Source organism: Bicyclus anynana, chromosome 25, assembly GCF_947172395.1.
Source record: "Bicyclus anynana chromosome 25, ilBicAnyn1.1, whole genome shotgun sequence".
Lineage (NCBI taxonomy): Eukaryota > Metazoa > Arthropoda > Insecta > Lepidoptera > Nymphalidae > Bicyclus > Bicyclus anynana.
In genome coordinates, this window is record NC_069107.1 from 7,937,590 (window position 1) to 8,068,621 (window position 131,032).

The 131,032-nt window shown below is 36.2% G+C and overlaps 4 protein-coding genes across 8 annotated transcripts; all 4 read right to left on the minus strand.

Annotated features, from left to right (window-relative positions):
• Nucleotides 1–9,086: 9,086 nt before the first annotated feature.
• Nucleotides 9,087–19,215, minus strand: LOC112048254 (procathepsin L-like). Its single transcript, XM_052889429.1, has 9 exons — nt 19,201–19,215; nt 18,673–18,933; nt 17,213–17,365; nt 16,786–16,908; nt 15,983–16,116; nt 13,356–13,488; nt 12,748–12,908; nt 11,243–11,377; nt 9,087–10,367 (listed from the first exon to the last, which is right to left on the minus strand). Exons 1-9 carry the CDS (start codon nt 19,213–19,215, stop codon nt 10,307–10,309), a joined length of 1,176 nt encoding a protein of 391 aa, XP_052745389.1. The 3' UTR covers nt 9,087–10,306.
• A 1,706-nt stretch (nt 19,216–20,921) lies between these two features.
• On the minus strand, nt 20,922–90,869 carry LOC112048234 (trehalase). Of its 5 annotated transcripts, none has more exons than XM_024085697.2 (15): nt 90,656–90,869; nt 58,474–58,827; nt 53,666–53,803; nt 51,986–52,098; nt 49,682–49,837; nt 48,264–48,429; nt 47,243–47,395; nt 45,778–45,855; nt 45,295–45,407; nt 44,745–44,911; nt 41,840–42,010; nt 40,465–40,680; nt 39,141–39,249; nt 37,138–37,273; nt 20,922–23,568 (listed from the first exon to the last, which is right to left on the minus strand). In XM_024085697.2, the coding sequence occupies exons 2-15, from the start codon at nt 58,548–58,550 to the stop codon at nt 23,433–23,435; spliced, it is 1,929 nt and encodes a 642-aa protein (XP_023941465.1). In that variant the 5' UTR covers nt 58,551–58,827; nt 90,656–90,869; the 3' UTR covers nt 20,922–23,432. The 5 variants fall into 5 exon arrangements, with proteins under 5 accessions (XP_023941465.1, XP_052745365.1, XP_023941466.1 ...); XM_052889405.1 differs by lacking the exon at nt 90,656–90,869 and adding an exon at nt 74,396–74,414; XM_024085698.2 differs by lacking the exon at nt 90,656–90,869 and adding an exon at nt 72,669–72,817 and having other exon boundaries at nt 37,138–37,258.
• A 1,526-nt stretch (nt 90,870–92,395) lies between these two features.
• On the minus strand, nt 92,396–100,684 carry LOC112048236 (vitellogenin). The gene is made up of 7 exons (XM_024085700.2): nt 100,556–100,684; nt 97,116–99,321; nt 96,371–96,584; nt 95,165–96,155; nt 94,203–95,084; nt 93,730–93,907; nt 92,396–93,533 (listed from the first exon to the last, which is right to left on the minus strand). Exons 1-7 carry the CDS (start codon nt 100,584–100,586, stop codon nt 92,711–92,713), a joined length of 5,325 nt encoding a protein of 1,774 aa, XP_023941468.1. The 5' UTR covers nt 100,587–100,684; the 3' UTR covers nt 92,396–92,710.
• Nucleotides 100,685–102,159: 1,475 nt separating this feature from the next.
• LOC112048258 (zinc finger protein GLI1-like) lies at nt 102,160–112,506 on the minus strand. Its single transcript, XM_024085729.2, has 6 exons — nt 112,333–112,506; nt 109,189–110,328; nt 108,656–108,754; nt 106,316–106,434; nt 105,295–105,456; nt 102,160–105,016 (listed from the first exon to the last, which is right to left on the minus strand). Exons 2-6 carry the CDS (start codon nt 110,156–110,158, stop codon nt 104,783–104,785), a joined length of 1,584 nt encoding a protein of 527 aa, XP_023941497.1. The 5' UTR covers nt 110,159–110,328; nt 112,333–112,506; the 3' UTR covers nt 102,160–104,782.
• Nucleotides 112,507–131,032: the final 18,526 nt, after the last annotated feature.

Here is a 131,032-nt window from a genome sequence, read left to right on the forward strand (position 1 = left end):
TAAACCCTTTCATTTAATATATCCTAAATCCATATCATGGGGGTGGATTTCAAACAGCCAGTCCGCCATCTTGGGGAGGCCGCCATATTGCATTTGTTTCTTAGCTAGTCATGTATTGTCATCAGAACTCAGAGCGTGTGCAAAATTTCATCCTAATCGAAGACCGGGAAGTGGGTCAAATTAGGATTCCAAAATTTTTTTACATACATAGTTAAAGCTAATTTAAGCGTAATTTGTTAAATTACTTTAGGATTTACATAAGTTAATCTGTCTTTACTAAAATATAAAATGAAAACACTTACATATAAAAATTACAAACAGAAACTTCAATTTTATTTATTTGTCTATATCTATGTAGTGACGAGACGTGACGAGACCAAAGCCCATAAGTACATTCACGCTAGCGTATCTCCAGCAGATATATACGTTTTTCTTTATGTATATACTCTATATAGATAAGTATATATATCATACCTACTCAGCATTATCTATACTAATATTATAAAGCTGAAGAGTTTGTTTGTTTGTTTGAACGCGCTAGTCTCAGGAACTACTGGTCCGATTTGACAAATTCTTTCATTGTTAAATAGCCCATTTATCGAGGAAGGCTATATTTTATCCCCGTATTCCTACGGGAACGGGAACCACGCGGCGTCAGCTAGTTAATTATATAGTAGCTCATCAACAGGGTAGTTGACTCAATGACGTTTTATTTGAGTTGACAACATTAATTTTGTGTAGTACATGGAATAAGGGTCAGAAATATGTCGATATCAATGAATAAAAGTTAAGGATTCAAAAGTTTGTTTAAAAATCATGTATTTTTCCAAATGTCAAAAACGCTGTCGTCCATTTTGTGACGTTATAATGTTAGTTGTTGTAATAAACTTCAAACTAATTGTTAAACTAAGGTGAATACTGTCTGATTTACTAGTGGTATCCACGTCGATGTATGTACTGTATGAATTCCTATGTTTTGTAGGTAGGGTTGACACCTCGAAGTTTTAAGCAAATTCTTGAAGTCCTCTTATCTCCCTCAGGATTCTGACTAGGAAGGTCGTATTTCTTTATGGCCATGTATTATACCTCCATAACTCCTGGTTGACGGCATGATAGGGTATTTACCCAACACCTTGTATATAAATGGATGTATGAGAAACCGGAATTTGTATCAAACGGTATAAATTTTCATTTCATTGTGACGGCTTACCTTCATCAAAATTCCATCCTTCGCCACTGGTAGATAGGTTTAAGTTAGCCATTGACTATCCAGTAATCTCAGCCGATAAAACAGATTGTTTGTTGGTCGCGATCATGTGCGCTGCAGGCATCTGAGATTACTTGATCGTCAGTGGCTGACATTATATACGTATTAGTTCCATAGCCAGGGTGAACATTGGGCCTGGTTTATTATGGAAAAATTATCAATTTAAAATTATAGTATGGGGAAAATGAAGTATAAATTTGCCAACAGATGGCGCTATACGTTTTTATATCGCGCTTCAAAGAGTCTTACCGAATACCATATAGGAAAGCGTATTAGATATAAACGACATCAAATAAATTTAACACTAATAACAATATTACTATTTTTGGTACGGATACCACTTCGAGAAATTGATGTTTGGTAACTCCAGAGTCCAGATATAATATTTATATCAGTTAGGTCTCGATCTAAACTAGACCTGTGTAAAAAATGAAATGTCTGAAAATGCTAAAACTTCATGATTTAAAAGGCTTAATATCACGTACAATGTTATTTTTCGCTTTTTAGTTTATTTTTCTGTTTTTGAAGTCGGTTGAATTTTTTTTTAAAGGTTTTATTTTAATGACAAGTTAACCCTTGACTGCGAACACACCTGAAGTAACAATACAGTCTATAGAAATGACTTAGGTACTTGGAAGACGTACGAGTTTATTGAACCCATATATCTATATTAAATACAGTAAAAAAAATTATAAAAAAAATTCAACCGACTTCAAAAACATAAATACCGACTTCAAAGGCATAATACGATGTTATTTTTCGCTTTTTATTTTAGTCGGTACATTTTATGTTTTTCAAGTCGGTTGAATTTTTTTATTTTTCAATTTTTTGTGTAATCGAACTACTAGTATATCGGGTGGTTTCTACGCGACATCATAATGGAACGCTAAGTCAACTCACACTGAGGAGTTATAAAATATTGTTAATTGTGCCATTGCTAGGAGTTTTTCTCTCTATCACACGAAGAAACCGGCACTCGGGAATTTAGAATTTTAGCAGTTATGGATAAGGTATACTGACTCTTTCCTGTAGTTAGTTTAGAGGGCCATGGAATTAACCGGTGACAAAGTCACGGGCATCGCCCAATGGTGAAAATATAACATGAATACAAAGAACCATTCAAAACATTTGCACAATGAAATAATTTGCGGCGCGATAATTTGCCAATACGTATTGATTACGGTTTATCGCTTGATTTAGTACATACACGTTTGACCAAGTTTAAACTTTGTCATTACGTCCAAATCTTACATTAGGGTACCTACCTAACGAGGTGCTAGAATGGCGACCTCGCTCCGGAAAGAACAGTGTTGATCGACCCCTCACCAGGTGGACTGATGACATCAAGTAAGGCGCAGGGATGGATGGATGCAGGCGGCTCAGAATGGCGTTGTTCGAAAATGCCTAAACCCCTACTTTAATCCAAACGTTTCTAATTATTGTACATAAAAGGGTCTTAGAATTAACCGATGACAAAATCACAGGCATAGCCTAATGAAGACAATATAACCTGAAGACAAAGAACCATTCAAAACATTTGCATCAATGAAATATTTTGCGGCGCGATAATTTGCCAATTGCCAATACGTATTGATATCGGTTTATCGGTTGTTTAACTCTAGTACATACACGTATGACCAAGTTCAACTTCGTCATCAAGTTCCAGTATTTCATATTTAACTTAAAGAGGTTCTCGAATCGTGACAACGTAGGATCGGAAAGCGCAGTGACCGTCAACTCCTCACCAGGTGGACCGACAAAATCAAGCGAGTCACAAGGAGTCGCTGGGTGCAGGCTACTCGGAATGGTGGTGTTTGAATCCCTACAAAAGGTCTTTATCCTGCAGTGGACGTCCATCCACTTATATGATGATGATGATGACTATGTATGGAGCGAGTTCAATTGCCTGTGTAAATGCACTTTAGCCTAAACGTTTTTAACTCTCGCACATAAAAGTGTCTTAGAATTAATCGATGATAAAGTCACGGGCTTAGCCCAATGGAGACAATATAACCTGAAGACAAAGAATCATTCAAAATATTTGCACAATGAAATATTTTGCAGCGCGGTAATTTGCGATAATACCAATTACCATACAACATATTGGTTACGGTTTAACACTTGATTTTGTAATACACGTTTGACCAAGTTTTAACTCTGTCATCAAGACCAAATTTTACATTAGGGTACCTACCTAACGAGGTGCTGGAATGGCGATCCCGCCCCGGAAAGTGCAGTGTTGATCGACCCTCACCAGGTAGACTGACGATATCAAGCGAAAGCAGGCGGCTCAGAATAGCTGTGTTTGAAAGTCCCTACAAAAGGCTTAATTCCTGCAGTGGATATTTAAATATGATGATGATGATGATTCAGTATGGAGCGAATTCAATTGCTGTGTAAATACACTTTAACTCAAACGTTTCTAATTGTTGTACATAAAAGGGCCTTAGAATTAACCGATGACAAAGTCACGGGCATCGCCCAATGAAGGCAATATAACCTGAAGATAAAGAGTCATTCAAAACAGTTGCACAATGAAATAATTTGCGGCGCGTTAATTTGCCAATTACCATACGTATTGGTTACGGTTTATCGCCTGATTTAGTACATACAGGTTTGACCAAGTTTAACTTTGTCATAAAGTCCCATTATTTTGCATTTAACTACCTAAAGACTTGAGACTAGGGACGTTAAGGATCTTCGATTTCGATTCCGATTCCGTAACATCACAGTCAGAACTTTTTCTATTGGTTATACCTACACCGCCGATTCCGATTTTGTATCCGATAATTTTAAACCTGACTGTGTAACGAACTAGCGGGCGTTATGCGGTTTCGCCTGTGTAATTCCCGTTCCCATGGTAACATCATAATAAAGGATAAAATAAAGCCTATACGTTACTTCTTATAACATCAGCAATTTGCCAATGAAGGCCCCGTCAATATTAGTCCAACCGTTTCAAAGATTAGCCGGTACAGAAAGACAGACAAACATAATAATAAAATCCAAGATTCTGCTAAAACAGAGAAATCACAAACGACTTACAGAAACAGAATAGTTAAAAAACTAAAAAACACGCTTGATACCCATATCCTGGGGGTGCATTTCAAATAGCCTCTCCGCCATCTTAGACGTCCGCCATATTGGATTTAAGTCCCTAAACCCTTTCATTTAATATCCATATCATGGGGGTGGATTTCAAACAGCCAGTCCGCCATCTTGGGGAGGCCGCCATATTGCATTTGTTATGACGTTTCTTAGCTAGTCATGTATTGTCATCAGAACTCAGAGCGTGTGCAAAATTTCATCCTAATCGAAGACCGGGAAGTGGGTCAAATTAGGATTCCAAGATTTTTTACATACATAGTTAAAGCTAATTTAAGCGTATTAATATGTTAAATTACTTTAGGATTAACATAAGTTAATCTGTCTTTACTAAAATATAAAATGAAAACATTTACATAAAAAGATTTTAATTAAAAATTACAAACAGAAACTTCAATTTTATTTATTTGTCTATATCTATGTAGTGACGAGACATGACCAGACCAAAGCGCATAAGTACATTCACGCTAGCGTATCTCCAGCAGATATATACGTTTTTCTTTATGTATATACTAATATACTCTATATAGATAAGTATCTATAGCATACCTACTCAGCATTATCTATACTAATATTAAAAAGCTGAAGAGTTTGTTTATTTGAACGCGCTAGTCTCAGGAACTACTGGTCCGATTTGACAAATTCTTCCAGTGTTAAATAGCCCATTTATCGAGGAAGGCTATATTTTATCCCCGTATTCCTACGGGAACGGGAACCACGCGGCGTCAGCTAGTTAATTATATAGTAGCTCATCAACAGGGTAGTTGACTCAATGACATTTTATTTGAGTTTACAACATTAATTTTGTGTAGTAGGATGGAATAAGGGTCAGAAATATATCAATATCAATTAATAAAAGTTAAGGATTTCAAAAGTTTCTTTAAAAGTCATGATTTTTCCAAATGTCAAACACGCTGTCGTCCATTTTGTGACGTCACAATGCTACTTGAGGTACTAAACGTCAAACTAATTGTAAAACATCTAAGGCAATGGGGATGATGACTAGGTATGAATATATTGATTTTTATGATACGTTCGGGTAAATAAGGTCAATGTTAACTAATTTATACATAAAAATCATATATTGTCTGGATATTTGCATAATAAATGAGATTGTAAAATTTCAAAATCTATTAAAAATCTTTTATCGTAATTAAAGGAAAATTCATACAGTTTTAGCTTCCTTACATTAAATGTGACATTTTTTAATATGTGAACTATAAACATAAACGCACTAATAACAAAGATATTAGTAATTTTGTTTGAACGCACATACAAATCTAACGATCATTACATTACTTACGACGTCATTATTTCGTGCCATTTTGTATGGAGCGTTTTTCAGGGATCCGCGGCAGCGCCGCAAATCTGACCCTTTAAATCCCTGTAGCTCCGAAAGTAATGATCGCAGATACCCTGTTCCTTTTACAAAATTGCTTTACTATTAGCATACTTTTAATTTATATACAATTTAAAAAACTGTTATCATTCCTATTACTGTCTGAATTACTCGTGTCATCCGCGTCCATGTATCTTGTTAAGTACCTACTGTATGAATTTCCTATGTTTTGTAGCTAGGGTTGACACCTCGAAGTTTTAAGCAAATTTTTGTAGTCCTAATATCAGGATTCTGACTAGGAAGCTCGTATTTTTTTATGGCCATGTATTATACCTCCATAACTCCAGGTTGACGGCTTTATAGGGTATTTACCCAACACCTTGTATATGTATGGATATATGAGAAATCGGTATCAAACGGTTTATACCATTTCTTTGGGACGGCTTACCTTCATCAAAATTCCTTCCTTCGCCACTGGTAGATAGGTTTATTATGTTAGCCATTGACTATCAAGTAATCTCAGCTGATAAAACTGATTGTGTGTTGGTCGCGATGTGCATGACATCATGCAGATCATGTGCGCTGCATGTGAGATTACTTGATTGTCTGTGGCTAACATAATAAACCTATCTACCAGCGGCGAAGGATGGAATTTTGACATTATATACGTTCCGTAGTCAGGATTTATTATGGAAAAACACTCAAAGTTTGTAAATATAGAATCATCAATTTAAAATTATAGTATAGGGCATATGAAGTATAAATCTGCCAACAGATGGCGCTATACGTTTTTATATCGCGCTTCAAAGAGTCTTACCGAATACCATATAGGAAAGCGTATTGGAAATAATCGACATCAAATAAATTTAACACTAATAACAATATTACTATTTTTGTACGGATACCACTTCGAGAAATTGATGTGTGGTATCTCCAGAAGCTCAGACTACAGATATAGATAACAGATAGATACGGATAGATATATTGTATTTGTATTTTGTACACCACAAAGGCACACAAGTCACAAACACATGTGAAATAGAAGAAGACATCAGCATTCAGCATACAAAAGGTGGCCTTATCGCTAAGTAGCGATTTTTTCAGATACATAAATATCAGATGCGTTATTTTTGACAAATAATATAAATATTGTTACTTTCTAATTCTAATTAAATATAAATTAAAGCGAAGCAGTTAAAGTAATTTCAAAAATCATTCTCAAATAGTCATTAGTAAAATTAAGTTCTAGAAAGTAGAAAATAGAAATATAAAAAGCCTAGCAAAAAAAAAAGTTTGTTTTGGCCGGTCACGCAATCAAAAAGCCTAACTCTGTCTATTGTTTATTTTAAAAAAGCTTTATCCGGACGCCTGGCAACGCTACTTGTAAAAATCTTCTCCTTGCTAACTTTCAGAGCCTTAATTTTATTAAATGCGATTATTACCTTACTTATTACCTACGATTACGAAAAAAATGTTTATACTTGACCCCCCTCCATAGGGGGACACTCTCGATGGTAGCGATGCCCCGCGCGCACGACTTCATACCCGCGCAGCCCTCCCCCTCTCCCCGCGCGCACGACTTCACACCTGCGCAGTCCTTTCCCCCCGTCGCCCGCATAGCATGGGAGTGTCATCAACGAGCTTGCCAAGCTATAGATTCGCGCTTGCGGACCGCCAAATGTCGTATTTTTTTTTGTCGTAAATAAAACAATTTTGTATACCTATATCAAGACAATCTCTTGCTTATTTTATTATAATTATAATAAACATAATTACAAGTAGTAAACTTTATTGTGTGGCCTAATCCAGTGATCTCTCTTTATCCAAGGTGACAAATGAATAACTTATAGGATTCCGCATCCACTAGCTAAAACCCTTGATGACGACAAATACTCGCGCAATTTTAAGTTTTTTTTTTCTGAGTAGTGTCGTAGGCTCCTTATGGGACCTCAGGGTAATTTTATGTGTGGTGGCTTGTGTATTTAGAGTAAATGAGATCTTTTTAACCCTCTACGAAAAAAAGGGGTGTCTGTCTGTAGCACCATAGCTCCCGAACGGATGAAGCGATTTCAATTTAGTTCTTTTTTTATTAAAGGTGACTTATGTACGTGTGCTCTTAGACATGTTTGATCAAAATCGGTTGAGCCGTTTAAAAGTTGTGGGGGCGAAAGAAAAGCCGAATGTTTGCAAATATACTCAAGTGGGGTCTCAAATGAAAGCGCATTTAAAGAGAATGTTGATCTTGACTTGATCGAGAGTGTAATTAATAATTTCATTTCATTAATAAACATTTCAATATTTTAAATTTCATGTTATTCATACATTGCTGGGCCCAGATTGGATGAATGAACTGTTACTATCCAAATCAGAGTAATTTACTAAATAATTATGTTAGTTTTAGAATGGTTTAATTTCCATGCAGTTGCATAATCAAGATATGGGCAAGTATTGACATAAAAATGTACGATACCAACACACACATAAAAAAAATATTAACAAGTGTGAATTCTAATTACTTTTGATGATATTGATTTATTATTGAATAAACAATTTTTCATTATTTATTTTATTCTTGTAACGTTCTGGGCCTAAAATGGTCTGTTACTAAAACTGTAAAGATCACTAAAAATTATAAAAATATAATTTGAAATTACTAAAGTAATAAATAGGTAGCTATCAATTTACTGCTATGTATGTATGAACCAAAGGCAAAGTAAAGGTTTCTACGGAACCCCAGAGCACGTCCCCCTCACGCATAGCTTTTTTTTATTATATAAAACCTTAACAAATACCCATAAAATAAGATTACCTGCAGTCTACAATTAAGAAAAGACCATTGCTCCCTAATTTTATATTTTTTTATTTGTATGTTTTTTTCTTCTAACAGTTAGACTAATAAGTATCCATATAATAAGGTTAGCCTTTCCCTGATATTTCAGACAATTGGAAAAAATTATCGTCATGATTTCAACTGATTTCATCAACACATTGACAAGTTATATATACCTGAAAGGGGTGTGGCTTTTCATCCTCCTCCTCCTAACAAAATATCCTGTCTCCATCTTAGATTGCATCATCACTTACCATCAGGGGAGATTGTAGTCAAGGGCTAACTTGTAAAGAAAAATAAAACCTAAACCATCCTTACTTACCATTATATCACCACTGGTGAAAACTCCATTGAAATAGCGTGTAGTTTTCAAGTTTATCACAAACAGACATACAGACGGATGTTATATAGGTACTATGTATATATAGAAAAGACAGTCAAATCTATACTAATATTATAAAGCTGAAGAGTTTATTTGTTTGTTTGTTTGTTTGATTGAACGCACTAATCTCAGGAACTACTGGTCCGATTTGAAAAATTCTTTCAGTGTTAAATAGCCCATTTATCTAGGAAGGCTATAGGCTATATCTTATCACTGTATTCCTACGGGGACGCGAACCACGCGGGTGAAACCGCGCGGCGTCAGCTAGTAATTAATACATTTGAATAAGTCTGGCAGGCAATCTATTTGTATGTAGATTCGGTATTTTTTGTCATTAAAACTTCCATGTTAATTTAACTCATGTTCGTAATTTATTCCAAACGTAACAATAGATAATAAGTAGTCGACGAGTTTACTACAATGTTAGTTAAAATATACTAAAATTTACATCTTAAACTAAATAAATTACAAATTTTATATTATTTTTGCTCGCGACTTCGTCCGTATTTATGCCCTTTTAGAACCAAAAGAACGTTAAATGTAGACAAATTCCATCGTTCATGATTTTTGCGTTATTTTAACTGTAAAAGCACTGTTTTTGCGCAATAGGGATGATGACAGTTTTTTAAATTGTATATAAATTAAGAGTATAAATAGTAAAGCAATTTTGTAAAAGTAACAGGGTATCTGCGATCATTACTTTCGGAGCTACAGGGATTTAAAGGGTCAGATTTGCGGCGCTGCCGCGGATCCCTGAAAAAAGCCCCATACAAAATGGCACGAACTAATGACGTCGTACGTAATGTAGTGATCCTTAGATTTGTATGGGCGGTCAAACAAAATTACTAATATCTTTGTTATTTGTGCGTTTATGTTTATTGTTCATTTATTAAAAAATGTCACATTTAATGTAAGCAAGCTAAAACTGTATGAATTTTCATCTAATTATGATAAAAGATTTTTAATAGATTTAGAAATTTTATAAACTCATTTATTTTGCAAATATCCAGTCAATATTTGCTTTTTATGTATAAATTAATTAACATTGACTTTATTTACCCGAATGTAAGGAGTATGAAGAACAATTGTGCCAAGTTTCGTTAAAATCCGTCAAGTAGTTTTTGCTTCTATAACGAACATACAGACACACGAAAATTTTAGTGATTGCATTTTTCGCATCAGTATCGATCACTAATCACTCCCTGATGGTTATTTTGGAAATATATTTCATTTACAGAATTGACCTCTCTACAGATTTATTATGTGTAGATAGATATAGATACAGTGTACTGTTACAAAGTGTACAGAGATTGACTATAACAAGATCTTTTATACCAATAGACAATTTTCTTTGTGATTCTACTAATATAGATTAAATTATCTTCATATTTCCACATATGTAGCCATATTTGCAACTCCGCATACGTTGAAGCCTCTTCGAATCCTAGAGCAAATAATTCCTTGTTAATACAATAATAATTTATTTTTACCAGATTTTCTTTTGAAAACAATAGGCTACTCGCCTGCTGTATAAAACTAAGAAGTTTTTTTGCATATAGGCAGTTTAGATGCTTAAAAACTCTAATCACATTTTTATTTGTGAAGATAATCTCGTAATTGTAATATTTTTATAAAACAAAATTGTATTATTATCACGTCACCGCAAACGCCAATCATAACCTGTGACGTCATTCGCTATAAGGCATCGGTTTGTGATTGGCGCTTGCGGTGACGTGATATATCACATCACTGCAAACGCCAATCCCGCTGTTATCTCTATGGATGACGTTACTTGCTAATGTGTTGTTTCATCGGGAAAAATTTTACGTAGATATTTTAATTTTTTTTACTGGTTATTAATGACGGGACAAAAAAAAATATAGCTTATAATACTTCCACAATTCAGTTTAAACACTGTTTACAAAAGAGGCAAGTAGCCTATTTACGATAGTCATACTATAAAATGTAAAGATGTGACATTATAATCAACTATGTACTTCAGGTAGGGTGGTAACTAACTTTTGCCGTAGCTAGTTACCACAAAGGCAAGACACTGGCAAAGGCGTCCTGCCAAGGAATTTGGCGTTCCAGTACAATGTCGTGTAGAAACCGAAAAGGGTGAGGATTTTTGTTCTCCTTGTAACAAGTTAGCCCGCTTCCATCTTATATTGCATCATCACTTACCATCAGGTGAGATTGTAGTCAAGTACTGACTTGAAATGAATAAAAAAAACCGTTAAAGTCAAACATCTCCCGAAGGCTTAGAGCCCGCTTAGTAGGGAGAAGTTTTGGCCCTTTAGTGTGTCAAAAACAACTTACCTCATATACCCGTCCTCCCCCCATTGCCTCCCCCACCAGTTAAGTAGGATCCAGTAGTCTGGAGTGTATCCTACGAGGAGCATCGCGTGGTTAAGTTTCCACGGAACACAGAAGGGGTCATTGTAAATACCGCTTCTGGAAATATAATAAAATACTTCGCTAATTGCTTCGAGTGACAGAAAGGCTCATGCTGTTAAGAATCAGCCTTTCTAACCAACGCGGAATTACAATCTTCATTATTGCTATTTCATTGATACAGAGATTATTTTTAACCGACTTCAAAAAGGAGGAGGTTCTCAATTCGGTCGGTATTTTTTTTTTTTTTTATGTATGTACACCGATTACTCAAAGACGCCTGGACCGATTTCAAAAATTCTTTTTTTGTTTGAAACGGTATAGCCCCCATTTGGTCCCATTGCCATCATGTCAAGATCTGATGGTGGAATCCTGGAGAAATTGAGGGGAACTTTCGAAAATTATATGAGTGTCTAGTGTGTTCGTATACTTTTCCATTTAGTACTTTTAAGCACTATAATTTCATGAAGGTTTAAAGTCGATCTGATGATGGAGCCATAAAACAGACGAGGGAACTCCTCGGCAATTTACAGCAGTTACCTTGTGTTTGGGCTTGATTAATTTGTATTAATGAGAACTTTCCACATAGATAGGTTGTGACTGTCATTTAGGGGTTTGGTGATGAAGACCAAGGACAATTAAGGGAACTCCTTAACAGTTTACAGAAACTACCTTGTGTTTGGCCTTGATTAATTCGTATTGCTGAGAACTTTCTACCTATAGTGTCTGTTATTAGGGGTCTGATAATGAAGACCAAAGTCAATTAAGGGAACTCCTTAACGGTTGACGGTAGCTACCTTGTGCTAGGGCTTGATTAATTTGTCAGAAATGGCTTTAATTAATACATCACCGGCTTAGCACCGCCTTCATACTGATCAGCAGGTAGAACATATTATGATGTTATTTTTCACTTTTTAGTTTAGTGGGTACGTTTTTAGGTTTTGAAGTCGGTTGTATTTTTTTTATTAAAATTTTTTATTTTTTACAAATATGCCCTGCCGAGGCAGGTTCTATGGTAAATAGACTGAGGATTGAAACCATCAAAACATGGAGCATGCCAGAGGCGTGCAATAGATGCAAAAATCCACCGCCTACCCTAAGGACTCAATTCGAACCTATGTTGGACCACAGAATACATAGTTGGACGGACTTTTCCAATTTTTACTTATAGTGCATACCTTAGTATACCTTATCTATACTAATATTATAAAGCTGAAGAGTTTGTTTTATTGAACGCGCCAATCTAAGGAACTACTGGTTCGATTAAAAAAATTCTTTTAGTGTTAGATAGCCCACTTATCGAGGAAGGCTATAGGATATATATTATCCCCGTAGACTTACGGGAACGGGAACCACGCGGGAGAAATCGCGCGGCGTGAGCTAGTACAATATACATGCATGATTTCAGCTACATAAGATATAAACTGTACCTGTATAGTTGGAAGGTGAAAGGAGAAGCGTTGACAGCTACAGCCAACGGTCCGATGGTGGCCAACGCTCGCTCCATCGCTGCTTCGTCCCCCGCTGGCAGCGTGGCCCAACGTCGGGCTCTAGTTCTCGCTTTGAGTCTGTTGTGGTGGCAGCGTCCTCTCTGGAAGTTAAATCAAATTCACTTATTATCATCATCATCGGCTCATTGAGCACGGGTCTCCTCTTTAGAATGAGAGGAGTTACGCTAATAGTCACCACGCTGGCCCAATGCGGATTGGCAGACATCACACACGTAGAGAATCATCCTTTCGATTCGGAGGGCGTAGGTTCTAATTCGGTCCGGGCATGCACTTCCAACTTTATGTGCATTTTAAGAAACTAAATATCACGTGTCTCAAACGGTGAGGTAACCTGCATACCTGAGAATTTTCTTAATTCTCTACGTGTGTGAAGTTTGCCAATCCCCATTGAACCAGCGTTGTAGACTATTGACCTGGCACCTTTCATTCTGAGATGAAACTCAACAGTAAGCTTAGGGGTAATTGAATAATTTTGAACCATACCTCTATCTTCCATAAATATCACCAATAAATAAAAATTATCATACCCTCCCAATATAAGGGTAGTAGGTTTCTGTGGTGAGCCCATCTCTTGCGGCGTACCTCAGGGCAGCTTGGAGGGATCCTCCCCCACAGCCAAGGTTGCCGTCTCTAAAGCTGCAGTCCACTATCTGTTGGGGGCTGGAAGACAAAATATTGTGTGATGCATACTCAGAATAATCATATAAGGACAAGTCCTCTCAGAATGAGAGTCAATAGTCCACCACGCTGGCCCAATGCGGATTGGCAGACTGCTCACACGCAGAGAATTTAGAAAATTCTCTGGTATGCAGGTTTCCTCACGATGTTTTCCTTCACCGATTGAGACGCGTGATATTTAATTTATTAAAGTGCACAAAACTGAAAAGTTGGCGGTGCATGCCCCGGACCGGATTCAAAGCTACGCTTTCCGGATTTGTAGGCAGAGGTCATATCGACTGAGCTCACGTCTGAGTTTATCACGGATACTATATCTACGGATAAGGATAAGTATCGCACCCAAATTATCACGAACAAAATTGACAAATATCTTATTATATATATATCTTATACTGAACATGAGGTTTTTACCCGTTTTTTACACCATTCAACCTCACAAAAAGGCATACGAAATTCTTTTACCGAAGAACACGATTACAACTATGAAATATTTGATTATATAGAGACAGTTTTTATAATCGCATTAGCGAGTAACGTCTAGCGAGGCAGGTTCTTATCTAATTAGTCTGAGGAAGAATACCATAAAATAAATAAAATATTCCGACGAATGAGAACGAGAATGAGAACCTCCGCCTTTTTTGAACTCGGTTAAAAATGAAAAAAAAACAAAGCGCTATCTATGAGCCTCAGGCATAACTACATGGCAACAGTTTTTTGAAGTGTACAAAAAGGGTTTGTTTCAAAGATCACAATGAAGAGCCAAGTCTTCATTGTGATCTGATAAGATTTTTACAGTGCAAGTAGGTTAGCCTTACTTTACATAAAAATGTTTTTGAATTACCTATTTGATTACCTAACGACACCGTTTGGAAAATAATGTTGAACTTTATACTACCTGAACCTCCACAATTTTCAATGACTCTATCTAATGAAAACCGATCCGGAGAAAATTGGCCATTTTTAATCAGTTTTCATTATAGAACCTGTATATACAGTGTGTTTTAAAAATACCGTCCGATCCAAATTGTGCGTGTAAATAATGCTTACACGCACATTTTGGATCGGACGGTATTTTTAATATTTTTAATATTATAAACAGAAAAAATATTTAAAAATATATTATTCAATAATTAAGCATTTTTATCGTGATAATAAAGTTTCTAATTTTAAACATAAATTGTCCCAAAACTTGGAAAATTTAAAAAGTGACAACACTGTACTATTAATTATGGTACGTAATCTAGATTATTACCTCCTACCTACACACCTGTGGCACAAAAGTCGGCAAAATAGAAAGCCTTTTGACAATGCCGCGCCACATATCGTATAGGGTAGGCAGTAGGTATCATCGTTTTCGGCGCCCACTGTCTTTGAAACACCGCGCCGCCGCCGATACGTGCAATGTCTGTAATGCTGTGTTTAGTTTGCTTGCGCCACTCGCCCAAAATGCAGACTTAAATTAGTAGTAGTAGATCTATTTGCGACAGAGCTATTACTGTGTTCCAGAGTAAAAGGGATAGTTTCTGGTGTAATGTATGTTCAAGGAGTGGAAAATGTGGAAAATGATCCACTAACCATTAATTCATCTGCCATCGTCCATCTGCGTAAATTAACTTTTCGTGTTTACACACATCACAACACGCCAGTTATGCAAGCACGCATGCATGCTTGTACATAGCACAAGATGATAAAGCACCTTGACAAACCCATCACCTTGTTGTGTGTACTTGTGTGTTTACTTGCCTATTCAATACCGCTTTGAATAGAAACGTGTAAACGCAGCACAAAACATAGACGGCGGCGTTTTTATTTTGTAGTAATGCCTACTAATAATTAACCTATCTCAACTTTTGTGTTGCCATGTAAGTTTTTATAATTTTGTATTTTTTTATGTTAATTTCGTGCAGAGAAAAAAATGTATTTCTTTAAAAATAAGGACTGCATAAAAATAATGTATACACGATACCTAAGTACACCATTAAGGGCCGGACGGTATTTCCTATAACACACTGTATGTAACCTCAGCATAATGGGGAACGCTAATTCACACCTTGTTTATATATTTATAGCGTGTTGCCAGTGATGACTTTGTCATGTTCTGAGACTTGGTCGCTAACTATGGGCCTCTTAATGAAGCTATGCTTGGAGTGTCTCTTCGATCGAATCAGAAAAAAGGAAATCCGTAGAAGAACCAAAGCCACCGACATAGCTTACTGAGCCACGAAGCTGAAGTGGCAATGCACGGGGCACAAGCCGATGGACGTTGGGATCCCAAGTTGCTGGACTGGCGACCCCGCACTAGAAAGCGCAGTGTAGGTCGACCCACCACCAAGTGGACTGACGACATCAAGCGAGTCGCAGGGATTCGTTGGATGCAGGCGGCTCAGGATCGTGATGTTTGGAAGTCCCTACCAAAGCCCTAGCAGTGGACGTCCTTCGGCTGATATTATGACGATGTTGATGATGATGATTTTACCTTAACTCCTTCCAATTCCTATGCTTCTTATAAAGCTGTGCTTGCAACGCGTGGGCCACAGCAAACGCATAGCACGCGCCGCAGTGCCATTGCTCCTCACGCTTCGGAGTGTAGCCCTCCGCACGCCAATCTACCTGGAAATGTGACAGAAACAGATTTCATCATCATCATATCAGCCGATGGACGTCCACTGCAGGACATAGGCCTGGTACTGATATATCGTTAATATATATTATTCTATAATAATTTTTAGCGTATCCATTTTAATATTTAGTTCGTAGATTATCCACAACTTGACAACATACCAAATTGTAAGTCGACATGTGGCCAGCACATGTCGATTACGACATTGAATACTTATGAACCTTTACCGGTAGGGTGTTAGCTAGCCACGAAGCCTCCCACCAGCCAGACCTATATTGTTCTGTTTTGACCAATTAAGTAAACCTCAATTGACCCAGCCGGAGATCGAACTCAGGACCTCCGTTTTCGCACATACTGCGCCACGGAGGCCGTCGTCGTCAAGGAGGTTCGATTTGGAAGAGCAGGGCCAGCCCGTCCATACGGTGAACGAAGCAGTCGCTCCAGGCGCCAAATGATAATCCTACTCAACCGTACTGCCCCTGATTTTCAATTGGTCACCCCAGAGTATGGCCGAGATCTTCGCGTTCCATTCTTACTTTAAACTCATAATTTGGTATAGGTATCTGCATATTATTAGGAGCAAAAAGAGAGTTGGATCTCGCTCCATTTTAAAATTTACTTCGGACCGGCGCTGTGGAAGATAATAAACAAATGATCACCTTTTTTGGTATCGAGCGGTGTAGATTGTCCCGATAAGTCGTCCGTTTGTGGTCTTCCGCCGGATCGTACAGGGGAATGGTTTTTATCAGTTTTAGTAACTGTGCGATGTAGGCTGCTATTGGCTGAAAATTATCATTATGTATAATATTATATAGCTGATATACTCCCGATGGTACGCGCTGGCCGGGAGGGGGTAGCGATGCCCCGCGCGCACGACTTCACACTCGCGCAGTCCTTTTGTTTCTTTTGCGAGAAATCTTTATCCTTTATTGGGATCCCCCAACTAAATTTGATATAGGGTGAATATTATGCACTTATTGTATTATGTACTTATTTGTTTCTTATCACTAATAAATAACAGATGAGAGTATACATGTATTTCTAAGGCTGAATCTTAGGTACAAAAGGTCGCTTTAGGAAACTTACCCAGTCTCCAAAAAGATTAAGATGCAGCGTATAGGTTTGTTGACCAGCTAGATACTCCTGGTTATGCATTGCCACTCGTTTCAGGTTCTCTCTCCATATTTTTACTGCCGATCTTTCGTGATGAGTACTCGAATAGTCCTTATTGAATGCTGCCTGAAAGGAAATAATAGCAATTAAGTACAATATTGGAATGTTTTCGTCCTCCTGTGATTGAAGACGAGTCTTCGAACAGTGTATGTGCATCCAGTGATGACTTACGGATCTGAGACCTGGTCGTTAACTGCGGCCCTTATTAAAAGGCTCAAAGCGGGTGATGGATCGAGGTATGCTTGGAGTTTTTCTGCGTGATTTAATCAGAAATGAGGAGATCCGCAGAAGAACCAAAGTCACTGACATAGCTCGCGAGTCGCGAAGCTGAAGTGGCAATGGGCGGGGTACATATTTCGAAGAGCCGATGGACGTTGGAGGCCCAAGGTGCTGGAATGGCAACCCTGCACTAAAAAGTGGAGTGTTGGTCGACCCGTAACCAGGTGGACTGACGACATCAAGCGAGTCGCAGAGATTCGCTGGATGCAGACGGCTCAGTATCGTGATGTTTGGAAGTCCTTACAAAAGGCCTATGTTCTGCAGTGGACGTCCATCGGCTGATATGAAGATGATTATGATTATTGTGAAAAACGAATCTGAGGTACAGAGCAGACTGGGAAAATGGCAGGAGAAATTGGAAAGTGTTGGTCTACGAATCAGTCAAACGAAAACTGAATATTTATTCTTGAACTTTGGCGGTACATCTCAATCTTCCAAAATTGCCTTAAATGGTGTAACCCTACCAGCTTGCTCCGATTTTCGGTACCTCGGATCGCTTTGTCAAAACGATGGCAATGTGGACCGAGACGTAAAAAGTAGAATGAATGCGGGATGGATGAAATGGCGACAGGTCTCAGGTGTACTATGGCCGCGAATGCGTCTTAGACTTAAGGGTAAAATATGCAAAACGGTTGTAAGACCTGTCGTGCTGTATGGATCAGAATGTTGGGCGGTGAAAGGGACGGTTAGTAAACGAATGCATGTGAACGAAATGCGTATGTTGAGATGGATGTGTGGTGTGACAAGAATAGATAAAATAAGGAATGAGTATATAAGAGGAAGTCTGAAGGTGGCGCCAGTGACAGAAAAATTGAGGAGTAGAATGTCATGAAATGACATGTAATACGTAGGGAGGAAAGTCATATTACTAGAAAAATGTTGAATGTGCAAGTGGAAGGTCATAAGAGGAGAGGAAGGCCAAAGAAGAGATGGTTGGACTGTGTGAAAGAGGACATGTGTGTAAAAGGAGTGGATGATGAGTTGACGAGCAATAGAGACGAATGGAAAAGATTGACATATTTTTCCGACCCCACTTAAGTGGGAAAAGGGTAAGGAGATGATGATGATGACATAATTATTAATTAAGTACCAACCTTATATTCGTCCCAGTGAGTATCAGGAACTTTTTCATTAACCAGTAAGCCATTAAAAACGTGTTCTTGTTTATAATCACTACTTTCACCAACACTACAATCACTCACGTTCAAATACTTCAAATATTCTCCATATCTTTCATTCTTCTCCAAAAATCTCAAAGTATTCTCCGCAAAGTTTAAAATCTTCAGATTTTCACCATTATCGATACAACGCCTTGTTCTGAATGTTTTGTAATTATTCAGAATTAATTTGATTTTCTGCGTTGTATTGTTTAAATATAATTCAGAGTTTATTAACATTAAAAAATTAATAAATAAAAGTAATAAAAACATTTTTAAATTAAGTAAGCTATTTACAAAATTGTCACTAACCTTTAATATATAATTTAAATTATTGAGCTACCTTAATTTTAATACATGCCTGCTTGCATAAATGCAAGAGTTAGGTCAATGAAATGTATTAAAATTTCGACCTTAAATTATGGCTGATAAAGTTGAAAATACTTTGATTGCCTTTAATGATACCAGTATTAACACCATAATTTTGTGTTTTGATGGAATATAATATCCAGTTGACCCGAAAAACTTTGTTCTGTCATACAAAATATTTCTTTGATATAGATATATTATGATTATAAAATACTAAAATTGTGTTTTACCAAGTTTTGTTAATTATTTTATTTATTTTATTTTGGTTTTTTTCATGTTAATTATTTTTTTAATATTTATTTATTTTATCATATTTGAAATAATTATATTTTTAGAGTGGGAAATTATTTCAGTTAATTCAATACGTTTGTAGAAAAAGTATTGTATGCCACTACACGTAATTAGCGATAGTACCACTCGTGCTATCTATTGCACACTCGTGCTACAATCATTGGCGTATCTAGGATTATTTTCTAGTGGGGGGGTCTGGCCCTCCCAGAATTAGTATCAGTAGAATTCCATATCGGTAGCCCAGAATCCTAGGGCGGGCACAGGTTCATTTTAGGCCCAAAAAATATCCTATAAAATAAAAAAAGTCCCATTTGATTACATTCAGTAGTTTCAGCTTCAGTATCGATTATTTAATGCCCTCCGAAAAAATTTTCAAAATATGTTCAAAATACCTACAGAATTTGACCTGTAACAGCTTTATTATAAGTATAGATTATTATAAAAAATACATTACTCATTGCATTAGATTCATAATCCGTTTTCCAAAACAAAAATATGGTGACCATACGACCTATATGCACAATGCAAACATACCATATTATTTAATGCTTAGTTTTAACAAATATGACTTACTTAATCAAATAACCAGTCACGTACGATTTTTAACCAATATAGTATTTAGGTACAATCATTTAGGTACAGTATTGCTTCATCATAAAATCAAACATTTGATAATAATCTAAAAAGTAGTCTACATAAAAATGGAAACGACTTCAAACACGTATTTGTTATTTTGAGATTAACACAAAATTACTAAACAGATTTTCATGAAAATGAAATGGGACCAATCTGAAAGTATACTCTTTCAAACAAAAAAATGATTTTTAAAATTGGTTAATAAATGACGAAGTTATGGTAACAAAGTTATGGCTATTCTTTGAAGTCGGTTGATGAAATAAAAAAAACTAGTTATATTTTATATTTTTAGATTTGAAAAGAGCACATACTAATATATCGCTTTTTGTTTTAATAGTATTAAACTAAAATACTATTAAAAACAGATTCCGACGAATTGATAACCTCCTCCTTTTTTTTAAATCTGTTAAAAATTATTTATTTTTAAAATTTTAAAAGTATAAGCTTTTCTTGATGAGTACTGTTTACCAACAAACAAATTAAAAATGAAGGTATAAATCACTAGCCATTTCACACCTAATAATTATTATAATAAACTTGTTCTTCAATTAATGAATTTTTTTTATTATTAATAAGCTTAGAACATTTATATATGGTTATTATATTTTATATAACATTTTTAAACGAACCATACACAGTTTTAACTGTGTATGGTTGGTATAAATAAGTTATAAAATGACATACGTTTTCTACCTTCATTTCTAATTTCTTTGTTGGCAAACAATACTCACCATGAAAGGCTGAAGTATAAGCAGATTAATTTTGTAAAAATATTCCAAGATTTTAATTAAAATAATGGAAAAAAACCATTTAAACCTTTTCGGAGCAGATTTCTCTATACTTTTAATATAACAATATTGAAAAGGAATTTTGAAAATAAAACGTACATATGAAATAGATCTAGGTATTTATTGATATTTATTTGATATTTTTTACAATATACGAATAATACAGATAATACAAATATATAAATAAATACATTAAACAATTCATCTAACTAACAAAACGAATTATATTAAAATTACTATTCCGCTAATATTTAAAAAAAAATGTCGTTTTAACGTCAAACAGACGGACTAAACTAAATTATTCTAAAATAAAAAAAAAAATATTGGCATCCTTTTCACAAAGCTTTCCATGAAAAAGGTCAACATGATTTTTAGTTTTTTCAGTTAGTTTCACTTTAGTGTACACTAATACCAAAAATTAATATGAAAAAATCACACTTCCATCAATAAATGCAAGCAAAAATAATATTTTACAAAAAAAAAATTAAATAGCTATTTACACCACGGCTATATAACGAATTGTCTACTTATAACTAACTTTTACAACTATACTAATAATACTCTAGGTCATTATTTATTAATAATACAGATTGACTATTGACTTTGTTCTAGATTTTAAGAGGAAGAAATTCATAAAGGTCAACGCAGATTGCAGATATGCACAAAATATATTTGGATTATACGATATTATTTTACTCTGAGAAATTAATAAATATATATCGTATATCCGGCTTAGTTTTAATAAACCTTATGTCTAGCTATAGGATAATACGCTGGACTTGTAAACTCCAGCACCTTAGGACTTCAACGTCCACCGAACTATATGTACTGACCATTGCCACTTCAGCTTCGCGACTCCCTGAGCTATGAATGACTTTAGTTCTTCTGCGGACCTCCTCATTTCTGATTCAATCACGATATTCACTTATATTTTAAAATAGGCAAATAATTTTCTGTTATTTTTAACATTTTAAAATATAAATCCTTATATTTTAAAATGTTAAGAATAACAGAAGATTATTTGCCTTAGTACGACAATCCAAATCAGAGAAAAACCCACCAAATTCCAAAAACGGTGCACCCTCATGAAACGTTCCCTCTCCTCAATTTATAATTGCAAAATTATGCAATTACATTAACAAGAAAACAATAAAAACTGACACATTCGAGTGCTGAAGTAGGTTTTACTCTGAAGAGTAAAACCTACTTCACACTACTTGAAGTTTTTAAATACACTTAATAATCGACATAGTTGTAAAAACATTCAATAGTTAATTTATTAAGTCTAAACTCTATCTAGGAATAAATAAATTTGCTGTTTATACTATAAATACAATTAAAATCTAACTGAAATTGCAAAAGCAGTTTTCCATTTCAATTTTGTCAATACATTGAAAAAGAATTAAATAAACACTATGATGAAGAACACGTCAGAATATGTATTAAAATCTTTTTCTGTCTATTTTTTTAAATATTTTTCCATTTTAATCAATTAATACTTTTTCTATTTTAAAAATGTGAATATGCATCTTCTAGGCGTGATTGCAACCAAGCGCTAATATATAACATATGACAAATACACAATTTAAAAAAAGATTGTCATTTCATGCCAGTGTATAAAATATTTCATACCAAAATACACAAGCAGTATACAATATAATACTAAACTATAAATACAAACTATATCTTATGTTTAAAAACCGAGTTCAAATTCACAGCGCATTTGAGAACTGATGTAATACAAACTCCTTTAAAAAAAATCAAAAAATCGATTCAGATACGACTGAATCTATCATTTCGTAGTCTAGTCGATTTCCTCAGTCGGAAAATACTGACTATTTTGTCCCTACCATTTTGTCTTTGTAATTATTGTCTAGAACTCGAAAATAGGTCGTATTCGAATAATATGTAACTTAGTATACATTTGATGAGCGGTTAACGGCATGAGCAATATGTAAAAATATGTAAATCGACGTTGGAAAGACTAAATTAACCAAGCAATATTAATCTAACTTTGCATTTTACTTTTTGACACAATTATTATATTATTTTTTACTAAATGATTTCATTTTCTCTCAAACTATTTTGATTTATTTGGTCGATTGGTTAATTTAGCCAATCATCATTACACAACACGAACGTACATATTTACATTAATTATTATAACACATGAATATTATAAGGGTTTCTACGGTTTCTAAAACAGTTTTTGAATTTGCATGTCCATGATTTATAAATTATAATAATTTTTACAATATTATTTGTTAGATTCAATATTTATTTTCAATGTTTACTTTAATTTTAGATCCAATTGTGCTAAAATATATTTCATAAATCACGTCCTTGACATAAAAATAACATTTTAAAATTAACATGTCTAGAATTTTTTTTCCACTATTAAAATTATCTAAAAATCGCTATTCAAGAAAATATTCCTCCCCTAAAAAGTTAGTGACATTACCCAAATTACTAATCTATATTTGGCATACAAATATTTTATTTGCGTAAAAATTAAATCATAAATTTAATTATTAAACCACCCGTCTCGTCAAAGTCACTCTCAACTCGTCTATGACTTTAGCAACAATGGTAGAGGATTGGAGGTAGTTACATTCACCGCTGACGCGTGTTTGATACCCCGTTGAGGCTTTTTAGTTCAGTGCACGGCTTTCGTGCTGAACCCAGGACTCTCAGGTCTTCAGCGCCGACCAGCGGGGCATAGTCTCGTCGTCTTCTGTACACCATAAGTCTGAAATGAAAATTACACAAAATGAGTTTTGCTTTCAACCAATTTTTTAAATATAAAACGAGGCCACGTCAACCTAACCCTAGATAGCAAACCTCCGTCGATTCGACGGGCACCGCACAGAAATATCGCTTTAATTTTCTAACAGTACACCAAAATGTCCGAAAGTTAGCAATCTAGGGTTAATTATGTAAGAACTAGCTGATGTAAGCATGAAGACTGTAACTATTCTATTACTATCCTTCGGGAAATCAATCTTATCAGGTGAATTTTGAAAAGTCCAAATTTAGTATCTGCGTGCCAAATTTCGACGCAAGCCGTTTAGTGTTTGAGCTGTGTCATAGGTCAGCGTAGATAAATGTAGATTATTATACTAAATGTAGATTAATATATTTATTTAATGTAGATTTATATACTAAAATATAATCTATATTACTACTATACTAAATGTGGGTCAGTTATCGTTACAGTACATTTGGTTGGTAATTTAACAAACTAGATTATACAATAGGTAGAAAATAAATACTAAATAAAACTTAAACTTAGTGTCTTTATACTATCAAGTCTCGTACAAAAATCTGTTTCTTTTTAATAAATGTGCGCTGACCTTAAAGTTTAAATATTGCAAGGTAAACAAGCGATGTCATTACAACTATACAAAGTCAAATATTAAGGTACTTATAAAATGGAGCATTCATTTGCATTGGACATTCGTGAGAATGTTACATCACAGAAAAATAAAGAGAACATTTAGCGAGCGTTATCGAGCGTTCTGGCGAGCGTTCTAGCGAGCAGATTTGCTTGGAATGAAAACGTTGAATAGAACGTTCGCTAGAATGGGGATGATGACTAGGTTTCAATATATTGATTTTTATGATATATTCGAGTAAAGGTCAACGTTAACTAATTTATACATAAAAAGTAAAGAATGTCTGGATATATGCAAAATAAATAAGATTATAAATTTCAAAATCTATTAAAATCTTTTATCGTTATTAGATGAAAATTCATACAGTATTAGCTTCCTTACATTAGTCGTGACATTTTTTAATACATGAACTATAAACATAAATGCATAAATAACAAAGATATTAGTAATTTTGTTTGAACACCCATACAAATATTACGATCATTATGACCTACGACATCATTAAATCGTACCATTTTGTATGGGGCGTTTTCGGATCCCTGTAGCTCCCCGGATAAATCCCTGTAGCTCCGAAAATAATGATCGCAGATATCCTGTTACTTTTACAAAATTGCTTTACTATTAGCATACTCTTAATTTACATACAATAAAAAAACTGTAATCATCCCTATACTCAAGATGTTCGTAGCAATATTTGGCTCTATGCTTGGCTCGGCTCGTTGTTCAAATCGACAAATAGAAAACGGTGAATGCTCGATGTTCTGTTACAAGTAAATTCTCAAGTCTATAAGCACCTTTAGGTATTTATGACACATTGCGCGGTGGGTGTAAGCTCCAGATCCCTTCTCCTATTAGGCCCGCTCTAGGTTAAAGCGATAAAGAATATTGTCACGTAAAAATTCCAAGAGATGGCGCTCCAAGGATATTTTCTAAACATACAATTTACACAACACAATTAATGTATAAATTAAGAATGTAAATTGTATATTAAGTGATTGATTATGAAACACGGCTAAAACTCACGTGATATTAGGTCGGAGTATGTCCGACTAGTTTCGTGCCGCGATGCAAGAACCAGCTCATGACTAAGGGCCCCGTATGGGTTCGAAACTAGTCGGGCATACTCCGACCTTATATCACGTGAGTTTTAGCCGTGTTTCATAATCAATTAATATGAATAACACTCACGATAGTTTAAATTGTATATTAACTTTAAACTAACTTCCTCAGCAGACCCAGACTTCTGAACCGGTGGTAGAATCACTACAAACTGATTGTCCTGAAGTTTCAAAAGTGCGTGTAAACTAAACCTATTTCAAATTCAAATTTGAGTTTGAATTTTATGGATTTTATTGAATAAATATTTTTGACTATGTGTTTATTTGACTTTGCAAAAAATCCATTAATCCACCATAAATCCATTAATCAACACGAATGAATTAATTCGCGAAGCGAAGCACGAATGAATTAATTTAAGATAAAGCATTGAACCTAAGCGCTTCTTATGATATAAATAAACATTATATCAGGAATAATGACTATAAAGTTTCAAGTGTTTGTTTATGAGAGGCAGTATAATCTACTAAACGTGAAGGCTGTAAACTATTGATAAGCACACATGCGTTTTAATAGCTGTAAACGATTGACTGTGTATAATACTGGTTCAATATAAACTAATCGTTTATAACCGAAAAAAAAAAATGGTTCTGTGTGGTCTGTGGAACCCTCTTGATACGCTCCTAAAACAGTTAAACAAAAAAAAACATTCTTGAGCCCGTATGTTACTAATATCAAGAACAATGCGTTCTATGAATATACAAAAATGTATTTTTTCATGGTCGTGTTTAGACTTTAGCTAAACTTCTACTAACCTTTGAAAAAATAAACACAAACGCATATAAAACAGAAACGCATATTCGGCTCACTGCTGAGCTCGTGTCTCCTCTCAGAATGAGAGGGGTAAGGCCAATAGTCCACCACGCTGGCCTAATGCGGATTGGCAGACTTCACACACGCAGAGAATTAGGATAATTTTCTGGTGTGCAGGTTTCCTTACGATGTTTTCCTTCACCGATTGAGACACGTGATATTTAATTTCTTAAAATGCACACAACTGAAAAGTTGGAGGTGCATGACCCGGACCGGATTCGAACCCTCACCCTCCGGAATCGGAGGCAGAGGTCATATCCACTGAGCTAGCACGGCTCACTATTGCACTACATCCATGTTATTTCTTAGCACTATTTCCTTCTTACCGATCCTTAGAAATCATTGTCATCTGAGACATGTTTACTTTAGCAAACAAAAATATAAAATTAAAAATTTTGAAAAACCCCCCAAAGTCAAAGAATTGTCTACAATAAAGACTTTTATGTGTTAATCCAGAGTAAAACCTATTTCCATTCCAAATTTCAGCTAAATCGCTGCAGCACACTAAAACACACACAAACTTTCGCCTATAAAATATTAGTGTGATGAGATGATAAACATACTTTATAATAAAAAAAAATATAGTCTATTATTAATGTTCTAAACAAAAAATCTAATGAAAAAAAAACAAACAACTTCAGCATATAAATCACATTGTAATGTGAAGGTGATATAATTAAATTAACAGCTTGCGTTCGCGCATCTAGAACAAGCTAGGCTTTGCCTGTCGCTTTCAGTCTATTCAGTCCTTTGCGAGCCACCGTCAAAGACATACGTGTTAATTATTTATAAATATTTATTAAGTACAAACAATCAGGTGAGATTGTAGTCAAAGGCTAACTTGTAAAGAATAAAAAGAAAAAAGTACAAACAAAAAGGGAATGTTGGAGTAACAAAGAGAACCGGATGTAACAATCTAAATAAAAAATATATCTTCACGATATTCAGGTCAGTATTTTATATTTTAAGTTTTTACGCATACATATTTTTTAGCTTTTTTTAACACAATATTTGTTTAGAAAAGTTTTTAATTTTCAAATTATTTAAATGTTTTTTTTTATGTGTTTTATGTGTTTAACGTATTTTGGATTCGCATATTTAATTAAATTATGGTGCGAATATTGTGAATTAATACGAAATTGTTTTTTTAATAAAGTTATGCATTATAGTTAATTTTTAAGCTTATTTTGTCTTTAAGAAATGAAACATACATAAAAAAAACATACATACAGCCGAACGTAGAACCTCCTCCTTTTTGGAAGTAGGTTAAAAAGAAAGTTACTTTTTACATAATTAGTTTTTCTTATTACATAATTAGTTTTTCTTTTTCAGTAAAAGCATTAATTTTTAGAATTTGATATGTGATACACAATGGCTAAAGGTTAAACAAAATGGATAACTTGAATAATAAGGTACAGTAACTCAACAGTGGTCTCAAATGAGAAAGGTTCTAAGTTCTATTCCACTATTTGGTATATTGTATCCACGAGCTTACGATATAAAAAAATAAGGTAAGAAAGAACTCGAAAGGAAAAATTTACTTGTATATAGTTTGTATGTAGTACTAGTAACTAAAACAGATAAGACATTGTAATAGTACAAAACAAGGTTGCCATTTCTGACCTTGAATTCTACTGAGAGACATATCATTATTTTAGTTCCAGTGTACAATAAATATTTGCACAGTTTCGAGTTTTATTTAACCCGAGGAAATATCCCCTTTTTGCATATACCGGTGCAAGACAAACTCCATCGAAACATAAGTATGGGCACGATATTAGTCTAGCAGGGATCGAACCCTGGACTTCCGTCTTAAAATCTCAATCCGTGGAGTTTATGAAAGCAAGGTAAGTATATTTATATTATAAAGAGGTAAAGAGTGGTGTTGGTAATCTCTGGTTCTACTGAATTCGATTTTCAAAAATTCTTTTACCACTAGAAAGCCACGTTATATGTGAGTGACATAGGCTATATTTTATCCCTGTATTCACACGGGAACGGGAACTACGCCAGTGAAACCGCGGGGCGCCTGATAGTGTAAAAATAAAAATATTATTAAACAAACATTTTTAACATAAGTAACATTTTTAAAAGTAAATGGGTGGTTTTTTTTAATAACTTTAATAACTAAACGATAAGACTTTTGGGGTAAGTAGATATAATTATTATTCACTAGTTTACAAATTAGTCCTTATTGTTATAAATTCAATTTGTTGACAAGAAAATATTAATTATTTAACAGTTAGAGCCGCGATAGCCAATTGGATATGACCTCTGCCTCCGATTCCGGAGGGTGTGGGATCGAATCCGGTCCAGGGCAAGTACCTCCAACTTTTCAGTTGTGTGCATTTTAAGAATTTAAATATCACGTGTCTCAAACGGTGAAGGAAAAACATCGTGAGGAAACTTAACATACCAGAGAATTTTCTTAATTATCTGCGTGTGTGAAGTCTGCCAATCCGCATTGGGCCAGCGTGGTGGGCTGTTGGCCTAACCCCTCTCATTCTGAGGAGACTCGAGCTCAGCAGTGAGCCGAATATGGGTTGATAATGATGAAAAATGATGAATGATTTTGTGGCATAGAAACATAACTTTTTGAACTTAGGACTTATTGCATTACGAACCTACAACTACTGTGCCAAAGAGTACGCCAGGAAATGCAACACTGCGCAATTACCCCGACAATGGTTGCAATGGAACGAGGCGGTAATAATGGGAGAATACAACCATCTGATTGACGGTGAAGTGAAAAATTGCTTGCCTAGTTAAACATATCTACATCTACTGTAGGGCCCGTTCATATCTGGCGAGGCGCGGCGTTTTTGCAACATTTTTCATTCAAGATTTACGGAAAAAGTGCAAATTTATGATTACTTAAAAGATAAGAATTTGGGGGCAGATATAAATAATATTTTCTAGTTTACAATTTAGTTTTTATTATTTTACTAGCTGACGCCGCGCAGTTTCGCCCGCATGGTTCCCATTTCTGTAGGAATACGGGAATAATATATAGTCTATAGTCTTCCTCGATAAATGGGCTATCTAACATTGAAAGAATTTTTCAAATTAGACACGTAGTTTCTGAGATTAGCGCGTTAAAACAAACAAACAAACAAACCCTTCAGCTTTGTAATATTGGTACAGATATTGTACAGTAAGTATTCTTGGTTTGTATTGAAACATAATTTTTCGAACCTAGGAAATATTTCAATACGGAACATACAACTACTATGCCAGTGTACGCCAGGATATGCAACACTGCGCAATTACCCAGAAAATTGTTTGCCTAGTTATACGAGGCATATCTACATCTACTGTTAGGACCCGTGCATATCTGGCGAACCGCAATTTTATTTATTTTTTTATTTTGTTAAAAATATCTCAAACGCAAAAAAGCCTGGGCTATGAACGGACACGTCAATAGTCAGCGACATTACTTAAAATACAGATTTAAGATTTCTTAAAAGATAAGAATTTGGGGACAGATATAAATAATATTCTCTAGTTTACAAATTAGTTATCTTAGCACCCATAACACAAGCTATTCTGTATGCTTACTTTGGGGCGTTTAAGTATATTTATTTATTTAATTTTTATTTTTTTTATTTAGTTTTTATTTTTTTATATTGTACAGTATTTTTTTAGTACAGAAACATGCATCATTTTTCGAACCTAGGAAGTATTTCAATACGGAAAGTACAACTACTGTGCCAGACGGTACGCCAGGAAATGCAACACAGCGCAATTACCCAGACAACGGCTGCAATGGAAGGAGGCGGTAATAATGGCAAATTTACAGCTATCTGATCAATGGTGAAGTGCAAAATTGCTTGCCTAGTTAAACGCTGTATATCTACTGTAGGGCCCGTGTATATCTGGCGAGCCCGAATTGTGGAAAATTTTAATATTTTTTTTATTTTATTAAAAATAAAGCCTGGGTTAGGAATGTGCACGTCAAACGACCGACATTTAAGGAAAAGTGCAGATTTAAGATTACATAAAAGATAAGGATTTAGGAGCAGGTACAATTAATCATTTCTTGTTAAAAATATAGACATTATTTTATAATGCACAGTAAGTATTCTTGATTAGTATAGAAACATTTTTTTAAACCTATATTATTCAATGGGGAAGATAAATAATACTAAGACTACGCCAGAAAATACTTATAAATATAAAAAATACTTAGAAATACTTATCTACTTTCAGAGCCAGTGCATTAACGAGCTGCAATTATGGAAAATTTAAAGAAAAACAGTTTTTTAGATTTTAAAAGATAAGGATTTGGGGGTAGTTAAACTTAATAATTTCTAATAGTAGTAGTCTTGTATACTTTAAAGTATTCTTTGTTAGTACAGATTGCAGTGGCATGCATTTATGGATACAAATGAAGGATGGATTGAAGGAAAAAGGGTAGATTTAAGATTTAAGAACTTAAAAGATAAGGATTTTGGAGCCGACAAAATTACTTTTACATTTTTAAAAGTAATCTCTGATCTACCTATAAAACCTCATTTCAGAAAAAGAATTCTCGGAATCTCTTTGATTACTTGGAAAAGATTTCTTGTCAGTTGTCACTCGTATCTATCTCTCTCTTTTTCGATTGTGCAGTTCAGGTATAATAAATTAAATACAAGAAAAACAAAATCATATTTCATTTACTAACTGATTAAGGGTAGGTTAGTTTAGTTAAAACCTGTTTGTAGTGAATTTACTAGTTACCGGTTCGCAAATACTCTCAATAATGTACTGAAAAGCATTAAAATCCGTTATCCTATTATCACGGCTTGCCTAATATGATGGCCTTAGATTACCTTAATTATGAATATTTCCTATATGTTTCGTAGCAGGTGAATAATATTTTGTGTTTATTTTAGCGTTTTCTGTTTTGTTTCTTTTACTTTTGTTATACATCATTTAGTTATTAGTTACAACACAAATCACCCTGTATACAAAAGATCTCAGGCGTTTCACCGAACGTTCTCATTACGGGTTTGTATAGAAATGTAATTATACATCGTGTTATCGCAAAGTTAATTTGAAAAACAAGCAATATAATTCTAATGACACTGTTTATTTCTGTGGTGCAAGATACAGGCGGAAGCGGAAATGCGTTTTTAGTATTGTAAGGCTAATATCAATTATAACGTCAAATGGGTTTTTAATTTTCTCTCATTTATTTATTTGTCCTTTTTTAATGTTTATGAGTTTTAATAAAATACAAATTATAATACTAATGGGTTTTATTATTATTAATTATTATTAATAAGTCGTGTGTGTCCCGTTGATCTATTGGTTAATTTGTTTGGTTGAAGTTCAGAAGATGCTGGATTCTATCCATCTATTTATCGAAATATTTGATATTTCTTTTGGCTGAAGGTAAGGCTATTTATCGAAATATTTGGTATTTTTTTTCAGCTCGAAATTAGAAGTTGCTAGGTTTTACACTCACTAACACGATAAGTCATCGTTCATGTTGTCATTGTGACGTTGAAGCTCTACTAATCTCCTCTCTTCTGACAATGGAGACCTTGCCCTATGTAAGCCATTCAAATAGGCTATTAATTATTATGAATTAGTAACTGGATTTGGACGCAATAAATTATAATGTATCTACCACTATAAGCAAATATATTTTGTTAAGTATATTTGCCACATCTTTTAAACATGACAAATACTCCTACACCCCTCCAACTAGTCGAAAATGACTGTAAGGAGTCAATACGACAGTATCGATACATTGTACACAATCTAGCGAACGGAATCATTTGTAGATCTCTCGGTTATGAGTCCCTTTACTGTTGAGTTATTCAGGTTTAAACGCTTATACTTTGTACCACATCCAGTACAAACAATATAACTCAACAATGAATGCTATCTATGAATCTGTGCTGGTGATTAAATGTGACAATGCAGATGTGCGACAGTAACGACCTTGGCAACTCCACGTCCGCTATCGACTATAAAAGACAACTATTAAAGGGATTACAAACAATTTTATAGATGTACAAGTACTCACTGCGATTTAACTTGCAAGCTTGAGCGAGGGTCTACGACAGCCAGATAATATTTTTTAAATTTTTTTTTGTTTTTTTTTTATTTTTTTATAAGAAATAAGCTCGCGCTTGACTACTATCTCACCTGATGGTAAATGATGTTGTCTAAGGTAGAACGCGTTTTCCTAGAAGATGTCTATTCACTCTCATCTTAAGTACCTTTTTTGGAAGGTTGAAAGTTTAACAGCACGTGAGGTACCAAAGGTAGCCAATAAATTGTATATAAATTAAAAGTTAGTAAGGCAATTTTGTAGAAATAACAGGGTAGGTACTTTCGGAGATACAGGAATTTAAAGGGTCATTTACGGCATTTCCATGGAACGCTTGAAACTGCTCCATTCTAAATGGCACGAAAGAGTGACGTCGTCGCTTCGGGAGATCGTTAGATAAGTTTGTTATTTATAATACAAACTATTGTATTATTGTATACGTTTTTGTTATTTGTGCGTTTATGTTTAAGATTTATTTAATGAAAAATGTCACATTGAATGTATCTCTCCTATACTGAAAAGCTTAATTGCTCCTTCCGGGTTAATTAATAACATTAATTTTGAAACATACTGTATATGTTTTAAAATAACTGACATTCTACATACCTATACGTCAACTATTACTAATTGATAAGTGAATAAAATTGGCCAAATCAACCTTGGAATTTCTATTAAGTTTTTATTGAACCAAAAAAAAATGACATTTTGCTTTTAGCGAGCCTAAATCAATATCGCCTTTGGCATTTTCAATTATCAGTTGTGACTAATATAACACAAGGCTAAGTAAGAGGTTATGTTAATTTAAATTAATATCTACTAGTTACAGATATAATTAAATAATATCTTAATATAATACGTGCTAATAACCTGGAACTATATAGACTAACAACAAGCAACTACAGTTAACAAACCCTCTATAAATAAAGAAGGAAAAAAAGCCTATAGGTAATAACTATAAAATTATACCTTTATTGTAAGTTTCCAATTTTACTTATAGTAGGCGAGACGAAGAGGGCAATTTCGCAGTTACTCGAGCGCAGCAGATGAACATAAGGAACTATACCTTGCACGTTGTTGAGTACCTCCACCAAGTATGACCCCTAATATTGGTGGGTACGTTTAGGGTAACCAAAAAAAAAACTCCACATTTCGAAAATCTGACGATTTGAGCGTAACGTAATGGAATGGGAGGGTTTCAAAGTCACAAAATAAAACCCTTATATTTCAGTTCTCGAGTTATGCGCGCGATTTCAGTAAGCCAAAGTAATAAAAATTGCTTTTTAAGTCTGTAGTTTGTTTTTTTCACCGCTAAAAGCGAAATTAAATAACCATTTATTCTTCCTATAATTTAATCTACCAAATGTAGTCGGTGCACATAAGGCTCGAGTAACTGTCACGTCATATCACGTCAAATATTTTTCTAATTATGTAAAACATTTTTTGTTAATTTTTAATAGTTTTGTGTATTATTTTAAGTGCGATTATATTTTGTTTTATATGAGCATTAATAAATATTATAGAAATGTATAAATAAAATAAATGAGAGCCAAAATTAAATTGTTTTCACTAAAGAAAAGAAAAAAAAACATCAGGAATGGGATAATTTCCTGCAAAATGTGGCATAATCTTGAAACAGGTGCATACTACTTTACTATACTTACCAATGATGCAGTTATATGATTATAGCCAAGTTCTAACTGCATAAAACGCTCTGTCATTACAGACTGAAGGCAAGGTTGGGTTAAATATAACCCGGACGTGCGTCAGACGGTCCGGTGATTGTGGGTTCCGTACATCGGATTTATTCATAGCCCTAAGATAATTTATGCACTTGATTCATATTACGGAGGTTATGACGTATATTTCTATGACGACACCGTCACACTAAAGGCAAAAGTTTGTGCGTTTGTGTGTGTGTAAATGTGTAAGTATGTGTGTTCCTTCTTTACGCAACGTCTACTGAAGCGATTTGGCTGAAAAAATCCATGGTTCCCGCGGGATTTGTGAAAAACTGAATTCCACGCGAAGTCGCGAGCGTCCGCTAGTAATTAATAAATTGCCGGACAACGGAATTTGAATTTATAGGCAAAGGCTTAAAATCTAATACTAACTGATTAATTAATTCACAATGATTAATTTTTATTTTGCATTATAAAATACTACTTGATTGATTCACAACAAATTCGTTGATTTAAAATATCAAACATCGTGTATTTACTTACCTGTGTGCCTAGTGGGAGTTTTCAAATATTTTCATACTGTTACCTTCACGTTGACGTAAACGCAAATTTATATGTAATTGAAACAGTTGTGCAGTAGTGCCACTAGATGGCGCTGCTCCAATTCCTTAGAAATTCGCGTTTACGTTACGTGACAGTAACTGTATCAAACTGCCACTAGGCCCTCAGATCCAAATCACCTAAGCCAATTTTACAAATATAATATGATTTACTATGTGTTGGTATTTTATTATTGTATAACACGTCCACGCCACACCACGCGACGTAGCGTGATGTGGCCTTTTACGCTATGGCCGGTAACGCAACGTCGCGTGATGGTCCCTGACAATCTTATACGAGCTATGGTACATTGGCTATCTACGTAATTCCAAGATTTTGGATTGGCAATGAATGTATAATTGGGTATAATGGGAAAAAATAGTTAGTAATATCAACTCTCCCATAGCAATCCCCTGATAAATCTAGTTAGTATAGAGTATTAAAAAAAATATTGAGGTAATTATTTGTTTCGTTCACAACCTTTCTATTTATTTAATCAATACATTAAAATACATATTTAATAAATAGGAATAGTGCAAAATGAAACGCGCATTGCATTTATATATTGACTCATTAATTACTTAATTATATTATATTGAATTTAATTTAATTACTCATTATTTAAAATAATTAAAACGCAATGCGCATTTGACTTAATCTCCTACAGAAATAGTAAAAAATAAGTTTAAATGAAATAATTATTTTAATAATACTTCTATACATAGGAATTATTTACTATAGTCAAAATAGATTAATAAAATATATTAGAAGGAAAAGAACTTAATTTATAACCTGTGTTGGACTATAGTTCTTTTATAGTCCAGAAACAAAATATTACCAATCAAACCACTATTTGGTTTAAAAATTGTTTGGTAATTAATTCTAATTGTAATTCGCAACCAATCACAACCATATTAACTAAGATTAAAATAAACACTAAAATACATTTAAATGCCATTAACATACTTTTTTATAACTATAAAAATCATTGTACAAAAAAGATAAATAAACAAAGTTGACAGACTGTAAAAACTAACTTTTACAAGTAATTTATTTAATTCATATTAAGCTATAAAGAATTTATAAAAAAAAATAGATACGTTATTTTTTTTAATAAAAAAAAAATGAACATCTGTCAAATTAGGTTAGATGAACTTTTTTATACAAAAAAAATCTCCTTAGTAACTATTGTTATTATTCTACCTTGTAATACTTAATTCGATAATATAGGAATGTGCACACTGGACTTGATAAATTAAAAACTATTTTACTTATATCAATTTCTAAAAACTATTTAAAAAGTAAAAAAAAAATAGTTGCATTATTATATTTATAACTAAGAAAAAATGGAAGGATCTTACTTTAGACGGGCCTCATAAGTAAACACCGAAAAGAATCTGTAATAAAGGAAAAAAACATTGAAGTTTTTTTTATTTACCAATAAGTTAGCACTTGTCTGTGATTTTCTAGATGTTAAGTAGTGACGCAATTTTAGCACGATAATTTAAAAATGTCTTATCAACACGAATACAGACTATGCAATTATGTTTTTGGTTGGTGGAAGGCCGTAGCTAGTTACCACTTTACCGACAAAGACGAACCGCCAAGCAATTTAGCGTTCCGGTACAATTTAGAAACGAATGGTTTCGTGTAGAAACCGTAAGGGGAATGATGATGAGAGGAGTGCGATTTTTCATCCTCCCCTAACAAGTTAGCCCACTTCCATCTTAGATTGAATCATTACTTACCATCTGGTGAGATTGCAGTCAAGGGCTAACTTGTTATGAATAATAAGCTATCAAATCAAGGACGAATATTTTTCTTTTTTTTTTTTTTTTTTTTTTTTTTTTTTTTTTTTTTTTTTTTTTTATTCTTTACAAGTTAGCCCTTGACTACAATCTCACCTGATGGTAAGTGATGATGTAATCTAAGATGGAAGCGGGCTAACTTGTTAGGAGGAGGATGAAAATCCACACTCCTTTCGGTTTCTACACGACATCGTACCGGAACGCTAAATCGCTTGGCGGTACGTCTTTGTCGGTAGGGTGGTAACTAGCCACGGCCGAAGCCTCCCACCAGCTAGACCTGGACCAATTGAGAAAACCTCAATCGGCCCAGCCGGGGATCGAACCCAGGACCTCCGTCATTAAATTCACCGCGCATACCACTGCGCCACGGAGGCCGTCAAAAAAAAACAAGTTTCTTTGTAAAAAATACATAATTCCCAAAATTTCACAACGCCTGAAGATGAAAGTCTTTGAACAGTGCGTGTTGTCAGTCACCTACGTATCGGGACTTGGTCGCTAACTGCTATGGGCCTCATAAGAAAGCTTATAATCTAGTCTCAGAGCGAGCTACGCTCGGAGTATCTCTACGTGATAAAGTCAGAAACGAGGAGGTCCACAGAAGCACCAAAATCACGTAAGTAAAAAATAAGTCTGTCTATTTGTCTATTACCTTTTCAAGGCTAAACCACTACACCGATTTGAATGAAGTTTGGTATAGAGATAAATTGAACTTTGTAGCAAAACATAGGCTACTTTTTATCCAGAAAAAATCCATGGTTTTCGCGGGGTTTGTCAAAAACAGAATTTCATGCGAATGTAGTCGCGGGCGGCCACTAGTATGTTATAAAATAAAAATAGAACTTTTTTGATTACTCACCTCACCCTAAAGTTCCCGCCGCCACAGATGCTATAACAACTAGAAGTGCCGTGAAGATCCCGCCAGCACCGACGTGCGCGCCATAAACGGCTCCCGATTGGCCGGGCGCGTCTCCGAACGCGTCCGCTGCGTACAACGTGTCTGTCAAAATGCACACCGGTCAAATATGACGCGGTGGGCACTTCTATACGGGGCATACTCTATGGCTTTGGACATATATGGCTTTTGAACTAATATAATAAGTTTGTTTGATTAAAACCAAAATACTAAGACAATCGATGTTAAGGAAACTTTATTGTGAGACAGATTGCATACCGGCAACTATCCCAGGAGACTAATAAACTTCTTATGGAAAGTAATGCACTTTTTATTCCAGAAAACAAAGAGTGCCCATGGATTCTTAAGCGTTAAATTAATAATTAAACGAATATCTTAGCTTTCAATGGATTCACGGGCATAGAAAACGAGTTTGAGCAGAGCTCGGAACTTGTCATCCGGATTAAGGTTATGAGTAGGTACTTATTTGAACTATATTTTTTTGTATTTAATTTGTATTATATTTTTTGGTTTTGCACTATTAAAATTTACAATGGTCTCATTTTTTCATTAAATTTATTGAAGCCATATATTATAATTAAACTGATTACAATTTATATAATATACTATTAACTATAAAGACCACAAGGTTAAGATAATATAAAGTGGTTTAAAAAAATCTACTGTGATAAGAAACTTATTTTAGACAACATTTACGTGCATTATTTCTAAGTGTACCCAAATAACCATAGACAAACTATAAATGTTAGCCCATATAAGAGTGCCCACCGATGCATGCAGTGCTATAGAGATAAAAAAACATATTATTTTTATTATTATCTGTAAACATAAATTGTTAATTATACAGTAGTTATAATTAAATGCCGAATTACACCGGCGTGGTAGGATTAAGCTACATATCCTCTCTCCTAGGTGATATAATAAAAAAAACATAGTACCTAATAAAATACATAGATAAAACACAGAATTGTATTATAAGGGTGAATAGGTGTTACATACAAGTGAAATGTAATAAAAAGGTTTTTATTTACATATTTAGATAAAATATAAAAAAATATGACCCTCAAATATAAGAACATTACAAATAGATACAAACGAAAGTAATAACTACATGCGCCATTAATTTATACATATTTAAATTATTTATATCTGGCACCTTAAAACATTCTTATTATAAAAAATTAAATAAGGAAATTCACAATAAATCACAATCTAAAACAATTAAAACTTAATCTGAAACAATAATAAATAAATCGGTGTATCACATCTTTTGAACCATAGACATAATAGAAGCAGTGAATGTGTAGAGGTGCCATAGAGAAAGTAATTTATATATAGATTTACGTAGAAACAACCAAGTGAATGTTTACATACCTATTGGATCGACTTCACCGGCGAGAATGGATGAACAGAAAAAAAAATGTTATAATGACAAGCAATAAATTGTTACAAGCAAATGGGTATGGATAAATTATATTTTGTAAGGCAGATAAAAAACTCCTCAAATACCGAAACACATTGCCGCTTCTACTTTTACAAGTGTCTATGGGCAGAGTAATCTCACAATATCAACTTATCGTTACTGGATGGAGTTTTTTTGAAGTAAATCTTTTTACACTTGACTTGGGGAGTAAGTTGCTACATGCGTTACGAAATAGTGTAACCGAGCGAAGCGAACGGACGTTGAGTAAGAGCCAAAGAATGACGATCATTCTATGACAATTTTTCTTTCTCGATATCGTGAGTCTCTTACGTCTATATCTCTCTGTCTAACTCGATACTAAAAACACGAACGAACGACGAACTCAAAACTAGCACTATCGTGTTATAAAACGTATAGATTAATGATAAAAAAATGTAATACTTAAACATCAACTTATTTAATGTTAATGATTGACCGCAAGCAACCTTCAACCATAAACCCTTGGTAATGAAGTCCACATTCGCTTACCTCCATACAAGTTAAGAAGAGCCATAACAACACCATTGGTCCAACCGAATCCTTTCTGTACAACGTATTCGCCGCCGCCACCAAAACCGCCGAAAATTGTTGCATCATACTGCAAGAAATAGAACAAATGGTTATTTGTTATATTTATATTTATAGCCCGGTCAATATAACACCTAAAATGAAGCTACATTATATAACACCTAAAATAAAGCTACATTATATAACACCTAAAATAAAGCTAGATTATAACACCTAAAATAAAGCTACATTATATAACACCTAAAGTAAAGCTACATTAATTCCCATAAAGCTGAAGATGATTGTTGTGTGCCAGAAATGGCCAAATACATTTTAATGTATGTGTTCTCGTCAAATAAAGAATTGAATTGAATTAAATAGGCTAGTTGACAGTTTTTTTAAATGTTCTTAAATAGTTCATTGTCGTTCTACTAGATTTAATTTTTTCGAGACGTGATTAAGAAAATTTTAGTTTTTAAATATGTTTTTGACAATAAGTAGTCCAGTAAAAACGCCTGTCGGCCATGACGGTCTATATTTCAACTGTTTCATGACGTCATTAAAACAAATCCCTTACAAACTTACAAAAAAATTTTAGTTATTTAGTTTGACGTTTAGTACACCAAGTGTGGTAGTGACGTCACAAAATAGACAGCGTTTGAGACGTTTGGAAACTTTTAAAAAATACGTGATATTTAAATTAAGTTTATAAGAAATCCTTAACTTTTATTAATTGATATCGATATATTTCGGATCACTATAGATTAAGTTTAAATTGGGGCAACATTTTGATCCAAAAACTAAACCAAACCACATAATTATTGACCTGTGTTGAATTTGATCTTTCATAAATCCCTCGGGAACCATGAATTTTTCCGGGACAAAAAGTAGTCTATGTGTTTATCCATGCTATAATATATCTCAATACCAAATATCAGCTAATTCGCCAGTAGCAGAGGCGTGAAAGAGTAACAAACATTCGTATCATCAAAATCATCAGTTTTCTCAAATCTCGGGAAACCATGGACATTTTCGGGATAAAAAATATAAAGCCTGTATGTTAATCCAGAGTAAAATCTATTTCCATTCCAAATTTCAGCCATATCGCTTCAGTAGTAGCGGCGTTAAAGAATAACAAACATCCATACAAACTTTCGCGTTTATAATATTAGTAGGATATAAATCAATACAATAGAATGACGAATTAAATATATAAATTAAAACTAAGAACTCTCACTCACTTGACGCAAGACCAATTTGTCAGACATTGTATTAAGTGTTAATAAAATATTATGGATATAAATACCTTTTCTAACATTGCCTTCTTCTGTTTCCAGACCTCAAAGTTGGAGCGCACCCACTTGGTAGCCATCTCGCTTGCGAGTCTCATGGCCACGTCATTCCGCGTGTTGTCCAGCCCCATGACCATCATGTACTGGAGGGGTGGCCACGCATTGGGGTAGTCCCATTGCTCGCCTGAGTGCTCGAGTGTGGTGGGGATGCCGCCTTCGAAGATGTCCACCTAACGATCAACAAATGTTTACTTTTATATCCAAAAAGCCACTGAACCACCTCATGGGATTATTATATTTTTAAAGAATATTTATTCATATATTTTACAGATTACAGAGCTATCACACCAGCGGATTGCGAGCGTATTCAAAGTAGAGCGGGCTCGCAATGGATACGTTACGTTTGCGCAATGTACACACACTTACACAAAAACTTTCACCTTTATAATAGTAGTGTGAAGTGTGATGAAATAAAAATTGGTCGATATCTTTTTTTCTTCACGAAATATATCGTTGCTCATGCTAGATTGAACTGCGTGTCTTGTGACCGTCACTGTGAAAATAACCTAAAATTTAAAATTTTGAAAAAAGGGGGAAATTATCTAGAACAAAAACTTTTATGCCAGAAATTCTTTCCATCATCATGTGTGAGCCGGATCAAAGAAAATTGTTTATTTTTATTCCAATTTAAAAAAATCCCTCCAGGGAGCCGCTGGATGCTCGCGGCTCGAGATCGTTGTGCTTGGAGGTCCATGCAAGAGGCCTATGTCCAGCATTGGACGTCTATCGGCTGATAAGGTAAGGCAAAGTATAAATAAATCGGATTTCCATGTCCTAATTCTCATCCAAAAAAGCTAAGAACACGATCAAGTCATATTCTCTTTCAGTGAGCTTTCATTTGAGTCCCCACTCGAGTATATTTGCAGACATTTGGTTGTTCTTCCTCACTTTCACCACCACAACTTTTAAACGGCTTAACCGATTTTCATCAAACATGTCTAAGAAAACTGGCACATAAGTCACCTTTCATACAAAACGAACAAAATTTAAATCGCTTCGTCCGTTTGTTATCACCGCGTTGCAACGACTTGCGGTACGAACGGCTTCAGTGTGCTCGTGGCGTTCGAGCTGTCCACATCTCTTGTTGTGGAATTCTTTATGGGTTACTTGAGATAGGCGGGGAGAGTGACTTGAGTGGAAAGGGGGAGTATTCGTTCACAAGTGCGTGACTTCACTCAAGGTCATTCTCTGCCATTCTAGGGTCTTATTTTGGTTACAGTTTGATCTTATTTTAATTACCTTTCTTCGACATCAGTTTTCTTATTTTTGTAATCACTTTTGAGTTAGCTAAAACGTTCGAGAGCCACAACTTATAACTTATTTGCGTACCTTAACTTTTTCCAAATAATTGATGACCCGACTGACGTAGTAATCGCTCCGTTCCACATCATAGCAGCCGGTCCAGAGAGGCACAATGTTCGTCGGGTAGAAGTAGTCTCTTCGCCTGCCAGACTTCAGGTTGTAATCCAGCCAGGCACCCACGTCTTCGTGCCACAGGACCTGTGACAATTTTGATGAAAATCTATGTATGTATAAACTAACGGACGCCCGCGACTTCCTCCGCTCTGTAGACCTCTATAATCAGGGCCTGTCGCAAAATCGTTAGAGGACACATACAAAATATAAACAACCTCGCAGACAATTTTCAGAGCGTTGGAACAAGATAATGTTAAGTTGTATAAGTATTAATTTCAGAGCGTTGGAACAAGATAATGTTAAGTTGTATAAGTATTAATTTCAGAGCGTTGGAACAAGATAATGTTAAGTTGTATAAGTATTAATTTCAGAGCGTTGGAACAAGATAATGTTAAGTTGTATAAGTATTAATTTCAGAGCGTTGGAACAAGATAATGTTAAGTTGTATAAGTATTAGTTTCAGAGCGTTGGAACAAGATAATGTAAAGTTGTATAACTATTAATTTCAGAGCGTTGGAACAAGATAATGTTAAATTGTATAACTATTAATTTCAGAGCGTTGGAACAAGATAATGTTAAGTTGTATAACTATTAATTTCAGAGCGTTGTAACAAGATAATGTTAAGTTGTATAACTATTAATTTCAGAGCGTTGGAACAAGATAATGTTAAGTTGTATAACTATTAATTTCAGAGCGTTGTAACAAGATAATGTTAAGTTGTATAACTATTAATTTCAGAGCGTTGGAACAAGATAATGTTAAGTTGTATAACTATTAATTTCAGAGCGTTGGAACAAGATAATGTTAAGTTGTATAACTATTAATTTCAGAGCGTTGGAACAAGATAATGTTAAGTTGTATAACTATTAATTTCAGAGCGTTGGAACAAGATAATGTTAAGTTGTATAACTATTAATTTCAGAGCGTTGTAACAAGATAATGTTAAGTTGTATAACTATTAATTTCAGAGCGTTGGAACAAGATAATGTTAAGTTATATATAACTATTAATTTCAGAGCGTTGGAACAAGATAATGTTAAATTGTATAACTATTAATTTCAGAGCGTTGGAACAAGATAATGTTAAGTTGTGTAACTATTAATTTCAGAGCGTTGGAACAAGATAATGTTAAATTGTATAACTATTAATTTCAGAGCGTTGGAACAAGATAATGTTAAGTTGTGTAACTATTAATTTCAGAGCGTTGGAACAAGATAATGTTAAGTTGTATAAGTATTAATTTCAGAGCGTTGGAACAAGATAATGTTAAGTTGTATAAGTATTAATTTCAGAGCGTTGGAACAAGATAATGTTAAGTTGTATAAGTATTAGTTTCAGAGCGTTGGAACAAGATAATGTAAAGTTGTATAACTATTAATTTCAGAGCGTTGGAACAAGATAATGTTAAATTGTATAACTATTAATTTCAGAGCGTTGGAACAAGATAATGTTAAGTTGTATAACTATTAATTTCAGAGCGTTGTAACAAGATAATGTTAAGTTGTATAACTATTAATTTCAGAGCGTTGGAACAAGATAATGTTAAGTTGTATAACTATTAATTTCAGAGCGTTGTAACAAGATAATGTTAAGTTGTATAACTATTAATTTCAGAGCGTTGGAACAAGATAATGTTAAGTTGTATAACTATTAATTTCAGAGCGTTGGAACAAGATAATGTTAAGTTGTATAACTATTAATTTCAGAGCGTTGGAACAAGATAATGTTAAGTTGTATAACTATTAATTTCAGAGCGTTGGAACAAGATAATGTTAAGTTGTATAACTATTAATTTCAGAGCGTTGTAACAAGATAATGTTAAGTTGTATAACTATTAATTTCAGAGCGTTGGAACAAGATAATGTTAAGTTATATATAACTATTAATTTCAGAGCGTTGGAACAAGATAATGTTAAATTGTATAACTATTAATTTCAGAGCGTTGGAACAAGATAATGTTAAGTTGTGTAACTATTAATTTCAGAGCGTTGGAACAAGATAATGTTAAATTGTATAACTATTAATTTCAGAGCGTTGGAACAAGATAATGTTAAGTTGTGTAACTATTAATTTCAGAGCGTTGGAACAAGATAATGTTAAATTGTATAACTATTAATTTCAGAGCGTTGGAACAAGATAATGTTAAGTTGTGTAACTATTAATTTCAGAGCGTTGGAACAAGATAATGTTAAATTGTATAACTATTAATTTCAGAGCGTTGGAACAAGATAATGTTAAGTTGTGTAACTATTAATTTCAGAGCGTTGGAACAAGATAATGTTAAGTTGTATAACTATTAATTAAGCGACAGTAAAAAAAACATCTGCTCCCTTAGCCAAGTGGCATGTCGATTCTCTTTCTACGATCTAACTAGTTTTCCCATTCCTATTGATCTTTCTATAGTTTTGGAAGCGTTAGCGATCGTAGAAAGAGAATGCTACTTGGCTAGGGGGGCTGGTTAGTAACAGCTTTTGGTAAACTGCCCTCCTCCCAACTTGTATCAATAACGATTATTTTACTCTTTGAAGACGATAAGCTGATATATATTGTAACTAAAGATACTCAATAATACATAGATCGAAGAGCCGATGGACATTGGGGTCCCAAAGTGCTGGAATGGCGACCCCGCACTAGTAAGCCCAGTGTTGGCCGACCCCCCACCAGGTGGACTGACGACATCAAGCGAGTCGCAGGGATTCGCTGGATGCAGGTGGCTCAGTATTGTGATGTTTGGAAGTCCCTACAAAAGGCCTATGTCCTGCAGTGGACGTCCATCGGCTGATATGATGATGATGGATGATGATGAAAGATACTCACATGTTCAATAGCCTCCTTAATCTTGGCGTGCATCATCCTATAGTACTTGGCCTTCTCGAAGTTTTCCAGCAGTTCGTGGAACTCTGCCATCAGCTGCGCGTTCCAGCACATGAAGGCGTTGAGGTCCACAGGGACTATCGATCTGGTCTTTAGGTTTGTGAGGTTGCCTGTGGAATAAGTTTATTTTTAAAAAGTTCCCTTAGCTGTGACCTTGACAGCTAAACCGTTGTTTAATATAATAGGCTTCTTGGTTATCTTTCTAAGACTAAAATTTTTGTCTGTCTGTCTGTCTGTCTTCATACTCCTGGGCAGGTTTTAGTATACTTTTCATCACGCTACGATCAATAGGAGCAGAGCAGTGATGGGAAATGTTGGGAAATCGGGAGAAGTTATTCCATTTTTACAGCAACACTACTGTAAGGCTAGATTAAACAGGTCTAAAGGTGGACGAAGTTGCGGGCGCTAGTCGTTATTAACCTACATTCGGCTCACTGCTGAGCTCGAATCTCCTCTCAGAATGAGAGAGGTGTTATAACTTGTTAGTCCGTACCTTTGTTAGTGCCATTGAGTATAAACCATCTAGACGAGAAGTCCCAGCCCGATTCTGCAGCAGATTTCAGTTCAGCATACAGCTCTTCCTTTTTGTCCACCGTGTCGAAATGTCTGTAATAAACAATGATAATTTTATACTTGTTACTTGGGATAGGCGGGGAGAGTGACTTGAGTGGAAAAGGGGAGCGTTTGTTAACAGTCAAAGGTACCTTTAACCCTACACACATCGTGCACAAGTGCGTGACTTCACTCAAGGTCATTCTCTGCTATTCTAGGGTCTTATTTTGGTTACAGTTTGATTTGTTAATTAAGTTGTCCTGACAAATGTTGTAAATAAGAACCTTTGTTCGACATTAGTTTTCTTATTTTTGTAATCACCTCTGGACAAGGAATTTTCCAATTTGCAGAGTGCATACTCTAGTTAAAAACTTTGTGCACGCCACTAAATTGTGGTCCATTAAACTTTGTGGTGAATGCTTACCTGGCTACATCAATGTCTTCTTTGTAACTCTCTGGTCGTGGACCTTGTGACTGTTCGCTGTACCTCGTCATCTGATACCTGAAAAAATAATTAAGATATTTATTATACTTGTGCTTGTGCTAGAGTCGTGATAGCCCAGTGGATATGACCTCTGCCTCCGATTCCGGAGGGTGTAGGTTCGAATTCGGTCCAACTTTTCAGTTGTGTCCACGTTAAGAAATTAAATATCACGTGTCTCAAACGGTGAAGGAAAACATCGTGAGGAAGCCTGCATACCAGAGAATTATCATAATTCTCTGCGTGTGTGAAGTCTGCCAATCCGCATTGGGCCAGCGCGGTGGACTATTGGCCTAACCCCTCTCATTCTGAGAGGAGACTCGAGCTCAGCAGTGAGCCGAATATGGGTTGATAAGATCATACTTTTGCTTTGTTTACTTCATTTCCAAGAAAAGACTAACTTTTACGTGACCAAACTATGTCGGCCCAATAACATAATAAAAAAAATTAATAAAAAAAAAATCAACCGACTTCAAAAACATAAAACGTACAACTAAACTAAAAAACGAAAAACAACATCATATTACATTCTACCTGCTGATCACTCTGAAGGTGGTCCTAACCTGGTGATGTATTAATTCAAGCCATGTAAGAATATCTAAAGATTAAGGTTTTTCAGACAATTCTTTTATGATTATATAATGATTTATTTATTTTGCTATCATCCGCGAAAAGTCGACGAACCCATGCGACAACGTCACTCAGGTCCGACAAAATATTCTCTACGTACGTTTCACCCCGAAACCGGAGCATCCTCAGGAGATGTTGACTCTACAACGTGCAATTGCAGTGCAATAGCAAAATAAATAAATCATTATATAATCATGATGAACTTCCGCAAAGTAACGCCTGCTTCTATCCAATTCTTTTATGTACCTGAGTCTTTCAGAAACGATTTAAATTAATACTAAACCGGTTTAACACCGCCTTCAAAGTGATCAGCAGATAGAACGTAATATGAGGGTCCATCATCAGATCGACTCCAGACCTAAAATTGCTATTATATTACAGGTAGGCTAACTACTTTTTCCGTCAACTTTTTTTTTTTTTTTTTTATTCTTTACAAGTTAGCCCTTGACTACAATCTCACCTGATGGTAAGTGATGATGCAGTCTAAGATGGAAGCGGGCTAACTTGTCAAGGAGGAGGATGAAAATCCACACCCCTTTCGGTTTCTACACGGCATCGTACCGGAACGCTAAATCGCTTGGCGGTACGTCTTTTGCCGGTAGGGTGGTAACTAGCCACGACCGAAGCCTCCCACCAGCCAGACCTGGACAAATTAAGAAAATCTCAATCTGCCCAGCCGGGGATCGAACCCAGGACCTTCGTCTTGTAAATCCACCGCGCATACCACTGCGCCACGGAGGCCGTCCAACTTTTACCATAATCTCAAGAAATGACTCACTTCCTTCCATTGTAGTCAACTTCAACGGTATGGTTTTTGACCCAGAAGTCAAACTCCTTGTCCATGGTCCCGATGTGTCGCTTGAGGAAGTCTATGTCACCGATGTCTTCCATCAACAACTTCACCATTGGTATAAGAAGCGGCGGTTGAGACCTGTAAGCAAATACCATCTTTATACAGGATGTCCCGTATTCGGGTAGTTGCCTTGTATCAAATTTAATATTAACCATATTAATTTCCCATAGTTCATGTAACAAGGGTATCGATATATTGATATCAATTAATAAAAGTTAAGGATTTCTTATAAAACTTAATTTAAATATCACGTATTTTTTAAAATTTACATAATTAAAAAATAATACATAATTCTGTAAATTAATTTTTATTTTTGTTTGAAAACAGTTCTCGAGTCGAAAAATTTACTTTTCGTTGTGTAAGGTTTTTTAATTTTATTTTTTAATTGTCTTGTTAAATAAATGTAGGCATGTGTTAAGTTAACCATAATTTTAATAAAAACTTGTATGATTACCAAATTTTCTAAATTGAAAAAAAAAACCGATTCACCTTTTTGGCTTTATAAAGTTGCTGCTAAAAATATCTGGAAAATGCTGAATTTATAATATAAGAAAAAATGGAGTTTTTTTTTTTATTCTTTACAAGTTAGCCCTTGACTACAATCTCACCTGATGGTAAGTGATGCAGTCTAAGATGGAAGCGGGCTAACTTGTTAGGAGGAGGATGAAAATCCACACCCCTTTCGGTTTCTACACAGCATCGTACCGGAACGTTAAATCGCTTGGCGGTACGTCTTTGCCGGTAGGGTGGTAACTAGCCACAGCCGAAGCCTCCCACTAGCCAGACCTGGACAAATTAAGAAAATCTCAATGTGCCCAACCGGGGATCGAACCCAGGACCTCCGTCTTGTAAATCCACCGCGCATACCACTGCGCCACGGAGGCCGTCAAAGAGCAAGTTGTTAGAGCAAGTTCCGATATTTTGTTTTTAAATGCTTAACAAATACCTCATCAGATAATAAATCCTCCCCCCGTTGGGGATGAAGCCGTATTTGTCCACGATGTCCAGGAAGTTGGTGACCATCCCCGTGGCGGTGGCGTGCATCTCTGACAATAACAACCCCTTGATGATCCAGTATGAGTCCCAGTAGTAGAACTCCCTAAAACGACCCCCTGGAATTTTTTAAAATAAATATAAATAAATATACTTAAACAATACACATCACTATCTAGCCCCAAAGTAAGCATACAGAGCAGCTTGTGTTATGGGTGCTAAGATAGTTGATATTATAATATTAATATAAAATTATATACTACATATAAATACTTATATAATGTATAAATACACACAGACACTGGAAACACCCATGCTCATCACACAAATATTTTCCAGTTGTGGGAATCGAACCCACGGCCGTGGATGCAGAAGCAGAGTCACTACCCACTGCGCCACGCGGCCGTAAAATTTATTAAATTTAATTATCAATAAATATAAATGTCTGTCTGTGACTTCAAAATAACAGTTTTCTCAAGTTCTTATATTTATTTAAAGAATACTAAAACAATTTTAGATTGTTTGTCTGTCTGTCCAGGCTAATCTTTGAAACGACTGGGCCGATCCTAATAGGACTTTCATTGTAAGATAGAGGAAGTTATTAAATAACATATAATAGTCTACTTTATCCCGAAAAAATCAATGATTCCCTCGGGATTTGTAAATGTGAGATTCCTCGGATACGTGCTAAGCCCAGCTTCAGTTTTCTCCACCACCTACAATATCTTCAAGTCAAGAGTGAATAAGCATCTTCTAGGCAAGCGCGTTCCACCATAGGCTGCATCATCACTTACCATCAGGCGTGATTGAAGCTAAGCAAAAAAAATTAAAAAAAAATCAGATTACGTATTGCGGTAGGCTCCTTAATGGGGCTTTACCGGCAGCACCAGGGGATTTGGGTGATCGCAGAAGCCGAAGTGATGGTCGGAACGACTCTCTAAGGGCGCCACGTCTCAAACTAAATACATAAGGACTAGTATCGCACCCAAATTCACGAACAAAATTTTCTGCCATTTTCTAAGGTAAACGAGCTTAGATTTCATACATATCTTATACTAAACTAGCAGTTTTTGTTAGTTTTTTACACAATTTAACTACACAAGAAGGTATTTTTACGAAGGTTTTTAACCGACGGATACGATTGTAAACTATGAAACATCGATTCTATAAATGTGTTTATAATCGCATAAGATCGTTGATCATATACTTTGACAGAAAAATAATGTCTTGCGAGGCAGGTCTTTATCTAATTAGTCTGAGCGCCACGTCTAAGACTTGACTGGAATCGGAGGCAGAGGTCATATCCACTGGGCGATCGCGGGCTCTGAAATCACGCCGGTTAGTATAGATATCAAAACCACAAGTTCTTACCCGGCACAATAACAGGATGGTCGACGTATATAATAGAGTACAGGTCTTGGTGTTCTCTCACTTCATCCTTCATCTTCCTACCGAGGTTCAGCCACAGCTCGTTCAGATTCTTGGCCCATTCCAGCAGTAAAGGGTCCTTTATTCTTTGTAAAAATGCTGAAAAATTACAAATAAACAATTATTTTATAAAAAAAATATAGTATAAATTTTTCTCCTTTCTTTTCTTCTCAAAGTATTCATCCATGAGACTTGTGATCTGTGTGCCTAGTGGGAGTTTTCAATGTTTTCATACTGTTACTATCGCGTTAACGTAAACGCGAATTTATATGGAATTGAAACAGTTGTGCAGTAGTACCACTAGATGGCGCTGTTTCAATACCTTGGAAATTCGCGTTTACGTTAACTTGGTCGTCACAGTATCAAACTGCCACTAGGCCCTCTGGGTGTAGGGTTAAGGATTTCTTTATGACATATCAACATTACCCTCTGCGTATATTGCTCTCTCTGCTGATTTGGTAGGATCCTACTACAGCTTTGGATACTTGTTCTAATATAAAACATGCCGCAGTGCTAAGGCTGTAATATGTACATTGTACATAGCCCATACCCGTGAGAATACAGGTATAAAATATAGCCTATGACACTCACAAACGAAGCTTGTTAGTGAGAATAGAATTTTTGAAATCGGTTCAGTAGATTCCGAGAATACCCTTCAATACGACAAACGTTAACTTACTTAAGACTTTGTAATATGAAGTACTTAAAAGGTAGAGTATGAGGTATTAAATTGTCACCTAAAAGTACACCTTAAGTGCAACCAAACATCAATAAGTAATTCTGTTTCCAAGATTTAACCCATACATACTAACTGGATAATTTAAATAACAGCTTGTAATAAAACCTAGGCCAATACTTATTTGATAAAGCAATAATAATATAAACACGACAAAGGTCAAAAGGTAAAGTAATTTATCTTGTAACTGCAGTTTAATTACATATTATTTGACAGATAACTCAATTTAATTAATTAGGTCACATAGATAGGTAATAAAGATAGGGAATGTTGTTTTGTACTTTCTCTCAATGCCATTTGACCAAACTTGTACCTGTGACTTGTAGTCCTTGACTATAATCTCACCTGATGGTAAGTCATGATGCAATCTAAGATGAGATTATTATTTAAAATCTTGAGCATTCTAATTTAATTCTATAAATGTTCCGCTCAAGTTTCTACTTTATTTTTATCTTATTTTAATTTTGTATAATGAAATGTAATATATTTTATCCCTTATTATAGCATGTAACATTATTATTTTTAGCAATGCCCTGACAGGGCCCCATGTATCATGCATGCTAAGCTTATGTATTAGTCTGTAAGTGCATGGATGCTAAGTAAATAAATATCTAAAATATCTAGAGCCGGCAACTTGTTAGGAGGATGAAAATCCACACCCCTTTAGGTTTCTACATGACATCGTACCGTACCGGTACGTCTTTGCCGGTAGGGTGATAACTAGAAATGGCCAAAGCTTCCCACCAACCAAAAATTACCTATTTTTTGTAGCATTTTCATAATTAAAGGCATTTTATTATCTTATTTAACATACTAAAGGTAGATTATCCACACCCTTGACTACGTAACATATTTCTAAGGAATTGAAACCGCGCCATCTAGCGGCATTACTGCACAAATTAGAAATTCGCGTTTACGTTTACGCGATCGTCACAGTTTGAAAACATTGAAAACTCCCACTAGGCACTCTGCTTTTTGAACACAACTTGGTCCATCAAGGAGCTAACTTAACAAGAAAAGGAGATTTAAACCCACATCTTACTAGACACGGGCATAAGTTAGTTATTTCTGCATATCGTCTCCAAAGAGTAAAAAAATCTTTTGTTGGGTGTACTCTTCTATAACAAGATCCCCAAGACTGTGATAGACCTTCCAATGCTTACAACATAGCTTTAAGCAATGTGTTAAAAACATTTACTTAGTCGAGGTTACTACACCATCGATGAGGTTCTTAATGATAAAGTTGCTTGGAGGCCGTTGGATCAGCTTCCACCTTCACATAGTAAGAAATTGTAATGTTGTCATCAATTGTAAATTATAATATTACTGTATGATTTTTTTTTAAAGTGCAACTGTTGAGTTTCTTGCCGGTTTATTCTCAGCGGAATCTGCCTTCTGAACCGGCGGTAGAATCTTTACAAATAGTCAACTGAAGTATCAAAAGTGCTTGTAAACTGGGCCTACTTGAAATAAATGATTTTTTTAACGAGCAATGTAAAATGTAAAAATACCAGGATTGTGTTTCCAGTCAAGCGGCTGCCATTCCTCAAACTCTGAGCCTTCCACATCGAAATTGTCATCCACAAAGGTCCTGATCTGTTCCTTCGTCGGCCGGTAATCTGTCCTGGAACATTAACGAATCGTGTGTTAAGCATTTTAAGCCAGTATCTAATTAAAGAACTTAGAATTACTTCAGAACAAGATAGCTACATCTTCATTTTATAACAGTTGAAAGTTTGCCAGTTGTTCCTGTCATAGGTAAGTATGAAAGGCACTTATGGAGTCCTGATCTTTGAGACTCATCATCATTATTAACCCATGTTTGGTTCACTGGTGAGCTCGAGTCTCCTCTCAGAATGAGAGGGGTTAGGCCAATAGTCCACCACGCTGGCCCAATGCGGATTAGCAGACAGCGCCGGACCGAGGTAAATTTTAGAATGGAGCGAGATCCAATTATGGCGCCTTTCCTGTTTGCTCCTAACATTATATACTAGGGACGTTTGAAAAGTTCGTAGCCTAATTTATATCGGAATGTCATACATTTTTAACCGACTTCAAAAAAAGGAGGAGGTTTCTCTCCTCAAAATCGAGTATCTTAATCTTAATAATAAACTTAATCACTGCAATGAAGAACTTGAAGAAGAAAGGTTTAGCAAAAAAAATTCGTTCGCGTTTTTTGCGCTTAGGTAAAATGCCCAGCCATAGCCTCAGTCGAAAGTCCTATTACAAACCCCCGGCTGAAGGCCGGTCCGATCTTAATGAAATTCATCAGTATAATTTAGAATTCTTACCTTACCACCATATTCATATGATCTAGTCTCGTCTCCATCAGACTTTTATCTATTTCCGAAGCTAGAAAAAGCACTTATCGAGTTCAAAATTTTTATGAAAGTGGTCTATGCATTTTCTAAGAGTTTAAAGAAAAAAAATAGCTAGTATAGAAATGTTTCCAGGCCAACAAAATAAGTGTATTGCGCTCTAAATAAAGTTGAAAAATAAATTAACTTATGGAACGCGAAGATTTTGACCATACTCAGACCAATTGAAAATCAGGCACAATACCGTCTCTCGATCACGTAGTGCCCGGGTGCAATCATCACCCTAGCGCCCCTAGTATCTATAGAACCCGCGCGGCGAGTGGCACTTGGGCGCCCCTGAGATCGCGACACCCGGGTGTAACGCACCCCATGCACTACAGGTAAAGACTCTAGCTCACGTAGCGCCCGGGTGCAATCATCACCGTAGTGCCCCCTAGTACCTATAGAACCCGCGCGGCGAGTGGCGCTTGGGCGCCCCTGAGATCGCGGCACCCGGGTGTAACGAACCCCATGCACTACAGGTAAAGACTCTAGCTCACGTAGCGAAATAAATTTCTTTTCGATCTTGTCTTTACCATTTCGGCGCCCCCTAGGATTTGGCGCCTGGAGCGACCGCTCCGTTCGCCGTATGGACGGTCCGGCCCTGTTAGCAGACTTGGCACACGCAGAAGATTAAAAAAATTTTCTGGTATGCAGGTTTCTTCACGATGTTTTTCCTTCGCCGTTTGAGACAATGATATTTAATTTCTTAAACGCACATAACTGAAAAGTTGGAAGTGCGTGCCCCGGACCGGATTCGAACCCACACCCTCCAGAATCGAAGGCAGAGGTTATATCCACTGGGCTCTAATAATATTAGTTTAAAACAATTACCTGTTCATCATACTCTGAAAGTTGTCCAAGATGATGTTGGCTGGGGACTTCATCTTCTTATCCACGAAGGTTTTGGAGTCATTGTATAGGCCTGCCATTTGCACCGTATGGAGTAAGGGTCCATGGCAGTAGATCAAACTGGAAAAGAAATTAAAGTTTTATGAAGACTTCATCATTCATCAGTTATCAACCCATATTCGGCTCACTGCTGAGCTCGAGTCTCCTCTTAGAATGAGAGGGGTTAGGCCAATAGTCCACCACGCTGGACCAATGCGGATTGGCAGACTTTTCAGAGAATGAAGAAAATTCTCTGGTATGCAGGTTTCCTCACGATGTTTTTCCTTTACCGTATGAGACACGTGATATTTAATTACACAATGATACAAGATAAAATGCACACAACTGTAAGATTTTTTCCTGGTAACTCAGTTAGCTACCAGAATCCAATCAAAAAAGAGAAAATAATGAAAAGGGCTGATGACGGGTTCACATGTTATTTTAAAATGATAAGTGATTGTTTTCGAAATTTCCGAATCTAATTTATTTTACAAATATCGTTGTCGACTTTCATTTCATCATTTCAGTACATTAATTATATTATTATAATGACTTAATTTTCCCCAATGACTAAAAAAAATAATATATTCAAAATTAGTCAAATACTCAATAGGGATGATGACAGTTTATTAAATTGTATATAAATTAAGAGTATGCTAATAGTAAAGCAATTTTTTAAAAGCAACAAGGTATCTGCGATCATTACTTTCGGGGCTACAGGGATTTAAAGGGTCCGACTCTGAAAATCGGCCCATACAAATTGGTACGAATTAATGACGTTGTAGGTACATAATGATCGTTAGGTTTGTATGGGCGTTCAAACAAAATTACTAATATCTTTGTTATTTGTGCGTTTATGTTTATAGTTCATATATTAAAAAATGTCACATTTAATGTAACAAATTGTATTACGATAAAAGATTTTTAATGGATTTGAAATTTAATAAACTTATTTATTTTGCAAATGACGGCCGCGTGGCGCAGTGGGTAGTGGACCCTGCTTTCTGCATCCACGGCCGTGGGTTCGATTCCCACAACTGGAAAATATTTGTGTGATGAGCATGGGTGTTTTCCGGTGTCTGTGTGTATAAATTAGGTAACATTGTCCTTATTCCATTTCCATCCCGAATGAATCATAAATATCAATATATTCAAGCCTAATCATCATCTCCATTGGCATGCGTGCGAATTTGATAGTGCAGAGGAGCCATTATTTCTCCATGGTATTTTATGGAAATATTCATTTTCTATCGACTTGCTAATAATATTAAGCTCGGTCGCTATGCAGAAAAACCCAGTTAGAACCAGATTGTATTCTATAGGTTACAGTTTGTATGCGGACGGTACAGTTGGCAACAGAATAGTATGTAAATATTTAATTGTAACTCATAAATGTTTACTTAACACCACGTGTTTGTTATGCAAAATGAGGCGACATCACATTAAATAGTTAGTTTCCTCAAACATTTCTCAAGGGACTAATCACACTTGATCGCCTCGATTCGTGATTTTTAAATTACTTTGTTACACTTATTCATCTTCTACTAACTACGTATACGTACTATTCGTAGTGTGGTTTGTCATTATTCGATAACTTATCTTACTTAAAAACTTTACTTCTTTATAATATAGTATATATATTATAAAGAAGTAAAGTAAGTAGTTGGTGTATAGGGGGTAATCTCTGGATCTACTGAATCGATTTTGAAAATTATTTTACCACTAGAAAGACACGTTATTTGTGAGTTTTTTATATGCTATGTTGTATCCACGTATTCACATGGGAACGGTAACTATGCGGGTGAAACCGCGGGGCGTCGATTAGTTGGCTGTTCTTCGTAATTGTAAAATGTAAACATTTTTTACGAAAAAAAGAATTACATCATCATTTCGTCTTTTTACAATATACAAACAGTTATAATATAATATGAATGGTAATGAAAATAAAAATATACAATTTCAACAAAGTAAACATTGCCCAAGGGTCTAATTACACATAAACGCCGCTATCCGCGTTTTATTATTTATATTTTTATTACACCAATTATATAATACATTACAGCGTTTACCGACCGCGCACGTATTACCATTCTATTTGAATGACTGAATGAATACCCTGTACTTTGTCAGTCATTATTTTGTAGCTATTGATTGCGATTCCAACTGATATTGATTGATTGATTGATAAGTGACGATATAGTCTTAAATAAACTTGCAAGTTTAATCTACCCATAAGTTAGTTAGTTAATAACTTTAGAGTTTATATTCTGTGATTTTATCTATGATACCAATTTTTTTTGTCTGTCTGTTGGCGTTATTCCCTGGAATTGTTCAACGGACTTTTATGCATTTCACAGGTATCAAGTAAATCAGCATCAATTAAAGGTTTAGTTTCAACTAGTACCTAAATACCTAAATACGGCCTTGATTCATTTATTTTATTTAATGAAGTTTTGTTATTGACTGTACTTCTTACTATTGTTATTGAAACGATGCTCAAGAGAATAGTTTCCCTTGGTTTTCCTGATTCGCGGTATCGGAATATTCATTGGAAAACTATGTTCTATAACTAATATTATAATACGACTGTAAGTTTGTTTGTACGCTTTCACGCAACCACGAAACTGCGACTGCAACGTCCATCGGCTTTTCGAACTATGTGCCCCGCCCATTGCCACTTCAACTTTGCGACTCTTTGAGCTATGTCGGTGACTTTGGTTCTTCTGCGGATCTCCTCATTTCTGATTCGATCACTCTCCAAGCATAGCTCGCTCCATCACCCTTATAATATTCATCATCATCATTGACAACCCATGTTGGGCTCACTGTTGAGCATGAGTCTCTTCTCAGAATGAGAGGGGTTAGGCCTTTGTCCCCCACGCTGGCCCATTGCGTATTGATAGACTTCACATACCTCACACTTGTAGAGAATTGAGAAAAATCTCAGGTATGCAGGTTTCCTCACGATGTTTTTCCTTCACCATTTGAGACACGTGATAATTAATTTCTTATAATGCACATAACGGAAAAGTCGCAGGTGCATGCTGGATTCGAACCTACGCCTTCAGAATCGAAGGCAAAGGTCATATCCACTGCGCTATCACGTCTCTTACTAATATTATAATCCTACTAATATTATAAACGCAAAAGTTTGTAAGGATGTTTGTATGTTTGTTTGGATGTTTGTTACTCTTTAACCCCGCTACTACTGAAGCGATTTGGCTGAAATTTGGAATGGAAATAGATTTTACTCTGGATTAACACATAGGCTACTTTTATCCCGAAACAATCCACGGTTTTCCAAGATTTTCGAAAACTGATGATATGAATGTTTGTTACTCTTTCACGCCTCGACTACTGAACCGAATTACCTGAAATTTGGTATTGAGATATATTATAGCATGGATTAACACATAGGTTACTTTTTATCCCGAAAAAATCCATGGTTTCCCGAGGGATTTGTGAAAAACTAAATTGCACGCAGACGAAGTCGCGGGCGTCCGCTAGTATGGTATAAATAACTAGGCTAGACATGCAGGTTGCATAACATTCATAGGTCTTCGCGAGTCGTTACTAGGTAGGTAGGGCACGGATACAGATGTCATTCATTCAAAAACAAACAGACAGACATACAAGGCCGTCACTTCCGGATTTATTGCATAGCTCGCTGGCATTGTGTACTTTGTTGATTTTATCATGATTGGATTATAAACTTTTGTAAAAACAGATTATACATGTCGTATTTTCTGATCAAGCATTAAACCTACTTATAATAATTATGATTTTCGACCAACACCTTAAGAAGCTTTCGCTTAACTCTTGGATCAAGGGTCGGATACAGAAGGCAGTGATTCTTGAGCCGGCGCGTATTGTGAGGAAGGTTCCTCACTCTGGAGTCCTGACCACCGGTTGCTTGAGCACTCAAATGTCCGGAGCGGGAGGGTTGTTTTTTTTTTATAAATTTTTAATAGTGTTTTGTATTTTATTTTTATATCAACATTGTTAAAAATTTTTAAAAATGACATGATTATTATAGTACCGTACCGAATGGATTTGGCTGAAATGTGACCAACCACTATGTAGGACGTTAGGTACAGAAAAAAATTAAACGACGAAAAATACTATATCTATACTAATATTATAAGGAGGTAAATTTTGTGGTGCTAGCGGACGCCCGCGACTTCGTCCGCGTAGAATTCAGTTTTTCACAAGTACCGCGGGAACCATGGATTTTCCGGAATAAAAGTAGCATATGTGTTAATCCAGAGTAAAATCTATTTCCTTTCCAAATTTCAGCCAAATCGCTTCAGTAGTAGCGGCGTTAAAGAAGAAAGAAAGAAAGAAAGAAAAGTTTATTTAGAATACACATCATACAAAGAAAAGAGAGAAAAAAAAAACAATAAATTAAAATACATTGCAACTTGCATGATGTGATCCTAAAAGGGTCACCACTCAGCATATTGCAGTGTCCGTAAGGATACCGCGCTGATCTTCCGTGGAGCCATAGCGTGGAGAAGTAAGAAACATCCAAATAAACATAGTTACATCCATACAAGCTTCCGCTATTATAATATTAATAGGAATTAGGATTGAAGGGGGTAATCTACTGAATCGATTTTAAAAATTATTTTAATACTAAAAAGCCACGTCATTTGCGAGTGTCATAGGCTATATTTTATCCCCGTATTCCCACGGGAACAAGAACTACGCGGGTGAAACCGCGGGGCGTCGAATAGTAACTAGAACCTCACCTTTCACATGGAGCCGGCAAATTGGAACGATCCGCCACCACTCCCAGTGCAAGCAACAATACAGTTATCACAATCATTGTTCACTTATGGCACTAAACTTGCACTAATTTTGCACTAAACTTGCACTAATCTTGCACTAAACTTACACTAAATTAACACTAATATCACTCTGAATTTTGTTTCTTTAATAAATACAGGAACTTATGAACTGTTAGGTCTAACTTTGGTCTATTTATGTGTTTAGAAATGTGCTGAGAATTTTGAAAGGCTTCCTTCTGAAGGGTTGGCTGGTCATTGTGGGTGGTATTTTTGTGGGTCGCTCTCTGGGTTAAGGGCACTGCCGTGCGCCCAGTTCTGTAACAAAGAGATAGTTTTCGTGAGTATTTGGAGTACTGAAGAAAATTAATAGATTATTTTTCCAAAAACCGAACAAATGTGGCAGACAAGAATTTGATCATATAAAGATTTACTTCTTCTGAGAATACCTAGAGTTACCTACCTAGAAATTACTAAAAAAATTTAGAAGAAAGAAGGGCTCAATAATCCATAGGCTCGAATGACGCAAGACTCGAATTGTTGACCTAGACCCTGGTTATCCGAGGTTATACCTATAAGCCACTGGAGAAAGGTAGTTATAAATATTGTAATTAATATTAATTATATTTATAAACTTTATTGCCATACTTATTACTAGGTCTGATACAACTCAATTTTTAATTGTACTTAAAACTAAGATACTGAAAAAACAAACAAAAAAAACTAAGAAATTACGAATCGCTTAAGACATTTGTTCGCTTGTAATAATAAAAAAAATATTACAAGCGAACATAGTCACGTGCAACAACTAATAATAATAATTGCGAGCCACGTCGATTGAACAGAAAACGAAACGGAAGCAAAATCCACATTATTTTTAGATCGCGCTTAGTAAAATAAAAGCCTCGCAGTTTTGTATAGTGTTATGTCATCAGTACCTATCGGGTGACAATGATGTCATGGTGTCACAGAAACCCAATTGTTTTCAGGACAAAGACTTGTGGACAAATTGTAATAGGCGATGGAGCGAGCTATGCTTGGAGTTTCTCTGCGTGATCGAATCAGAAATGAAGAGATCAACAGACGAACCAAAGTCACTGACATAGCTCAGCGAGTCGCGAAGCTGAAGTGGCAATCGGCAGACCACATAGTTCGAAGAGTCGATGGACTTTGGGGTCCCAAAGTGTTGGAATGGTGACCCAGCTATCATCATATTATATCGCCATATATTCGCCATAGAATCATCATCATTTGCAAACCATATTCGGCTCACTGTTGAGCACGAGTCTCCTTTCAGAGTGAGATGGGTTAGGCCAATATCATCCACCAAATGAAGATGATAATCCACATATGAGGGATGATACACGACATCGTGAGTCTCCTTTTAGAATGAGATGGGTTAGGCCAATATCATCCATCATATGAGGATGATAACTTCCCTTTCGGTTTCTACACGACATCGTACCGGACGCTAAATCGCTTGGCGGTACATCTTTGCCGGTAGGGAAGTAACTAGCCAGACCTGGACCAAATAAGAAAACCGGGGATCGAACCCAGGACCTCCGTTTTGTAAATCCACCGCGCTTACCACTACGTCAATCTATAGTCAAGCTATCTGTATCAATTTATAACCTTGTTATATTTATACTATTAACTTGACATTACGTCGATACGTGGATCGCTATTACGTCGAACAAAACAAATTGCTAAAAGGGGGAACTAGGGGGGAGTGACGAATATAATGAACGACACAGGAAGATACACAGATCGACTAAATAACATGAGTACCATTAATCATAATAGGAGTGCTCTTTTTAACTAACTGCGCAGTCAACTAAATGTGGTAGTCTTTTTTAAGAATATTTGCCACATTTTTTTTAAATATGAATAATATTCCCCATTCCCCTCCAATTAGTCGGGAAAGACTGTTAGGTGTCTTTAAAAATAGTTAAAGTTAACTTTTCAATTATATGCTTGTAAAGTAATATTTCAGGTATGGTTTCTTCACGATGTTTTCCTTCTTCACCGTTTGAGTCTTTAAAATGCACACAACTGAAAAGTTGGAGGTGCATGTCCCGGACCGGATTCGAACCTACGCTCTCCGGAATCGGAGGCAGAGGTTATATCCACTGGACTATCACGGCTCTTTTCTTAATTCTCTGCGTGTGTGAAGTCTGCCAATCCGCATTGGGCCAGCGTGGTGGACTATTGGCCTAACCCCTCTCATTCTGAGAGGTGACTCGAGCTCAGCAGTGAGTCGTACATGGGTTGATAACGATGGAATTTTATGTTTGTTTGCAAAACTGCGTTTTAGCGGTAATCAGGATAAACACGGAAAAGCAAAGTGTATTCTTCCGTTCGACATACGACCGGCCAATTGGATGACATGCATCAATTGAAAGATTGCACGTTACCTTTGGCCAACGATGGGGCCTTGTGGACAGAGAGACGATAGCCAGACCTACTTCATTATAGGAAAACTGATATACCTAACGCCCAGCAAGTAAAGGCCAATGGGAAGCCTAGTAATGAGGAATTAAATCTGGTTAAAACCACTGTTTTTCTTGGAATTACGTTAGATGCTAAGCTGCAGTGAGTGCTTAACCTTAAATAATTTTTTTTGGAACCCACATTTTTTTTAATTAATCAAATAAAATGTAATTTTTCCATTAGCTGATAACATTAATTAAGAATTTTTATCATGGCAACATGCTCGTAACTCACACTCTGTCATCATGTCATGTCATGTCTGTGATTTTCGCGTAGTTGCGTTTTCGTCTAAGGCGTTTTTAAAGCAATTTATAGAATTGTTTTGATGCTTGTTTCTCTGTCTATGATTTAATGTTTCTTTTTAACCTGTGACTAAGTGACGTTTGTCAATATTACATGACATTTACCGGATATGCATTCAATTAAAGTTATTGTTATTGACTGTTTTCAAGACTTTTACTGTAGTGTCATGAGCTATATTTTATCTGCGAATTCTCACAGGAAGTGGAACCTCGCGGGTGAAACCGGAGGGCGTTGGCTAGTCCTTCTTAAAATGATGTAAGTCTGACTGATACAGGCTGTAGGTCTATCGTGGTTTCTTCCGAACATTGGCATCCTATTACATGGTAGGTGCTATTTATAAATAAAGTAGTTGTTGTTCGAACGATGAGTCACTTCAAGTGATAAACAGACTTCAAAAGTGCTTGGAAAGCAAGCAAAAAAATTTTCCATTTAAGCATTTTTATTTTTACACTAGCGGACGCCTGCGACTTCATCCGCGAGTAAATCAATGTTAACTTTCAAGCCCTATTCATAGTGGCAACACAAATCTATCAAGCCAGAGTTTTCGGCTTCATTATCAGATCGACTCCAGACCTTCATTCAGTTGTAGTTCTTTAAAGTGGTTGTAACCATAAGGGTTCGACCACGCTATCAACAAAGCCATTCTTTGGCGTTAACAGTGGTAATTGGAAAAAAATATAAAACGCTTTAGTTGCCCCTACAATTTTAGAAAGTTCAACTCGACTTCTCCAGGATCCCATCATCAGATCCTGAAATGGTGACAATGGGACCACCTCACTTATTTTTTTGTTTGAAAGGGTATACCCCTTTCTAATAAAATATATACCCCTTTCAATAATAAAAAATAATTATTCAAATCGGTCCAGGCGTCTTCGAGTAATCAGGTAACATTTGACACACGAATTGAGAACCTCCTCCTTTTTTTGAAGTCGGTTAAAAATTAATATATATCCCTCAATTTCATTGTAGTCTTCTGAATAGCCTTCCACTATGGAAGTACATTCAAGTTCGCATTCACGTCAAGAGAGAACAAAGCCAAACGTATATACAATTAAATATATATTTATATATAGAATCACGTGAGTTCCCACCTACTAATGTGCGCAGATTATATTCACGATGCATTGACTCGGCAAACATCCAAGTCAGGCACACCCTCAAAACATGTGACGTCATTATCTATATAGCCAACTGATAAAACTTAACCCGATAATCGATAATGTTTTTATTACAATACCAATTGTGTCCTACAACTTTATATATATTTTAGTAATTTAAAATACTCTAAAGGATCTTACCAAATTTGGCTAGGCAGGGAAAACGACATGAGCAGAGAACGGGGAGTGTTGATCGATCGTCAAGGAATACCTTAACCCTACATCCTGTAGTCACAAGTTCAGGACTCTGCTCGGAGTTTTTCTCTCTACCACGCGATGGACCCGGCACCCGCACGGTGAATCCATGGAATGCTAAGATATTCGTCTCAAGACTTAAAATGGATATTATCTTGATATCACAAAGAGGTAAAGTTTGTAGTATTGCAGGGGGTAATCTACATATCCTTTCCCCTTTTTAAGGGATTAAATTAATCTTAATCTCTTACATACGGGACATAATCTCTGGATCTACTAACCGATTTTGAAAATCCCTTACCACAAAGAAGCCACATTTTTTGTGAGTGTTATAGGCTATATTTTATCTCTGTATTCTCACGGGTGAACGGGAACTACACGGGTGAAATCGCGGGCCGTGAGCTTGACCAATGAGACAGTTAAATGAAATAAATGCTGCTACTTAACTGTGGAGCCGCATGATCTTGGTATGTTTAGCGCATACCACCGATGAGTAGGAGTCAAAATGTTTTGAAGTACAGCCAAGATTGATGACGGAAATCCGTCATGAAGCAAGACTGTGAACGTTGACGGATTGACTGAATGAATGACAAATATGTAGGAGACTGATATTTTTGTAAACACAGGTGTGGCCTCATTCGCACGAGAGTTAAAAACGCGATGCGTTTAAATACAGAGTTGGCGGGCGTAGCGTTTAGTTTAAAGTTCAAAACTGCTCGAAAATGCAACACTGCTCGAAAAAAGCGTTATGTTTCAGGTGTGGCCTTATTAGCACGAGAGTTAAAAAAGCGATGCGTTATAACCCAGCGATGGCGGGCAACGTATAGTATGAAGTTAAATGAAGGTCTATTTCTAACGCCCAAAATTGAAAATGCAACACTGCTTGAAAAAAACATTGTTTCAAACGTGGCCTCATTCGCACGTGAGTTAAAAAAGCGATGCGTTATAACCCAGCGATGGCGGGCGTAGCGTATAGAATGAAGTTAAATGAAGTTTATTTCCAACGCCCAAAATTGAAAATTGCTTGATAAAAAAGCGTCGTGTTTTAAAAACGCTGTCGTGTCAACATATATACGTTAGGAATGCATTTGTTGTGCAATGCAAACGCTCTTTTAACGTCCGTTAAAAAAACTCTCGTGCGAATGAGGGCTAAAGGAGTTCAAAGTGATACATAGAGAAGAAATCTAATGGAGATGAAAGTTAATGCACAATGGATTGATATTATATTAAATGACTATTAAAGACAAGCCAGAACAAACTATTTTCTACAAATAAGAAACTTGTTTTAAATGCCTGACTAAGATTGAAAAATTAATTTCAAACATAATAAAAAAATTCTAAAATCCTAAAAACTCTACGGTCCCAAATAAAATTTCTACGTAATCATAAATTACCGATTTGCTATTATTATAATCTGAAGTAAGTAAATATATCTGAAGTAAAGTTCAAAACAATGAAAAATATTTAGATTAAGATTGAAAATCAACATAAACTGGATAATACGTAAAATATAGAAAAAAAATCCATTTATCGCTTTTTTTCTATCATAAAAGAACAACATTTGAATAAAAAACGAACAATGGTTAATAAAATTGTTATTAAAATGACTTTAACAATAAAAAAGTGCACGTTTAAAGGGTTTTTTCCTGGTCGTATAGTACTATGTAAGTAGGATTCTTAATGGGTAACCGTATTAGCGTCACTGAGAGTTTGATCGTCTTCAGAACTTCTGTCAGTAACGAGTCCAAACAGAACTTGAGGCAGCCTTTTTGCCAAAAAGTCGGCCATGATGTGTATTTCAACTGTTTCATGACGTCACTATACTATAACAAATCCCTTACAAATGGAGCGTTTGACAAAAATATTGGCTAACAATTCGTTTGACGTGCATCAAGTAACATAAAATGGACGACAGCGTTTTTAACATTTGGACAATTTGAAAAAATATATGATTTTTAAATTAATTTTTATAAGAAATTAATAAATATCGATATATTTCGGATCCTTATTCCAGTACTATGCCAAATTAATATTGTTTTTATTAATTTGTCATTTTACTGACAGGAATTAGTAATCGTACTATAGCTAATACGATTTACAATTCCCAACACCATGTAGGTGAATTTGCTGTTAGAGGTCGTTGGCACAAGCAGCAGTCTTAAAATTCTTTGGAACAAAACAAATATGAACTATACAAACACGTGAAACCCACCTACAACTTACTAAATATCCCGGGCACACCCCCAAAAGGTGATGACGTTCGAGTCTATATTAAAAGCAAAATCGGATGATCTTTGGTATGCTATCCAAATACTACAATTACATCTTTTGAATTACAGCCAAGTAGAGGTGAAAATAAACTCCCAACTACTAGACTAACTGTTATTACATACATACTTGAATATTTATCCAATGCTAGAATATAAGACAAACCAGATTAAAAAAATAATAATAATAAGGTTTTGGATAATAACAATTTTCAAGTTAGTATTGATCTGCCTACTAAGATTTTATGTAAGTATGAGTATTTATCAAAATTGGTATACCAAACATATACGTTTATATTTTGCCTAAGTCCTCATTCACACGAGAGAAAATGAAATGCAATGCGTGTTAACATATACTTGGCAATGTATTTGTTGTATTTGAACGCTTTTTTTAACGTCCGTTAAAAAAAGCGTTCCCTCGTGCGAATGAGGACTAAGAATAAAAAATGAATTTGGGAATGATTTCTATAAGTATAAAAATAAAACTAACTCTCCAAAATTGGCAAGATCACAGCTTGGCTCTATGCAAACGTATTTGTTTAAATAAAAATTATCCAGCTAATTACAAAATACATCGGACTCATCTTTATGTCTAAAAAAAGATTTATGTCCACATTTCAATAATGATTTGAACATTGTCTCTTTACTTGTATATTTCACTGATATTTTCTTTGAAACTCTCTGTTTTCTGGTAAGAAATTTTAATACCACTCTAAAATTTTATCGTAACTTTCAATATCTACTAAATAGTAAGTTTAAGCAATCGTGTTTCAGATTGATACTTACTTAGGTATCACTTATTAGAAGAAAAAAAAAGCCTTATCATAGATTAAATAAAATATAGTAATATTATAAAGTGGTAAAGTTTGTCATGTTGTAGGGGGTAATCTCTAGATCTACTTACCCATTTTGAAAATTATTTTACTACTAGAAAGTCACGTAATTCGTCATAGGGTTTATTTTATTCCATATTCTCATGGGAATAGGAATTATGCGGGTGAAACCTCGGGGCGGCAACTAGTATAATCAAATTTTTTGCTTCCTGTACTGAGTTTATTCTATATCTTTAGCTAAATTTGATAACTAAAACTTAGCTGTTTGCCTTGATACATTTTTTTGTCTAATATTAATTCAAACGTTCGTTACTAACAGCGTACTTTCATATTTTTTTAAATTGAATTTTAAGTTCCTTGTTATGTTCGGCTGTATGTGAAAGGAGTTCAGTAAATTGCTCTAGATTTTAGCTTTGACCTCAATTTATTTGGTTTTATTTATCATATTAACTTTAATTTCATGCTATTTTTGAATGTTTACTTTCAAGTGTATAATAGTAGATTGTTATACAAGGGGCTAAAAAGACCCATTATATACGAGGTATTTTTAGGGCCTGAGACGTAAGTCGAGGGCCGCCTAAATAGAAACCGAGTTTATAATGGGTTTAGCCCCACGTGTTACACTCTGCTTTTCACTACGATTGCGAGAAAATAAAATAGTTTAGTACAATATTCAATGATTTATATTAATTGAAAATTAAATGTACAAAGTCTACAATTTTGGATATTAAGGGAGATGCTTTTACCCGGCAACATAATTTCCGACTCCTGTGAAGATGAATAATGACTATTTGAGGTAAACATGGGAGATAATAGTTTAAAAAACTCCTTGCGTAAGTGAATCCATTCGTTGTTGTTTTCTCCACTTTACCTAGGTAGGTATTTAAGTAAATGCGTCTGGACTTTGATGGTAACAGATTGAAAATTTCATCCATCTCCAAATTAGGATCACCATTCTCAGTAGATGAAGACACTAATAACAATTAATGTTGAAATATATGAAAGTTACAGTCACAAATTTACAATTATTTTCTGAAATAAATCAAGTATGTATTATTTGTTTTTTAAATTCTCGCTTTTTAATTTTATTTTTTTCACATGAGAAAAAGGCAAAGGTATTACACCGTAAAGGATGTCCCATTTCTTCAATAAAAATTAAATAAAAAAATGAACGCATTCCATAGACAAGAACGCTGCATTTATTTCCAATTTAAAGTTTTTTATTTATTTTTCATAACAATCAGAGCCTTACCTATAATGATTCAATTTTCGAATAAAACCTCCTCCGTTTTATAGTAGGCTAGTACTCGTAACAGAGAAGAATTAAAAAAACAAAATTACTTTAGCCCCTAGAGGCTAATATGTTTGTTTAGCCCCGCTATCGAGTGGTAATATGACAGTGTTTTTGAGCAAGAGTAGTGAAAAAAAATATTATTATTAACTTAAGTTATTCTTACAGTAACTCGTACTTTGATTTCATTTTTCAAATCGATCTTTTTGAATATAATACTGTTAAATTACTATAATTCTTGATATCTATTTTAATTAGTTTTATCTATTCGTTTATTTCTTATTATAATACTAACTTTCATTTTGTTATTTCATATATTAACCAGTGCACAGTAAAACCAACTGTGGTTTTTGTTGCATCATGTTTAGGCTTAATTTAAATATATGTATTTTGTAGAATAATGAATAAATACAATAAAAAATAAATATTATGCCATTTGTAATTGTTTACTTTGTGTTTAAATATTAACTCTAGTTATCTGTACTGTTATTTTTAATTGCAGTCAAATTATTAAAACTTCTAGCGGACGGAATTTAGTTTTTCACAAATCCCTCAAAAGCCATGGATTTTGCCGGGATAAAAAGTAGTCTATGTGTTAATCCATGCTATAATATATCTTAATACCAAATTTCTGCTAATTCGGTTTAGTAGTTGAGGCGTGAAAGAGTAACAAACATTCATATCATCAAAATCACCAGTTTACGCAAATTTCGGAACCATGGATTTTATCGAGATAAAAAGTGTCAATCCAGAGTAAAATCTATTTCCATTCAAAATTTCAGCTAAATCGCTTCAGTAGCAGCGGCGTTCTACAGTAACAAACATCCACACATCCATACAAACTTTCGCGTTTATAATATTAGTAGAATGTATCCAGTACCCAATGAAATAGATTTTACACTACATAATAAATATTCTACGGTACTTTAAATTAACACCTAAAAGAAACTTAACATCGCGATTGCCATACAATACAATAGCCCTTACCTACCATACATTCGGCTCGACAAGGTTCAATGACTCTGCAATCTAAATGAATCATAGAGTATGTTTGAACAGAGTGCACGACACTTTGACATTGAAATTTAACCAAAGAAACTGAATATAAAATCATATTATTTTATTAAACTAAAAATATTTGCCAACTAAAAATATGTGCAAGTAAAACAAGGGCGTATTCTGGTTTTAAGGTTAACATGAAAAATGAAGCCCATTCATTTGGGCAAAAAAAATGGGCCCATTCTCAGACTAAATACATAAGGACTAGTATCACACCCAAATTCACGAACAAAATTTTCTGCCATTTTCTAAGGAAAACGAGCTAAGATTTCATACATATCTTATACTGAACTAGCAGTTTTGGTTCGTTTTTTACACCATTTAACTACACAAAAAGGTATTTTTACGGAGGTTTTTAACCGACGGACAGGATTGTAAACTATGAAACATCGATTCTATAGAGACAGTGTTTATAATCGCATAAGATCGTTGATCATAACCTTTGACAGAAAAATAATGTCTTGCGAGGCAGGTCTTTATCTAACTAGTCTGAGGGCCCATTTCATTGAAACTCTGTTTAGTGGTTTATATCTACGGAGGTAGAAGTATCGTCATACACTTTACACAGTATACCACATGAAAGAAAAGCATGTCTAAGAAACAAAAATCTTTATGATTAGTACTCCTTGAATTAATAGATCACAGTTTTGAAAGTTTAGATTAAGTAGAAAATATTATTTTTCCTTTTTTAGCTTCGTGGGTACGTTAATATTTTGTTTAAAAGACACCATCATCTCCTTACCCTTATCCCACTTAAGTGAGGTCGGAAAAATATGTCAATCTTTTCCATTCGTCTCTATTACTCGTCAAATCATCATCCACTCCCTTTACGCACATGTCCTCTTTTACACACTCCAGCCATCTCCTCTTATGTCCTTCCACTTGCACATTCAACTTTTTTCTAGTAATGACTTTCCTCCCTACGCATTACATGTCCATGCTAACCTACTCCTCAATTTTTCTATCACTGGCGCCACTTTTTTTTTATTTTTATTCTTTACAAGTTTGCCCTTGATTACAATCTCACCTGATGGTAAGTGATGATACAATCTAAGATGGAAGCGGGCTAACTTGTTAGGAGGAGGATGAAAATCCACACCCCTAACGGTTTCTACACGACATCGTACCGGAACGCTAAATAGCTTGGCGGTACGTCTTTGTCGGTAGGGTGGTAACTAGCCACGGCCGAAGCCTCCCACCAGCCAGACCTGGACCAATTAAGAAAACCTCAATCGGCCCAGCCGGGAATCGAACCCAGGACCTCCGTCTTGTAAATCCACCGCGCATACCACTGCGCCACGGAAGCCGTCACTTTCAGACTCTGAATATACTCTTTCCTTATTTTATCTACTCTTGTAACACCAGACATCCATCCAACGACTTTTCTTAAGGTTTAAAGAAGGTAGTATTTAAAAAAATATATATATAATTTCTAATCCGTATCACAGACAGACAGTAAGCCTTGCAAATACCTATTAGCCGCACAGGTGATCACCACGTGTGCAAAGTGCATCTTTGAATTACGCAGCGGACTATTGCATAAGTATGCTAATGATTGCAACTGTGATTATACTATACATGCATGTCAAACGCATCATTCAATTCAAATATGAATACGTAAAGAACATAAGCCGTGATAGCCTAAGAAATGCCTTCGATTCGGAGGGCGCAATTTCGAATCCAGTCTGGGGCTTTTTAGTTATGAGCAATGTTCATCATCATCATCATCATTGTCAGCCGATGGACGTCTACTGCTGGACATAGGCCTCTTGCATGGACTTCCAAACAAAACGGTCTCGAGCCGCCAGCATCCAGCGGCTCCCTGCAACCCGCTTGATGTCTTCGGTCCACCTAGTGGGGGTCGACCAACACTTTCCGCTTTCCGGTGCGGGGTCGCCATTCCAGCACCTTGGGACCCCAACGTCCATCGGCTCTTCGAACTATGTGAACTATGAGCAAAGTTAAGTTATTATATTTAATAAGTGGAAAATGCTAGCTTCTAACCAAAGATTAGTAGTACCTACCGATATATCAATCATTCTGCACATTCATTTTTGTACGAAAAATATATTGTCATTTAGAAATGCTAATGCAGAAGATAATTGCATTATGTTGCTTGGATATATAGATGCACAATTTTTGGAAAAAATGTGATGGAAAAATCATTTTATCCAAAGTGATCAAGTACGTCCTGCCAGCTTCTATAAATAGTTACAATAAGCGAATTGACGTCTACGTGGGCGACAATAAGAGGAAAATTAGCTTGAATTAGAGCAATTGACAGTGAGAAATAATTCCACATAGTCAGGTGGAGTTGTATTTATATATTTAACTTTATATAGACATTAATAAACGCAAAAAGCAACAAACGGTAAAAAAGATACAGAAGTATAAGTTATCACTAGTGTTAGGCCATTAGATAGGTTGTAACAAAGTAAATCAAATTTATTACATAAGCAACTCTTTTAAAGACATATTGACAAAATTTTCAGAATCAAGTCCACAAAAATTGCAGCACAAGTGCGTCATAGAGATAGTCTTGAAAAGGAAGGAAAATTAGTAAAGTAATCGTTCAAGATAAATTAACTAGACAACTAGACTACAATGAATGAAATAGCTTATCAACTTTATGTTTCGATTTCATTAATGAAATGCTTACGTAACTCTTAACGGCAGCTAAACTTACGATTTCTTTAATTTAATCTTTTAATGATGAAATTTCTTTGAATAAGACTTCAGTGCACTAGTTTTAATTCATAAGGCTTATCTAGTATCAAGATAATAAAGCGATTAAGGTATTTCCAACCTCGGTTTTCTTAACGAAACACTCACTTGTCGACTCAGTAGTGAATCCTGAATAAGATGAAGCTGTTAAAATTATTTGGATATTTTAGCTAAAGAGAGTCGCAGGGCTAGTATAAATACTGAAACTCTACAGAAAATAAAATATAATAGGATACATTTGAATAGGCTGGTTGTAATTTAAAAACAAAACACATCATCTGGGTTGAAAACATATTTTGGGAAGGACAATAACGTTAACGAACTAAAAACGTAAGAAAGGCGTGGATTTTACACCGAAATTTTAACAGGACAGAGATTTGAGACAACAATTTGAGAATAGCTTCTGTTTTCCGTTTCCTACAATGATCCCAATTAAGTAAACAGTTGTTTTGTAGCATGCAGCCATAATTGAAAGTGAATTTAAATGGAAATCACATCACACTTATATTATAAAGGCGAAAGTTTGAGTGTAAGTGTGTATGTTTGTTCAACCTTTGCGCTGCGGCTACAGAAGCTATTTGGCTAAAATTTGGAATGGAAATAAATTTTACTCTGTATTAACACATAGGCTACTTTTCATCCTGGAAAAATCCATGGTTCCCGCGGGATTTGTGATAAACTGATTTCCACGCGGACGAAATCGTGGGCGGGCTTTTTTTCACAAACCTAATCTAACTGAATTAGCAAAGGAACTGTAGACAGAACTGTGTATTACTATTCCCTGAAGACAAAAGAAGAGATATCAAAAATATTGTAGTTATGAATCTATCACAGGTGTGTCTACGCGTAAGAATTTGTTCCTACCTGTTTATACAATCATGTTAATTTATGAGACCGGCCTGATAACACAGAGTGAATGGCATTTCAAAGGACACTTGTTTGACCTTAAAAGCTTTTGCGAATCAACGAAACATACAAAAAACTCCGTTTAAATTTTCGTTTTAATATCTCCCACCACATTAACGAGTTCAGCTGAACGAATTAGTGAAGTCATGCATAAAATAAGTATTACTATAAATTCATGTAATATAAACGGAGTATGCGATTATTTATTATACAACCTCTACATTACAGATGAGGTACAAAATATCAATACTGAAGACTTCAAAAAAGGAGCAATGGATATTACGCAATTGTCAACAGACAGGTCGGATACTTCGTATTACGTGGAGGTAATTATGCTGGAATCAAGTAGACACTCAGTGCAATGAGTACCCAAGCACTTTGTCACATAAATTGCAACAAGATAAATATAGAAAATTGCAATTCTTTCTGCTATAAATGAATCTGTAATTGATACGGAAAGAATTTAAATTAATGAACATAATAATATTAAAGACGTAGATTGAACCGTGAGAGAGCTGATCTAGTATACAAAATTAGACTCTACATTACATGCAATAAGACTAATTTATACTGTGACAATAACAAGTGGGTGTGACAGTAAATAAAATACCAAACTAAATTCGAATAAATTATGCAATATACTCAAGGATTTAAGAAAACACGTGCTCCGGATATTAATCAAAATCGTTTATTCAAATCTAATGATTATTAGCATAAGCTGAATAACAAAACATCCTTTAAATCGGCCTATTGGTAATAGGAAATGTTTTGTTGGAATTGCATTCCCAAAAATAACGTTATCTAATGCAAAAACTGTCTCGACCGTCTCTACTTCAAGGGTAAAGGCGCGGAGTTGTGCCAAAAAAGTTTATTTCTGTACAGAGCGTATCAAGATCAAAGCAACCTGTGCACACTGAAAGCAATTACAACTCACCTACAATACGAGTTAATCCCAACACGACACTATGGGCACAGCAACAAAATTACGACAATTTAGCTACGAACGACGACACGTCCGTCTGTATCGACAGTCCGGTATCAACTGACTGAAAAATGATTGTTTCGTAGTGTATAGGTGTAATAACTGCCTGCACACACGTGAAGGATTCGTTGGATGGATGTGACGTAAGCAAAGATTGAGCACACAATGAAATAAAACCTCACGTGTGTGACGGACAGCTATACACAACGACGTATTGAGAATCGCATCCGTTGTCGAAAGAAGTGGTTTTTATAAAAACGCTAAGTTAAGGTAAGACCTAAAAGAAAACAAGGCAAACATGTTTAAGATTCAAAGGGTTACATAATTGCGCCTTGATTGTAAAGCTCATGGCTTTGCGAGCTCCCTCAAAAATTACCCTAAATTTTAGAGAAATCCCCTTTAGGGAAATTTCCCTTTTAGGGAAATTTTACGGCTTGAATGTCGTGTTCCCTATTTAATAGGAAAATTTTAGTTGCACAATCTCTCCAGACGCCTTTAATCTTTCTTATAGCCGATAATATTTTTCTTTATCGTTGATCATGGAAAATATCCATTAGAGATACGAAAAAATACTTATTAACACGTTTTAAAGATTTATTCGAAGAATTTTATGCACGTTTCTATTAAAAAAATCCATTTTCCAGTTTCTCGAAATATTTTTAGATTACCTAGAGTCTTTAAACAGACATGGCCTACAATTGAACTGATGCAATAATTAAGTACCGGGCAAGGGATTTTGCGCTAGCATTTTAGCATGATGTCATTTGTCGTCATCAACCCATATTCGGCTCACTGCTGAGCTCGAGTCTCCTCTCAGAATGAGAGGGGTTAGGCCAATAGTCTGCCACGCTGGCCCAATGCGGATTGGCAGACTTCACACACGCAGAGAATTAAGATAATTCTCTGGTATGCAAGGTTTCCTCACGATGTTTTCCTTCACCGATTGAGACACGTGATATTTAATTTCTTAAAATGCACACAACTGATAAGTTGGAGGTGCATGCCCCGGACCGGATTCGAACCCACACCCTCCGGAATCGGAGGCAGAGGTCATATCTACTGGGCTATCACGGTTCTCAACCCATTTTCAGTCATGATGTCATTTAGATAATTGAAAAAATCAGGTTTTGCTTGTAAAAGTTGTAAATAAGCAATTTACAAAAAAAATAACAGGTATTGCTTTTTACAAACATCTCAAAAACTAAAGGAAAATCGTATTTTTTTTTTAAAAACAACGTTTTCATAAATTATTATTATAAAATGGTTGAATACTCGTATACAAGTCCGCTTATCCTAATTATTTTCATGTTCACTTTTGTTATTTCTGTTTGTAATTCAAATCTCCATGCTTGTCATAGGTTGACCCAAAAATTAAAGGTTATTTAAGTAGATTGTAATTGCCATAAATAACATGCACCATAACACTCCAAAATAGACGCAAAATATTGTAATTTATCATCATTATAACACTGATTTGAATTGTAAACTCGGCGCCGTCTCCATCAATCTCACTTCAAACAATTAGACCATGAATTGCAGATTCCACGACGTTGCATATTAAAAGAACTGAGATTCAATCGTCTCTATCATCGTAGTCAAACGCTTTAATATTTTCATCGTCTAATCATAATAAATCATCAAGCGTTATGGTATTGTTTGCAGCGCTGTATATCACATACCACATTTTATAGGTGCGCCTGCGATCTCGCTTTTGATTGGTCGATCAGCCATTTACGAATCGTACGATGCTTGATGTTCTGAAACCTAATTATGATGGTTAATTTCAGAGTTTTTGCTCATCTTTTACATGTTACGTAATTTGTGTCATGTGTGTGTATTAGAAAAAAACTTATCTTGCAAATTATATTCACTTTTGATGCATAATTACAGTACTTAATACCTAATAACCTACTCCAAATTTATCTTTCATAATAATATATTTCCGATAGTTTCTCGTCTTGACAATTTCGTTCATAATTGCAAAGACAAAATTTTAAGTTTCCCCAAAAAAGAGGAACAAGGTTATTCATCATCATTACAATCATCTTGTCAGCCGATGGACGTCCACTACAGAACATAGGCCTTTTGTAGGGACTTCCAAACATCACGTTACTGAGCCGCCTGCCTACAGCGAATTCCTGCGACTCGCTTGATGTCGTCAATCCACCTGGAGGGGGATCGATCAACATCGGCTCTTTGAACTATGTGCCCCGCCCATTGCCACTTTAGCTTCGCGACTATGAGCTATGTCGATGACTTTGGTTCTTCTGTGGATCTCCTTATTTCTGATTCGATCACGCAGATATACTCCGAGCCTAGCTCTTTTGTATCGCCCGCTGTGTGACTCTTCTTATGAGGCCCATAGTTAGCGACCACGTCTTGGAACCATAGGTCATCACTGGCAACACGCACTGTTCGAAGAAATATACTACTACAGTACTTTATACTCCTAGCACGTAATTTATTATTTATAGATAGAATGTCAGCTGGCCTATTCACTATTTTGGTCTGTATTATCTTACCTATCTGTAACCTATTAAAATAAACATCAAACCAATTGAGAGAGTTATCTACCTACTGTATAATATCTACCAGTAAGGAAGAGGCTCTTCCTTTTGATTCCGGAGGGTGTGGGTTCGAATCCGATCCATTTCGTTCGAATGAAAGCCATGCACCTCGAACTTTTCAGTAATGTGCATTTTAAGAAATTAAATATTACTTGTCTCAACTCAAACGGTCAAGGAAAACATCGTGAGATGAACCAGAGAATTTTCTTAATTCTCTGCGTGTGTGTGGACTATTGGCCTAACCCCTCTCATTCTAAAAGAAAACTCAAGCTAAGTAGTGAGCCGAAAATGGGTTGATATAACGAAACGAAAAACACCAGACATTTGTTACATAGAATCTCAATTTTGTATATGACAACTAGCATACGTCAAAGATAGTGAATTAGCCTGCTGCTCATATTAATTCGCCACGTTTCAAATATAGGTATGAGTAACCCTTTTAAATTAACTCTACGTGCGTGCAATCACGTACAGACTAAAGACATGCATTTATCAGAGAACATCAAAATTAAATTTAAAAAGACGTACTTAAAATGATCATTAAATAAAACGTGACTGAAAACATTATTGTATTAATACACCAGCGCACGCCCGCGACTTTGTCTGCCTTTCTTAAGATAATATGTATTGTCTCAAACGGTGAAGGAAAAACATCGTGAGGAAACCTGCATACCAGAGAATTTTCTTAATTCGCTGCTAATCCGCATTGGGCCCGCGTGGTGGACTATTGGCCTAACCCTCCTCATTCTCTCAGCTCGAGCTCAGTTATAAGCCAAAGATGGGTTGATAATGATTATATTTTGTAGTTTTTCATGTTCATGAACAAATTTTTGAAACTGTAACTCTAATAATGAAGGACTTTCCATATCAACTTTCAACCACTATTTTACCCTCTTCTATAATACCTTTAATTACCAATGTAATTCCCTCAATTACCTATATAATATATTTAACAATATGGATGTACCTAAACTCAACTAAGTCCTTGCAAAATTCTGTTTTCTTTTTCACATTATTTCCAAAGTTCAACTATATGTATAGTCCTTGTAAAATTCTATTATATTTTATTTCTCACATCCGATCTACATAAATCTGATGATGATGATGACTGATGAGATTTAAATATCAAATTTGAAATCACCTTATCAGTATTATCCGGTATAATATCAATGCAATGTTATCTACAACAAGAAACTAACAACGATCACGTTCAAAAGGAATTTACCATCGTTCAGTTAGAAACGACGCACACATAGACATGTGTCGGCCATATTGGCATTGTGTCGAGCCTCTAGAACGTCGGCCGCTGATTGGCTGGTTCCAACGCGCCTCCATGACGTCATCAACTCAGGCGCAGACGATTAAAATGGCAAGACCACTCGACGGTACAAGGAAAACAGCGGTTTTACTGTGTTAGTACATTTAAAGTACATTCGATTGTCGTTAGTTTTGAGTATTGTTTGTCCATTATTTTCGTTGATTCTCGGAAACTACGTAAAGTTACTCATTATGATGCAGCCATTGATAAACTAGGTTTTACCCGCGTAGCTCCCGTTTCCGTGGGAGTACGGGGATAAAATACAGCCTATAAAACGCACAAGTTACGTATCTTAATATTGGTAAAAGAATTTTCAAAATCGGATCAGTAGATCCAGTTCCAGACCCCTACAACCTCAGAAAGGACATTTCAGGTCCACTCTTGTACCCCGTATCATTGAAATTTAAAAAATACCAGAATTTTATTAAAATCTAAATAGGTGAATAAATGTAACTAAATAAAAAGAAATAAATGAAATAAAAACCCAAGTCTTTGAGTTATATCAAGATGGCGCCCTTAAAGCAACTATGACATGACAATTGACAGCAAACGTCAAATCGACTACTGCATTGAAAACGTCATCAATCCGCTATTAATACCCATCTTAGTGTTGCTTTCTTGGGACAAAATGAATATTATTTTGAAAGAATTAAAGTAAATTCGTAGATTTGTCTAATCAAAAATAGTTTAAAAAAATATTTTCTTTTATTTCCGCCAGGGTACAATGACTGATCTGTCAGTCCATACAATTTTGTACATGTAGTAGGCTCCATACAATTTTGGGCTATCGCCTTTACTTTTCTTTATAATACTAGCAGAACTTCCCGGTTTCAACCGCGTAGTTTCTGTTTCCGTAGGAATAAGTGGATAAAAATAACCTATAGCACTTGAGGATAGTGTACCTTCTAAACAGAGAAAGAATTTTTCAAATCGGTATAGTAGTTTTGGGCCTATTCAATTCAAATGAACAAACAATCAAATCTTTTGTCTTGTTTATCGATTAGGTGTAAGTATCTAGTTTTATAGTACTTATAATTTTGAGTGGTATTAACACTGTATTGATTTCTTCGATTCTAGGAAATCATGAAAAGTTATAATATTATATTGCACTTTACTTATATATAAATTAGTAATAAGTGACTTTTGAGACTGTATTTATTGCACCGTTTGGAGTAGCTATTGTCACTATACCTTTTGATTTTTCCGATTCTGGGAAATCATAAACACTAATTATTATAATATTATAGCAATTTATTATCAGTTTACAGCAAGCGGACAAGAAGTTTGTTGAATAAAGGTCCGTTTATATCTACAGACATTTAGCTTGACAGACATGTGCCGTGGCAGACAAAATAATGTTCAGTGTTTATTAAGGCCGCGCAGACGTTGACAGACACGAACCGCGCCCGGCCAGTATTCGCGGAAAGAATATTTTGTCTGTCCGGTTTATTTCTGTAGAGTCCTTTTCATGAAACCTGAACTAAAATTGTCAGCGCATTACATAAATGACAATAAGACCGCCATTACCAAATGACAATGAATTCTTTCATGAAAAGTACTTTAACTGTCTCTAGCTACCTGCTCGACAGTGTGAATAGACGTTGTCTGTGGGTAACTGCCACGCTACTTGTCTGTGACGCACTGTGTCTGTAGATATAAACGGATCTTAAAACTGTCTGTCCACCAAAGCGGAGCGAGGCAGCTGAGCGGAGAAACGGACTAGTCTAATGCGAAGCGGAGTTGCGTTTTGTGTCTGTCCACCGGAGACGAGCGAGGCTGCGGAGCGAAGTGAGAAAGTAATGCGAAGCCGAGTTACAGACGTGATTCCCTGCTCCGCTTACCGGTCTTATATGATTTTTTAAATTAGCTCGCAAGTCCCTGTCCACTGTGGAGAAGCGAGGATTTGCACAAAATCCTCGCTTCTATTGGCTAATATTCCTGCGTTTCTCGGCTCCGCTGCCTCGATGCGCTTCGGTGGACTGGCAGCCTAAGATACCTGCGTCCTACGGTACTAGGTACTACTGGACATAGTCTTCATAGTCAAATATTCCTCATTATATATTAGTATGCGCGGTGGATACAAAACGGAGGTCCTGGGTTCGATACCCGGCTGGGTCTTTGAGATTTTCTTAATTGGTCCAGGTCTGGCTGGTGGAAGGCTTCGGCCGTGGCTAGTTATCACCCTATCGACGTGATTTAGCGTTCCGGTACGATGTCGTGTAGAAACCGAAAAGGGGTGTGGATTTTCGTCCTCCACCTAACAAGTTAGCCCGCTTCCATCTTAGACTGCATCATCACTTATCATCAGGTGTGATTGAAGTCAAGGGCTAACTTGTAAAGAATAAAAAAAGAAATACCAGCTAATTAAAACCTTAACAGCTCAGTGGTAAAGCGGCCGGACTCATCACCGAGAGGTGGTGGTTCGATCCCGCCCGCTGGACTTTTGTCGTGCCCACTTTTAACACAGCCTTTTCCGGGGAGGAGGAGGGGAACGGAAATTAGGTTGATATTTAAAAAAATATACTATGGCAAAATATTCTTTAACAATTCTTAAAGTTCTACAAAATACATATTGAAATTTTCACATAAATTAAATAAAATAATTTAAGGTACACTAAGGTATCCTCCCAACTTGTATCAATAATTAGGTTATTAAAAGTTATTACTAACCAGCTGTTTTTTTACTGTTGCTTAAATTAATACCAACCTAACAGCCACAATGTCTTACAAATTGCGTGGTACATTATTTCGCTCCGACGCTCAGAAATTGTTATTACCTGGTAACCCAAAACATTGGCAATGGGCACCACACAAAGGGCAATGGAAAGAAGTATTATAAACATAAGAAAAATCCATAAAATAAGAAGTGCAAGGATTAGACAAAAAACAAAAGTTACAGACGCCCTAAAACATGCATTGACACTAAAGTGGCAGTGGGCCGGTCACATATTGATTACGCTGATGACAGGTGGACCTTACGATGTACAAGGTGGACAGGACCACAAGGTAAAAGGAATGTTGGCAGACCAAATAAACGGTGGACTGACGACATCATTAAAACTGCCGGGAAGGAGTGGATGAGAACAGCAAAGGAAAGGGAATCATGGAAAAGAATGGAGGAGGCCTTTACCCGAGAAGGGGCTCTAATCTCATAGATATTGTTAACATACTCACCAACTAACATTAATTAAGTATATTTATTTTTTCATACTAACAATACTAACAAAAATGAAACTTGAAGAGATTTGAGAATAAATGGCTTTTTAACCGACTTCCAAAAAGGAGGAGGTTCTACGTTCGGCTGTATGTATGTTTTTTTTTTTTTTTTTTTTTTTTTTTTTTTATGTATGTCCAGCGATAATTCCGTCAATTATGGACCGATTTTAAAAATTCTTTTTTTGTTTTGTAGGGTTTACTTCCAGGGTGGTCCCATTTTTTTCATGTCAGGATCTGATGATGGCATCCTGGAGAAATTGAGGGGAACTTTCGAAAGTTGTAGAGACGGCTAGTAAGTTTGTTAGTGTTTCCATAAGGTATTTTAAACCACTACAACTTTATGAAGGTCTGGAGTTGGTCTGATGATGGAGCCGAAACACAGACGATGGAACTCGTCAAGGATTTACAGCAGTCACCTTTTGTTTGGGCTTGATTAATTTGTATTGATGAGTACTTTCCACCTATATGGGTTGTGACTGTATTAAGGGTCTGGTGATGAAGACGAGGGACAGTGAAGAGAACTCCTCGACGGTTCACAGTAGCTACCTTGTGTTTGGACTTGATAAATTTGTATTGATGAGAACTTACCACCTAGATGGATTGTGACTGTATTAAGGGTCTGATGATGAAGACGAGGGACAGTGAAGAGAACTCCTCGACGGTTCACAGTAGCTACCTTGTGTTTGGACTTGATAAATTTGTATTGATGAGAACTTTCCACCTAGAAGGATTGTGACTGTATTAAGGGTCTGGTGATGAAGACGAGGGACAGTGAAGAGAACTCCTTGACGGTTCACAGTAGCTACCTTGTGTTTGGACTTGATAAATTTGTATTGATGAGAACTTTCCACCTAGATGGATTGTGACTGTATTAAGGGTCTGATGATGAAGACGAGGGACAGTGAAGAGAACTTCCTCGACGGTTCACAGTAGCTACCTTGTGTTTGGACTTGATAATTTTGTATTGATAAGAACTTTCCACTTAGATAGGTTGTGACTGTACACACGCAGTGGGTATGCTAACACTAAAAATAAAAAAATAAAAATTTTAATAAAAAAAATTCAACCGACTTCCAACTCAAAAAATAATTTTAACTAAAAAGCAAAAAATAACATCCTACCTATGTGCTACCTTCTGATCAGTTTGAAGGCGGTGCCAAGCCAGTGTCGTGTTTTAATTAAAGCTGTTTCTGGAATAACCACAGAAATTTTGTAGTTTAAACGTATTTAATTAAAACATCACTGGCTTGGCACCGCCTTCCAACTGATCAGAAGGTAGCACATAGGTAGGATGTTATTTTTTGCTTTTTAGTTAAAATTATTTTTTGAGTTGGAAGTCGGTTGAATTTTTTTTATTATTTCATTTAAATAGTTATTCTAGTTTAATAGGTATATTAAAATTAAATAAATGATTCACTATTATTGCCCAGTATGTATTTTAAGGCTAAATATGTTACCTTTATTTTTTGAATTTAGGTTTATGTAGAATTGGATAAAAAAAATCATAAAAAAATTAACCGACTTCAAAATCAGAAAATAAACTAATAAACGAAAAATAACATCGTACGTGCTACCTTCTGATCACTTTGAAGGCGGTATCAATGCAGTGATGCAATAACTCAAGTGGTTTAAACCATAAAGATGTACGATTTTTAGACAGTTCTTTCCCTTGTTCTTCCAGAAACGGCTTTGATTAATACGTCACTGGCTTGGTTTAATACACCTTAGGAAGCTTTCACTTAGATCGGTTATTGTGAGGAGGTTCCTCACTCTGGAGCCCTGACCACCGGTTGCTTGGGCACTCAAATGTCCCGCAGCGGGAGGGTTTAATTTTTTTTATATTTTTTTATCAGTGTTTTTGTATTTTAATAACATTGTTAAAAAAGAAAATAAAGGACAAATAAATAAATAAGAGAAAAACTATATTATTTCCGCTTGTAGGTATTTCATACATCGCTGTCGCTTATACAATATGGCCTGAATGCTATAGAAAGTCGGAGACCTTGGTACGGTTTCGATATTTCGCTGTAGGACTTGTTAGAAGAGTTAAATGCAAAATTATTTCAAGGGTGGGTGGGTACTTGCGCCATTAGTCTATGGAGCCACCCACCATGCTATTTTTAGCAAGCAAAGCAAGTCGGTACTTGTAGGTTTCAGTGGCGTGCACAGGGTTTTTAAGAAGGGTTCCGGTATCCCAGATTCCGGAGGGCGTAGGTTCGAATTCGGTCCGAGACATGCACCTCCAACTTTTCAGTTGTGTTGTGTTTTAATTTTAAGAAATTAAATATCACGTGTCTCAAACGGCGAAGGAAAATATCGTGAGGAACCCTGCATACCTGAGAATACTCGACGTGTGTGAGGTCTGCCAATCCGCATTGGGCCAGCGTGGTACGCGTGGTTGCATGGACTATTGGCCTAACCCCTCATAATCTATCTAACACTGAAAGTATTTTTTAAATCGGATCGGTAGTTCCTGAGATTAGCACGTTCAAGCAAACAAACAAACTCTTCAGCTTTATAATATTAGTATAGATACAAATTTAGTGATATTTTTGTTGCAACTTTTATCAGACAGTTTGAAGGTCAGGGTCACGCGTGTAAGGTAAAAGTCAAACAAATTATTAAATGCCAAATGAATAGCATTGATAATGTTAAGTTAGACTGGCATAATTAAAAAGCCTCCAAGCAGTGTTACCTTATTTTAAAGTGGCAAGGAAAGGTTAGAGCCGTGATAGCCCAGTGGATATGACCTCTGCCTCCGATTCCGGAGAGTGTAGGTTCGAATCCAGTCCAGGACATGCACTTACAACTTTTCAGTTGTGTGCATTTTAAGAAATTAAATATCACGTGTCTCAATCGGTGAAGGAAAACATCGTGAGGAAACATGCATACCAGAGAATTTTCTTAATTCTCTACGTGTGTGAAGTCTGCTAATCTGAATTGAGCCCGCATGTTGGACCATACGCCTACCCTCTCTCATTCTGCGGAGACTCGTACTCAGTGAGCCGAGAATGGGTTCGTGTTAATGTTGAAGGAAAGCTTTGGGGACATTTGGTACATTTCGCTTAGATGTAACTATACCATAGCTGTGCAAGTGTAGATAAATAGATAAAATTTCGCCCAATGGCGGAGTTATCCCAGTCCCGTCTTCTTCGTCGCAACGCAATGAAAGAGAGCATATTTACAGTTGCACAAATTTCAATCAATGGCAGTGGAAATTTGTCTATTTCTCTCACAAGAAATTGTCTCGTTCGTCATGTTAGCGCCACTGAGGTTCAATGGCGGAGTTGTCCCAGTCCAATCTCTTTCGTCCCAACGCAGTGCCAAAGATAGCGATATTTCTGCACCGCCTTTGTTGAAATTTGTCTATTTCTCTACACATCATTATCTCGTTGGTTGCATGTTAGCGCCACAGAGGTGCTAACATGCAACCAAGTGTAGATAAATAGACAAAATATAGCCCAATGGCAGAGTTGAACCATTCCATCTCTTGTCCTAATGCAATGACAGCAATATTTACGACTGCACCGCACCGCCTTTGGTTGGAATTTGTCTATTTCTCTACACATCATTATCTCGTTGGTTGCATGTTATCGCCACTTATACCTAGAAGAAACCTAAATAGCAATCTATAACTGAAGATAACTAATCGTTAATGAACATCTGGTGTAGTAACAATGTCAATCGATACTGTACACAAAGGCACTTTCCGCTTCACAATCGGTAAATAGCTTGTCAATTGACTTACTTACTATTATTACTATGTATACTATACTACTCTAGTCTATACACATCACAGATAACTAGATTTATAAAGTGCCAATTCTTAGTATTGAAACCAGCGTACCCAGGGGCAGGGCCTAAATGGCTGTTTAATATTTAGTGAAAAATGAAATATGTCACCCTTACTTTAGAGTTGAATATTATTTATTCCTGAACATGCGAAGACACGCTTGCGATGTTCCGCACACCCGGGTGTACGCGGGCCACGCCCCCTTGCTACTTCTATTGCTAAAAGCGTTGTCTGTTCTGTGATACACATAGAAGTAAACGAAAACTTTTAACTAAAATTGCACAACACACTATTGTATTTCACGGATGCCCTTTTTGTGACGTCGTTATCAACCCATATTCTCCTCTCAGAATGAGAGGGGTTAGGCCAATAATCCACCACGCTGGCCCAATGCGGATTGGCAGACTTCAAACACGCAGAGAATTAAGAAAATCCTCTGGTATGCAGGTTTCCTCGCGATGTTTTCCTTCACCGTTTGAGACACGTGATATTTAATTTCTTAAAATGCACACAACTTGAAAGTTGGAGGTGCATGCCTCGGACCGGATTCGAACCCACACCCTCCGGAATCGGAGGCAGAGGTCATATACACTAGGCTATCACGGCTCTCTTTTTGTGACGGGAACAATGATATTAAATACTGTTAGATGTATTACTAGCTCATGAAAAATGAGGCGCTCAAAAGAGGAAAATAGTCAACTCAATGTTTGTTGTGGCCAACAAGACTCGTCTACAATGTCGATTTGTGTCGAATTTTTAATCGAAAAAATCCGATAGGTAGTCATCAATGGCAACACGCACTGTTCGAAGACTTTAGTTTACAGGCACTGAAGAATTTTAGCCGAAAATACTATAGCAATTTAGCGTTCCAGTATTGAAAAGCCATCACCAGACAGCCAATTTAGACAATATTAAATTATTATTTTACCATTACCAACGACGAAACGTTGCGTCGTCAAGCAATGATTATTATAAATTATAGATATGTTATGCCTACAAAATCACCACAAAAAGTGATCTGAATTTAGCTACTCCACTGAGCGCGCACATGCACAATTTTGTTTTATCTTACATTTTATATTTATCTTAAATCTCTCTATAACTTGCTTAAAGACCTTGGCCTCTCTAGAAGTTCAGCTAGTTCTATATTAGAACGGGTATCCAAAGCTGCTCTAATAGGATCTTACCAAATTTGGCTAGGCAGGGAGAACAACACGAGCAGAGAACGGGGAGTGTTGACCGATCGTCAAGGAATTCCTTAACCCTACATCCTGTAGTCAAAAGTTCAGGACTCTGCTCGGAGTTTTCTCTCTACCACGCGATGGATTTGCACCTGCATAGTGTTTCCATGGAATGCTAAGATATTCGTCTCTCTCTTTTGCACTTCCTGAACACACAACTCGACATTGTAAACATTATTTTTTTTTTTAATAACTAGTTTATTATGCGACTAAATGAATTTATGACATTTAGCCACCTCTGTACGCCTCAGTTTCACCATATACGTAATGAGGCGAAAGATGTTGCTTTCAAAAAGAAATTAAGGGACTTTCTGGTCGAAAAGTGCTACTACGCGGTAAATGACTACATGATTGATAAAGAAAACCAAAAATAAAATCGGTCTTCCTATCACTCACTTGACAAAAGACTACGCCCAAACTTGCATTATGAAATGTAACTTCTATAATTATTACTACATTGTATAATGTAATATGTGTGGTATTGCTTGATTATCAAATAAATAAATATTTAATAGTATAAAATCTTTGCGTCAAGTCAAAATAGAATAACCTTAGAATAACCTCACGCAATATACCGTACAGTTGCATCAGAACGCGTCATCGACAAGCCTCTGCGCCGACCCGCTCTCATTGGTTCTACGCATCGTTTATCACGTACGCAATGGAATACTTATTGCAATACTTTTTGGAATGCCCGCCGTTTTTGGATATGTTAACGCCTCGTTAACCGCTTTTAAATTTACATGTTTTTAGGAAATAGTAGGTAGTCTGTGACGGATATGATGTCGCTCGATCTCGTGTTCGCTTCAGTGTGCTCGTGGCGTTCGAGCCGTCCACATCTCTTGTTGTGTAATTCTTTATGAGTTACTTGGGATAGGCGGGGAGAGTAACTTGAGTGGAAAAGGGAAGTGTTTGATATCAGTCAAAGGATCCTTTAACCCTACACACAACGTTCACAAGTGCGTGACTCCACTCAAGGTCATTCTCTGCCATTCTAGGGTCTTTTGGTTTCAGTTTGATTTGTTAATTAAGTTGCCCTGACAAGTCTTGTGAATAACTTCATAACCTTTGTTCGACATTAGTTTTCTTATATTTGTAATCACTTTTGAGTCCTATAATAGGTACACAATAGCTTCGGCAGCCCATTACCCATGGGCTAAAAAGACCCATTATATACGAGGTATTTTTAGGGCACGAGCCGTAAGACGAGGACCGCTAAATAGAAACCGAGTTTATAATGAGTTTAGCCCCACATGTTATACTATAAAATAATTCAGTACAGTATTCACGGTTAAAATTCTTTAAGCAGACGCAGCTCGCAACTCAATAAAAATCAAATTAAAAAAGACACATTCCACAAACAAACTCTTCAGCTTTATAAAATTAATATAGTATAGATGTGATATGGAGCCTAGACCCACCAAGCTGCTCCAATGTGGGTTGGCAGGCTGCATTAATATTAAATACTTGTATTTTATCATCTGTCTGCAAATAGTCGATAAACAACAGTTTTTGGGTAGGTAAAGTAGAATCACGCAAAGGTGCGTCGCTGACTCATAATTGACGCATAGCAAAATACTTGTGTCTATATTTGTTTTGTGGGTGTGTCTGTGTGGTTAGCTGATAATATGATTTACACGAATTTAGCAAATTTTGCGCAATAATGCAGCTAATTGGGTTTTTGCACCTTTGATTGTACTCACAGTTGAATTTTAGCCATGATCATTATTAGCAGAAAGTCGTGATAGCCGAGTGGATATGAACTCTGCCTCCGGGGGCGTAGGTTCGACTCCGGTCCGGGGCTTGCACCTCTAACATTTCAACTCAACTGCGACATGTCTCAAACGGTGAAGAAAAAACATCGTGAGGAAACCTGCATACCTGAGAATTTTGTCCGAAGTCTGCCAATCCGCATTGGGCTAGCGTGGTGGACTATTGGTCAAACCCCTCTCATTCTGAGAGGAGACTCGTGATCAACAGTGAGCCGAAAATAGGTTGCTAATGATAATTATGAACTATAGTTGCAATCGGGTAAAAACATAGCTTATTTCATTTAAAACCCCACGAAACCCATAAATGACTGTTATATTTATTACAAGCGGACGCCCGCGACTTCCTCCGCGTGCAAGTCGATATAAACTTTCAACTACCCCTACCCCTACCCTACCCATTAAGGACAGGCACACGCCGGAAGCTTAAAAAATGGGGTAACTTCTCCCGTTTTCCCAACATTTCCCTTCACTGCTCTGCTCCTATTAATTGTAGCGTGATGAAAAGAATACTATAACCTGCCCAGGAGTATGAAGAATAATTGTACCAAGTTTCGTCAAAATCCGTCGAGTAGTTTTTGATTCTATAACAAACATACAGACAGACAAAAATTTTACTGATTACATTCTTGGCATCAGTATCGATCACTTATCAATTTTGGAAATATATTTCAAGTACAGATTTGACCTCTCTACAGATTTATTATAAGTATAGATTGCTTACACGACACACGTGTCTGTTACATTATGGCCAAAGTAATTGTACCAATAAGGAACAAATACCTCCAAAATGTATGACGTCAATGGCCAATAAAATTGTAGGTAAATTATGAGCATTGTACTGGCGACAAATAAAATATGTATAAAGTCGATAAGAACATAAATCTATACTTCTATATATTTATATTTTATATTATACTAATATTATAAAGAGGTAAAGTTTGTAAGTTTGTAGGTTTGTAACATTCTTTAAATGGGGTTATCTTCGGAACTACTGGTTCGATTTCAAAAATTCTTTCACCAGTAGAATGCTACTTTATCGGGGAATGCAATTCTATATATAAGCAGATATAGTACCTTTTGTGTTTTAAAAATTATTAATTTTATATACTTAGGTTTACGTCATTATTTACACAACTAAACTTTAATCCTTATTAAAATAAATTATTTAATAACTACAAGTCATATTATATAATGGGGGTAGGGTGTAGGTAAAGTAGGGGTAGGGTAGGGGTAGGTTTGGGGTAGGGTAGGGGTAGCGTGGGGGTAGGGGTAGGCGTAGCGGAGAGGTAGGGTAGAGGTAGGGGTTGGGTAGGGTAGGGGTAGAATTGGGGTAGTGGCAGGGTAGGGGTAGGGTAGGGGTAGTAGTAAAGTTGACATCGAATTTTACGCGGACGAAGTCGCAGGCGTCCTACTGGCAACCGAAAGGGATGTGGATTTTCATCCTCCTCCTAACAAGTTAGCCTGCTTCCTTCATCAATTTTAGATTGCATCATCGCATACCATCAGGTGAGATTGTAGTCAAGGGTTAACTTGTTAAGAATAAAAAAAAAATTATGTAATTGCAAGCTGTTACAAAGCATTCAATAAAAATAATTATTATTTCTATAAAACTACAGTTGTAATGCAATTAATAAAAATCATTATTTATATATCCACAAAATATAACATATTTATATAATTTTTGCTAACCTTACATTCTCACACACTTCAATGTCGCAAAAAAACGACAAAGTAGACCTTATAACCTATCTATACTTGATATCACTGTCCCAATAAAAGTTTGGAATTTTTTCCTATTAAGAAATTGATACCATCAAATTATGTAATACTAGCTGACGCCGCGCGGTTTCACCCGCGTGGTTCCCGTTCCTGTAGGAATACGGGGATAATATATAGCCTATAGCCTTCCTCGATAAATGGGCTATCTAACACTGAAAGAATTTTTCAAATCAGACCAGTAGTTCCTGAGATTAGCTTGTTCAACCAAACAATCAAACTCTTCAGATTTATATACTAGTATAGAAGTATAAACTAGTATAGATATAGATGCAATGTAATATATCATTATCATTAACAGCTGATGGACGTCCACAGCTGGACATAGGCCTCTTGCATGGACACCTAGGCCTCTTCAAATTAGTTTGACAAAATATTCAATGGGCTGCTGCTGGGCTAAATAATGACTTAGCCATAGATTGTTATTAGTAAAGTTAATAGCAAATTATTCTTCTTTAAACAATGCAAGGAATAACTCAGAAGGCTTTTTATAATAGCTATAGGTAATAGGACTATGGATTATGCACAAAGACTAAAGTGGAGATGGGCAGGCCACCTTTGCAGGCAAAAGGACATACGGTGGATCAAAAAAAAATACTTATTGGAAAGGTCCACTTGGTAAAAGGAAAGTAGGAAGGCCTATAGGAAGATGCGTAGATGATTTCACCACAGTGGCTGACGAAGGTAGGATGGAACTGACAAAAGAGAGGGACAAGTGGAAAAAGATGGTGGAGGCACCCAAAGGGACCCATTATTAACTAGTGTATACACACATAACAAAATTTTTAATTTATACAGTAAGTAGTTAGAATAGTTTTAAGTACTACCTAAATGGGAATAAAAAGCTATTATTATTATTTATTATATCATAGGTTCCTTGACATAAATATTTACTTGTCTGTATTGTATCTTATATGGTATCATCATTATGATCCAATTTTAACGCCCACCAGCACTTCCTCCTTATAGCAGTGAGGATATGAAGCTTAGACCCAACACACCACTCCAATGAGGCATGGATGGCTTAGTTTGTGCGCTGTAGCATGGTGCAGGCGACAATTACCTGTATGAAGCTCATATCGTAAATCACAGTAACTTTTAAGAATGAAACTAACTGTCACTTGCACCATGCTACAGCGCACAAACCGCTAGGGTTAATACTATTTCTTTTATTACTTATTCTTAACAAGTTAGCCCTTGACTACAATCTCACCTGTTGGTAAGTGATTATGCAATCTAAGATGTAAGCAGGCTAACTTGTTAGGAGGAGGATGAAAATCCACACTCTTTTCGGTTTCTACACAACATCATACCGCAATGCTAGATCGCTTGGTGGTACATCTTTTTTGGTACTAACAGCCAGACCTGGACCAATTAAGAAAACCTAAATCCAGCCAGCTCAGTTACTTCTTTGCTTTTTTTTCTTTTAAAATGCACATAATTGATAAGTTGATGCATGCCCTGAACCTGATTCAAACCTACGCCCTCGTAATCGAAGGCAGAGGTCAGATCTACTGGGCTAAAACAATAACTTAGTCTATGGTTAAGCTATTTTACACAATTCTACTCCCATAGCTCCTAACAAAAAGTTAATAGCAAATGCAAACCTTTAAACAATGCAAACAAAACCTCTAAAGGCTTTTTACAGTAACTATAGGTTCCTTAATTTATCTGTCTGTCTTTTTTAAAGTATGGTTATATTTTAGGATGACATTTTTGTTTGTTTGTAGCAGTAAGTAACACTTCATAGATACATAAATTCAATGTATAGCCTTATTACTCATAACAATACTGTAGTCTGTATTACAGGAAATGTCTTTTTTTTTGCAATGTGTATGAAGAGAGCCTACCCTAGTTAAAAACCTTGTGCTTGTACCTTTTTATTGAAAAACCTTATTAAGGCGCTAGCTGAAAATTAGCGCTGTATGCTTAACTAAGCAACTACATAACTATGTAGTACAATGCGCTGGTATCTCTTTTTCAGATTGTGTCAAACAAACAAACAAAGCTTATGGCATGTCTTAATGTAGGATAGAATCTATCTCTATTTCAATCGTCAGCCTAATCAGTTCAGCAGTTGCGCCGTGAAAGAGTAAAGTAAATAACGTAACACACACACAAATATAAATTAGTGTAAATCAGTAAAATTGACGCAAATTTTTCTTCTTTCTCAAGAATTACTTGGACTTGATAAAGACAGACGACAGTAGTATTTCAACGTTCGAAATTTAAAAATAATTACATTTATGTACTTACGACTCAGCCCAATCTACGTGCATGCCGGGATTCGAAAATCGAATTATCCGACTGTTTTTATCATTCTTGCAGACGACGATAACATCAGGACAAAGTAAATTAAATTAAATAAATGCTATTTTCACTTCACTCATATTTGAAACTCTTTTTTAATTGAAAAACTGGCGGAAACCATAAATAATTTGCATTTTCCCGAAAAACCGAAAAAGCACAGCGACGACTTAAATTGACAATTGACATTGACATTGACATTAGTGTTGAGTAGGACATACAAGAGGCAGGACATTTGTCCCGTACATGACGTCACAATGTAAGAGCGGCTCAACATTTAAAAATGTACTACTTCACATTTTCTGTCGCGGTAGTTGCTTTACTCGTACGCGAGAGAAAGCGAGACACTAGTACAAAAGTCGAATGGGACGTCATTCTGTGGTCCTGTCATATAATTTTGCACTATATCCCTTAACGCGACGGAAATAGTATACGATGCGTTTAGAAATATTATTTTTTGAATTTGGATTTATTCAACTGACATTTTATAAAAATAAAAATTACCTAATAATTTAAAAACTGAAATAAAATAACCAAGGTGAATCGATCTATTTTATAGGTTAAAAATAGGTTTGGCATTTAATATCAGTATGTAAGACAAACTATTACTAAGCTATATAATTGTACTAGTACAAACATGACATTTGTACACGTTGCTTCAAACAAAGTTCAAATATGACATTTGTATTCGTTACTTCAAAATTCAAATGTAGTGCCAAGCTTCAGTACGCCTCGCCTCATTTGAAGTGGGACATTGTACTGCCTCGGTACAAAAAAGAGGCAACACTTACAAACTCTTTTTCAAGTCATGTCCTACCCAACACTAATTGACATCTGACATTTTGCTAAACAGCTGATGGCGTGAGTTACCATCCTCGCAACACGTATGTGCCAAGGTTGTAAAAAATTCATTCTCAAAGATTCATAGCCCACGATCCGTGGAATATTTTTACAAATTGATTATTAACCAGTGATTTTCCGTGAGTAACTTCTTGAGCATCTTGATGAGACGCTCAGCTTTTTTATTTACGATTTTTTTTTATTCTGGTAGCTAAATGGGCTAACAGGTAATACAAATTTCTGAACTTATTGTCGGACGGAACGAAATATTGTCGACGCAATTTGTAGGACATTGTGGCTGTTATGTTGTATACCTACCTATTAAGTATTAATTATTAAGCAACAGTAAAAAACACAGAGGGACAAGTACTGTTCAGGGGGAAGTTTCATTTTTTTTGATGAGATGTATTTAATTTATATACTAAAATAGTTACAAAGCAGATTCCATAAATGATTTTTTTTTAATATTCGTATAGACTTGAGTATTTAATCAGTGTGACAATTTTGAAACCCCTCAATACTGTGGAGAGACTTGAGTATTTAAGTACTTGAGTAGTTTGGCAATTTTGAAACCCCTCAATACTGTGGAGATTCCTTATATGTTGGCAACATTTTGCTACACAGTTGACAATGTCATTTGTGCAGTGTCCACAGAATAAAAAGTTTTACTACAATCAACCGCTCTTGGAGTTACGAGTATAGTAACACTATCAACATTTTCTTTGGACTACCCTCTATCTCTATCAACTTTTATTTGTTTCGAAATAGTAAAAGCTAATCTGTGATTAAAAATAAGTAAGCTTGGATTGAAGAATCAGGAAGTATTGTAAAATAAAAATAAGGTAGGTAAATAAGCATGTTGCAATTTATTTACATTTTTTTTTTATTTTTTAAATTTGCTCTCTAAAATATTATGACTAATATCATGTTATAATAATACTATATGATATAATCAAAAATAGTTACATAAATAAATACATATCAAAACATACAAAACAATATAGAATTTTATACATACATACGATACGGCCGAATATTTATATTAAAACTATACAATATAATTAAAATATGTAGGTATTCATAACCATTAAACAAGCCAGTTCGTAGAACTTAATATGTAGGCACTTAAAACTATTTTTTTTTTATATAAATAAAACGTAACAATTACGCTTTGCATGAGTTAGGAACTCTGTATTGCGTGGATTTTGGAACTCCAGTCACTTTGGGGTTCTCACCTTGACGGATAAGGTTTCTGAAGGAGCGGAACTGCTCATCGAACTTCGATTTGCAGACAACCTGAGCAACTTGGACCTTATACTCCTCGCCGCTGCAGTGGCTCTGACAAGCAGGCAACGGTGACGTTGAGATGCAAATCTCCCCATTGTTCTCGTAGTACTGGACTTGTTGCTTCAAATCGCAACGTCCCGTAGGTTTCAAGTAGCTCCTTGACCTGTAAATGATTTCAGCACCCCATTCGTCTTCAGTGACTGAACGCATCTGATTGTTCCATTCCTCATCGGACTTGAGGATTGCTGTGAATTGTTTCCTCGGTTTGTATGCTACTTCCCTTGCTTTAGCTTGCTGTTCCTTGTCTTTGGGGTCGTAGTCACCGTCGATGAGGGCGTAAGAAGCGCCGTAGTATTCAGGCCTGTCGATCAAACCGTTCGGAGTGAGGTAATCGTCACGGCGTTCTCCGCTCATGTAACCGCAGATACCTCTGTTGCTGTTACGTCTCTCATCAGCCAGGAGTGTAAATCTTTGGCCATCATACATAACACGGAGGCGTCCTTCACGGATCTCCAGGATGAGCTCGTTCTCTCCCTCCTTGTAGTATTCCAGGATTGGGATTTTGTCAACGTCGTCCCAGTAAGTGGTAAGAGCTCCTTGGGATACCTTCTTGGCGTTCGTCTTGACTTGTACGATGTATTCATTTTGTCCTTCTGGTGGCGGTTGCACTTCGATTTCCAGGTGTTTGCCGGTGTGAGAGCTGTGGAATCAAAATATTGTTTTAGTATAATTCAACGTATGCTTCTATTCATGCTGAGATTCTTATAACAAATGTAATCTGGTGCCTACTGTACTGGTGGATGTCATACTGTAGGTAGATGACATTTTTCTAATTCTAATTTTCAGCAGGTTCAGCGGAATTTAAATTGATATATCATAATAGAAAGTTAAATTACCTGTAAGAAATGTATATATCCTGTCTATTTTCGCTGGGCCTTCTCGCCAAAACAACCAAGTCTTCGCTGCTGCCAGGCCTGTCATCCAGCATGACAACATGCCAAGAGCGAGAGAGTTTATAATCGTAGTCTCTGTCACTGAAAGTCCTCACTTTGTTGTTGTCAACACTGCATAGAGCTGTAAGGATTTAGATAGCATTGTAATAACGATTGAATCTCATTCTTTAAATATAATTTCATGACGAAGTATCTTTTGGGGTGTTTCCGGTAAAACTCTCCTTGACAGAAATCTAATTAATTAAAGGAAACTGCTATATCAACTACCTGGCCCATTTATTAAACATCCTCTCATGAAATTAGAAGGACTATTTCAGATAATGATGTAATTTAATATACCTATAGTTTAGTTTTATTCTACAAGATTAAAAACGTTTTAGCAAAAATGGATTTGTAATTTTTAAGGTAATACTTACGTTGGAACTGATGTTTGCTGTAATAATTAAGCACGCGTTCGTAGGGCATGATTGGCCAGTACGTGGACAAAGCGACAGGTGTAACTTTAGGTATAGGCACGTTCTTAATATCCATACGTCCATAGAATGAATGGGACAATGCCAAGTTTAAGGTGTTCGTCCAGTATTGAAGATCTACATTGATGTCGAGTTTGCCTTCACGTGGCATTTTATTAGGGACAGCTTCCAATTTCCACAGACCAAGACTCTCAGCGATTTTGAACACTTCGTAACCAGCGTAGTTGACTGCGGGGTTCACGTCTTTGAAGAAAACTCCAAACTTGAAATTGTCTGGTGCGTGGGCCATTAAAATCGCTTGATGACAAGCACGTTGGTAGTAATTGCCTCTAGCAATTTCCTGTACGCATTCTATGGCCCATGGTTGCTTTTGAAGCTCTTCTACGTATTTCTGGGTGCGCTCAGTTGTTCCCTGGATGTGAATGTTTTCTTTTTTGTTGTAACGTATATCGGCCTCGAATTCCATTTTCAGTTCTTTTTGAAGTGCTTCTTGGAAATTCATGAGCGATATTGATGCTGGTTTCTTTAGAGTGGAAACGGCGTTGAATTGATTTGGTTGGTCCGAATTTCTGGCAGCGAATAACGCGAACTGTACTTTAGGGTCAACGTGGCTGTCACCGACGGCAGCTGTGAGAACGTATTCTTGTTTTTGGGGTGTGTCGAATTTGGCACTTAAGTCTAGGACTGTGGCTCTTGCCGCATTGATTCCTAAAGTGACACGTTTAATTAATTCTTCTCTACGCGCGGGACTGTTAGGAGTCACGTCGCTCATTTCTGACGCCGTTTTTGGCATTTGACCTTCATTCTTTTTGTTATAAAGAGTATCTGTAAATATGTAAAGTTACAGTTAATGTTATGGTACAAATTAACGACAGTGTTTAGTTAAGTATAATAAAAATGCTTACCATAAACCGCCGTTAGAGAAACACCCTTGTTCTTAGCTTGTTTTCCTAGATGTCTCAAGTTGAAGTGAGTTTGAGCAACATCTCTTTGTTTGAAAGCACTGATTACACTGGACATCAAGTCGTTTGACCATAGCATTTTACCAATATTTCTGAAATCTTGAGAGTAAGAATATCCCTGAATCTGGAATGGTGAGGACACTTGCTGCCCAAACTTGTAGTCGATAGAAACGACTTTATTTGGCCTTGTGATAACCTGCGTGGTGGGATCCTGTGAGAATGTCGTCAATGAGTCCTTCTTCTGGTTTGCAGTATACGGCCACATGCTGTAGTGCAGTAATGTTATGTCTTGTTCAGGCTCGACAGGCTTAATATTAGCTTTGATCTCGCCGGGCTTCATTTCTAAACTCATTCTCAAAGGAATATAAAGTTGGAACTTTCTTACTAAACCTGCGATTGCGTATTGGTTACCAAGTGTGTCGAAGAAACCGACACTTCCATCATGATTTTCAGCGTAAGTAACACGAATATCCTTATCCAAAGTGATTGCAGTCTTGTAATCCTCTCTGTCCAAGAAATCAACTTTACCCTTAACTTTGCCTTGAACGTGGAGAACCGCTGGCTCTTTGTATTTGTAAATGAAAGGCATACCCGAGGCGAGTGGGAACATAACCGATACTTCGTTTCTGTTTATGACCTTTGTATAGTGCACATCAATACCATTGGTTAGTTTTTGCAAGTACTCGACCCATCTACCAGCCAATTCCTTCATGTCATTTTCGCCAAAGGCAAATAGTCGTTGCTCATTCAAAAAGTCCAGATAAAGAGATGCTTCTAAAGATTCTTTGTCGTCATAATTGATTTTCAGCATGTCTGATATCTTGTTAGCAGAATATTTGTGATTAATTTCAGCGCTTCTGTCTTCGTCATCACCGAATATTTTATTTATGAAATAGTCAACAACTTTGCGTCCACTGGAAGCAGCCCACGATAACTGAAAATAATTTTTACTATAATGTAGCGATTTCGTTTGAAAAATTAGACATATTTAAACAAAAAGTTAGAATTCAAATAATAATATCGATTTTGATTTTTGGTGAGCTCTTGTGCATCTGACTATTGTGAATTTTAATGTGGTTTTAATATTGTTGTATTAAATATATAATGTACTTGTCAATCGGTACTATTCGATAATTAATATGGACTTACCGAAGTGTCATCATTCCATCCAGCGATTCTGTCTCTCCATGTGTATCTAAAGGTCTTAGGGAACAAACTATCCTTACTGCCGATATTTGAAATGAAATTGTTAATGCCCAAATCATCATCGTCTTCAAAGAATTGTATAGCTTTCTTATATGAGTACTGAGCACCGAAGGTTTCTTTCGTTAGCATGTCTTTAACGGCTGCTGCTGTCTTTGCACTGCAATTATCAAAATCATGAATTAGAAAGAAAGAAACCATTACCAGTACACCAGGTCATCCAGGATAATACCCTGCGATGTGTGGCATAACCCAGAAAATGGTCCCAGTTCAGCTTAATGCTACGTGACCATTTTAATTAGGACTCGTAGCACTGATTTTCAACTGGAACCACAGATTGGGTAACGCCACGAACACAGACAACACCTTTTAATCTAAACTAATGCCTACAGTCTACACTGACATTAAACTGAAAAATAAACTTAATAATGAATAACCAAAAGGAATTAAAATGTGTTAACTATAGACCTAATAAAACATATTGGAATATTATTTTAATACACAATTACATATATAGTATTACAATAAATACATATATGTATTTACATTTTCAATGGATATATAGGTATTTTTCATATATATATTATAATGCATTTTGTGCAAATAATAATGTTATGCTATTCGAATATAATTAAACTTATTAAAATGCAAGGAACAACCAATTTAAGAGAAAATTATTAGAAGTACTTACACGTGGAAGTAACGTGGGCTCTTCAGATCGGCAACTGTTTCAATCATTGATTTGATGGCAGCTCGAACATGTGTGCTGGGATCTACTTTAGTCATTTCAGCCATTGTCTGCATCATAGCGGTTGTGGGGCGCGTCATGATGATATTGTGAACAGCAGCCACTCTTACTTCGTAGGGTTCAGCCGAGTTTTTGAGAATGCTGAACAATACAGCACGCACATGATGATCTCCTTGGTAAGCCAAGACGCGAAGGTTTTCTACCATCCTTGTCCTTAAGTAAGTGGACACCGTAATTTTGCCTTCAAGGTACGGTGCAAAAACATCCACGATAGCGCGATGACCCAGGTTACCAATAGCTCTTATGTACACTTGCGCTTTGTGGCTGTCTTCCCTTTCGATGGATGACTTCAGCTCTTGGCTCAGACGAGGAAGAACCTCATCAACGACGAAGCGATCGTGCTTAGCTGAAAGCCGACCATACATATGGGTAGGGTAGTAGCGGTGGGCGGTTAGATTATTTACTTGACCCATGTTAATGAATCTGGTTGCAGAGATCAAGGCAGAGCTGTTAAGATACAACTGTTCAGTGACTACAGGGCTCATGGCAAGTTCGAAGAATTGCTTCATAACATTGGTGGTAGGGTAACGTAGAGATCTAGATAACACAGCAACAACTTCAGCTGCCTCTTCTCCTTCAATCTTCTTCTTTTCGATCCATGTTCTGATTTGTTGGAACGCGGGTAGAGTACCGGCTTCGGCCACCGCATCTCTGTAGATCATCCACATATCAGTCTTTACAATGTCGTTGCTTGATTTTGCGACTTCTAAGCTACGACTGGTTTGACTCAGCTGACCGTAGCTCATGGAAGCAATTACGCGAACAAGAATGTTGAATTTGGAGAGAAAATCAGATTTTGGCATATTGTTCGGATTCTGCAATTGGTGGGAAATTTCTTGGACGAGTTTTTGTGCGTTCATTGGATTTTGTTTCTTATCGCCATGGGGTTGTGGGTTCAAATACAAAGCAGCGTACGCTGGTTCGTTGTCCAAAGGAATTTCGTCATTTACGTAAGCAGATGTGGAGTCACTGGAACTTGACGAATCTTCATCGCTTACATGGCTTTTGACAATAACCTTATCAATAGAGACAACTGTTTTAGGTCTGGCCGACCGACGTTCTCGCTGATACTTTTCAACGTGAATATTCTTTTCAAAGGATTCCTCTGAGTTTGACGATGAACTGTCATCGATGCTAATTTGTTTCGGTGTCAAAGAGTACAACAAATTGAGAATTTCGCGGGGTCCTACCAGTTTTGGCCATTCAGCCTCGTTGTCCTGTCCGTAAGAGACCAAACGTAGGCTGACTTTGCTTTGTACTTCAGATCGTTGTTTGCCAAACAGATGTGGGTTGACATTAATCGTGCTGGTCGTCTCAGCTTTGTAGATTGGCCCCTCTTTGCCGGCTAAAATTCTGGAGACGGTCGCCCGGTTGATGAACTGTTCCTTTTTGGTACTATGCGCAGTACCAGTCCATTCGGCAACCTCGGGAACACCGAAGTGGTAATCGACTCTGTGGTGGCAGTGACCATAGTTCTTGCTCTTTGTGATTTCAAAAGGCTCTTCCTCAGATTCAAACTCTGGAAGTTCACGTCTCCATTCAGCCGCAACTGGGCTCACGGAGTACAAAGTTTCACAGTCACCGGTGACGTCAGTTTCCATCTTTCTGAACAGACCCTGCCTGATGTTCTTGTCATAGGTATCGTGAGAACTGTGAACATTTCTGTATGTGGACAAGTCTACCTGTAGAGCACCAATGAGACCCTTGATGAAGTTCTCTTGAGCAAGAGGCACAGATGAAGACAAACGTAGTGTCTTAACCCTGCCGCCGGCCATGTAGATCTCGAAGGGCTTGTCGAGTTTTGGGGCCGGTTTGTACTTTAGGTCCTTGGGGACTGGTTCATTGCGTTGTAACTCCTGGTGTACCTGAGCGTACTCTGGGTTTTCCAGTCTAGCTTCAAGACGACCTGGAGCCTTAACGCGGACAGTCACTCTAGCTCGGTAGGACGTCCCGGTGCTAGCGCCCTCCTGATGGTAGGCTAAAGTCTGAGTCTCTACATTGTAACGGTATAAAGTGCCAACTTTCCAGGGCCACTGGGATTGTTCGTCGTTGTCCTGATCGTTGTTGGAACGAGCTAGTGCCACGGCCACTGTAACAATTCAAGACATTGTCTTAGGCAAGTAGGTAAGTAGGAAAACAAATACCTATTTGATAAACCTGCAATGAGCAACTTGGTGGTCTAAGGTCCTAATCCTTCTAAAATAGAGAAAGGACATTGCCCTACTTTGGTTGATAATAAAATATATCCTTACTAAAAACTATACATGATAATATAATTGTGAAACTAAGTCTGTCCGTCTGTTTTTTACGGCTTTACAACTAAAAAGTTTTTGATGAATTTTGATATTTATAAATTGTGAAAATTTATTTGAAGATAGTGCTCAGTATCTTAAAGCCTCAGCCAAATAAAAGCCTGTGCGTCTCGGGACGCTCAACAGAAGTGATAACTTAAACCTGTTGCCGTATGCGTGAAAGAAAGGGAAGCCAGACAGTGTGGCACCGTATCGCGTTACGTTACGAAGCGGTTTACCCTCCCATGTGCAGTTATCACTTCAACAAAAAAAAATAACGGTGTTTTCGAAGGGTTGCCGATTTCAGTGGATATATGGTTACCTAGGTAACCATATATCCACTGAAATTATTGATAATAATTTCAGTGAATCCATGGTTTCAATAGTTTAAGAATTTATAAATATTATTATTAAATAAAAATAAATTAAGACTAACAATTATAAGAATTTCATCCCCCACCACTTTTAAACAGCTCAACCGATTGTCATCAAACATGTGTAAGAATACTCGCTTGTAAGTCAACTTTAAAAAAAAAAATTGGAATTGCGTCATCCGTTCGATAGCTATGGTGCCACCGACAGACTGACAGACAGACAGACACGTCAAAGTTATAACACCCCTCTTTTAGCGTCGTCGTCATCAACCCATATTCGGCTCACTGCTGAGCTCGAGTCTCCTCTCAGAATGAGAGGGGTTAGGCTAATAGTCCACCACGCTGGCCCAATGCGGATTGGCAGACTTCACACACGCAGAGAATTAATATAATTCTCTGGTATGCAGGTTTCCTCACGATGTTTTCCTTCACCGATTGAGACACGTGATATTTAATTTCTTAAAATGCACACAACTGAAAAGTTCGAGGTGCATGCCCCGGACCGGATTCGAACAACCTCCGGAATCAGAGTCAGAGGTCATATCCACCGGGCTAGCACGGCTCTTTTAGCGTCAGGGGGTACAAAAAGAAGAAAATTGATTTAAAAAAACAAACATATGTAAAACACATGAGCACCACATACTGTAGCAATACTCACAAACAAAGGCCGCAAGCACAAAAATCTTCATGTTCACGCGACACTGACACCAGTTCTGATGTTGTCGATTCTCGGAGAAGATGACTTCTACCTTACAGCCGCATTCCCTGCTCTATATATAGTTCTACGTATCTATGTTACACGTGTCGAAGCTGACCCTTAGATTCTACACTACTGATAGCAACATTGTATGTGTTTAGGGTTAAGGGAGCAAATATATTAGCTTAGATCGATTAAAATAAAACTGCTAGCGCAGGACCCGTGCTGTGTTATCGATGTTATTTATTACTTATTAACGGACATGACACTGACAGAATATTAGCTTAACTAAGCATTATTCAATAACATTATGATTTTTTTTTGGTTAAGTGACGACTCAATTCTCTGGATTGTATTAGTTTAATCAGTAACAAATTTCGAAAGTTTCCCTCGATTTCTCCAGGATGCCATCATCAAATCCTGACATGAAGAAAATGGGACCACCCTGAATTATACCTACCGAATCAAAAAAAAGAAATTTTCAAAATCGGTCCACATATCGCTGAACATACACAAAAAGAAACATACATACAATCGAACGTAGAACCTCCTCCTTTTTGGAAGTCGGTTAAAAATGGTTTAATCTGCAACACTTATTTTTGTTCATAAATGTTATTGTTACTTTTTATCGCGAAAAAATCTATGGTTTCCCGAGATTTGCGAAAACTGATGATTTTGATGATATGATTGTTTGTTACTCTTTCACGCCTCGACTACTGAACCGAATTAGCGGAAATTTGGTACTGAGATATATTATAGCATATATTAACACATAGGCTACTTTTTATCCCGGAAAAATCCATGCCAATTATGTACGAGTACGATTCAAAACATTTTTTTTTTCGATCATCTAACTTTTTCAGCAAACTAACGTAAATAATAACGTCATTTTATGTATAGAGGGATTAGTAAACAGTGGTAATAGCAAATAATAATATGTAGGAAAAAGTTAATGCCCAAAGATGGTCATTCTTTGGGCATACGAGTTGGTCATTCGCAGATCTGGATTTTTCTGCACTGGTGTCGCTGCTGCCCGACACTGGCCTGTGCCATTTGCAAAATCCAGCCATTTTCGAATGGTTATACCGCCATTAATCGGTTTCAAAAGCCTTGTCGTTCAGTCAGGGTGCACCACCAGCCGGTGAGGTTGGCAGTTGGGTTGGCTGACTGGTACTAGCCTCCCCCTTACATCCCTCCCACTAGGTGGACCGAGGATATCAAGCGGGTTGCAGGGAGCCGCTGGATGCTGGCACGAAACCGTTGTGCTTGGAGGTCCATGCAAGAGGCCTGTGTCCAACAGTGGACGTCTATCAGCTGATAATGATGATGATGAAGGTGACGTTATTGTAAAGAACACTTTTTCTTTACAATAACGTCATTATCAATTAACGTAATTTCGTTAAAATTGTCCTTTTAAATAACAAATTGTGAAAAAATCATGGACGTTGAAAATAAGCCATTTCTTGGAAATAAGCCGACTAAGGACTCGAAGCCAGGCCTACAAGGTAATTTTGGAACAACGAAACAGTTTATCTTTACTAAGAAATAAAACGCATGGGTAAATAAAATTCATCATAAAAAATATTTATTAAAAAAATGAGCAATGAGCATTTTGACAGCAGCTGTCCTAAACCTAAAATTAAAAATACAAATAAATCCTCAAATGAGGAAAAAAAGGAGATCTTAAATGGAAAATCTTATAAAATACTAAACAAGGGAGATTCTTTGGAAAGCATCCAACATTTTTGTACATTTTCAAATTTTCTTACAAATATCTAACAATACTTAATCTACCTCAGGAAGTCGGTTTTGAGCAGTGGATACAACCTCAACCTTCGATTCGGAGGGCTAAGGTTCGAATCCGGTTCGGTTCATACACTTCCAACTTACTCTTAACAGTTGTATGAAGTCATGCGCATTGGGCCAGCGAGGTAGACTATTAGCCTAACCCCTCTTATTCTAAGAGGAGACTCGTGCTCAACAGTGTGCCGAATATGGGCTGTTAATGATGAAGTCGGTTTAGCTTTGGTTACCTATGTTGTCATTACAAACGTTCTCGCGAGTAAATCGATGGAACGTCAGTATACAAGAAATGCGTCGTTAAATTAAAGTCTGGCCGCTCAGAAATTGCGTTTCCGACATGTCGTGATCGAATGGACGATGTAACTTTGAACTGACGTACAAGGTTGTTGAACTGCGCTGTCACAAGGACAATGAAATGGAATATGTTTTGTAATTGCGATATAATGCAATTTCTGAGCAGCCGGTCTCTATGTAGAGTGATACAGGCACGAGTTTCTATGACATGTGGTGCGGCATAGAAACCCGTTAAACAACAAACGGTTGCTTTGCAACCACTCATAGAGTGCTAATATATACCTATTAAAATTATAAAAAATACTGTTTGGAATCCAATATTTTCCAATATTTTTTCCCAATGAATAAACTTTATATTTTTAAACTTATTATTTACATACAAAGTATTTTAAAACATAATACACATTTGTCTAAATATTTCAACAAAGTAGGTATTATTATAACTATTTATTGTCATTGTAAAATAAAATAAAAAAAATATCATAATACTGTACAATAAGTCGATATTAATACTACAAAAACTTAATTAATAAACCTACTACAACTTTCTTTTCTACTGTCTATATAAAAAAATAAACATGAAAAAAAAAATCTAAAAAAATACCGCATAAGGTGTTTTTCTAAAATTAAATTAATTGAGCAACTATAGGTGTCATTCAAACGTCAGTGTTAAAATTAATTAACTTAAATAAATAACATTTTGAATATTTTTTAAAACAACTCATGTCACATTTTTTTAGTCGTAATTTTTTTTTTCATTTCTACGAATTCTCTGAAATTTACCTAAAAAGCCTCTTTCTTCCCTTCTGACATCAAAATCGATCGAACCGTTTCAGTAATTAGCCAGAATTAAAAAATTTTAAATATATATTTCTTGAATACCTACCTACCTACCTACCTACCTACCTACTGTATACGCCTACTTTTAATGTAAAACTGTTTATTTAAAATTACAAACAGACAATTTTATTTATTTGTTGGTATATATTGTGACATTGTTGCTATATCAATATAATTATTCCTAAAAGTATATTATTATTTAATAAACTTTATACAACTAAAGTCTTCTCCCGACTACTTAAGTACTTTGGAGAATGGAATTGGTCCCAAAACCTATAACAGAGATTATGTTTTTAACATGATCTCTTAATAAAATGTACAACTGAACTTAATTTGAGTTTAATAATATAATAGTACTTAACTAATTGAGCCTGTTTCTTTGACAGTCTTTCATTGAGCTCTTTTACTTAAATATGTATTTCTTATTCTAATCTCCCAATTCTCAGCTATATAACTGTTAAGGCCAGTGGAAGGAATTTTGAGGAAGGATACCTCAAAATTCCTTCTCCACAGGGCAAGCTGTGAATTTTTCTATACTATGAAGTGCACACAACTGATAATGGTCTAATAGACTCACACGTTCTCCATTGTCTGAAATGTCCGTAAGTTGAGGTCTGAGTTTAAATAAATCACCCTTAGAGAGTCGTTCCACGCTACAATCTGGTAAAACCTAAATCTGGTATCTACGTTTGCTCAAACGTAGGGTAAGGACGACGAAATATTATTGTAAGTCGCCCTTAAAGAGTGATTTCGCTCCAGTCTTGCAGGTTTTTTGGGTGCACCAAACGTACCCTGATGTGGTCTGCTTAAGGAATCAGTACACGTCTTGACAGACAGACAGACGGAGAACCAAGTCATCATCATCTCGTCTTTGGCGATTCGGGAACAGCGACTCGAAACTTTGTCAGATCACACACGGGCTACGCCATCAGGCGGGCTATCAGGCGCCCTCATGTGACTTATGTAACCTATTTTTGCGCGGAATGCACAGAGAATGCACTCCTGGCGCAGAGAGGACATGTTAGGGTACCGTTAACATAATTATATGTGATAATGGAGGGAGGTTTGGATTTAAGATGTTTATGACGATTATCTAGATCTTGCCTCCGTATATTTTCAAAATTAAAGGTACTCTGCTGAACTAAGGTCCTCCATTCTGATCGATTTCCTCTAACATCTCCCAACGAATAGTATGTGTTACAGTTAGCCAAATGCCTCTTCTGTACATCCTACCGTATAAAAATAGATTTACTACATCTTATGCAACTTGGGCACTGTCAGTTTGTCTCTAATGCATCTAAGGGTGGTGAGTTTTGCTGGTGAGCTTGGTACCAGTTGTTCCTCCACTCGTCTGATGGGTTTGGTGGGAGGGAAGCATGGTCGCGGGGCTTGAGTCACGTGGGGGTGGGATTTGACGTGTTTCCGAAGAGATGAGGGGTCGGTGTAGCGCTTGCCGCAGCCTATCGCACCGCATGCGTATGGCCTCTGAAACAAATATAGCTGGTTATAAAGAGAAGAAGAAGAAGAAAATTCGAATACGGTTCGAGGTATGCACGTCCAACTTTTTAGTTATGTGCATTTTAAATATTTGTGTCTCAAACGGTAAAGGAAAAACATCATGAGGAAACCTGCATTTGTGAAGTCTGCCAATCAGCATTGGACCAGCGTGGTAGGCTATTAGCCTAACCCCTCTCATTCTGGTAGGACACTCTACAGTGATCTGGGTATTGGGTAATATGGGTTCTTAATGATCATATACTTACAGCATTAAAATGTGTCCTCTGATGTTTGGCCCGGTCGGAGGAGTTAGAGAAGGCCTTCCTGCAGTGCGGCGCTGGACACGCGTAGGGTCGCTCTCCGGTGTGGGAGCGTACGTGGATCTTCAGGTTCTCCAGCCGGGAGAAGGCTTTGCCGCATCCTGGGTGCTGGGGAATGAGAAGAAGTTCATTGTGGTCATCATCATCATTATCGGCCAGGTCCAGGTTATTCTCCCGGGAATAATCAGAGGTGAGTTATGACCACACTGCTTCGAGTCCTCCTTCGCACATTGGCTAGTGATTCATTATGCAGATATGTCAGAGAGAGTTTCTCAAAGTAAGCTACGCGAACCCCTCTTGGGATTAACCAATTGACGGTAGGGGGTTCGCGATAGGATTTACGTAATGGCTGAATAACTAAGAAGAATATTCCAAACTCTAACGCAAAGCAGTGAATTTTTCTTTTATATTCGCTCTCATCTAAAAACTTAATGGAGGTACGCGAAGCCATAAGTTTTAAAAACTCTAAAATATTTTTTAAAGACCGGAATCGACAGCTTAACATACTTTATGAGTTACGGGGGAACAGAACTTCTCAAGTACTAGTTGAAAATTCTTGGCAAAAAGAGAAGCTCAACATATCACAGCCCAATCTGAGACCTCCTGATTCGAAGTCACATACGAGTAGGTTACTTAATTGGTCTGATAAGGCAGTCAAACTCAACTTCATAACCATCATCATTAACAGCGATGGACGTCCACTGCTGGACATAGGCCTCTTGCATGGACTTCCAAACAAAACGGTCTTGAGCCGCCAGCATCCAGCGACTCCCTACAACCCACTTAATATCTCCAACCGACTCTGCGCTTTCCAGTGCGGGGTCGCCATTCCAGCACCTTGGGATCCCAACGTCCATCGGCTCTTCGAACTATGTGGCCTGCTCACTGCCACTTCGGCTTCGCGACTCGCTGAGCTACGTCAGTGACTTTGTTTCTGCTCAACTCAACAACAACAAACTCAACTTACATGGCATCTATTCGGCTTGTGTCCAGAGTGGACGCGCATGTGGATGAGCAGCTTGTACCGCGCGTTGAACGGACGCCGCGCGCGTAGACACTCGCGCCACAAACAACTGAACTCGTCTCCTGAAACAATGCCATCATCATTAACAACCACATTCAGCTCACTGTTGAGCACGTCTCCTCTCAGAATTAGAAGTATTAGACTGATAGTCCACGCTGGCGCAATGCGGATTGCCAGACTTCACACACCCAGAGAATTAAGAAAATTCTCTGGTATGCAGTCTTCCTCACGATGTTTTTCTTTCACCGTTTGAGACACGTGATATTTAATTTCTTAAAATGCACACAACTGAATGTGAAGCTGGATGTGCATGCCCCGGACCGGGTTCGAACCCACACCCTCCGGAATCGGAGGCAGAGGTCATATCCACTGGGCTATCACGGCTCTAAATTTACCTTAAATGACACGAATCGCTTTGCATCCATGATGTCATGATGATATCGATCATCTACGACATAGGAATAAAAGCACGTTATTTTAAATAAAATTCTAACCGTTCTGGTTTAGCCGCAGATAAAGAAACTTTGCTAAAATTAAATCTATTTGGTAAAAAAAACGGAAATAACTGTCAGTCGTAACATTCTCTTAATATACCTAACTCGGTTTCAAAAAACAGACGTAATCATAAATATTTTTAACCATTGTCTCATCATTTCAAAAATGCATTCCAAGTTACATGATTCACATAGTGCCTACTGGAAAACAACTGCTATATTTAGTAATCAACTCACTTTTTCTGGTTACCTACTCTAGTCATGAGTTTTCAAAATGTCTTAAAATAAATATTCCTGTCGGCCACGACATCCTGGTGACCATGTGTGGCAGTGGCCTTAAATTGGGAATTGTTAGTAGGTAAGTCGTATTTTTTTAATTAACTTCAAAAAGGAGGAGGTTCTCAGTTCGGTCGGTATTTTTTTTTATGTATGTACACCGATTACTTAAAGACGCCTGGACCGATTTCAAAAATTATTTTTTTTTTGAAACGGTATAGTCCCCATTTGGTCCCATTGCCATCATATCAAGATCTGATGATGGAATCCTGGAGAAATAGAGGGAAACTTTCGAAAATTATATGGGTGTCTAGTGTGTTCGTATACTTTTCCATTTAGTACTTATAAGCACTACAATTTCATAAAGGTTTAAAATCAATCTGAGCCATAAAACAGACGAGGGAACTCCTCGGCGATTTACAGCACTTACCTTGTATTTGGGCTTGATTAATTTGTATTAATGAGAACTTTCCTGCTGATCAGTATGAAGGCGGTGCTTAGCGGTGTTGTCTTAATTTAAGCCATTTCTGACATAACAGGACCACATGGAACAACACTGTCTGCAAAATCTAAATCTATAAGATATTCTCACATGACTTGAATTAATACATCACCGGCTTAGCACCGCCTTCATACTGATCAGCAGGTAGAACATATTATGATGTTATTTTTCACTTTTTAGTTTAGTGGATATGTTTTTAGGTTTTGAAGTCGGTTGTATTTTTTTTATTAAAATTTTTATTATGTAAGTAGTATTTGTAATTTAAAAGTATATTGTAAGAAAACGCCAAATTTTTGTATACTTTGTATAGTATAGTTGATACAACATTCAGAAAGTCCATTTCAATGGAAAACCGTAACCGTAACGGGCGACACCTGAGGCAAAGACAAGGTAATCAAGAAGTACCCGTTGATTGTCAATCATTGAGTACTCTTCAATTCAAAGACAAATCAAAGCTTTTCCCGTCAACCTGAGGGATATAAAATCCTAAAAAAATTCCAGCTACTTCGACTATACCTAACCTATAGCTATGATCATAGATGGAATCTATGGATAGGATACATAGAAAGTCAAATTTCATTTATTTCTATTAGATTTAGTTTACAAGCACTTTCGAAACGTCAGGTTAGAATAGTATCAGATAATGGTGATTTAAAGTTGGTCGAAGACTTACAATTAAAGTTACGAGGGTTCTAAACACTCCTTGTATTTCTTAACGATCTTTGAAACATAGAACTTCTTTTTTTCGACTGTGTAATTAACATAGATTTTGGGCAAGCACAGAAGCATTGTATGACGTAGCCCGAAAACAGAAGTAGAAGAATATATGGGCGGAACAATTCTATAAGGCGCCTCTTATGACTTGGAACTTAGAAGACCCTTCAAAAAGGGTGTTTTGGCCTTAGTGTATCAGTGTGATGCTCCCGTGAGACAAAATAATCTAGCTACTACTAACACAATCAATCATACATCACTTCCAAAGGGTAATAAACTAAACAACCGTAGCCTTACCTTTATAAGTGTTGACATGCGCTCTCTCAATATGCTCCACCAATGTATTCTGATTAGGATATCTTTCGTGGCACTGTTCCCATTGGCATACCCTTTCGCCTGAAACGTAAACATTAATAAATAACATCAATTGACTAATAGTCTTACCCTAAACAATGCGGCTACTTTCAAAGATAGAGGTGGATAAGAAAAAATCTGTTTTGTATTATATTGCACCATTTCCAATGATAGCGCGGACGTTTATTTAAAAACACATTAGAGTATAGTTTGCTTATAAAAAATATTAAGAAGATTAAGTCGTCGATTAAGGTTTTCATTTCTTTTTTATGTTTGTATTTTGTTCTACAACTAACCTGCTAACTAATACTTGCTTAATCACACAATACTGTATTTTATATTTATATAAAACACAAATTAATTTATTGAAAAATTAGAAAAAAAATCAAAAGGAAACGACGGTCCGTGTTAAAATTAATAACAAATCATAATACATAAGCTATTGAAATCATTCACAATGCAAAAAAGGATCATACCTTGTGATTTGTCCATTCTTCCACTATTTTGACCAACTTTATCATCAACTCCTTCATTGTCCCTTTCCAACACCAGACCGAACTCATCCAAATTAATAAAAAGTTCATCTTCTTCAAAATTTTCCGAATTTTCATCGTAATAACCTCCACTGTGCATATCGCTTTCCACCGAATCAGAAACTGATACTGTTCTAGATTGCCTTTCGAAGTTAAACTCAGTACAACTGGTAGGTGTGTCAGGTAGTATATAATTATTTTCGCCATCTATATTATAAAGTATATTGTTTGGGTAACTGTAATGATCCAAGTTAGTAGTTTGTGGACAAATGGCTTGTGGGATATGTTGGCTTGTATTAACGTCATACATATTTTGTTGTGTATGAGATTCCTCTGTATTGTTATAATTACAATACCGTTTCGAAAATGCAGTTTCTATCGACGGCAACAGATTTTCGTTGGACATTGTCTTCAAATAATCATCATTAAAAGTTTCAGGCGTCAATCGTGACTCCCCATCTTCTCTACAAAGTTCGTCTATCAATGATTCATCATCTATATAATCATTATTATAATTAGAATCAATCTTTTTGTTACTGTCACAAGAATCAGATTTAAAACTACTATCGTCAAACTCAATGTTGTCTAAATCTAAAAGAACTTCTTTAATGTTTTGATCGTTAATATTATTATTGTCTATAACTTCATCTATGATTTCGAAGTCTGTTTGACTACTATCTGTATTATTCCATCCCTCTAGGACTTCGAAATCGAAGCTTTCTTCGACACCAAACCTGAAGTTGTCATTTTTAGATTCAGTGTTATTTTTAAAATCGTTTTTCTGTTTTGGTTTACCGTTTTCTACTTCTAAATTAAACTGTGACATGTAGTAGGCGTGGAGATCGGTGACGCTGTCGGTTTTTTCTTGAAATAGTTCATCGTCTTCATAAGGTATGAGGTCGTAATCAGCCATGGCTGTAAAACTAAGTTCGTTATCCTAATAAAGTTCAGTAATCCCAATAGTGAGGTGGCTGTAACATGTAATTGACATGTGGTGTACTCAGATCGCCGCATATGGTATGGGTTTTGCTATTATTATAAAAATAAACTTTCTCCGAGCTGGATCTCGCGTGGCTTGAGCATCTGCGAATAATATAAACTTAATTACTATTGTTATTCTTATTAAACACATTTCGACACACGTGTTACGTTATGGCCACCTTATATTGCCAGGAAGTGCTTTTTTTAAACAACTTTTGTACTGTTACAGTTATAATTTCTTTATTTTACAGTCTGTAGTTAAAATTACAGTCTTATATATATTTACTTGCCCTGTTAGTGTGGGCTAAATCTTGTAAGATGATTAAGAATGTTTTACTGAAGTTTATATTTCTTAAATTTGTAATTTGGTACAAATGCGTTTGTTATGTCGGATCGTTTAATCATCTACGGACATTGAGGTCCAGGGTTCGAATCCCGTGTCAACATAAAAATGCGTTATTGGGATTTTTCTTGCAAGATAAATTTTAAGAGCAGCCTGGAGTTGGGAAACTGGCATTTTGGTACCTACACCCCGTGCCTCGGAGAGCACGTAAAGCCGTCGGTCCTGCGCCTGATCTCTCGCCCTACGTGTGGGTTTGCCGGATTATGAGAATGCGGGAAAAGAGAGTGCACGTTTTACTCACACACTTGTGCACTATAATATCTCATGGTTAATCTCATCATGGGATTGGCCGCCTGGGCCGAAAAAAGAAAAACAAATCAGTCAATCAATCAATCAATCAATTTATTTCTTTGCAGATACATGCATTATTTATACAGGTGGTCGATAGATGTAGATGGTAAATGTATCTTGAGAATTTGGCATGCAAATTATTTATTAAGTATTTAATGATTCAAATGACAATTTCACCATTTAAAATTTACATCTTTACAATTAAAATATGTATGAAAATAACATTAATATCAACTTAAATACTCATTTACATTGTAGAATGCCTGTTGAGTTAGGTATTTATATAAATTATTTTTAAAGTAATTTATATTCTTTTCTTTCCTAATTTATTATATATTATATCGCAAGATATTATTGTTTTAATTAGATTAAACATAAGATTAAAGGAGAATAAAGTCATTATTGTACAACCGTTTCATAATCTACTTTAAAAAAAAAATATTTAACTATGTGCTTAAAATTATACAACAACCTATTTCACTATTAATATTACAAGTAATGGAACGAACAAATTGAATTAGAAACCTATAGGTACGCACAGAATTATTTTTTTTACCCTCTATTTTTTTATAACGAATAATGGATAATAATAATAATAAATATTGGAGTATGTTTTCCTTGCGAGCTTGCTATCTAATATGTAAAATGTATTTGCGAAAACTTGTAATTGGCTATAATCTATAAAATCTGGCTATAAAAAAATCTGTTTTCTATTTTGTTATTTTTATTATCTTTGTATTTAGCTGTAAGTTTTTCTTTCTAAATAAATAAATAAAATAATTAATGTGAATTTTTATTTATTCTTTTGACGGTACACGGAAACATGTAGAAAGAAAAAAGTAGTAAGTACAGGCCTTATCGCTTAGAACGAATTTTTTCCAGGTAATATTTTTAATTGTAATGATCTTTTTTTATTTTGATAAGTCGATTAAAAACTTAATCTAATGCTCAATATTTTAACTACAACAAAATGAAAATTTAACAACATAACCCTATAAAAAAAATCTAATCTTAAATCCAATTTAAAAATATAAAATATAGAGCGTGTATCAATCAGACCGCAATAACTATTTTCACCATTAACAAGGGTTTTTTACCCTTTTCAATTTTTAAATGACAACAATTATTGTTAATGATGAGTTAATAAACATAAATGATGAGTTTCTTGCCAGCTCTTCTCATTTTAAGTCTACCTTCTAACCAATAGCAGATTTACTAGCAGAAGTAGTATGTCTATTTCGTCTATTTGACTTTTTAAAATAATTTATTTACTTTTTTTTATATTTACAAGTTATCCCTTGACTACAATCTCACCTAATAGTAAGTGATGATGTAATCTAAGATGAAAAGCAGGCTAACTTGTTAATTTTACCTATTTACGATCTATCATAATCTAAGTAAAAAAAACTCACCGCAAACCAGGAAAGTTGTGAAAACAGACAACACTAAATTTCACAAAACCGCGCGCTGTCAAGTTGACACTTGACTCATAATCACACACGGCTAAGGGTTAACTAAAAAGGGTTAACTTGAGGGTTACCGCGACCGTACTGATTGGGATATCAATAAGGAATAACACAGGAGCGTTTGGGATAGCGAAAAAAACCTCACTGAAGATTCTTAACACATGTGTCTTAAACCAAACTTTGTACTCTTGCCAAACCATAGACAATCTACTGCTCCTTAAGACTATGGAAAAAGGACTAAAATAGAATGACACAACATTTTTATAACCGCAAATGGAATAGTCTAACAAGATTACTGTCTTTTGGCGCCATATTATACTGTTTTGGTTAAATCATTTGTCTTTTAATTGGCTTTTATTGTTTTTTGCGTTTGTCTATTATGTTTTAGTTGATGGGTCTCGATTTTTGAACATGTTTTGGGAATTTTTCTTAATAGAAAGTGTTGAAAGGTATGGTAGCTGACGACTAGGAATGGTCATTTATTTTTTTTTGATTTTTTTTTGATGCAAATAGGCTCGCGTTTGACCATTATCCAACCACAGATACAGTATATGATGGGACATGCTTGCCTAGAAGGTGCCTATTCACTCTTGTTTTAAAGATATCTCAGGATACACAGACCTGGGAAGGGTACACGTACTTGGCAGGTGTTTCTTTACAATTATTCCCTTTTTTTTTAAAAAAAAATAGGGATGTTATAAGTTTGACCGCTATGTCTTTCGCAAGTTTAAGTTACTTTAAAATTTGGTTTCGGTTTCCCATCGAAAGGCCTTTTTTTTTAAATTTCATCAAAATTGATTCAGCGATGTAACCGTGAAAAGGTCATTGACGGACTTTTTGATTTTTTGACGGCCTCCGTGGCGCAGTGCTGTGCGCGATGGATTTACAAGACGGAGGTCCTGGGTTCGATCCCCGGCTGGGCCGATTGAGGTTTTCTTAATTGGTCCAGGTCTACCTGGTGGGAGGCTTCGGCCGTGGCTAGTAACTCACTACCGGCATAGACCGCCAAGCAATTTAGCGTTCCAGAACGATGTCGTGTTGAAACCGAAATGAGTGTGGATTTTTATCCTACGCCCAACAAGTTTGCCTGCTTTCGTCTTAGATTGCATCATCACTGTGATACCATCAGGTGAGATTGTAGTCAAGGTTTAACTTGTAAGGAATAAAAAAAAATGGTTTGTAGTATTTTTGTTTACAAGGCAAAAAGAAAGGAAACTCTGGAAAAACACACACAAAAGGTGCGAGATTTTATTAGATAGGTGCAGACACACATTCTGATGGGTTGTTATTACGTGAGCGTCAAAAACAACGATAATAAAATTACTTTTTTTTATTATTTTCTTCTAGCAATAACTTTTACGACGGGTCCTTTAAAATCATTACCAGTTGTGACTTAAAACGTAAACACGTGGTACGGAAAAAAACGCGCTCCTAATAAATTTTTTCTTTTTAGTTTTTTTTTTTTATATTTTTCCGCTGACATCGTTACGTCTTCATCCTAATGTCAGTTTAACATTGTTTTTGTCTATTGCTTTTTATTTTTTTTTTAATGTCTCTAACAGAATACTTAAAGTTAATTATAATATTGATGGTTTTAGTGACTCCCTGTTTTTGTAAGTTTGATACTACTGGAGCAGCACTTTGGTGTTTTAAAAGGATCAAGGTTTGATTCTCATACATTTTTTGTATGGCCGTGATAGCCCAGTGAATATGACCTCTGCCTCCGATTCCGGAGGGTGTGAGTTCGAATCCGGTCCGGGGCATGCACCTTCAACTTTTCAGTTGTGTGCATTTTAAGAAATTAAATATCGCATGTCTCAAACGGTGAAGGAAAACATCGTGAGGAAACCTGCATACCAGAGAATTATGTTAATTCTCTGCGTGTGTGAAGTCTGCCAATCCGTATTGGGCCAGCGTGGTAGACTATTGGCCTTATCCCTCTCATTCTGAGAGGAGACTCGAGCTCAGCAGTGAGCCGAATATGGGTTGATGACGACGACGACATTTTTTGTATGGTCAATAAACTATAAATAACGATAGTGGGGTACTTATTTTGTATGATGTTACTTCGTTGATGGTTGTAGTTAAGGTTGGCAATAACTAGGCAATGTTTTAATTCAGAGCCTCAATAGCTCAACGGTAAGAGCGGGCGGACTAATCACCGAGGGGTGGTGGTTCGATCCCCGCCTCGTTGGTCTATTGTCGTAACCACTCCTGATACAGTCTTTCCCGACTAGTTGGAGGGGAATGGCAATATTGGTCATATTTAAAAATATGGGAATTTTTTTTTAAACGTTTTAATGAGACTTACATTATAAACTGCTAGACGCACGCGACAACACATACATTAGCTATTCTAACCGACTTTAAAAAAGGTTCCGTACTTATTTGACATTGTAGGTAAGTATATGTATGCAACGTTTGTTTGTATATCAACTATTGTCTCGAAAACTACTGATCTAATTTGATTGGTGTTCATGTCAAATGCATAATACTATTTTACATGCAAAATAGTATAAGTAGGACATACCAAATGAATAATGATAAATTGTTAATTGAACACAATTTGCATATTATAATAATATAATAAATAAACTAGCACTTTACTACCATCATGACTTCATCATTATTAGCAACCCATATTCGGCTAACTGTTGAGCACGAGTCTCCCCTCATAATGAGAGGGGTTGGAAAACTTCACACACCTAGATAATTAAGAAAATTCTCAGGTATGTAGGTTTCTTGACGATGTTTTCCTTCACCATTTGAGACACGTGATATTTAATTTCTTAAACTTAAACTTTTCAGTTCTGTTCATCTTAAATAATTATCACGTGCCTCAAACGGAGACGGAAAAACATCGCAAGGAAACCTGCATACCAGAGAACTTTCTTAATTATCTAGGCGTGTGAAGTCTATCAATCCGCATTGGGCCAGCGTGGTGGACTATTGGCCTAACCCCTCTAATTCGGAGAGGAAACTCGTGCTCAACAGTGAGCCGAGCATGGGTTGTCAATGATAAGGTATTTGGTATGAAAATTAGCAGCACACATCCGTTTGAGAATGCCGCTAATTCCGTTCAATAATTTCATGTCATCGTATGACGTCTGGAAAATGTCTGCGTTAGCTGACCCAGGGTCAGAGTTGAGCACACAAAGTTGCAATCACCGGGTGAACATACTATTAATGTATAAACAGATATTACACGTGTTATTGGTGAGATAAATCTGAGATGATACGTCAATAAAAGATGATGAGAAAGAAAAAAGAAAATCCTCTTGATCTTGACTGTAATATATTTTGACGGGATCGTGGTGTGGGTATGTAGACACATTTTGCCGGACACATATAGTCACAAAGGTGGAATATGTGACGCGTCAAACGATAGCACGAACTTTAAAGGTAGGCGTCCACATTTTCGCGTCGTAAGTATCGGACGCATCGCATCAAATGGATTTCTTTACAACGCGTCCACAGTATCAGTAGCGAGCGGATTTTCCGGCCTTACTCTTTACGAGTAACATACCCACCAACTATCCAGGCGTGTACATCGCGCATCACGGACGATCATTGTTTATGATGCACTCTTACCGAAGATCTATAATAGCCAGAAAACAATAACATACTGGATGGAGGTAAAGAGAAGTGTGCAGTGATACGTATTCTTGTCAAGGAAACTTGCGCGGCGTTATTTCGATTTAAAAGAGGCCTCTTTACATGGAGGACCAATACAATAAGGAACTTAAGTTAACTTATCCTATACAAGTCATGCCCACGTGGAATGGTGGCAAGAAGAGGACAGCCAGGCTGATCCTTTGCGCAAAAAATGAGCCAGCCCTTCTGTCACCAGAAATGATTCGGTGAATTTTTTTGCCACTGCGACTCCATGGCCCAAAGGTCTCCACGGCAAAAGGTACAAATACTCTAAGTCAGAGAGGCATACTTGTGCCAGTTACAGGGTTCAGCTTTTTCTGCTGCTGCTCCCGGTCTTGATTTTGTCTCATCCCCTGGTAACGTCAAATATTATATTATTTTGTTGTTGTTGCCAAATATTAGTGTTGTTGTTATCGAGTTACGCACCGAATTTTGGAAAAGTTTTAGTTAAATATCTCCACGTCATTCTTTTCTGTGACGTCCGGAAAATGTCTGCATTGAGTGACCCAGGGTCAGAGTGATCCCAGGGTCAGAGTTGTGCACACAAAGTTGCAATCACCGGGTGAACATTCTATTAATGTGTAAACATAATTACACGTGTAATTGATGAGATAAATCACAGATCGTTTGATCTTGACCATTGATTCATAATTTGTTTACCTACAAGTATTTATGGAGCGCTATCTAGGTTGATAACAGTAATTGCCTTATTGGTAGTGGTTAGTTAGCTTAGGCTTAGGATCTTGGTTCGAGTCCTAGGTGTCTTAGCACACATACGACAACGACCCGCAAATGTCTGCGATAGCTGATCACATTCTACAACCGGGAACTAAACATTGGATTGAGATCCATAATCCACGCATTATTTCCACGGACCGCCACTATATACCCCGAGTAGTTCGAGAAGCCATTGAAATTCAAAAATACAAAAATTTCAATCGGAAAGATGGTTTCAAACTAGCCAGCGAGTGGAACCCGGTGGTAGAATTGTGCAAACCAAGAGGGCGTCGCGATACGCATAATAACAAAAGCGATGTCGTGAGTGTGGTTTGCCTAAACAGCCAAAAACGCGAGGTTGTTGAAAAAAGAAAAAGAACAAGAAAGAGGGTAGATCGATTCTGCCCTTAACTGCTGACTTCACTTCTCATCTCGCAACTTCAGTCCCGTCGTGACCACGATCCATGCAACTGGGTCGAAATATCGACAATAAAAATCTCGTCGTTTTATCGTGGTATGTACCCGTTTAAACAACATTCATAATGAACAACCACGAAATAAGTTTAAAATCATTAGCACACATAGTTCTCAAACCTGCAATCGTTGGAGCATCGTTTTCGGAGAGTGCGCCCAGGAACTTTTCGATCTATTTCTTTGTTCAACTTTTGCCATAGAAATGCCAGGCATCGCAGAGGTCTGCTATGCCTGGCATTCGTAACTGATGTCCCTTGGACTCGTACGAAGCGTATCGGCTCTTTGTTCTTGATCCGCACTGCGAAGTTATGGAATGCCATTCAAGTTACAACATGGGTATCCAAATCCAGACTGAATAGGAATCTAGGCAAGTGAGTTCCAACATAACCTGCCAGTACAATCAGGCATAATTGCAGCCAATTGCTAGCCTATTTAAAAAAGCTTCCTAATTATGCGGATGGGCGCTGCTATAGTGACAGTTTCCTAATTATTATTAAATCCATTGAATTTGTTCCTTACTTTCTCCTTAGCAAACGGACGAAAGTCTATCATCTAGTGATATAAAAATAAACGATTTTGTTTCCCAAGTGTACAAAATAAAGTTATCAACGTCTATACGTCTGGCGCCATACATCTTCTTATTTTCATGTCAGCTGTCTAATGTGTTATATCTTTGTATACTCCTTGGGCCCAAGAACAAAGTATTTATTAATGACTGTACTTTTCAATGAGGCCTAACTAACTATAGGCCTCATAAGAAGGCTCAAACTCACTCAGCGGGCCATGTAGCGAGCTATGCTTGGAGTTTCTCTACGTGATCGAATGAGGAGATCCGTAGAAGAACCAAAGTGGCATTGGGTTCACAGGGCAGTAGTTCGAAGAGCCAATGAACGTTGAGGTCCCAATGTGCTGGAATGGCGACCCCGCACCGGAAAGCGCAGTGTTAGTCGACCAGGTGGACTGATCATGTCCATGGACATCAAGCGAGTCGCAGGGATTTGCTGGAGGAAGGTGGTTCAGGATCGTGATGTTTGGAAGTCCCTACAAAAAGTCTTTCTTCTGCAATGGACGTCCATCCGCTGATATGATGATAGTGTTAGATTTACAACCGATTTTTGTAGAATAATTTGGAAAAGTTTTTTAATATCAATTGGTAGGTATGTCAAACAACTTTTTTTGTAACTTTTTTGATTAAATATATCGTTATTAGATATCTTTACCAAATTATAATGACTCAAACCGCCAGCCAGGCCTTTCAGGGAATTTGGAGCTTACACCCAACACTCTACAATACGGGCTGGCGGGCACGGAATTAATTGCATGGTTGTTATTCCTGGTAGCGTCCGTTAAATCATATCTATGTACTGCACACGTGCTGAGCATAAGTGCAACTTGATAAAACAAGACGAATCAACCTCGTCTCACATACGAGGGACCCAAAACTCGGCCTGAACTATGTCAACTTTATTTTTTAGCTGACTTTCGAAAAGGAGGAGGTTCTACGTTCGGTTGTGTATATGTTTTTTTAAAACAATAAATAACTGAAACGTTAGTTTATTTACACTTAGCAGAACCTCGTGGTTTTACCCACGTAGTCCCCAATAAGTCATCATTTTCATCATCATCACATCACCAGCCATTGGAAGTCCACATAGCCTTTTGTAGGGACTTTCAAACACCACGATCCTGAGCCGCCTGCATCCAGTGAATTACTGCGATTTGCTTGATGTCTTCTTGTGGGAATACAGCAATAAAAATATAGCCTATGTTACTCCTTGATAATGAAGCTTTTGAAAGCATTTTATAATCGGTCTTGCTTTCTTGCACTATTTAGAAGCTACACTATCCCAGAGTGCTACAGGCTATATTTAATCCCTGTATTCCTACGGGAACGGGGACCACGTGGGTGAAACTTTCAGCTTTGTAGTCATTAATACATCTGCACCCTTTATGTGATAACACCCTACACGTCTCCGCTACATCAATGCATGCACTTTCGTCGTGTTTTATTAGCTCTTGTTATATTAACGCGATATTGGAATTAAAAATGTACTCTTTACATCGGACTTCTATGGTTTATGACTAAGAGCCCGGTACGGGTTTCAAACTGGTCGGTCATAGGCCAACAATAAGTAAGTGGGTACTATATTGTGATATGTGAATAGAGCTGTGTGGATATGACCTCTGCATTCGATTCGGAAGGTCTAGGTTCGAATCCGGTCCGGGACATGTACCTACCTCCAATATTTCAGTTATGTAGGTATTTTAAGAAATTAAATATCATGTGTCTGAAACGGTGAAGGAAAACATCGTGAGGAAACCTGGATACCTGAAAATTTTCATTAATTCTCTACTTGTGTGAAGTCTGCCAAGTCAACCCGCATTGGGCCTGTGTGGTGGACTCTTAACCTAATCCCAGTAATTCTGAGAGGAGACTCGTGCTCAACAGTGAGCCGAATATGGGTTGTTAATGATGATGACTCTGATAATAAAATCAAGTGAGTTTACGCCGTGTTTGTATATGAGGACACGGATTCTTTTCTTGAAGCCATTCGGGGCATTTTCGACCTCATATAATAAACATAGAAGCCTAAACTTTAATTATTTTATTAATTAGAACTAATATGTTGTCATATACATACCTAATTAAAACGTTTTTCAAACTTCTAATGAGTTTTTTGATCATAATCCTATCCTACTTCCTACTAATATTATAAACGCGAAAGTTTGTATGGATGTTTGTTACTCTTTAACTGAACTGATTTAGCTGAAATTTGGAATGGAAATAGATTTTACTCTGGATTAACACATGGGCTACTTTTCATCATGGAAAAATCCATGGTTCCCGAGGGATTTGTGAAAAACTAAATTCGCGTTCGAAGTCGCGTGAAATTTGTGCATTTTCGCGCGAAGTTAGCCCTTGACTACAATATCACCTGATGGTAAGTGATGATGCAGTCTAAGATGGAAGCGGGCTACTTGTTAGGAGGAGGATGAAAATCCACACCCCTTTCGGTTTCTACACGGCATCGTACCCGAACACTAAATCGCTTGGCGTTACGTCTTTGCCGATAGGGTGGTAACTAGCCACGGCCCAAGCCTCCCACCAGCCAGACCTGGACCAATTAAGAAAATCTCAATCTGCTCAGCCGGGGATCGAACCCAGGACCTCCGTCTTGTAAATCCACCGCGCATACCACTGCGCCACGGAGGGCGTTACCTACCTACCTACGATATGGAGACCACTCACACTCACTCTCTCCAAGGTACCTAGGAATATCCCGTAGACATCCTACAGTCCTAAAATCTATATAGTACCAAAATTCATTAACATCTCAGTAAGACAGGCACAGGCTCAGATTAAATACATAAGGACTACGCACCTAAATTCACGAACAAAATTTTCTGCCATTTTCTAAGGAAAACGAGCTTTATTTGTTCAGTTTTTTTACACCATTCAAGTACAAAAAAATTTATTTTTACGAAGGTTTTTAAACGACGGACACGATTGTAAACTATGAAATATCGATTCTATAGATACAGTGTTTATAATCGCATAAGATCGTTGATCATATACTTTGACAGAAAAATAATGTCTTGCGAGGCAGGTTTTTATCTAATTAGTCTGAGGGCACAGGCATAGGTTTAGGCCTGAAAGGGTAATAAACATTTACATTCGCATATTTAATCATAGATTGAATAAATATAGTTGATATTTATTCAATCTATGATTAAATAATGATTTATTAGTATTAATGTAAAAATTAGTAGTAATGTAAAAATACCCCTAAGTTTTTCATTTGATATTCGTATTATTATACTAACTCCTAGTTTTTTCTGTAGAAGAAGTCTGCACCTATTTGTCGTACAGTTTAAAACTCAAAACCCAGTAATTAGTGTAAACTCAAGGCTGAATCGAGGCATGATTAATGAGTATATTAAATTAACTATTGTTTCACTACTTATCTAGGACATGTCTCGAGAAATGCTTACACTTGTTCGGTACAGTGCCGCTCAAAGTTTGCGCGCATGTGATGAATGAAAATGGACTGACGACATCAAGCGAGTCGCAGGGATTCGCTGGATGCAGGTGGCTCAGTATCGTGATGTTTGGAAATCCCTACAAAAGTCCTGCAGTGGACGTCCATCGGCTCATATGATGATGATGATGATGATGATGAATGAAACAAACATTTCTAATGCCTTTTTTTTCTAATGTTTCACACCTACCTACTCAGAATATAAAGCCAACGTGTGTTTGTTTGTTTAATCAGACTAATGTCTGGAATTACTAGTCGGATTGAAAATATTATTTTTGTATATTAAATTAGACAAACGCAGTAATGAAACTTTGAATTATTTATTTATTATCTTAACTTAAAACTAGCCTTACAGGAACTACCTAATTCGCTAGCTTATCACTACATTATACTTACTTTAAAAAGGAAAATGGGGAGTAAGGGGTAAATCGTTGGAGAAATTTTGTATGAAATCTTGTTCTCCAAAATACGAAGGGTAAAAGATTTCCCACGCGGTCGAAGTATTAGTAACGGGCGTCTGCTATACGAGTAGGTATATTGTGTAATGTAACCGAACTTGGCAGTGTGATTTTTTTCGAGTTAGAAATAATTTTTTGTACTATTTTTTACTTTTTTGTAAACCTTCCCCTGCATTCTTTAAGCTTACAGCGATGTGAGATCATTAATTTCTATGGTAACTTCGTTATAGTCTGGCAAGTTTATTGATGTGAAATCATGCGTGCGGGAAAGTGAGGTGCATCAGTCATGGGTTTTTCATTCTTCGCTACACGCCCCCCGGACCGCGCGGACCATCGGGAGTGTTACGAACGAAGTTGCAAAGCTATAGTGACATTTTATTTTTGGAATCCCATAGATAGAGATTAATATAGTATAGGTATACCATATATACCAAATTAGTAGGGGAGCCCGGGATGCTAAATTTGCAGCTTCTAAAGCGTCATGGAAATCGATTATATTTGGTAGAATAGATGATAGAAAGAATAAGTGGTTATATATTTTTTTCGCTTTCAGCAGTGGGAAAAAACTACAATCTCAAGTTGCCAAGCTATAGTGAGATTTTATTTTTGGCATGCCATAGAAATAAAGTTCAAATTCTAATAAAACTTTTTATAGGCGTATAACCTGAATAGAAATAACCTAATAGACTGCATCGGCACTTAATCTTTGATGTTAAGTGCCGATACAGTCTACGATGGAAGCGGTCTAATCTCTACAAGGCACAAGTTTATCCTATAGCATTCACTAAAGTAATAATAGTAACAATGAGTGAAAGGCGCAAAGGTTGGGAAGCGCTGATCGTCGCGGTGGTACACCAAATTAACACACTCGCGCGCATCGCCGCTTCTCAACTGCGGCCCGCTTCTAAAAAAAATGAAAAAGAAAGGAAATATGTTTATTCATTTTTAGTATCACAAACAATACATCCTATCTTAGATATTATATGACTGTCTGTGACTAATATTAAAGAGTTAATTTATTAAACGACTTCGAAAAAAAAAAAATCTATGTCAAAAGCCAAAGTCAAAATTCACTTATTAGAAACGTCTTATTAAACTTAAGATAATGGTGATAATAATTATTCGAAAACTTAAAATTAAAGTTACGAGGGTTATGTTTAGCTGTATGTATGTGTTTACGTAGGGTACATTTATTACACCATAATTATTTTACAATTATTGTTGACTTTATCAGTGACTGGCCAGACATTTGGGTAAATAAAGTTATAATATTAACTAATTAATATGCAAAAAACAAAGATTGTCTGGATATTTGCAAAATAAGTATGATTATAATATTTCAAAGTGTACTAAAAAACTTTTATCGTAATTAGATGAACATTCATACATTTTTAGCTTCCTTACATTAAACGTGTCATTTTTTAATACAAGAACAACTCGTATAAATTAATAAACACACAAATAAAGACATTTGGTTTGAAGATTTGTATGGTGTATGATCAACTGTATGTCCTACTAATATTATAAACGCGAAATTGTATAGATGTTTTTTTGGATGTTTGTTTGAATGTTTGTTACTCTTTAACGCAATAACTACGGAACCGATTTGGCTAAAATTTGGTATAGAAATAAATTTAACTCTGGATTAACACATAGGCTACTTTTCATCTCGGAAAAATCCACGGTTCCCGAGCGATTTGTAAAAAAAGTAAATTTCTCGCGGACGCGGGCGTCCGCTAGTTGGTCATATTAAAAAAAAAGATTAATAGAAAATATTCCTTTTTGTAAAACAAATCTTTATAAAATAAATCAAGCGACCCCCCAGTTGGTAAGTGGTCACGATTAGACCGCCACGCGCACATGTGCGCGAACAGAAATAAATACACAGCGAGTAATTGCGCCACACGCTTCCACGCGTATGGAAAAAAACTCTTTTGTATAAATAAACTTTACTTTCAAAAGCTAGATATGATTGTTTTTTTTTAATCCCTTTTTATGTGCGTCGATTGCCCGATTGTGTTTTGTTTTTTATGCCGATACTTATTTATAAATGTGGATTTGGATTTGGGATTGCGTGGATGTAATTTTTCCGCCAATCAAATTGACAATCTTTGTTTTTTTAGGGTTCCGAACGTACGTAGTACAAAAACGGAACCCTTATAATCTCACTCGCTCACATTTTAATATTTTATTCTCTAGGAGTTAGCCCTTAACTACAATCTTACCTGATGGTAAGTGATGATGTAATCTAAGATGGAAGCGGGCTAACTTTTAGGAGGAGGATGAAAATCCACATCTTTGCCGATAGGGAGTTACCACCCTACGTACCGCCAAGCAATTTACCGTTCCGGTACGATGTCGTGTAGACCCCGAAAGGGAAGTGTGGATTTTCATCCTCCTAAAAGTTAGCCCATTTCCATCTTAGACTTGGTTAGGTTAGGTTTTCATTACATCATCATTTACCATCAGGTGAGATTGTTGTCTAGGGCTAACTTGTAAAAAATAAAAAAAAGATAATATATTTCTTAGATGGGTGATATCCCCACGTGTTGGACTTTTGTCGTACCAATTTTGAAGATGGTTACCACAAATTGGAGGGGAAAGGGAATATTTATTATTATTATTATTATTATATAGTAAAGAATATACATTATTTTTAATAATGAATATTCTTTACTAGTCGACGCTCGCGACTTCGTTTGCATGAAGTTGTATTTTTTACAAATTCCGTGGGGACTTTTACGGGATCCCATGTTCTGCTCCAAAGTCCAATTTATCTTTATACCAAATTTCATCCAAATCAGTTAAACGGTAAGGCCGTAAAAAGGTAACAGACAGACTTACTTTCGCATTCATAATGTTAGTATAGATAGGTATATGACTTTGTGGGAGGTTAACAAACACTGTGCTCTCCGGGGTGGAGTCACCCAATTCCAGCACCTTGGGACCCCAACGAACTTCATATTATAAAACTTAAATTCTCGGACCAAGGTGCGTTTGCAGCCCTCGTAACTTTAATTTTAAGTTTTCGACTTTACCACCATTAAAATAAATCATGACATAAAAAAGTGCATGTAAACTAAGCCTTATAATATAGGTATATATTTTTGTAAAGCTTATTATTTAACGAGATCCTATTAATTTTACAATTACTTTACAAAGATTAAAAAGAATTAAATGAATTTTGAATTTTGAAAACTTTATGTATGTACAAATGTATCACAAAATCATTCTACACGACATGATCAAAGTCAATCAAAAATAAAAATAACCGTTTGAATACAATAACATGAGTTTTTCAATATAGAATTTAATTTCATCAATACACCGCGACCATACTCGCTCGCGCTTGATTTATGTTATGAACAAGTGCACGATAGGGATGTGCATAATTCATTATCGATATCGATATTAAACCGCATCATTATTGCCATCCTACTCGTATCTTAACGACTCACTATAGAACTGCTTAACTAGGCACGGCTGGTGGTTAAAAAGTAGTAGTAGTTCTATAAGTTAGGAGTGGGGTGAGGAGGTTAACCCAAGAGCGGATTGGCGGAATTTCGGTGTTAATTGCGATCATTGTCAGTTTTAAATGATACATACAATGATGAATTACAATGACCAGGACTGAAGGCTTAACCTGCTATCCGAGGAACAACGGTCTACCACCAAATTTCATAATTTCAGTGCCGCTAACATGTGACCAATGAGATCTTCAATGAGAATCTCGTGAAGATAAATAGACAAAATTCAGCCAATGGCGGAGCATTTGGAAATCTTACTTTATTTTAATAGCGATACTGGTGGAGATCGCTATTAGCGATAAGACCGCCTTTGTGCATATTTGTGCCTATTTTATTTTTTGATGAATATTGTAGTTTTTTTGTGCTTAAATAATATATCTATCAATATATCTACCGCTACCTCCTTAATTTTATTAGTACAAAAGAGATGGGACTGGACAACGCCGACGCCATCGGACGATAATTTGTCTATATTTCTCTTACCTAGCACTAAAGGTCACTTTAATACCCTGCCCCCGGACATCGTTTTCCAAAGTAACACAAGCTAGCCATGATTATGGTAACCAGATTAAATTAAACATTTTATCTATCTGCTTTTGAGTTTTGAATTTTAATTTATTTCCATTTAACAATTTAAAAAAAAGAGTTTTTACTAATTTTGCGATAAATCGATAAAGTAGGTATTAAATTTATCGATAAAATATAACAGTAATATTTTACAACACTAAAACGCTGACATGTGGCACTTAATCATATCTCCGATCGCGAGCAACTACAAAACCATTGAACCGACAAAAAACTTTAAAATAACTGTGTTTTTAATCCCGATCTGGTTACTGAACTCTATAAAAAACGCCGCTTTTGGGGTACCGTAGGCAAACAAAAAACTCATAGTTTTAAACATGACTTGGTTTGGTAGGTATGAAGTAGATTCTAATGTGAATGTAATTGTTTTTTCGGAAATTGTTAGTAAATTATTTTTGTTAGTGACAATTTAAATGTTATACTATCAATTCTGAAAACTTTGTATTATTAAATCCTTAATCTATCTTATTAAAATAAAATAATTTATGAATACCATAATAAAACATAAACATTGTTAAAACTTATACTATTATGATATTATGATTGCCATGCTAGGAGAGTGAGCTTATTTTTTGAAAGCTTTTTCATGCATAGCTCTAGGATATCTTTGTTCGTAAATATTCAGTAGGTATACCCAGGGCCGGACCGTCCATACGGCGAACGGAGCGGTCGCTCCAGGCGCCAAATCCTAGGGGGCGCCGAAATGGTAAAGACCAGATCGAAAAAAAATTTATTTAATTAATTTAATTCTTTTCGATCGTCTATATTTAAAGCGAAGAGATGAACGCGACGTGAGCGTTTAACCCGGGTATATACAGGTAATAGAGGGCGCTAGGGTGATAATTGCACCCAGGCGCTACGTGAGCTAGAGAGTCTTTACCTATAGTGCAGGGGGTGCGTTACACCCGGGTGTGCGATCTCAGGGGCGCCCAAGCGCCACTCGCCGCGCGGGTTCTATAGGTACTAGGGGGGCTACGATGATGATTGCACCCGGGCGCTACGTGGGCTAGAGTCTTTACCTGTAGTGCATGGGGTGCGTTACACCCGGGTGCCGCGATCTCAGGGGCGCCCAAGCGCCACTCGCCGCGCGGGTTCTATAGATACTAGGGGGCGCTAGGGTGATGATTGCACCCGGGCACTACGTGATCGAGAGACGGTATTGTGCCTGATTTTCAATTGGTCTGAGTATGGTCAAAATCTTCGCGTTCTATAAGTTCGTATTCTAAGTAAACCAGGAAACTACAAAGCTATAATTTTTTAGTTAATTTATTTTTCAATTTAATTTAGAGATCAATACACTTATATTCTTGGCCTGGAAACATTTCTATACCAGCTATTTTTTTTTTCTTTAAACTCTTAGAAAATGCATAGACCACTTTCATAAAAATTTTGAACTCGATAAGGGCTTTTTCTAGCTTCGGAAATAGATAAAAGTCTGATGGAGACGAGACTAGATCATATGAATATGGTGGTAAGGTAAGAATTCTAAATTATACTGATGAATTTCTGCTATGCTTTTAACAAACGTTTCACACGTTTGTTAAAAGCATAGCAGAAACTCGCAAATTATCCTGATGAAACAAAATGTTTCTTCTCAATGACCATGGCCATTTTTCTTTAATTTGTCCTCTGAAACATCGCAGCAGATTTCACTATTAAGCAAAGTTTATATTTACGCCTTTTTTTAGTAATCCACCGTAATTACATCCCGCGAATCTCAAAAAACTAAGGCCATTACTTTTCCAACACGCAAAACCGCTTCTGCCTTTTTGGAACATTATTGGATCCTGGTCGTATCCACTTTTTAGATTGTACTTTAGTTTCTGGAGTAAAGTAATATACTCAGGTTTTAACTATGGTCACAAAATATACAAAAAAGTATCTGCCTCAAACAACTCCAAGCAGTTGCGAATATTCGTCAGTCGATCGCGTATTTGTTCAACTCAAAGAAGCCAAGGCAATTATGTGATGTTTGCCTTCTGTTGAGATACCAATAGTGTCAGCTATCTTCCTAAAAGTCAATCTATCTATCTATCTATCTATCTATATCTTACTATAATAAAAGAGTAGAAATCGAGTTTCTGTACTTTTCCCAAATTTAACTAAAATCAAGTTAGGGCAATTAGAAATGAGCAATTGAATACGAAAACATTTTTTTTAATTTTCTTGTCTGTCTGTCTGTCTGTCCTTCTGTCTGTATGTTCGCGCTATTCTCTGGTTCTACTGAACGGATTTTGATGCGGTTTTCACAAATAGATTAAGGATAGTCCAGGGCAACATATAGGTTTTGATTCATTAAGATCGGACCGGCCTTCGGCCGGGGGTTTGTAATAGGGCTTCCGATTGTGGCTATGGCTGGGCATTTTACCCAAGCGCAAAAAACGCGCGCGAACTTTATTCTACACCGGCCGAAGGCCGAATAAAGTTCACGATGTATACGAAGGTCCTAATTCACTTTCAGTTTTTAACATGACTTCATAAATGTTTTTTTTTGCTAAACCTTTCTTCTTCAAGTTCTTCATTGCAGTGATTAAGTTTAAAAAAATACGAGTACCTAGTCACGATTTGTTTGACGGGATCGCGTGGGAAACGTAACGAATGCAAATGAATGCATTAAATTTTATTATATTACTTAATATAGCTATACATTGAATAATGTAGCTTTAACATGAGGGTAATTTAAAAAAAAAAAAAAGAACAACCGACCTTAAAATCATACAAAAGTTTCCATTAAATTAAAAGCGAAACATAACATCGTATGTGCTACCTTCTGATCAGTTTGAAGGCGGTACCAAGTTAGTGCTGTGTTAATTAAAGCCGTATCTGAAAGAAGTATCTGAAAATCCAGTTAAGTCTTTATGATTTAAACGGCTTGAATCGAATCGAAATCGAACGGTTGAATTGAGAAACCTCCTCCTTTTTTTTGAAGTCGGTTAAAAATGTATGACATTCCGATATAAATTAGGCTACGAACTTTTCAAACATCCCTAGTATATAATGTTAGGAGCAAACAGAAAAGGCGCCATAATTGGATCTCGCTCCATTCTAAAATTTACCTCGGTCCGGCGCTGGGTATACCTACTTACACTCCACTTATTTACTCCCAGGGAGGAATCGTTACCACAACCTAAGTGAGTTAAAAACTACTTCTCCTTATTTTTGTATAATTTGTTTAATATTAAAAATAATAATGTATTTATTATTTTTAGGTAATTGAATTCTGTTATCTAGGTATTAATTTTAACGCTTGAAAAAAACGGACTTGAAATTTTATTTGTCTTAGCTACTACGGAACCAACCTAATGCCATCAAACACACACTTGCCAAGTTATTTTTCACGCACATGTCTACGAATGGGTTAAATTTTAATTTTTTTTCCGTCCAAAAATGTCATTTCGATTCGAAATGGAAAGTTAGGGGTTAATTTAGTAGTGCTGAACGTGTTTTAGTAGTTTTAGTGGTAATTTTTTCTCGAGGATGAGTAATGTAGCATGTGGCAGTGATTATGTCATACGACACACGTGAGAAATGTTTTTCTTTTTTGATAAATCGTAGTTTTTATTTCTTTTTTGTTAACTCCACTATTCAAAAATTTTAATTGAAGAATGTTTTTTTTACCCCTTTTATTATGACTACTAGATGAACAGAATAATCCCGTAATTAATGGATATAACGAAAATGGTAGATAGGTACAATACCTAATTTTTTTTTCTTTTTTATTCTTTACAAGTTAGCCCTTGACTACAATCTCACCGGATGGTAAGTGATGCAGTCTAAGATGGAAGCGGGCTAACTTGTTAGGAGGAGGATGAAAATCCACACCCCTGTCGGTTTCTACACGGTATCGCACCGGAATGCTAAATCGCTTGGCGATACGTCTTTGCCTCGGTAACTAGCCCCGGCCGAAGCCTCCCACCAGCCAGACCTGGAAAAATTAAGAAAATCCCAATCTGCCCAGCCGGAGATCGAACCCAGGACCTCCGTCTTGTAAATCCACCGCACATACCACTGCGCCACGGAGGCCGTCAATAAAATTATCTAAAACTAATTTGAATAGTTTTCCAAAAATCCCTAGGGTGACCAAGTTATATTTAATTTCGGATTTTTCAAATTTTTATATCTTGAATAAAGTTTTTCATTGCTGTAGCTGCTGTAATTAAGATTTTAAAGATCTGATTTTTTTAAAACATTATACATTAATCCGCAAAAAACAATTTTTATATATTTGCTTTGTAAAAGAAGTACCTATGCATTTTAATTAAATATCACGTAGCTAAAACGGTAAAGGAAAACATCGTGAGGAAACCCGCATACCAGAGAATTTTCCTAATTCTCTGCGTGTGTGAAGTCTGCCAATCCGCATTGGGCCAGCGCGGTGGACTATTGGCCTAACCCCTCTCATTCTGAGAGGAGACACAAGCTCAACAGTGAGCCGAATATGGGTTGATAATGATGAAATGCGAAAGGTCATTCATCATTAAATCTCAAAAATCGCTTGATATACAAAATAGTGAATAGGCCAACAGGATGTTATTATGATATTTATATAACGATAGTGGACAGCTCTAATTAGTAATTAATAAAATGGCATCGGAAGCGCATGCGTAACAAATGTGCTGCACTTACAGTGAGTCATCAACAAATATTATAAACTAGCGGACGCCTGCGACTTCGTCCGCATGAAAGTATTCTACTTTCTGATTGGTCTCATTTAATTTTCACGAAAATCCGTTTAGTAATTTTGTGTTTAAATAAAAATAACTGAAATAAATGAATGAAATTACCCATATGGTGGCGCTTTCGCGCACAACTTTGTCGTTTATGAACCGATTCTGATAATTCTTTTTTTGTTGGAAAGATGATGTTCCAAGGATGGTACCATGATGAAACGAGGATCTGATAGAGAAATTCTGGAGAAATTAATCGAACTTTCGAAAATCGAATGTTTTCTTAATTTACAGAAATGTACATAGCATGTTTACAAAATAACGATTTTACTACTTACCTACATAATAATATTACTTGCCATGAAATATAAACGGGTTTCTCTTTTTGTCAAACTAACTTGGAAATTTTATTTTTTCTCAGCTTCAAGGGAATTTGGGCCAATAAATGTATGTAGGTATTAAGTAAGTATATGATATTAATTTCATCTCAATACTCCACTTGTAGACAGACAGTCAACAAAGTT

What these genes read in the sequence shown, in the direction of transcription:
- LOC112048236 (XM_024085700.2), bottom strand. Translation starts at nt 100,586, where the DNA reads ATGAAGATTTTTGTGCTTGCGGCCTTTGTTT. An exon ending in GATGGAATGATGACACTTCG is followed by an intron (nt 96,156 to 96,370) that starts GTAAGTCCATAT and finishes AATTATTTTCAG; the next exon opens with TTATCGTGGGCTGCTTCCAG. An exon ending in TTCTCTAACGGCGGTTTATG is followed by an intron (nt 95,085 to 95,164) that starts GTAAGCATTTTT and finishes ACATATTTACAG; the next exon opens with ATACTCTTTATAACAAAAAG.
- LOC112048254 (XM_052889429.1), bottom strand. An exon ending in CTCACTGGGACGAATATAAG is followed by an intron (nt 17,366 to 18,672) that starts GTTGGTACTTAA and finishes ATTTCCTTTCAG; the next exon opens with GCAGCATTCAATAAGGACTA. An exon ending in TTCACCTTCCAACTATACAG is followed by an intron (nt 11,378 to 12,747) that starts GTACAGTTTATA and finishes TTATATTTCCAG; the next exon opens with AAGCGGTATTTACAATGACC.
- LOC112048234 (XM_024085697.2), bottom strand. Translation starts at nt 58,550, where the DNA reads ATGATTGTGATAACTGTATTGTTGCTTGCACTGGGAGTGGTGGCGGAT. An exon ending in TTTCAGAGTATGATGAACAG is followed by an intron (nt 52,099 to 53,665) that starts GTAATTGTTTTA and finishes TTAATGTTCCAG; the next exon opens with GACAGATTACCGGCCGACGA. An exon ending in GAAGACATTGATGTAGCCAG is followed by an intron (nt 45,408 to 45,777) that starts GTAAGCATTCAC and finishes TGTTTATTACAG; the next exon opens with ACATTTCGACACGGTGGACA.
- LOC112048258 (XM_024085729.2), bottom strand. Translation starts at nt 110,158, where the DNA reads ATGGCTGATTACGACCTCATACCTTATGAAGACGATGAACTATTTCAA. An exon ending in GCATGTCAACACTTATAAAG is followed by an intron (nt 106,435 to 108,655) that starts GTAAGGCTACGG and finishes GCATTGTTTCAG; the next exon opens with GAGACGAGTTCAGTTGTTTG. An exon ending in AGAGGACACATTTTAATGCT is followed by an intron (nt 105,017 to 105,294) that starts GTAAGTATATGA and finishes TATTTGTTTCAG; the next exon opens with AGGCCATACGCATGCGGTGC.